General features: G+C 40.9%; 3 protein-coding genes across 8 annotated transcripts in view; 1 reads left to right on the top strand and 2 right to left on the bottom strand.

Annotated features, from left to right (window-relative positions):
* Positions 1-19,421: 19,421 nt before the first annotated feature.
* Positions 19,422-86,825, bottom strand: KATNBL1 (katanin regulatory subunit B1 like 1). 4 transcript variants are annotated; one of them, XM_021940395.2, is made up of 11 exons: positions 86,676-86,825; positions 57,792-57,971; positions 42,619-42,749; positions 33,699-33,739; positions 31,911-32,190; positions 27,744-27,862; positions 26,500-26,550; positions 26,320-26,409; positions 25,881-25,970; positions 24,515-24,608; positions 19,422-21,118 (listed from the first exon to the last, which is right to left on the bottom strand). In XM_021940395.2, exons 3-11 carry the CDS (start codon positions 42,733-42,735, stop codon positions 21,086-21,088), a joined length of 915 nt encoding a protein of 304 aa, XP_021796087.1. In that variant the 5' UTR covers positions 42,736-42,749; positions 57,792-57,971; positions 86,676-86,825; the 3' UTR covers positions 19,422-21,085. The 4 variants fall into 4 exon arrangements, with proteins under 4 accessions (XP_021796087.1, XP_003900772.1, XP_021796085.2 ...); XM_003900723.3 differs by lacking the exon at positions 57,792-57,971 and having other exon boundaries at positions 86,676-86,824; XM_021940393.2 differs by lacking the exons at positions 42,619-42,749; positions 57,792-57,971; positions 86,676-86,825 and adding an exon at positions 34,284-40,262.
* A 15,114-nt stretch (positions 86,826-101,939) lies between these two features.
* On the top strand, positions 101,940-107,178 carry EMC4 (ER membrane protein complex subunit 4). Of its 3 annotated transcripts, none has more exons than XM_009209866.4 (5): positions 101,940-102,141; positions 102,481-102,595; positions 104,631-104,784; positions 105,365-105,525; positions 106,651-107,048. In XM_009209866.4, the coding sequence occupies exons 1-5, from the start codon at positions 102,056-102,058 to the stop codon at positions 106,684-106,686; spliced, it is 552 nt and encodes a 183-aa protein (XP_009208130.1). In that variant the 5' UTR covers positions 101,940-102,055; the 3' UTR covers positions 106,687-107,048. The 3 variants fall into 3 exon arrangements, with proteins under 3 accessions (XP_009208130.1, XP_021796088.1, XP_009208131.1); XM_021940396.2 differs by having other exon boundaries at positions 101,944-102,141; positions 102,481-102,603; XM_009209867.3 differs by lacking the exon at positions 105,365-105,525 and having other exon boundaries at positions 101,944-102,141; positions 106,651-107,178.
* SLC12A6 (solute carrier family 12 member 6) overlaps positions 106,888-131,670 on the bottom strand; it is a 147,678-nt gene continuing 122,895 nt past the window's right edge. The window contains 17 exon segments of the mRNA XM_009209868.3: positions 106,888-110,841; positions 112,049-112,182; positions 112,876-113,060; positions 113,587-113,694; positions 114,299-114,430; positions 115,080-115,249; positions 115,823-116,018; positions 117,380-117,548; positions 117,967-118,071; positions 118,836-118,955; positions 121,214-121,312; positions 122,536-122,654; positions 122,943-123,117; positions 128,107-128,164; positions 128,437-128,535; positions 128,705-128,863; positions 130,255-130,469. Of these exon segments, the coding sequence (XP_009208132.2) occupies positions 110,750-110,841; positions 112,049-112,182; positions 112,876-113,060; positions 113,587-113,694; positions 114,299-114,430; positions 115,080-115,249; positions 115,823-116,018; positions 117,380-117,548; positions 117,967-118,071; positions 118,836-118,955; positions 121,214-121,312; positions 122,536-122,654; positions 122,943-123,117; positions 128,107-128,164; positions 128,437-128,535; positions 128,705-128,863; positions 130,255-130,469 (2,335 nt within the window). The 3' untranslated portion in view covers positions 106,888-110,749.

The following is a 131,670-nucleotide window of genomic DNA, read 5'->3' as shown; positions in this document are numbered from 1 at the left end:
ATACCCGAAAGTTTCCCCAATGTTTTTTGTTTTGTTTTGTTTTGTTTTTTAGGGTCTCACTCTGTCACCTGGGTTGGATTGCAGTGGTTTGATCTTGGCTCACTGCAACCTCCACCTCCTGGGCTCAAGCGATCCTCCCACCTCAGCCTCCTGAGTAGCTGGGACTACAGGCGCAAGCCACCACACCCAGCTAATTTTTTGTATTTTTTGTAGAGACAGGGTTTTGCCATGTTGCCCAGGCTGGTCTTGAACTTCTGAGCTCAAGGGATCTGCCCACCTTGACCTCCCAAAGTGCTGAGTTTGCAGGCGTGAGCCACTGCACCTGGCCTCCCCAATGTTTTCTTGCAGTAGTTTAATAGTTTGAAGTCTTAGATTTAAGTATTTAATCCATTTTGATTTGATTTTTGTACACAGTGAGAGATATGGGTCTAGTTTCATTCTTCTGCATATGGATATCCAGTTTTCCCAGCACCATTTATTGAAGAGACTCTTTTCCCAGTGTATGTTATTGGCCCCTTTGTTGAAAATGAGTTCACTGTAGGTATGTGGATTTGTTTCTGAGTTCTCTATTCTGTTCCATTGCTCTATGGGTCTGTTTTTATGCCGGTACCATGCTCTTTTGATTACTACAGCTCTGTAGTATACTTTGAAGTCAGATAATGTGATTCCTCCAGTTTTGTTCTTTTTGCTTAGTATAACTTTGGCTATTTTGGGTCTTCTGTGATTCCACATATAGTTTAGGATTTTTTTTTTTTCATTTCTGTGGATACAGAATCTTTCAATGAGAAAAAAATAAAAATTCAATGAGTTCTATTACAATAGGTCATACTGCAGATGTTGCCAACTGACAGTTATACTATAAAATTAGACAAGATGATTATAATTTGTTAGTTATAATTTTGCTATTCCCAAACTTCCTGTGAGACCTTGACTAAACTGACAAACCTGAAAATTCTAATTCCTAAAACAACAAAACCCTACCACTCACAGACCTCAGTAATTCTCAAACTTATGTGTGTGTGAGAATCACCTGGGGAGCGTAATAAACATCAGATGCCTGGGCCCCACCCCTGGAGATTCTGACTCAGTTGGTCTGGAATGGGGCCCTGGGCAGTTCCATGTTTACAAGCTTGTCATGTCATTCTGATGTGCTGCAAATTTGAGAGCTGCTGGCCTATCTCAGGGGAATAGTATTTGTATTAAATAAGTAGTCTAGAAAACAAAGCATAATGCTTCCTTTGTGGCTATCAGTCATTAGCAACTTTCCAGAAGCAGAAATTATATGTCCATTTATCACAATACTAACACATTTCTGTCTAGCTTTGACTCAACAATTAAAATAGTGCAGGGGTTAAGAACACACACACAGGCTTTGGGGTGAAACCAGGGTTTGAATCCTGGCTGTGTCCGTTACTAGCAGTGAGACCTTGTCCAAGTGGCTTCATGTTGAGCCTTAGTTTCTGCATTTGGAAAAAGGAACTAGAGTACTTATTTATCTCCCAGGGTTGTATGAGGATTAAATGAGAGAATGTAAATAAGGCACCTACCACAGCCATAGGCAAGTGAAAAGCAATCAATAAATGGAACTATTGGCCAGACGCGGTGGCTCACACCTGTAATCCCAGCACTTTGGGAGGCCGAGGTGGGTGGATTACCTGAGTTCAGGAGTTCGAGACCAGCCTGGCCAACATGGTGAAACCCCCATCTCTACTAAAAATACAAAAATTAGCCAGGCGTGGTGGCAGGTGCCTATAATCCCAGCTACTTGGGAGGCTTAGGCAGGAGAATCACTTGAACCCGGGAGGTGGAGGTTGCAGTGAGCTGAGATCGCACCATTACCCAGCCTGGGCAACAAGAGTGAAACCCTGTCTCAAAAAAAAAAAGGAACTATTATTATTATGTTGACTAATTACTAGATGATTTCAGTGTGACTTTGCTGTGATTAATGCAGGATTAGAAACAGGATCAACTTAATATGAACATATTAAGCTTTCTGTGGCAATATATTTGTTCTGGAAAGGGTGAAACATACAAGTGTGTATATTATACACACTACAAACAAATGTTTTATCTATTTTAAAGTAATTATATTTAGTCTCTTTCATTCTTAATGTGTTTATATCATTTACTTGGAAAAATGCTTCCATATCATATAGGGAGATCATTTTACAGAAGAAAATGAATGGCATGAGATGGCCACCTGTTTCATATTCTAGGAGACACAGCAGTCACAAGCTATGGAAATCAAATATTTAGGAGACTGGTTTTATATCCTAGGCCAAAGTTATCCCTCAAAACCAGAATGCTTTTAAAAAAAAAAATTAGTCTTATGGTGATGAAGACATACGTCTACAATACCAGACTGAAAAGTGGTAATAGTAATCAGCAAACAGCATTAACCATAGTTTTTTAGTTATAGTGCTCTGACCTATCACATTAAAACGAACAATTTTCAGATAAAGAATCTTCAACTACATTTCCAGTGGAGAAACTCAATTGCCCTATCCTAGACTTATGCAACTCTGGTTCTCAAAGGTCCTTAATTTTTATCTATAAGAACAATTCTTTATTTCCTACTTTATGATGCCAAATGGGTAAGGGTAGGGGTGAGGCGAGGACAGAAACGTCCTAGACGTCAGCAGTAAAGTCCCTGAACAGAGGTGGACAGTGCTGATGATAGAGTCGCTCAGCTTCCCACGTTTGCCTTTCTCTGGGAGCTGGTCAGAGGCATAACCAATATAGTGAGGACAATGGCTTTCATGCAAGATCTCCTGGCAGAGACCCTGATGAGCTGCTGGAGATCCCCTGGGTGTTATAATTATCAGCACACCTCTATGCAACAATGCAACTGTGAAGCGTACTGTGCTGGGTACCAATACAGAGTAAGTACCTTACATTAATTCTGCAACAAAATATGCAGTCTTACAATTAATGATCCATGTGTGAAGGAGTGAATCCTAATGGCAGTAACAGAGGGTTTGCAGGTATGCTCACTGACAGCATGGCAGGGTCCTGTTACAGGAATTCTATTACAGAATGAATCTTCTCTTGATAGAAAAACAGGTGTTGGTTGGTGGCTACAGCCAAGAAGGATGAATGACTGATAGGAACAGGTACCTGGGTCTTGTCTGAATATTCTAGTTTAGTATAAACACCCAGCAGCTCTTTGTTGCTTTGTTTCTGCATTTATTCAACAATTTTTTATTGAATATTTCTTATTATATTTAGGTTGCACAGAGCAGGGAGCTGGAGTTACAATGGAGTGTTAGACAAACATTGATCCTAAGAGACTACTGACAGGTAAATAAGTAAAATTTAGTATAGCCAATTATACTTAAGTACCGTGATGGGGGAAGAACAGGATACACTCAGAGCACAAAGAAGGAGCACCGAGCACGAAAATTTGAAGGGAAGAACAAGCTAAGACTTGAAGATTCAAGAAAGAGTTATTTTCAGAGAAGGTGGGAGGATGGATGAAGGAAAAAGGCAGAGACAGGAGTGAGTGTTCTCCACAGAAAAAACAGTAAGTTGGAAGGCCTGGAATAAATTGCAGGGTGTGTCCAACCAAATGGCCCAAGAGTACCCTGGCACACAGTGGAGGATGTATGTGTGTGACGTGAGATGAGATGAGGGTAGAAAGCAAAGCCAAGAACAACAAGAGGCTAGTGGCCAGGCACAGTGGCTCACAATGGTAATCTCAGCACTTTGGGAGGCCAAGGCAGGAAGACTGCTTGAGTCCAGGAGCTCGAGACCAGCCTAGACAACATAACGAGACCCTGTCTCTACAAAACAAAACAAATATTAGCTGGGCAGTCCCTGCTACTCAGGAGGCTGATGCTGGAGGATCCCTCGAGTCCAGGAGTTTGAGGCTACAGTGAGCTATGAGCTATGATTACACCAGTGCACTCAGGCCTGGGTGACAGAGAGACCCTACTTCTTAAAAAAAAAAAGGTAACATACAGTAATTTCTGAAATTATTAAAACCATATAAGGTGCCAGGAAGTTCCAGTTAGGTCACTAGCAGCAGTAAGTTGATATCATTAAATCTGAGCAGACTGAGTACAGTTGAAGAGTGATGGGCTCTTCGTTTTCTATGCTAGCTATTGATGCTTTCTCCCTGTATCTCGTTAAAGCCTATCTATTCCCAACTAACTGTAAAATATGAGGAACATAGCGGTTTTGTCAATGTAAGAAAACTATTCAATTAGTAGATAACAATAAAGGAATTCTGTTCACAGAAAGCTTATAAAGTGTTTGAACAAATGTGGTATTTGATATATATTGCCTGAACTACTAGCCTAAGTGCGAAGATCATGTTTTCCCAGGTTCCTCCAGACTGAAGTAATCAATACTTAACCAGCTGCAGCCAGCAAAAAGAATAACATAAACAAAAGCAACACACACAAGCACACTCCTTCCACTCACATGTTTTATACTATTTTTTACTTAAAACAAAAAATGTGTGGCTGGGCACAGTGGCTGATGCGTGTAATCCCGGCACTTTGGGAGGCTAAGGTGGGCGGATCACAAGGTCAGGAGATCGAGACCAGCCTGGCTAACATGGTGAAACCCCATCTCTACTAAAAATACAAAAAAATTAGCCGGGCGTGGTGGTGGATGCCTATAGTCCCAGCTACTTGGGAGGCTGAGGCAGGAGAATGGCGTGAACCCGGGAGGCAGAGCTTGCAGTGAGCTGATATCACACCACTGCATTCCAGTCTGGGTGACACAGTGAGACTCTGTTTCACAAAAAAAAAAAAAAAAAAAGTGTATCTTCCAATGGAGCCCACAAAGCCTCATGCAGCAGGAGCATGTGATGGGGTCTGTTTTGTCTGTTTTCTATGAAGGCATGATTTTACATAACAACATTTATGCACGTAACAGTCTGTCAGCAACAATACACCTGAAAATTTGATTTGGAGTTTGTACTTTCCCAAACCTTTGTGTTGATACAGACAGAAAAAGTGAAGCAGTAGATTCTAAACAGCTCAACCCAAAGGATTTCATCCTCAATATGAACAAAAGAGAGTTGCCAGAGGGCCCCTAATTATGCTTATTTCAGGTGCCTCTCCCCTTCCAAAAACATGTCATTTAAAGTATTTCAAATTATAATTACTCTTCTTGAAGAGTAAATGACAGATCCCTGGGCTTTTCACGGTGCTGTGACACTCCTGACCTAGACTGCCATCCTTCACTCCTCTGCTGGAGCAGGTCACATGGTGATGGGAACCTGGGACTCCTCAGGAAACAGGCTGGCAGAGAGCTGCCTGACTGCAGCAGGAGAATGTTCTTGTCTCAGTTTTCCTTCTGCCGTCTCAGGGAGAGAAGCACCCTAACAGCTTAATCCTTATGTTAAGACCTCAGCAAAACAAAAAAACAACACTAAGCACAAAATGATTGCAGCCCCTTTTTTAGAGAGAATTCTGATGACATTCTATTTTTTTTCTTTGTTCCTTGCTCTAATACTCAAACCAGGAAACACTAATCTGTAGCACTTTTCTGTCTCAGTGGTGCACAAACACCCACCAAAACCAATTATAACTCAACTGCAGGCTCAAACTCCTGGGCTCAAGCGATCCTTCACCTCAGCTTCCCAAGTAGCTAGGGGTACAGTTGCTCACCACCATGCCCAGCTAATTTTAAGTTTTTTTAAAAGAGACAGGGTCTTGCTATGCTGCCCAGGCTGGCCTTTAACTCCTAGACTCAAGTTATCCCAAAGTGTTGGGATTACAGGCATGAACCATCATGCCCAATCTGCCATTAAGTTTTTCTTTCAAATAGCTTTATTGAGACATAATTCACATACCATAAAATTCACTTATCTAAAGTATACAATTCAATGGCTTTTAATATATTCAGAGTTGTGTATCCATCACAATTTTAGAACACGTTCATTACCCCCCAATTCTATACCCCCTTAGCTGTCACTCCTCAATTTTCCCATCCATACATCCTTAGGCAACCATTATTCTGCTGTTTTTGTCTGAACAGGTTTGCCTATTTTGGACATTTCATATAAATGGAATCATACAGTGTGGTCCCTTGTGACTGGCTTCTTCCACTTAGCATAACGTTTTAAAGGTTCACCATGTTGTAGCATGTATAGTATTTTATTCCTTGTTATTGACAAATAATATTCCATTGAATATACATTTTATCTTTCCATTAATCACTTATGGGCATTTGGGTGTTTTTCACCTTTTGACTATCATAAATAATTCTGGTTTGGACATTCATATACAAGTTTTAGGGTGAACACGTTTTGATTTCTCTTGGTATTCTCTTGGGTATCTAGAAGTGAAATTGCTAAATCATATGGTAACCTTGTTAAACCATTTGAGGACCTATTAGACTATGTTCCAAAGTGACTACACTATTTTACATTCCCACCAGCAATGCATGAGGATTCCAATTTCCCCACATCCTTGCCAACACTTGTTAAAATCAGTCTTTTTGTTGAGAGTCATCCTAGTGGGTGTGAAGTGGTATCTCACTGCAGTTTTGGTTTGCACTTCCCTGATGGCAAATGATGTTGAGCACCTTTTCATGTGCTTATTGGTTGCCTATATCTTCTCTGGAGAACTATTCAGAGTCTGCCTATTCAGAGTCTTTGTCCGTATTACAGTTGTGTTGTCTTTTTATTATTGAGTAGTTCTTTATATACATGTAGTATAAATAGCTCTTTATACAAAAGTAGTAGCTCTTTACATATATTCTAGATACAAGTCCTTTATCAAAAACTTTTAATTTTGAGAAAGTCTAATTTATCTTTTTCTTTTTTTTTGAGATGGAGTCTCACTCTGTCACCCAGGTTGGAGTGCAGTCATGCGATCTTGGCCCACTGCAATTTCCAACTCCTTGGTTCAAGGGATTCTCTTGCTTCCACCTCTTTAGTAGCTGGGATTGCAGGCGTCCACTATAATGTCTGGCTAATTTTTGTCTTTTCAGTAGAGATGGGTTTCACCATGTTGGCCAGGCTGGTCTTGAACTCCTGACCTCAAGTGATCCACCCACCTTAGCCTCCCAAAATGTTGGAATTACAGGCGTGAGCCACCGCACCTGGCCCCATTTATCTTTTTTGGGTTGCTTATGCTTCTGCTGTCGTATCTAAGAAACCATTGACTAATTCAAGGTCACAAAGATTTAAACCTATGTTTTTTCCTAAGAGTTTTATAGTTTTTGCACTTACACTTAGATCTCTGATTCATTTTAATTTTTATTTACATGTGAGGGGTCTAAATTCACTCTTTTGCATGTAGATGTTTGATTGTTCCACCGATATCATCTCTGAAAAGACAATTCTTTCCCCATTTGTTGTGGCACCATTGAGGAAAATCATCTGACCACAAATGTGAGGGCTTTTTTGACTCTCAATTCTGTTCTATTGACATATATGTCTGTTCTTACACCACTATCACTGTCTTGATTACTATAGTTTTGTAGTAAGTTTTGAAATTAGGAGTGTGAGTCCTTCAATTTGTTTTTCTCAATTGTTTTGGCTATCCTAGTTCCCTTGCATTTCCATGAGTTTTACGACCAGTTTGTTGATTTCTGCAAAGTCAGCTGTAATTCTGACAGGGATTGCATGGAATCTGCAGGTCAATTTTGGGAGTACTACTATGTTAATATTAAGTGTTCCAAGTCATTAACGTGGGATGTTTTTCCACTTATCTAAGTCTTCTTTATTTTCTTTCAACAATGTTTTGTAGTTTTCAAAGTATAAGTTTTGCGCTGCTTTTGTTAAATTTATTCCTATTTCTTTTTGGTGTTACTATAAATGGAATCATTTCCTTAATTTCATTTTCAGTCTGCTCATTGCTTCTGTATAGAAATACAATAAATTTTTCTATGTTGTCCTTGTCTTCTGCAATCTTGCATATATGCCAATGTTTTAGGGCATAGCTAGATAGATAACCAGAACACCAATCATTCACTTATTATACAATGAACACCTTAACCTCTTTCCTATCTATTCCACTGCCTCTGCTTTAGTTCAGGGCCTCACACCTACTGGCCTGGACTTACCCTCACAGACTTCTAACAGAGCTTTCTGCTTCCATTGAATTCCCTGCAATTCCTTTTACACTACTGCCAGAATGAGTTGTCTGAAAGACAAGACTTTCACAAAATTTACTTGTTTTGAATAATCAAATATTGATTCAAATATAAGAACTTGGAATAATATAATCAAAGCTCACAAAATGTTTATTAACTGGCCTAATGTATACTCCTGTCACCTTCCAATGTAACTTTTGCAAGCCTTCACACACACTGGTTACTGTATTGGGGCTTCCTTTCCTCCAACTAGCTAGCTCATTCTCATCTTCCTTTAACTTGGAATACCTCTGTGAATCTTTTCTTCCTGGTTTCTTTTTCCACAGTCGGTTTACGTGTCTTCCTCTGGGAGCTCAGAAAGTCCTCTATCCCCCTCCACTGTTGAGCCTAATACACTATTCCAACTAAAGTTGTAAACTGCTTAAGGCCAGAGGACAACTCTGACTTTTGTATTCCTAACACCTAGCATACCAGGAAATAGCATTCAGATAAAAAGAGGAGAGGGTAAGAAAATGAGTCTTGAAATGTAACTTCAGAGTACAGTCTCCAGGCTCACTTTTGGAGGATGAGCTGGAAAACTGAAACATGTTGTTAATTGATTCTTCATCCTGAAGCTTCCCATGATCAAAGGAGACGGCCTTTTGTGAAATCCTAGACCCCACTCATGAAACATGTATCCTTGGCAATATATTTCCCAGGAAATTAACCTCCTGTTCATTTTAATAATACTATTGGTGGTGGTGGTGGGGCGGGGAGAAAAGTGTAAGCCTTCAAATTTAAGAAATTAAGGTTAGGAAGGAAGCCAGTATCATTTCTTAACTTTACCTTCAGATTAGGAGTCTTATTTTCATGTTGTTATTCTTACTTTAGGGTGCCCTATTTACAAACACAATGAGGAAAGAGCTTTCCATATTACTGTGTTACAGATTTTCTGCTTTATGGTTACATTAGAATAAGGAATACCTTCCACATATACAAAGAATGTACAATGAGACAAATTATCTAGTAAACTCTAGTAAAGAGAAACTACTTTAAATACAAAAGCAACATAATTGTTTCTTTTGTCTACCTTAAGACACAGGCTTATTTGGGTTATTTTAACATCAATTTTCTTAAATGGTTTTGCTTACCTTTATTAGGGTATCAAAATATTATTATAAGCCTCAGATTAGATTTTTGCCATTTTGATGCAAAGGAGTTTGGTATATACTAAAACCTCTGCAGTAAGAAAAAACATAAGCAGGAAATACATTTGATTTCTTGTTAAATTTAGCAAAATACATTTTAAATGAAACTTTTTCCTGCTCCACTTACTGTTCAAAAGGCACAAAGCAGGAATGAATTGGTATGGTGCTTTAGTAGCCAAGATACATGGTTAAAAGTATTAATAAAGCAGGAATGAACACATTAAGATATATTTTAAATACTGTAAAATTATTCCTATCAAGAACATCTGAGACATGGTAGAAACAGATTAAAACATTCATATAAAGTTTAACATGTATCATACAAAAGAAACAAATATTAGACATATATCCTGAGAGAATAAACATTATTTGAAGAAATACAAAATCTACCTATGTCCAGGGTGACAGTAATGCCTACTTAGTGAAGTGACATATTCAAAGGTCAAACATTGGCCGGGAGCTGTGGCTCACACCTGTATCCCAGCTCTTGGGCAGGCCAAGGCGGGTGGATCACGTGAGGTCGGGAGTTTGAGACCAGCCTGGCCAACATGGTGAAACCCCGTCTCTACTAAAAATAAAAAATTAGCTGGGCGTGGTGGTGGGTGCCTGTTATCCCAGCTACTCAGGAGACTGAGGCAGAAGAATCACTTGAACCCTGAAGCCGACATTGTGCCATTGGTCTCCAGCCTGGGTGACAGTGAGACTCCACTTCAAAAACAAACAAAAAAAACAAAGGTCAAATACTGTTGCTGGGCACAGTGGCTCACGCCTATAATTCCAGCACTTTGGGAGGCCGAGATGTTGCGGATCACCTGAGGTTGGGAGTTCAAGACCAGTGTGACCAACATGGAGAAACCCCGTCTCTACTAAAAATACAAAATTTAGCTGGGCATGGTAGCGCATGCCTGTAATCCCAGCTACTCGGGAGGCCGAGGCAGGAGAATTGCTTGAACCCGGGAGGTGGAGGTGGCGGTGAGCTGAGATCGTACCACTGCACTCCAGCCTGGGCAACAAGAGTGAAACTCCATCTTAAACAAACAAACAAACAAACAACAAATATTGCTAAGACTGCTCCACCTCCACCCTTCTTTAAGTTATCCTAGAACATAACTGAATGGTTAAGAGCATAAACTGTGGAGTCAGGCTGCCTGCTTTGACAGTTATTAACCGTATAGACTTGGGCAAACCAGTTAAAGTCTCTGAACTTTCATTTCTTAAGGACAACTATAATACCTACCATATGGTGGCTGTGAGGACTCAGATCACTACCTGGCAGTATTCGGTAAGTGTTAGCTATTATTATAAATCTCCAGAAACACTTTTTCTTCTCAATTACAGCAAGGGCTTCTTTCTAGAAAGGGTGAAATGTTTGTGTTCTTTAGCATTATCTTTGACTGCAGAAATAACATATATGTACAATATCAAGAAGTCAAGTAATCAGAAAAATGTTTATTGATGTAAAGCTGCAATCAAACACTAACTCTTGGGAGAAAAATAAAGGGTGAGGACAAAAAAACAAAATCACCGATTATTGTAAAGCTCTGACTTAGGCAAGTTGTTTTGAGTAAACAGGTATAAAATGCTGAAAAACTTCATGAGTAGGAATCAAGATTTGAATGTAGGAGTAAAAAATGTGCTTATGGGATACAACTACAACTGTGCTGATGCTTTCACACACATGTTTAAGTTCTGTGAAAGTGCTGAATGGATCACAAACTAGATCAAGTGATTCAGCAAATCCCTTTAGAAGGCAATGCATTCATTGAATGCTGTTCCAAATAAAGTGTTGCAATGCTTCTATAAATACAGAAATTCAAAACTTATAATTAACTAGCTGTTGTATGTTTACTGAGATCTTTAACATCTTAAGTATACAAAAAGGGGCAGGTCAGGCTATAGTGAAGGAGCTTAAGTTTGTTAAGGATTAAGGATTTAGTTCAGCTTCTAGGCCAGCCTTCAGGAATATAAAAAGGGCTTTAGACGACATAACATCTAAATGTCTCCACATTTGGCATAATTTTAAGATAATTTTCCACTGCGGTGTCAAAGCAGAAGTTGTACAGTATATTGATTATCGTGGAATAGGGCCTATTACTATTTTGGGATGTTGAGCTAAAATCAGACTCATTTCTCATAATCCAAGTACATAAAACTACTTCACCAGATAATCTCTGAGCCTCGATTTTGTGTTTAAAACTCAGGGTCCCCTAATCCTATACCAGTATCTTTTCCCCTGTGTTACAGTATTTATGACTCTGCGTGTGCTAAGGAAGAGCTTCCTTCTGATTCCTTAAAAGGAAAAACTCAAATAAATATCCAGGACATATGCAACTGTGGAGTTAAAAGTTCACTAATTTCGTTGGAGACAGTTCAGGAAATGTATTTCTTCTAGGCTAACCACACACCCATAAAAAAGGGAGTGCTTTTGACATGTTTTCATCTTGTGCATTAGGAATACAATCCAGTCACTGTATAACCACTGTACAACGTCGATTTCACCAGGTAATAGTATTTTATAACACCGAGAAGAGGAGGTGAGAGATGGGTATATTTAAAGGCTATGATTTTACATAATTTACATATAAAGTTCTTTCTGTAAAAAATGATGGTGTTTGGGTGCAGTGGCTCATGCCTGTAGTCTCAACACTTCGGTGGTTGAAGTGGGAGGATATTTTGAGGCCAGGAGTTCAAGATCAGCCTGGGAAATATAGCAAGACCCTGTCTTTATTAAAACAAAGCAAAACAAAACAAACATGAAACCCCCCAAAACAAGCCCAAAGGAGCTCTGTGTATAGTTTTGCTTTTGTGTATCATTTATAATTAAAATGTCACTTTTTCCTGAAGAGCCAAAAGTAGCAATTTAGAAAGAATGTTGCTGCAACAACTCCTGAAGAAACAATTAAAAACCAATACTTAGAATTTACCAAGTAGCTATTTACTCAATATAACTCAGGACACAAGCACTGAAGGGTGTATAGTCTAGTGGACATAGAATCTAAATTAAATAGGAACAAGGATGTACACAGCATGTAGAAGAAAATAAAAAAGCAAATTATCATAAAAGAAGTAGAAATACTTATTTTATTTTTTTTAGCAAATGTTTAAATTTGAATTAGTTTCTCCAATGGAACATCTCTGGCTTCAAAGGTATTAATGGTTAAACAAGATAGTCATCATTTCAGTGAAAATAATAATGGTGTGATGCCAAAGAACATTAAGATGTTTAACAATTTTTGAAATTTATAGCCAAGAAAAAAGATGATTTGGAAATGATGCAATCAGAAAGTTTCCACGTCAAGTTCTTGCAGGGAAAACTTCCCAGCAGCTACCCATTCTACAAGTCACAATGTGTAGGGAAGGAAGAAAGAAACAAGTGCCCTTGAAAGTTGTACCTTAGTCCACTGGATGCTATTGTTTTCAAAAGACATCACAGTATGGACAATGAACTAATATATAAGTATGAATATCATATATCTAACTTAGAAATAAACAGGGATGGCCATGGTATACAAAACTCTCTATTAAACCTAATTATTACTTGAGTTTTGATTATAAAGGTCTGAGGGTCCTATTGATAGTACTGCAAATAGCTTCCTTCTGTAGCCAGTCATGGAGAAAAAAGTAACATACTATGTAAAGAAAAAACTGGTTTTATGACATGCAATACTACATTTTACATTTGAGTTTGAAATTCCTTAGATCTGGATCTTCCTAAAAGTGTAAGTTAGAACTAAAGCTTTCAAAGTCTTTTCCAAAATAGTATGCTTTTAGAAACATAATACATTTAGTATTTTAAAACAACTTTCTGAGGGTAGGGACTGCACCTTACCTTTGCACTTAACACTAACAAGCATATAGCAAGTAATCTGTTTATTATGGAGAGCCTCACTACCTCAACTTGTTGACATTTTATTACACACCAAGTATCTGGCAGCCCAATGCCTGTGTTTACCATCTAGAAACAAGGACATGCAATAAACAGAGAAATTTAGACATACTCTCAATCACACCTATCAACATCAGTTGGGACATGAAACTATTAATTCTCCAATAAAAGTTTTGGGAAACCTGAAATATTACTTTAGAGAGCTGTATTATCACAATGACTAACAAGAAAAGAGATTAGTCTAACTTGAAGAAAAAAAATTCCATAGATTGATCTTTAATTTTGAGGTTCTGTTTTTTTTTCCCTCATGCTCCCCGAGGCTCTGTTCTTTATATGCAACTTTAATATACAATTAAGTTGTAGTTGCTACTTACAACCTACTTGTTGAATGTTGAACCAAATATGTTTCTTTGTTATCTTTAACACTTGGCTTATAATGGTTGTGTTACAACTTACTCACATAACTGCTAATAAACATTACTGGAATGTACTGGAGGAAGCTTTCCCTGCTATAAAGTCAACTGTTGCTTTTTTCTTAAAAGAAAAGATGAAACAAATGACTAAGAGACAAAAATAACAGGCCAGGCGGGCATGCTGGCTCACACCTGTAATCCCAGCACTTTGGAAGGCCAAGGTGGGTGGACTGCCTGAGGTCAGGAGTCTGAGGCCAGCCTGGCTAACATGGTGAAACCCATCACTACTAAAAATACAAAATTTAGCTGAGTATGGTGGTGTGTGCCTATAGTCCTAGCTGCTCGGGAGGCTGAGGCAGGAGAATCGCTTGAACCCGGGAAGTGGAGGTTGCAGTGAGCTGAGATCGTGCCACTGCACTCTAGCCTGGGTGACAGAGCAAGATTCTGTCTCCAAAAAAAAAAAAAAAAAAAAAAAAGTAGCAGGCTTGAAATTCATGCCACGTGTGTTATGACAAATGTGAATGTGCCAGCTGCTACAAGCACATGGAAGCTGTGTATATCTTATAAATATATTTTAAAGTATTTGATTTCAAAGATATAATGCAGTTTCTCAAATATCACACTACTCAACAGTTGCATTAACGTCTCTAAAGAAGCACCAAGTTTCATGTCATTTAAACACAAAACTTATGAGTCCTTCCACATCAACTTATATTTTCAAAAACCTGTTAGGTCCCACTACCTAATATAGATACAGAAGAAAGTCATACTGTATTCACTTATTTCCAATTATAAAAGTCTATCATGTGTCTAAGCAAATCTTAAGATACACGACGTAATACTATTCTAAAACATTAGCTACTCTCTTGAAGACGACACCAAGCACATCAATCATTATAATTACTGTAGCTTTTATTAATTCTAAACTTGTCAATATTTATTTATTTATTTTGAGACGGAGTCTCGCTCTGTTGCCCAGGCTGGAGTGCAGTGGCCGGATCTCAGCTCACTGCAAGCTCCGCCTCCCGGGTTCACGCCATTCTCCTGCCTCAGCCTCCGGAGTAGCTGGGACTACAGGCGCCCACCACCACGCCCGGCTAATTTTTTGTATTTTTAGTAGAGACGGGGTTTCACCGTGTTAGCCAGGATCGTCTCGATCTCCGGACCTCGTGATCCGCCCGTCTCAGCCTCCCAAAGTGCTGGGATTACAGGCTTGAGCCACCGCTCCCGGCCAACTTGTCAATATTTAAATAACTGATGAAATTTAAGGAGAACTGTAGTTCGAATAGTTTGTCAAAGTATAATTTCTACACAGAAATCTTCAGAAACTTTCAAAGCTATCTTTTGCATTTCATATATTGGAGATTTGTAGAATGCAGTCGTACTTATTAACTACAAAATGGAGCCTGACACAGCAGAAATGGCTGATTATGAGACCATGCCAACAACACGGTCCTAAATCAATACTATTGGATTTTCTTAAACGCCTAACACGTTAGGTTTCTTTTCATTGCTGTGTTTTTGTTGTTTGTTTGTTTGTTTGTTTGTTTTGAGATAGGGCCTTACTCTGTCGCACATCCTGAAGTGTAGTGACGCAATCTTGGCTCACTGCAACTTCCACCTCCCTGGTTCAAGCGATTCTGCTGCCTCAGCCTCCGGAGTAGCTGGGACTACAGGGGCCTGCCACCACGCCCGGCTAATTTTTGTATTTTTGGTAGAACTGGCGTTTCACCATGTTGGCCAGGCTGGTCTCAAACTCCTGACCTCAAGTGATTGGTCTGCCCTGGCCTCCCAAAGTGCTGGGATTACAGGTGTGAGCTGCCCCGCTCGTAACTAAACTTACGTGCAGTTATCTTTAAAAAAGTAATTTTATCATCACTTTAAAAAGCTCCTAAATGACAAAACCAATCACAAAATATTTTAATTCAAAAAATTAGAAGAGCATTAATTTTCTGTTGATTTGCTTTGCTGTTTATTAACTTAGTAAGTTAAAAAAATGGAAACTAGCCAGGCGTGCTGGCTCATGCCTGTAATCCCAACACTTTGGGAGGCCAAGGCGGGCAGATCACTAGGTCAGGAGATCAAGACCATTCCAGCTAACATGGTGAAACCCCGTCTCTACTAAAAAAATACAAAAAAAAATTAGCTGGGCGTGGAGGCGGGTGCCTGTAGTTCCAGCTACTCTGGAGGCTGAGGCAGGAGAATGGCATGAACTCAGGAGGCTGAGCTTGCAGTGAGCCGAGATTGTGCTACCACACTCCAGCCTAGGTGACAGAGTGAGACTCCGTTAACAGAAAAAAAAAAAAAAAAAAGGAAACTATGAATAATGTAGATAATAATAATTTTTTTTTTTTTTTGGAAACGAAGTCTTGCTCTGTAGTTGAGGCTGGAGTGCAGTGGTACTACCTCGGCTCACTGCAACGTCTGCCTCAGCCTCCCGAGTAGCTGGGACCACAGGCGCCCGCCACCACGCCCAGCTAATCTTCTGTATTTTTAGTAGAGATGGAGTTTCACCATGTTAGCCAGGATGGTCTCACACTCCTGACCTTATGATCTGCCCACCTCAGCCTCCCAAAATGCTGGGATTACAGGCGTGAGCCACTGGGCCTGACTGCTAACTCTACCCTTGACTCCTGGAAAATGAGGTCCAATTCAAGTCCAGGCTCATTTCAGGTTTTGTGGATAAATGCAATAGAATAATTCTGGAAGCAAGTAATTCTGGTGATTCAGTGTATTCCAGGACTCCCATGACAACTCTTTCTTACCCTAGAAAATGCTTTGCGTTAACTCTCTGTACCTTTGGTGTAAATCTAGTGTCACAACTGTCCTGGGCAGGTCCAGGTCCAGGACATTTTTTAGACAAATCTTGCTTTAAATCTAAATGAAAATACAGAATATACTGTAAAGCTTAATAATCAACACTATCTGGGGAGTGAATCCTTATCTGGATTCCTGGCATCTCCCATCTGAAAACTTCTTAGTTCAGAGAGTAATAATTCTATATATAAAAGAAATTATAACAAGCTTTGCTATGAAAAATGTATTGTCAGCTATGAGGCTGCCCTTTCACGAATTTTTTTTTTTTTTTGAGACAGAGTCTCACCTCGTCGCTAGGCTGGAGTGCAGTGGTGTGATCTCAGCTCAGTGCAACACCTCTTGGGTTCAAGCGATTCAAGCCTCAGCCTCTCAAGTAGCTGGGACTACAGGTGCGTGCCACCATGGTCAGCTAATTTTTGTATTTAGTAGAGATGGGGTTTCACCATTTTGGCCAGGGTGGTCTTGATCTCTTGATCTCATGATCTGCCTGCCTCGGCCTCCCAAAGTGCTGGGATTACAGGTGTGAGCCACTGCGCCTTGGCCCCTTTTATGAAATTACTAGTACAGGGCAGCTATGTCTTTTGGTTTTTTATGACCAATTACTGTCTGTAAAATACTTTGGTATACATATTTTTTGTAGTTGTACTGAGATTTTATTGAAGTTTGATTTTAGGAGATACTCTTAAGTCAATGATTTGGCTCAGAGAAAATTGTAGTATCTACATGTTTTAAATATAGCATTGGAAAATGGACTCAGTATACTGGATATATGATATGCAGTACTTACTTTCCTTGTTATAGTTGGTGCTATTACTGAATCAATCAAGTAGATGAAAAATTAGAAACATACGGTGTTCAGGGAGGGATAGTTTTTTTTTTTTTGAGTAGGAATTTCGCTCTTGTTGCCCAGGCTGGAGTGCAATGGCGCTATCTCGGCTCACTGCAACCTCTGCCTCCTGGGTTCAAGTGATTCTCCTGCCTCAGCCTCCCACGTAGCTGGGATTACAGGCATGTGCCACCACGCCTGGCTAATTTTGTATTTTTAGTAGAGACAAGGTTTTTCCATGTTGGTCAGGCTGGTCTCAAACTCCCGACCTCAGGTGATCTGCCTGCCTCAGCCTCCCAAAGTGCTGGGATTACAGGTGTGAGCCATTGCGGCTGGCCGGAATTTTTATTCTGTAATTCTGTTACAGAATAAAAAAGGGGGAGGTATAGTGTGTTGCAAAGTTTTTGACAATTTTTGTAGCTAGAAGTATTCGAAATTAAAGGAAAAAGAAAAACATAGAAGTAAATACCTACCAACGTATGTCCAGTAATACTATTTCCATCTATGGTAATCCAGAAAATGTCTATATTGAAAGATAAGAAGTAGTGTGTCCAAATACATCGCTCTAGTTGGGTCATTTTCTCCTAATTTAATTTTTTCTATTTAAATAAACAAAGGCAACTGCATTACCATCTTGTTCTTAAATAAGGTAACTGGAAATGACTGATGAAATTATTAACTTAAACCTTATTTTTTCAGAGTCCTTGACTAACTTAAGTAACTAAGCATTTAAATATGACTTCTATTATCAGCATTTAGTAGCTAATAATCATTACTCCAATTAGTTATCCATTAATATTAATTATATGAACAACTTGGCAAAATATAGAAATGTTCTAAGTTTGAGAAAACTACTGTTTCAAAGGTCAGGAACCTTGCTTTGAACCCACACAACCATGGTTAAGGTTAGGACATGACTTGTACTGAGTAAATTTAGAGGCATTAGGATTTAATTCCTCAGGAGCCCTTAAGAGTTCAATGCTGGTATCTGTGATTCCCCCAAATGGACAGAGATACTTACATCCCAATTCTCACATCTCAAGATTCATGTAAATAGTGCCAATTGCCTTTGGCAATCATTGCCAAATATTAATTTTAAAAGCCATCTAATGATACTTCCTAACTTTTAACCATTATTCTCATCATGATCACCCATTACAAAACTTATCTACTTTGTCCCAAGTAGAAGCAAATTATCTGATAACCCTCTATCACCTCAATAAACTACCTGCCCCTATACTTGCAAAGTTAGCCAAGTCAAGCACAGAAAACCTAAGACAGAAGAACCAAGAAGGCATAGAGACTTCGGGTAGTCCCTCCGTTCTGTATACTGCTTAGCAGCACAGCAACAAATTAGCAGCGACAGACAGTAATTGTCCTAATCTAGGTCAATACAACAGCCAAATCTTTGTAAACACTCTCTTTGGCTCTTCCTGGAGATCAACACTGTTCTAATGAAAATGCTGTAGCATGAAAGGGCTTAATAACAACAGAAGCGTTCAAAAATACTTACTTATCTAATATCATTTATCCAAGAATCTTAAAAATCACTTAATAGTAATCAATTCAATAACTGAGAGGGGCAGGTATTAAGGAAACTGCAAAGGCCAAGAACAGAAATTAGAAGTATATACTACTCAATAATCTTTGTAAGCTAAAAACTCTGCTGACTTATATAGCTCTGAGTATGTAATATAAAGTATTATCTACATGCCTTCAAAAAACCTAAATTTAGGTGTGTTACCAATATAATACCTGTTCTTATATGTCATTTGTACTTACACTTAATTTTTCTGAAGTCTGATTTATTGAAGTTTGATTTTTGAAGATACAGTTTAGTCAATGATCTGACCCAGAGAAAAATATGAAAAATATCTGATGTAATATTACTTAATACTTTGAAACTAAACATTACACAGTATTTTAGATATCTTATTTTGAATCTATTATTTTAAATGTTAGATCAAAAGTCTACAGTATCACATATACCCATTATTTGAGTAATGTTTCCATTTGAGACGAAAGGTTTATGCTAAGCTATACATACCGTCTTCCTGAATTTGTGAGATGGATACCTGAAGGAAGGTGAAATCAATAGCTATAAAAATATTTTGTGTGTATGTCAAGTTAATGAACCTACAAAAGCATCAAACTCCTGTCCACAGCCTCTTTAGTACCATACTCCAACCAAGTTAACTGGTTCAAACTGTTACATAAGACAGTGATAACTACAGGAATAAGCACAAAGAAAGGTTATATTTTATCATGTTAAAGTTACACAGAGATAACAGGTTTACAATTCAAATTCCCATGTCCTGAAAACTGGCCTCTTAAATAACTCACCTTCTTAAATCACAGAAGTGCAATAATCTGAAATTATTCTAATCTAAAGACTTAAGGAAATAATTATTACAATTCATGTTCACTGTGAGGAATATCTAGCTATATAAAATATAGCTACACAAAACCAGAACTCAGTGAAACATAACTTTTTAAAGCAAGAAGTTTGCTTGTGATTCATATCAGTAGTCATTAAACGGGTAAATGCTAAAGGTTTACATTCAAGTGCTTGAAGGACTACTGCAGAGAAATTCAATTACTAAAAACCTTTGCTCAGATGGCTGTCAGGCATATCAAGGATGGGATGAAGTGTGAACCACCGGCAGTGGTATTAAACTCCAATCATCTTCAAGACAAGTAAGATTTAGAGCTGTTAAGACATTCCAGAATTTGGTTCACTGACACTAAAAATGGTATTTTAAAAAAAGACCTCATACAGTCTGCTAGCATTATCATACTAACCATTAGAGGAGGTAGTGACACAAAGTGTTGGAATTTAAAATACAAGGTCAGCATTAACTGTAAACCACTCTAGATCACTGTATGTAACTCTTTAAAAAAACATATGTAGTGAAAAAGAATTAGAATTCATACAAAATCAGAATTTAAAAAAGCAAAAAATAGAAATATTTAGTCAATTTACTCAAATGAAGGAAGTTTAAATGATACAGGAATGAAAACTATTAGAAATCTATGTACAATAAAAAGTAAATATAAATTAGCCAAGTCCATGGACACTTCCAGTTAAACATTCATACGAAAACATATTCACCTTTTTCCTTAGATAGGGATAACACATACATACATGACATGATGATTCTGGCAAAAAATATCAGAGATACTAAAACTATTCTCAAGTTTTAAAAATGGTGCAGAGAGTGTTTCAAGAACATTCTACAAGAATGTAAACCCCTGATTTAATTCCATGATTTTATCATGCCAGAAGCATGGTTGGTTTTAGTTTTTTAAAACAGATATTGGTATCATAACATATTGGCTTATTAATAATTAAGGCATTTTACATACACAGTATCTCAGTGTGAACAAAAAATGTTTAATATTGATTTTTTCATGTTTTAAACTTTCAGTCTTTTCAACATAAGAAAATAGCTGCACACGTTTAAGTGTTTTGTTTTTTTTTTAATAAAACACAATCTTAAAAAAGTTAATGATGATTGGTCTTGGTGGTTCCTAGTAATAAGTCCTGTCTTACTTTTTCACATAGTATAAATTATATTTTTATGCAGGATTGCATTAAAATCCAGTAGTTCTTAATGTTACCAAATAACCATATAACTCCCAAATGCAGCAAAGGTGAATAATCTTCATAGTGCACTTTCACCTCAATGAAACTGAAGCTGCTCCTTTTGGATATTTTTCCACTTCAATGTGAAGTAGATTGTTGGGATTTCATTAGTGGTTTCATTATGTGGCTTTTTAAAAGAAAAAATAGTTTTGATTTCTTCCACAGTTCACAGTTCTCAGACGAGACTTTTTTTTTGTAATTATACAGTTCACGGATGTTTTGAAAAACCAAATGCTCTTTAGTAGATGAAATCTCTCAATGTAACTGTAATAAATAAGCATCTACATCCTTAGAAGATAAAACAAAAACATTTCATTAGACAGTACAGTAAATACACACAAAAACAAACCATTTTCTTTTCTTTTCTTGTTGCTTAATTTGCCTTAGTTTCCTTTTGTGGCCTTTTGAGGGTAAAAGATGTGTCTTGTTCAGTGCTTTTACCTGCAGTTGTTCAGCACAGGGCCTGGCACATAGTATGTGCTCAATAAATATTTGCTAAGTGCTAAATGAATGTGTTAGTTCCTATGCTCAAACAACTCTGCTTTCATAGCTAACATTCACAGAAATTCTATCAGTGCTATATTCACTTGAACCCAGCTTGACAACAGCCTCTTCTTCCAATTTCTTTTTTTTTTTGAGACAGAATCTTGCTCTGTCATCAGGCTGGAGTGCAGTGGTGTGATCTCAGCTCTCTGTAACCTCCACCTCCAGGGTTCAAGTGATTCTCCTGCCTCAGCCTCCCGAGTATCTGGGACTACAGGCATGCACCACCACAACCGGCTAATTTTTTGTATTTTAGTAGAGATGGGGTTTCACTATGTTGGCCAGGATGGTCTCGATCTCCTGACCTCCTGATCTGCCTGCCTTGGCCTCCCACAGTGCTGGGATTACAGGCATGAGCCACCTTGCCCGGCCCTCTTCTTTCAATTTCTATACTCAAAAAATTACAAATTAATTTGATGGTTTAATTTTGTAATAAAGTCTCATCATAACTTAAGAAACTTCACATTGAACTTTTAATCACTCAATATTGTCCTCAATAATAAACGGTACCTTAAAGTCATATTCACAATAAAGCTTCTCCCTTTGCAAAAAACTGACTGTGGCCAAGTGTGGTGGTTCCCGCCTGTAATCCCATTACTTTGGGAGGTGGAGGTGGGTGGGTCACTTGAGGTCAGGAGTTCGAAATCAGCTTGGCCAACGTGGTGAAATCCTATCTCTACTAAAAATATAAAAATTAGCCAGGCATGTGTGTAATCCCAGCTACTCGGGAGGCTGAGGCAGGAGAATCACTTGAACCCAGGAGGCAGAGGTTGCAGTGAGCCGAGCTTTCGACAATGCACTCCAGCCTGGGTGACAGAGCAAGACTCTGTTTCAAAAAAAAAAAAAAAAAAAAATTATGATTGAAAGCAAATTTCAGTCATAAGGAACAATCATTTTTTAGTGCTATACAGAATGCAACACCCCTTTAGAGTAAGGTAATACTGGTCATGTATGCTTTAAAAACCTAAAACAACAACAAAAACCTCCTAGGAAATTGATTTGTTTATAAGATTTTCATCAATAAGAATTCTATAGGCCAGGCACGGTGGCTCACGCCTGTAATTCCAGCACTTTGGGAGGCCGAGGCGGGCAGATCATGAGGTCAAGAGATCGAGACCATCTTGGCTAACACGGTGAAATCCCGTCTCTACTAAAAATACAAAAAATTAGCCGGGCGTGGTGGTGGATGCCTGTAGTCCCAGCTACTCGGGAGGCTGAGGCAGGAGAATGGCGTGAACCCGGGAGGCGGAGCTTGCAGTGAGCCGAGATCATGCCACTGCACTCCAGCCTGGGCGACAGAGCAAGATTCCGTTTCAGAAAAAACCAAAACCAAAAAAACAGTTCTATAGAGTAAAATCCTATACGGTGGTAACAAACTTGGTTGATATATCATTTTGCTTCTATTTTTGAAGGTATCTGAGACCTTTTTTTTTTGGCGGGGCGGCCATGGTCTTCCATAGCAATGGCCAGAGTTCCTTTGTGGCTGTCACTTTGACAGGAGATAAGCTTCTGGTTGGTCACTGTTGGTATCACTCCCATTTGCTTTTCTTCCCTCAGCTAGATTCATTTCCTGAAAGCATCTGTCTCCTGTAAGATGTGAACTTATGATCTTGGAGTAGAAACCAGATTATCCCTCAAGGATACCTGGGTTTGCCCAAGCCTCTGTTTCCCTTAGCATTGTATTTATTTTTCCCCTGAATTCTAAGTAATTGTTTTGGCTATGAGAAAAATTTTGTAACTAGGTCCATGACATAAATACTCTTTTTTTTTTTTTTTTTTTTTTAGGGAGGGGACCCGTTGTTTCGCCCAGGGTGGGGTGCAGTGGCCGGATCTCAGCTCACTGCAAGCTCCGCCTCCCGGGTTTTTACGCCATTCTCCTGCCTCAGCCTCCCGAGTAGCCGGGACTACAGGCGCCCGCCACCTCGCCCGGCTAGTTTTTTGTATTTTTTAGTAGAGACGGGGTTTCACCGTGTTAGCCAGGATGGTCTCGAACTCCTGACCTCGTGATCCGCCCGTCTCGGCCTCCCAAAGTGCTGGGATTACAGGCTTGAGCCACCGCGCCCAGCCCATGACATAAATACTCTTATTTAAAAATATATATACATTTCTAAATATATATTTATTTATCTAAATATATATTTAAATATTTATTTATATATTTAGAAATATATATATAGAAATATATATATACTTAAAACCAAAGAATGCTTTTTATATTCCTGACTAATGTCCATTTATGATAGCAGTATGCCCAGTAATAGAGTAAAAGTATTTCTGAATTACAATTTTTTCTTCAATTATTTTTTAACTACCAATGTTTTTTCTTTTTTTTTGAGACGGAGTTTCACTCTGTTGCCCAAACTGGAGTACAATGGCTCGCAATCTCGGCTCACCACAACCTCCGCCTCCCGGGTTCAAGCGATTCTCCTGCCTCAGCCTCCCGAGTAGCTGGGATTATAGCCATGCGCCATCACACCCAGCTAATTTTTTACATTTTTAGTAGAAACGGGGTTTCACCAACCAGGCAGGTCTCAAACTCCTGACCTCAGGTGATCTGCTTGCCTTGGCCTCCCAAAGTGCTGGGATTATAGGCATAAACCACTGTGCTCGGCCTAACTACCAATGTTTTCTGGAGTTTAAATATTAAAATTCAAACTACCAATTTTAACTTTTTCCTTTAAGAGATAAATCAATAAAGACCAAAGTCAAATTCACTGTGATTTAAATAGTTTACCTTCTCAAAAAGCATAACATTAGCAAAAGTAAAAATTAATCTCCAAAACCATTTAATTGTGTTCCTTATCCCTTGTTTCCTGAGTTCCTCATCTTGTTTTCTGATGCTTTCCTCACTGGATTCTCAAAATTTTTTCAAATATTTTTCTCTGATTAAAACCCTCTGTAAATATCCTCTAGCATAGCATATCAGGGGCTGTACATGAAACATATTCAATGGCCAATTCCTGTGCTTGCTGCCAAGGTCACAGTTACACCCAGAGGACCTGAAGCATTTGCAAATATGAAATTGACTTTAGACATCAGAACAGTACCAAATTATTCTGCCTAGAGACTTGAAAAATTCATTAATAAATGTAAAATATTCTCGTTTTTAATGTTTAATTTATAAGCTTAAATATAGATTACCTTAGCTATATTACCAGTATATCCTGGAACCAAAGTAAGATGGTTTTCCTGTTCCCATAATCCACTTAATTGTTGTTTTAAAATTTTTATATTTCTAAAACAAAAAAAAGGAAGAAAAATGAGAAAGCAAATATATTAAGATACAAAGTTTCATCATAAATATGCATAATAAAAACCATTCTAAAATTTTTCAGGTATTTATCAGGAGAAAATGATGCTATTTGAAATAAAACATTCGGGAATGTGGAGAGAAATTTTTAAAAAAGTCAAATAACTTTTAGAATAATACACGTCAGTCATGAAAATTAAAGGTTTATTCACATAATACCCCCATATACTTCCAATTTAATTAATTCTTGGAAAAAACAAAAGATGTTTTGTCAATTCCAAAATTAATAAAATTTCGTACTTGATTTTGATTTAAGAAAAGAAAGAAAATACTTAGTTGTCAAAGCAGGTAAGAAAATGACCAGGCATTTGGAACATTTGGACATTGCTTGGGTGTGAAGTAGAAAATTTTGAGAGCCTATAAAAGAAATTGTGGACTCTTTTTTTTTTTTTTTTTTTTTTGAGACTAGGGCTGGCTCTATCGCCCAGGCTGGAGTGCAGTGGTGCCATCTCGGCTCACTGCAACCTCCACCTCCTGGGCTCAAGCGATCCAACTGCCTCAGCCTGAGTAGCTGGGACTACAGGTGCACACCGCCATACCTGGCTAATTCTTGTATTTTTTGTAGAGACGGGGTTTCATCACATTGCCCAGGCTGTCTCAAACTTGTGAGCTCAAGTGATTTGCCTGCCTTGGCCTCCCAAAGTGCTGGGATTACAGACAGGCATCAGCCACCGCGCCTGGCCCAAAATTATGAACTTTAAGGAAACTGTTGGGAGATATTTTTCTGTGGTTTCATGATAATCTGGCTATACTCTAGTAGAATACCCACAATTTTCACATCAAGGCGGTAATAATATAGTTTTTAGAACTATAAACATCGACACCAAACTTTCAGGTTAATGTCTAGGCTAAAGGACCCTGCAGGGTGCCTCCATTCCTTATTCAACTATGGGCATCTCTTTTCCGTGCCTTACTCATATAACGAAGAGGAGGATTAAACTGCTATTGTGTTTTTCTTCTAAAATGAAGGGTAGGGTTGTGCCAGAAGAAGAGATACAGGGGGTTAGGAGGCTCTGGAATTCAACTTCCAGGTGTGGTTTTCACAAATGAACAGTCTCTTAAGTTAGTATCTCTCTGAATATGAAGAGAATAAATACCACACACTGATGAAAATGGGATAAAATTATTACCTAGTTTAATCAAGCTGCTTTCCTGAAGAAAATTTCAGCATGAGTTTATCTTTAAAGGTATACTCACCCATCACTTATAATTTCTGTTTTGGATGATAGTTCTGACCACCACCTTTTAATGACTGCTTGAAGCCAGTTTAAACCAACTATAACATATCTGAAATGACATTTTGTTACAAAATTCAAGTGTTTTCATCTAAGAATCCTTTTTATAAGAGATGATACTTTCCTTCCCAAAAAACACATACACACATTGGTCTCTTCCCTTTTAAAAAGTTGTTACCTTCATGATCTATTTCACAAAAGTATATTTCATGTAATTTGTTTAGAGATGCTTTTATAATTGTCCTTTAGTCATTTCATACTCTTTTCCTAATTGTACTATTAGCTTCTTGAAAACAGAAACCTTGTATGTCTCATGGAGCCCAATCTACTACGTACTCACAAAGCACAAAATCAAGGATGTTGAAAAAGAAAAATGAATCAAGATTCAGATTAGCACTTACTCTTCAAATTTGCTTTTAAGTAGTGACTTTACTAGAGGCAACAAGTCTACACAGCAGCCAAGTGAGATATATTGTTTTTCTTCCTGTAAACTAAAATAAATACCAAGTTATAAAAATATGGATGGGCCATAATTTGACCTCCTTTAATCTTACTTTTTTTCTGAAAAATATTGTTTTTACCAATTGGTGAGCACAGGAAGGCAATCTACCACAACGCCAAGATCTTCTATCCTGAGAGTATAAAAAGAATAGCATTGCCTTAGAGAGCTGATTTCCTTATTTACTTTCATATTATGATTATTCACACTGCATTTGAGAAATTCATTCATTTAATAATGTCAGTATCTACAATGAGTCAGGTCTGTGGATACAGCAATGAAAAATGACACAGGGCTTGTATTCCAGTGTGTGAGCAAGTGTGGGGGTTGCGGGGTGGGGCAGAGACAGGTAATAAACAAATAACTAGACATAAGACATATAGAGCAAGTTGATGTAAGTGCTATGGAGAAAAATAAAACAGGAAAGGGAAATAGGGAGTGGAGTAATAGGTATTTTAAAATAAGGTGGTCAAAGAAGGCTTCCCTAAGGTAACATTTGAGAGACTTGAATACAATGAGGAAAGTAATGCTTCAAATTCCCACTCAAAAGGGATGTTTACTTTTTATTTTTATTAAAAAAATTTTTTTCAAGAAACGGGGTCTCATTCTGTTGCCCAGGCTGGAATGTAGTTGCATAATCACAGCTCACTACAACTCCTGGGTTCAAGCGATCCTCCCAAGTACCTGTGACCACAAGCACGCATCACTGTGCCTGGCTAATTATTTTTATTTTTTGTAGAGATGGAGTCTTGCTATGTTGCTCAGTCTCTCACTCCTGGGCTCAAGTGACTCTCTCACCTCAGCCTCCCCAAATGTTGGGATATAGGCAAGAACTGCCACACCTGGCCTCAAAAGGGATTTTTAGAAGGTTAGTTTTCCCATATTGTTATCTCTTAGTTTTACAGGTAAGAATGGCAGTCAGAAGAGGTAACAGGTTTGTTCAATCTGATAAAACACTGTTTTCTGTATTTTGGTTACTCTTAGATGGGTGACGAATGTAACATAAGCCACACTGTCTCTACTGAAGCTACATATAGGCAGTTTAGAATAATGAAGAAGGTTCACTTGAGCTCAGGAGTTTGAGACCAGCCTGGGAAACATGATACCTCATGTCTTCCAAAAATTTTTTAAAAAATTAGCCAGGTGTGCTGATGTGCGCCTGTACTCAGCTACTCGGGAAGCTGAGGTGGGAGGGCTGCTTGAGCCCAGCAGGTTGAGGCTGCAGTGAGCCATGATTGTACTACTACACTCCAACCTGGATGACAAAGCAAGACCTTGTCTCAGAAAAAAAGTGATTGAACAAAGAGGATAAAACATCACACTTACCTCAACAAATAAGCTACAAGTTCACTTATACTTCTCTTTCTCCAGAAAGTTAAAGCTACATTCAATCTCATATTCCTGCTGAACAAAACTTGGGCCATTGTTTCATGGTCCTGAGAAACCTGAAAGGCAATAATCCGATTTGTTAAAAAGCATACTGAAACAGGGTATGAAACTATTGTTTTATTAAATCGTTCTGGTAGATATAGTTAAATATTATGCAAAGGTACTCCTTCTACTGGCCCACTAAAGGGAATACTGCAGTTGACCATAGTAAACAAATGATCTGAACAAATTTAAGACCTGTTTATACTTTTTACTAGCTACCGTTTTTCTTTTAAAACCCAATAATTTGTAAAATTATTTTTAGCTGACCTATAAACTAGGACTTAATTTATAACATGGATAAAAGAAAAATGTAAACATATAGGCTAGTCATTACCAAATGAATGGCATGAGAATCACAAAAACTCAGTTTTTGACAAGTGTTGTAGTATCATTTAAATTTATCTATTTATTGTTAGGTAATGAAGTGTCATTTTCCTGTTCTAATGTGTTTAACACAGAACTATGTAAGATAAAAAGTAAATACTCTCTACCTGCCCACAAAAACATCCAATATCCCTCTGCAGAAATAATCAGTTAACAGACTGATATGTATCTTTCCTGACTATTTTCTAGACAAAGACAAACTAAGTACACATATAACCACTCTGAAAAAGTTATTATCTATATTGTTCAAAACCTTTTTTACCTATAATATATGAACATTTTTCAATGTCAAAACATAGATCAAGCTTGTTTTTGGAGACAGGGTCTTGCTCTGTTGCCCAGGCTGGAGTGCAGTGGTGTAATCTCAGCTCACTGCAGCCTCCACCTCCAGGCTCAAGTGATTCTCCTGCTTCATTCAGCCTCCCTGAGTAGCTGGGATTATAGGCACCCACCACAACACTCAACTAATTTTTCTATTTTTAGTAGAGATGGGGTTTTGCCATGTTGGCCAAGCTAGTCTTGAACTCCTGACCTCACATGATCCGCCCACCTTGGCCTCCCAAGTGCTGGGATTACAGGCATGAGCCACTCCACCAGGCCCAACTTCACTTTTAAAGAACAACAGCATAGCCTGGCACAGTGCTGTGTGCCTACAGTCCTAGCTACTCGGGAAGCTGAGGTGGGAGAACCACTTGAGCTCAGGAGTTTGAGTCCAGCCTGGGAAAGACAGTGAGACAGTGAGACCTCATCTCTTAAAAACAACAACAACAACAAAAAACAGCAGCATATTCTCTAGTCTTTATATACCATAATGTATTTAGATTCTGGTTTTTACCTATCAAAACTATGCATCAGTGGACATCCTGATATATGTAAATATGTGCACTTGTACAGATATTTTGTTAAAATTAATTTTACAATTGGAACAGTTAGGTCAATGGTTATATGTATTTTAACTTGGCTAAGATGCTATGGTATCACTTTCAGATTTAGGTTTTTAGAGCAGGTACTGGCAATCAAGAAAACAGGTATGAAACAAGAATAAGCAATAAACCTATTAGTTAAATGTAAGGTTTAGCGAAAAGTAGTGAAATTGAGAATGTAACGTTTTGGAGGTTCTTGAGAAACATGTCTCACTGTGGTAGTTTTAAAAATGCACAACTGAAACTTTTTTAAAAAAACTTTTATACTGGCCAGGCACAGTGGCTCACACCTGTAATCCCAGCACTTTAGGATGGGGCTGAGGCACGTTGGTCGCTTCAGCTCAGTAGTTTGAGACCAACCTGCGGAGCATGGCAAAACCCTGTCTCTATAGGAAATATAAAAATTAGCTGGGTGTGGTGGCACATGCCTGTAGTCCCAGTTACTCTGGAGGGTGAGGTGGGAGGATTGCTTGAACATGGGAGGTGGAGGTTGCACTGAGCCAAGATTGTACCACTGCACCACAGCCTGGGTGACAGAGCAAGAGTCCCTGTTTCAAAACACAAAACAAAACAAATTTATTTTATGTTCAGGGACACATGTGCAGGTTATACAGGTAGTTTGCATGTTGTGGGGATTTGGTGTACAGATTATTTCGTCACACAGGTAGTAAGTGTAGTAACTGATAGGTAGGTTTTTGATCCTCACTCTCTTCTCACCCTCCACCCTAAGGTAGGCCTCATGTCTGTTGTTCCCATCTTTGTGTCCATATGCACTAGTGCAGGGTTTAGCTTCCACTCCAACTGAGAACATGAAGTATTTGGCTTTCCGTTCCTGTATTAGTTTGCTTAGGATAATGGCCTCCAGGTTCACCTGTGTGACTGCAAATGATATGATCTCGTTCTTTTTACGGCTGCATAGTATTCCATGGTGTATATGCACCACATTTTCTTTTTCCAGTCTATCACTGATGGGCATTTCCATTGATTCCATGTCTTTGCTACTGTGAATAGTGCTGCGATGAACATACGCATACATGTGTCTTTATGGTAGAATGTTTTATATTCCTTTGGGTATATATCCAATGATGAGATTGTTTTCAGTTCTTTGAAAAATTGTCACACTGCTTTCACAATGGCTGAAACTAAATTACATTGTCACCAGCAGTGTATAAGTGTTCCCTTTTTTCTACAACCTTGCCAGAATCTGTTATTTTCTGACTTTTTAATTATAGCCATTCTAACTGGTATGAGATATCTTGTGGTTTCAATTTGCATTTCTCTAATGATTAGTGATTTTAGGTTTAGCATTTAGGCTGAGCATTTTTTCATATGCTTGTCAGCTACATGTATGTCTTCCTTTGAAAAGTGTCTGTTGTGTCCTTTGTCCACTTTTTTTTTTTGAGACAGAATCTCACTCTGTAACACAGGCTGGAGTGCAGTGACATGACCTTGGCTCACTGCAACCTCTGCCTCCCAGGTTCAAGCAATTCTTGAGCATCAGCCTCCCAAGTAGCTGGCATTATAGGTGTGCACCACCACGCCTGGGTAATTTTTGTATTTTTGGTAGAGACGGGGTTTTGCCACGTTGGCCAGGCTGGTCTTGAACTCCTGACCTCAAGTGATCCACCTACCTTGGCCTCCCAAAGTGTGCCACCATGCCCAGCTAATTTTTGTATTTCTAGTAGAGATGGGGTTTTGCCATGTTGGCCAGGTCCAGTTGTAGAATATTTCTATCACTCTCAAAAACGCTTTTGAGTCTGTTAAAACAACCAGTTTTGCTTGAGCCAGAAGAGCAGCAAACCACAGCAGGTTTGCCTGAACTATGCTTTAACTAGGCAATTTCGAGAGCCCAGCTAAATGTGTCTGGATAACTGGCTTCGGTGGTCCACTTTTTTTTTTTTTTTTTGAGACGGAGTCATGCTCTCTTGCCTAGGCTGGAGTGCAATGGCACGATCATGGCTCACTGCAACCTCTGCCTCCCAGGTTCAAGTGAGTCTTTTGCCTCAGCCTCCCGAGCAGCTGGGATTACAGGTACCCACCATCATGCCCAGCTAATTTTTGTACTTTTGTAAAGACAGGGTTTCACCATGTTGGCCAGGCTGGTCTGGAACTCGTGACCTCAGGTGATCTGCCTGCAGATGTTGTCCTTCTTTTTATTTTTATTTTTTCTGAGACGGAGTCGCTCTGTTGCCCAGGCTGGAGTGCAATGGTGCGATCTCAACTCACTGCAACCTCCAACTCCGGGTTCAAGCGATTCTCCTGTCTCAGCCTCCTTCTGAGTAGCTGGGATCACAGGCACCTGCCACCACACCCAGCTAATTTTTGTATTTTTAGTAGAGATGGGGTTTCACCATGTTGGCCATGCTGGTCTCAAACTCCTAACCTCGTGATCCACCCACCTCGGCCTCCCAAAGTGCTGGGATTACAGGTGTGAGCCACTGTGTCTGGCCTAGTGCTCCACTTTTTTAGCCAAGATTTCTCCTTTTCCCTTCCTTTAAATATCTCCTGGCTAACTTGTCATTCTGGATAGTTTTAGCAGCCTGTTAAGCATTTCATCCCATCTTAGAGAAATGGAATAAATTATTAATTCAAATTTGGCTAATCTAGAAAATTGTCTCAGGGAGTTACTATGACTCAAATAAGTCTACATTCAATAGGTGGCAAATTATTCTGCTAGTGGAATATGGCAAAGAAAAAAATCAAGATTATTACAGGAACAAAGTTAAACTAGACATGACTTAGAGAAAAGACTTACCTCAGAAAAAAACCCACTATATTTTGATGATGGGCTTTCTGTCTGTGAAGAACCAGAATCACTGGAGTTAACCAAATACGTTCGACTATCATGGTGTAATTTTTCAGGCAGGTGGCTTGCACAAGCCAGTTCGTTTTCTTTATTTGCCATGTCACAGCCCCCACTTCCAGGGGACTGTTTTTTTCTGTAACAAGGATTTGGAAAGGGATGATGAACTTTCTTTCTGCGATAGATCACTTTACGAAGTTTATCTGGGCTTTTCAAAGTTTGTCCAACTGTTCTGTAAAAAGAATTTATTTTCTTAAATGAAAAAGAACAATATGAAATCCTTTAAAAGTTTTAAACAGAGAATTAATAGGCTATATTTTGTGATTGTAATCCACTAAAATTCGAAGTAGAATTTTAAAAATCTTAATTCTGAGTTGAAGAGGAAAGTAAAAAGGAAATTACAAATTATCTGGAAGACAATGTAAAGGATGACATTTTATACCAAATAAAAATGAAGACAGACATAATAACTAGAATGCTTTTAAAAATGAAATATTAAAGGCCATTCTGGGAGTAAGAAAATCACAACATTTTCTAGAAACCTAATCTTTTCCTAACAAAGTAGCAAATAAGATTGCAAGTTTGTATATTTTAAAGTTCAAGCTGAAGTATATTAATTATTTGAGTAAGACAGAACACAATAGAGCAAGCCTCATGGTTTAATATAGTGGTTCTCAAATGTTTTAGTGTCAGGATGCTTTGCCCCCTTAAAAATTATTAATGACTTAAAATAATCTTTTTTTTTTTTTTTTTGAGACAGAGCCTTGCTCTGTCACCAGGCTGGTGTGCAGTGAAGTGATCTCGGCTCACTGCAACCTCTGCCTCCCAGGTTCAAGTGATTCTCTTGCCTCAGCCTCCTGAGTAGCTGGGACTACAGGCGCGTGCCACCACGTCCAACTAATTTTTGTATTTTTAGTACAGACAGGGTTTCACCATGTTGGCAAGGATGATCTCAATCTCTTGACCTTGTGATCCACCCGCCTTGACCTCCCAAAGTGCTGGGAATACAGGCGTGAGCCACCATGCCCGGCCAAAATAATTTTTTATGTGAATAATATCTGTTGATATTTACTGTGTAAAAACTAAAACAAAATTTAAAAACATTTGTTAATTCATTCAAACGACAGACTGTTGTTTGGTACTGTTTTACATTTTTATATATCTCTAATATCTGATTTAACAAAAGACAGCTGGGTTCTCATTTCTGCTTCTCCATTCAGTCTATTGTGATATCAAAGGGCATACAGCTTCTTGAAAAATTATATTGTGCCCTCAAAAAAGAGAATGAAAATGAAGACAGTCAATGTCTTAGCATTGCTATAGAAGTAATTCTGACTTCACAAATTCCATGAATGGTCTTTAGGGACCCCCAGGTCCTCAAATCACACTTTGAAAACCAGTGGTTTTGTAGAAAGTGCCTTTAGAAGTTAGGCAGATCTGAGAATGAATGTCATTCTTACCACTTTTCTAGGTATATGATTCTGAACAAATCACTTAACTTCTCTGATCTTAAGTTTTCTCATCAGCTGTTAGGGGTAATGTTATCTATAGAGTAGGACCGTTGTAAGGAGCAGAGACAATATTGATGTGTTTATTAGTGCAGATACTGGCACAAAGGAGCTATCTGACAATAAGTTAATTATTATGATGACAAAAGAGAATGCTTATTTTTTCCCTTAATGTCATCCTTACCCAGCTTCCATATTTGTTGTTTACCACAAACTTTAAAGAAACTCTTACCTATTTATATAAGCAGCCAACTGTTTTGGAGATTTCTTAACCTGAAAAATGAAAGTAGATAGTTGATGTTAGAAACAAATGCTCGGTGCTGCAAAGAATCATCAGCGCTCCAGCAAAAAGCTTTCTCAGTAAGGCAATTTACTTTTGCAGAAGGGTGCCACTCGCGCCTGAAGTGGTCACAAGAGTACACTGGACAAGGGAGGAGAAGGGGTTCTTATCCCTAATGCAGTTAGTCCCTACTGCTGTGTCATTTCCCTATTGGCTAGGGTTGGACAGCACAGTCTAAACTAATTCCGATAGGCTATTTGGGTACGAGCCGGAGTGGCGGGGTGAGCAGTTTTGGCGGGAAGGATGGTTACAGAGCAGGTGACTAAGGATGACTAAGGACAGAGCAGGTGACTAAGGATGACCTAGGACTCTAAATATGTGAGTATAAAGGGTAGACGGGGGTTGTTTACTAAAACGAAGGGCAAGGAGGTGTAAAGATCAAGGAAGTTAAACTTTAAAATGGAGAACAAAATATAAGGAAGCTGAACATACTGACATACTGGTTCCCAGAGGAACTCAGAACTCATTGTACTTAACAATTTCCCCCTTTTGAATTTTATAGGTCTCCTCTTCAAACTTCTTTAACATGTCTTGGCTTAGGTGTTCTGCTTGGTTTTCTAAAAGAAAGAGCTTATCAGAATACGGTGGAGGGGAACTGACAGAAGTTTTAGTAAGGGCTGTTTCTATATGTCTTTGGACTAGCCTGCGGATGCAAGATATGATGCAGCATCCAACAACGATAAGTACTACTGCTACAATCGCAAGGGAAGTAAGGATGGAGGCTATGATCCCTTTCCATTTATCAAACCATTTTTCTAGCCACCCTGTGAAGGGGTCATTTACTCCTGAGTTTTTTGCTAACTCATTGGACAGAGCAGTTAGACCTTGCGATGCCTTTGTTATACTTTCATCAGGGGCGGTATTGTTTGGGATGAAGGTACAACATTGAGTTTTAATCATGATTCAAACTTCCCCTTTTTCTGCTAATATCAAGTTTAAGGTCATTCTATTTTCCCAAGCCATCTGGCTAGTAGGCCCTAATTGCTCAGCTATTCCTTTAACAGCATATCTAGTATAGTTAATAAACTGCTGTTGGTTGTAATAGGTGTAATATATCTAATCTACATTTTTATTAATTGTCACCTACCAAAATATTGACTCAAATCCAGCAGCTATTTGATCTCAGGTCTTAAATTTATTTGGTACTCCTCATGGGACTCCAATTGCATCTAAATAAATGTGGGAGTTGAAAGACCCATAACGGGCTTCCCTTGCTTTATGACATTGTGATTTTTTAGTTTCTCTGGTTGATAAAATGCCAGGGTGAAAGGGATAGTCAATTGGACTAGGGCACAAGTGACACTCGTTACTTGGCAGAGTGTCCAGCAAAGGTCTACCACAATATCACCATACATCTGCTCAGGGGCGTATAAGGGCTGACTGGTTGGTGAGCTCTTGGAAAGTCTTAAGCTCACTGCATCCTTTTAGGTCTCTAAGGGATGCTAAGTTTCCTCTTTGTCATGAGAGACACAAAGTGAACTCAGTGTTGGGAGACGGAAGCTGGATGGCCCTCGGCTGACCTGCAGGGTGTTGAACTTCGGGATATAACAGAGAAAGAGCTTGGCACGACTTGTTACCCCAGGCTGTGGAATCCTGGAAAAGAGCTACCATAGAGCCCATGCCCGGTTGACTGGAGGACCATCGTAGTGGAAAGGGGACAGTCTAGGCCTCTGGCCTGCTGTGTGCACAAGCATACCAATTGCTTTTGTTTAAAGTGTGGATGAAATATTTAATCTATTCCAACCAGGCATTTGCATTTTGATATCCTGTCTCAATTGCCAAAGTTTGTTTTAGGTCTTTGACTTCTACAATAGCTACCTTGGTCTTGTCATTAGATGGAGGAAGAACAATAGTTTTGTTGTGGGAGGTTCTGGAAGAAGGCTTAGGGGAAGGTGTAGGTGGTGGGGGAGCGATGAAGAGTATTTCAAAGGATTTGGGTCTGCTCCTGAAACCTCAGCCTCCATATATAAAACCGGCTTAAAGAAGGGAACTGGCTTAGAGAAGGGGAAGAACTTAAGAGGTTTGAGATAATAGCCTGTACTGGATTGCATTGGTTTAGTTGACAGTTAGCGGAAGCTGTTCCTTTAGTAAAATGAATGTATGGCTTTAGGAAATTACAACTACTGGTTGGGGCAGTCTATTCTTGCTCTTTAGTGGTCCACAGAATGTTGGATCAACTATGGCATAAAAGCTTTGTATTGGGAGGGCAAGACTCTCAGTTTATACTGGAATCTTCGTCCAACTCTTCCCAAACTAACTTATCCCAGTTAACAGAATTCCAGTCTGAGAAGAGCTGGGAAGGACAAAGATACTTTTCCAAAGTGGAGAGTTGCCTCTGGTTTGACACACCTCCACAGGGCATCACAAGGCAAGCATCAAAGGTAATAGTTTGGGGTGAACTTGACCTAGTTACATTAATAACAAGGGGACTAGCAATAGATGGGAAAAAGAAAGAGATGCAACATAACAGGATCAAACCCATTTTAGCTTTAGCTTGTTTGGAGTTAGCCCTAGAATAGCTGTCCATGATTTTGGAGGAGGTGGTGCTCTTTTGACCTGGGTGTGATGAGTCCATCCTATTTCTGCTGTTTTAACTGTGTTCTCAATGGTTAGAAGCACTAGGCAGGGTCCTTCCTAAGCTGGTTCGAGTTTTCTTTCCCTCCAACTTTTGACGAGGTTGTGGTCCCTAGGCTGATGTTGGTGTACTGGAAACTCTCAGGGTGGTGCCTGTGCTAAAAGACCTTTAGTTCTGAGGCAAGACAAAGTGGAAGATAAACCAAGGACATAATTTCTGAGAAACTGATCTTTTGTTTCGAACTTGGGAATGTCAGCAGTGGAGTGCGAATAGAGCAACTTATACAACATTTCATAAGGGGATAAGCCGACATCTCTCCGAGGAGTAGTTCGGATTCTCAACAGGGCAATGGGAAGGCATCTAGTCCACGGCAACCAAGTCTCTAAGACTAAAATTTGCTTAAGTGGCTTCTTAGAGTTTGGTTCATTTTTTTTTTCCCACTCTTCCTGATGAAGGTGGGTGCCAGGGAGTATGATTTCCCATGTTATATCCAGTACCTGGGCTAATTTCTTAATGACATGTGCAGTGAAACGAGTCCCATTATCTGAATCAATGTTTCCTATTAATCGAAACCTGGGTGTAATATTTTCAACTAATGTTTTGACTACATTATTAGCAGTTGCACTTGAAAGGAAATAGCTTCTACCCAATGAGTAAGGTGATCTACTATTACTAGTAAATACTTTAGACAACCAATTGGGGGCATCTTGGTGTAATCAGCTTGGATACTTTGGAACAGTCTTAATTCCGGATACCTTCCCCTAAGAGGTGGTTTTCTGAGGGTCTGCTTATTAGTCTTCCTACATACTAGGCAACTATCTGTAACCTGTCATGCCAAAGCGTAAATTCCTACACATCCATAAACCCAAAGGACTGTATCACACATAGCTTGAGGCCCCCAGTGAGTCTCTTGATGCAGATGAGAGAGGTCTTCTCTCATGAGGGGATTGGATAACATTTTTCTTTGGTCTGGTAACACCCATTTCCCTTCTGAATTTTCTTTGGCCCCTCATTTTATGAATTTCTCTTTTTCAGTGGGAAAGAAGATGGGAACTGCAGTTGGGGGAAGAAGGCAAGGGGTTAAGTGAACAACAGGCATTTCAGAGGAAACGGCACCTTATTTGGCGATTTGATGTGCAAGGCTGTTCCCTGGCTTTCAAAAGAGATTCTCTCTTCGATGTCCTGGGACATGGACAACAGCTATTTCTTCTGGCAACTGGAGGTTATCTAATATTTGAGTGATTAATTCCTTGTGGACCAGGTCTTGGCCTTTGAAGACCTCGTTCAGTCTAATTTTTTTTGTTTCAAAGGTGTGAGCTACCCAGAAGGCATGTTTGGAATCAGTATAAATAGTCCTTTCTTAGCTCTGCAGGTGCTTTAAGGCTTGATTTAATGCAAACAATTCACATGTTTGGGCAGACCAATTACTGGGTGGTATTCCTGACTCTACTTCTGCAAGGAGTTCCCCATCGACTACCGAGTACCCATTATGTCTTTTTCCTTCAATTACCCAGGAAGAGCCGTCTATAAATAAGTGCCGCCCCGTTTGAAAGGGGTCTCTCTTAAATCGTGTCTGACTTTAGAACGGTAACCAATTAAATCTAAACACTCACGCTCAGGTCTCTTTAAATTTGGATTCTCAGTCAGGAAACCTGCTGGGTTAAGTGAATTACCAGTGGTTAGTGTTAAATTATCTCTAACAGGGTATCTTCGTATTTTAAAATTCTTCAGTCAATAAGCCACCTTTCTGCCTTCTGATTAAGGATATTTTTGACTTGGTGAGGTGTACTGACAATGAGGTTCCTTCTAAAAGTTAATTTTCTGGTTTTTTTTTTTTTCTGTTAATAGGGCTGTTGCTGCTACAGATTAAATACATTTAGGCACCCTCAGATTACAGGGTCAAGAATTTTTGACAAAAAGGCTATGGGCTGCTGGTGGCCCCCGTGTTTTTAAGTAAGTAGTCCTAAGGCTACTCTTTTGTTTACATTGACAAAGAGATGAAAAGGCAGTTCTAGGGGAAGGTAAAGCTAGGACGGGGACAGTTACTAGTAACAACAGGGCGGGTGGTTTGGACTATCTAATTAATAGCTCTGAGGTCTTACACTAACTGGTATGACCTGTCTGGCTTCTTTACAGGCAGTATTGGAGTGTTATATAGGGAGACATACAGGGTTCAAGAAGCTCATCACAGAGAAGACCTTCAATCATAGGTTTTCATTTACCCTGGCTTTTAAAGTAATAGGGTGTTGCTTTCTCTTTACTATTACCCTAGGGTTTTTAAAATTTAACATCAATCAGAGGAATCTGTAACCTTCCTTGATTCCTGTCTTTTGACCATACCTTGGGATGAATGTGTTCTTTGTCTGAGGTGTAGAGCAAGTTTAGGAAGGGGAAGAATGTTCCGATTGATTTGGAGGCCTAAGCCTAATTTTAGCATTAAATCTCTTAATAGATTTGTCCCTGCATCCGGAATTAATAAATTTGATGCTAGCTGATCAGTTTTTATATTTCACTTCTGTCTCCTCTAAGAGTTTTGCTCTAAACCCTTCTCCTTTTACCCTTGAGATAAAAAGTTCTTCTTGTGAACAAGTTACACTAGATGGAAGATAAACTGAGGAGCGAGCTGCTCCTGAGTTGATTAAAAAGGTAATAAACTCAAGTTTAGGTCCCACTTCTAAATTTATCAAGGGCTCTTGGTAGGACTCAAAAAAATATACAGTCCCTGACTTCCCTAGTCTTCCTCAAAAGCTCTAAGTGGATGACTTTTTCTTCCTTTTCTCATTTGGGACATTTTCTTTTAAAGTGACCTGATTTTCCACATTTGAAACATTCGTTCCGTCCTTTTTTCTTTTCTACCTTTGAGCCTTCTGGCTTTACTCTTTCGTACCCTTCATATTGCCTGGAGAGTGGGGGTCTAGGTTCCTTACAGGTTCTGCCCCCTGGGTACTTTGTTGTATGGTGGACAGCAGAATTTTGCCTTCTTTTTTCTTCATCTCTTCTTACATATACTTTTTGGGGTTCTCTTAGAAGCTCTTCTAAAGATCTACCTTCCCAGTTCTCTCTCTTTTGTAATTTCTTGTTAATATCTGGCCAACTATTAGTTACAAAATGAAGCTTTAACATCCTTCATCTGCGGGGGCGGGGGGTGGGTGGTATCTTCTAATTCTAGACCTACATATTTTCTCATTTGCTCTTTGCATCTTTTTAGGAATTGTATAGGTCTTTCATCTTTTCCTTGTTATTGAAACCTTTTATAATGTTTTGGATGCGGGGTTTAGACTCTCAAATTCTTTTTATCATTTCTCTAAGGTCTTTTCATTATTCTTCTAATATTTCAACATTAGGCCTACGGGACTATCAGGGGGAATATTATTGTTGCTAGCTTTATCCTTTTTATCCCTTACCTTACTTGGGGTATTTCCCATCTTGATGGTGTTGGGGTGAGGCTCAATCCCCCCTACTGGAGATTTCTCGACTTTTGGGGTGAAGCTCAGTTTCCCCTACTGGAAATTTCTTGCCTTCCCTACTACTGGAGGTTTGTGTGAGGCTCAATCCCCCCTACTGGAGATTTCTCGCCTTCCTTTCCTAGAGGCTCAACACCGCTGCTAGAAGCTTCTCGCATTCTTCTACTTTTACTCTGTCCTTCTCTGGCTGCTTCCCTAATGGGAACGTTAGATCCCTCTTGGGATTGGTGGTTTGCTATAAACCCCCAACCCAGACTCCTTTACAGGAGGGCTGCCCTAAGATGTATGAGGTGACTACAAAACCACAAATCCGGACTCAACACTCGCTTTGCACTCAATTGTGCGTCTCATTCACGCACTTTCAACCTCCAAGATTCCCCGACCACCAAGGAAATACTTTGTCACTCTTGTGATGTTTCTTACCTTGGTCTATGCACAGGGTTAACTGGTATGTGATGTTTTTTCTTTTTCCCCCAAGTTGTTGGTCTGTTTCTTCCTGCGTTGCTGAAAGTCTAGGTTTATTCATCACACTGGGTGTGCCTCGATTCCTTACCCGAGGACGCCACAAGAGGCCGAGCGGCATGTCTCCTCATGGGAGAGGACCAGAGACCCTTCCCCAGAGGAGAATGGGAATCCCGGACGGGCCCCCAAATTTGTTAGAAACAAATGTTCGATGCCGCAGAGAAGAATCAGCACTCTGGCAAAAAGCTTTCTCAGCAAAGCAATTTACTTCTGCAGAAGGGTGCATCTGGAGTGGTTGCAAAATCACACTGGACAAGGGAGGGGAAGGGGTACTTATCCCTAACGCAGCTAGTCCCTACTGCTGTGTCGTTCCCCTATTGGCTAGGGTTGGACAGCACAGTCTAAACTAATTCTGATAGGCTATTTTAAAGAGAGCAGGGGTATGAGCTGGAGTGGCAGGGTGAGCAGTTTCAGCGGGAAGGATGGTTACAGAGCAGGTGACTAAAATGACTAAGGACAGAGCGGGTGACTAAGGATGACTAACAACTCGAAATATGTAAGTATAAAGGCTAGAAGGGGGTTGTTTACTGAAACTAGGGGCAAGGAGGCATAAAGAATGAGGAAGTTAAACTTTAAAATGGAGAACAAAATATAAGGAAGCTGAACATACTGACATACTGGTTCTTTGAAGAGGGACTCAGAATTCATTGTACTTAATAATTGAGGCATATTTAAGTTCATTAATACTTATGTAAATTTTGTGATTGATATCAACAAATCTAAAATTCAACAGGTAAGTTTTTCAGATTAATGTTTTCTCTGTTCTAATTCTGTAGTCTGAATCAACATACAACAACATCATATGTAGTTATTTTTGGTAAAGCAACATATCTGATATAGTTGTGCTGTGTCCTCACCCAAATCTCATCTTGAACTGTAGTTCCCCTAATTCCTACATGTTGTGGGAGGGACTCAGTGGGAGATAACTGAATCACGGGGGTGGTTTCCCCAAAACTGTTCTTGTGGTAATGAATAAGTCTCACGAGATCTGATGGTTTTATAAGGGGAATTGGTTCTCATTCTCTCGTCTGCTGCCATGTAAGTAAAATATGCCTTTCGCCTTCTGATGTGATTGTGAGGCCTCTCTAGCCACGTGGAACTGTGAGTCCATTAAATCTCTTTTTCTTTAGAGATTACCCAGTCTTGGGTATGTCTTTATCAGCAGCATGAAAATGGACTAATACAATATCCAGCTCCCTATTTTCCACAAACTAGTCGCAAATTATACTGTAACTTATAGGATGCTTAACAAGTGAGTTAAATTTTAATCTCTTTTCTTATTGCTGTTGCTGTTGTTGTTTTAGAGATAGGATCTTGCTCTGTCACCCAGGCTGAAGTGCAGTGGTATGAACACAGCTCACTGCAGCCTTAACACCCTGGGCTCAAGTGATCCTCCTACCTGAGCCTCCCCAGTAGCTAAGGATCACACGTGCATGCCACTACGCCTGAGTAGTTAAAAAAAAAACTTTTTTTTTTTTGGTATAGATGGAGTCTCACTATGTTGTCCAGGCTGGGCTTGAACTTGTGGGTTCAAGTGATCCTCCTGCCTCAGTCTCCGAAAGTGCTGGGATTATAGGTATGAGCCACCAAGCCTGGCCTGAATGTGGTTTAAAAGAAAGTATACCAGTGCTAATGAACTTTACAATAGTGAACACAAAGCACCTCTGAAATTCCTCTTTAACTAAAATATTTAAACTATATCATATTGAAACAGTATACTGACTAAAAACTTTTGTTTTTTTTTGATACGGAGTTTTGTTCTTGGTGCCCAGGCTAGAATGTAATGGCAATGGTATGATCTAGCTCACTGCTGCCTCCACCTCCCAGGTTCAAGTGATTCTCCTCCCTCAGCCTCCCAAGTGGCTGGAATTACAGGCACCCACCACCATGCTCAGCTAATTTTTGTCTTTTTAGTAGACACAGGGTTTCACCAAGTTGGCCAGGCTGGTCTCGAACTCCTGACCTCAGGTGATCCACCCACCTAGGCTTCCCAAAGTGCTGGGATTACAGGCATAAGCCACCATGCCCAGCCCGACTAAAAACTTTTTAGAGCATATAGAAATACAATGGTTAAGACCTAACAAAGAAAAAAAAAAAAGACAGACATTGGTTATACTTCACCAACTCAACTTAATTCTGGGAGATTAAGCAGAATTATTATCCTCCCACTGTTTAAACAATTCAACCAGAGGTATCTAGAGACCTGACAGTTTAAATTGTCTTATCTGTTTTCTAGAAACCATAGACTTACCTCCTTCATGTTCTTATTAGTGAAATTAGAGATCTTTTTTCTAGGAAGATCAATGAAATGATCCTCAATCTTATTACAAAAGTTCCGTTTTTTAACATTGTGGGTTTCCGATGCCATAATCTCTTAAGTACCTAGACAATAAAATAAAATAGAAAATTAAAAAAGCAAAAAGAGCCTGGTCATTTTTAACACACACACAAACATACAACAGTAGCACAATGCTACATAAAAAAGGCAGAGGACATAATTTTAATTTACAATTTTTTTAAAACCTTAAACATAGAAGAGGCACAAGGCAAGGCATTCCAGGAAATTAAGGCTCTTTCTGTCCTTTTTTTTTTTTTTTTTTTTTTTTTTGAGATGCAGTTTTGCTCTTGTTGTCCAGGCTGGAGTGCAATGGCATGATCTTGGCTCGTTGCAACCTCCACCTCCTGGGTACAAGCGATTCTCCTGCCTCAGCCTCCCAAGCAGCTGGGATTACAGGCTTGTGCCACCATGCCTGACTAATTTTATATATTTTTAGTAGGGATGGGTTTTCACCATGTTGGTCAGGCTGATCTCATACTCCTGACCTCAGGTGATCCATCCACCTCCGCCTCCCTAAGTGCTGGGATTACAGGTGTGGGCCACTGTGACCAGATTGTCCTCATTCTTTAGTTGGAACCAGTTACAATAATATTGTATGTATGTATGTATGTATGTATGTATGTATGTATGTATGTATTATTATTATTATTATTATTTCTGCCAAAGCAACACATCAATCTCCCCATTTTCTATCTCACTAGCCATTTATTAAATGCACAGGTTATGAAATAAGGTATATAAGATAGTGGTATCTATGACATCCAAATGTACAGAAACCTAAAACTGTGCAACTAAATCACTGGGTCAAATACAACCCTAAGCAATGATAGGAACCAAAATTGGACTACATACAATTGACTTGTCCTATGCCTAATCCTTAAATTCTTCTTTCATTTTTGCAGACAGCTCTCCAAAGTTCTCCTCTACCTTTGGGAAAAAAAAAAAATCCATGCCCTCCTATTTTACTAATTACATCTAAAGAGGGTGTAAAGAGAAGGTGGTGATGGAAACAAATGCTATGACTTAATTTATATAACAGAAGAAATTTGGGATTTTCTCACTTGCACTCTGGTTTCACATTGGAAACTTATTTCAGGTCATGCCCTGAACTTAAGTTCCTCCCTTATTCTTTTTTTAAACATCTACTAAGCATTTAATATAAGCCAGGCCCTGGTGTTAATGTAGACAATGCTCAGAGATCCTGTTTTAAAGAATCATTTAGAAAATTTTTTGAAAATGGATTTTTGTGGGTCCTAACTTAAGAGACTGTAACTCAGTATGTCTCTCTCTGCAGTGGAGCCCAACGCAATTATATTTTTTAAAAGCTCCACAAGTATTTCTGAGGCATATTCTCAATTCTCCAAAAATATGAACATACACATGAAATTTTACAAATAATTTAAGCATTTTCTAATATTTCTTACAGCTAATTCATGGACGACCCTTCCATCTCTATCCCAGGTTAAGAAACCTCTAGAGTGAGACTTTTTGAAAAGTAAATAAGTAACTGCAATAATACAATAAGTACTCTGACAGAAAGACAGACAAATCAGCAAAGTTTAACCAAGAACAGTCTTAGAGGACAAACAGCACACTGAAAAAATAGCATGTGCAGAACTGAAAGGCATGAAGCAACACTGTTTGGCAGTCTCTTAAGCAGATACTTATGGCTGGAGCTTATGCTGGGGGCCAGTTAGATGAGGCCAGAGATGAAAGTTAGATCATAAAGGGTCTTGTCCACAATGCTACAATGTAAGATTTTTTCTTTTTCAAAAAAGGGGACTTTTAGTTAAAAAGATCAATGCTACAATGTAAGATTTTTTCTTTTTCAAAAAAGGGGACTTTTAGTTAAAAAGATAACGGATTGAACACATGCAATTACCTCTACCCTTCCTTGAAACCTGATATAAATGACAATAAAAGGTTTATAAAGACATAAAACCCATGAGGACAAAGACAGGAGTTCAGGTGATGGCAACAACATTTTGGAAACTGCAAAGCTAAAAGTGGTAACTGGATCAGGTGTGGTGGCTCATGCCTGTAATCCCAGTAAGTTCAGAGGCTGAGACAGGCAGATTACCTGAGGTCAGGAGTTCGAGACTAGCCTGGTAAACATGGTAAAACCCTGTTGCTACAAAAATACAAAAATTAGCAGGGCGTGGTGGCGGGCACCTGTAATCCCAGCTACCTGGGAGGTGAGGCAGGAGAATCACTTGAACCCGGGAGGCTGAGGTTGCAGTGAGCCGAGATCATGCCACTGCACTACAGCCTGGGTGACAGAGCAAGACTCCATCTCAAAAGAATAATAAATACATAAATAAATAAAAGTGGTAACTGACTCAGCAGATGTGAGACAGCCAGATCCTAAATTGGCAATGAGGAAAGTTAAATGAAGAATCCCCCAAAAGTTCAGGAACTGGCAATACCAAGGACATCAAGAAGTAGAGACGGTGATAAGTCCAAGATGGCCTAATAGGAACAGCTCCGGTCTGTAGCTCCCAGGGTGATCAACTCAGAAGATGGATGATTTCTGCATTTCCAACTGAGGTACCTGGTTCATCTCACTGGAACTGGTTGGACAGTGGGTGCAGCCCACAGAAGGCGAGCCAAAGCAGGGCAGAGTGTCACCACACCAGGGAAGCACAAGGGGTCGGGGGATTTCCCTTTCCTAGCCAAGGGAAGCCATGACAGACGGTACCTGGAAAAATGGGACACTCCTGCCCAAATACTGTGCTTTTCCAATGGTCTTAGCAAACGGCAGAACAGGAGATTCTATCCCACGCCTGGCTTGGCGGATCCCATGCCCACGGAGCCTTGCTTACTGTCAGTGCAGCCGTCTGAGATAGACCTGTGAAGCAGCAGCCTGGCGGATGGAGAGGCATCTGCCATTGCTGAGGCTTGAGTAGGTAAACAAAGTGGCCCAGGAAGCTCAAACTGGGCAGAGCCCACCGCAGCTCTGCAAGGCTTGCTAACCTCTACAGACTCCACCTCTGGGGGCAGGGCACAGCTGAACAAAAGGCAGCAGAAACTTCTGCAGACTTAAACTTCCCAGTCTGATAGCTCTGAAAAGAACACTGGTTCTCCGAGCACGATGTTTGAGATCTGAGAACAGACAGACTGCCTCCTCAAGTGGGTCCCCGATCCCTGTGTAGCCTAATTGGGAGACACCTCCTAGTAGGGGCCGATAGACACCTCATACAGGCGGGTACCCCTCTGGGACGAAGCTTCCAGAGGAAGGATCAGGCAGCAATATTTACTGTTCTGCAGCCACCGCTGGTGATACCCAGGCAAACAGGGTGTGCAGTGGACCTCCAGCAAACTGCAACAGACCTGCGGCTGAGGGCCTATCTGTCAGAAGGAAAACTAACAAACAGAGAGGAATAGCATCATCATCAACAAAAAGGACATGCACACCAAAACCCCATCCGTAAGTCACCAACATCAAAGACCAAAGGTAGATAAAACTACAAAGATGGGGAGAAACCAGAACAGAAAGGCTGAAAATTCCAAAAACCAGAATGCCTCTTCTCCACAAAAGGAACACAACTCCTCACCAGCAAGGGAACAAAACTGGATGGAGAATCAGTTTGACAGGTTGACAGAAGTAGGCTTCAGAATGTCGGTAATAAACTTTTCCAAGTAAAGGAGCATGTTCTCAACCACCGCAAGGAAGCCAAAAACCTTGCAAAAAGGTTAGACAAATGGTTAACTAGAATAACCAGTGTAGAGAAGAGCTTAAATTACATGATGGAGCTAAAAACCACAGTAGGAGAACTTCATGAAGCATACACAAGTTTCAATAGCTGATTCAATCAAGCAGAAGGAACGATATCAGTGACTGAAGATCAAATTAATGAAATAAAGCAAGACAAGATTAGAGAAAAAAGAGTGAAAAGAAATGAACAAAGCCTCCAAGAAATATGGGACTACGTGAAAAGACCAAATCTACGTTTGATTGGTGTACCTGAAAGTGACAGGGAGAATGAAACCAAGTTAGAAAACACTCTGCAGGGTATTATCCAGGAGAACTTCCCCAACCTAGCAAGGCAGGCCAACATTCAAATTCAGGAAATACAGAGAACACCACAAAGATACTCCTCAAGAAGAGCAACCCCAAGACACTTAATTGTCAGATTCACCAAGGTCGAAATGAAGGGAAAAATGTTAAGGGCAGCCACGAAGAAAGGTCAGGTTACCCACAAAGGGAAGCACATTAGACTAACAGCACATCTCTTGGCAGAAACCCTACAAGCCAGAAGAGAGTGGGGGCCAACATTCAACATTCTGAAAGAAAAGAATTTTCAACCCAGAATTTCATATCCAGCCAAACTAAGCTTCATAAGTGAAGGAGAAATAAAATTCTTTACAGACAAGCAAATAAATGCTCAGAGATTTTGTCACCACGAAGCTTGCCTTACAAGAGCTCCTGAAGGAAGCACTAAACATGGATAGGAACAATCAGTACCAGCCACTGCAAAGACATGCCAAAATGCAAAGACCATCGATGCTAGGAAGAAACTGCATCCATTAACAGGTGAAATAACCAGCTAGCATCACAATGACAGGATCAAATTCATACATAACAGTATAAACCTTAAACGTAAATGGGCTAAATGCCCCAATTAAGATACAGACTGGCAAATTGGAGAAAGAGTCAAGACCTATCGGTGTGCTGTATTCAGGAGACCCATCTTATGTGCAAAGACACACATAGGCTCAAAATAAAGGGATGGAGGAAGATCTACCAAATAAATGGAAAGGAAAAAAAAAAAAGCAGGGTTTGCAATCCTGTTACTGATAAAACAGACTTTAAACCAACAAAGATCGAAAGAGACAAAGAAGGCCATTATATAACGGTAAAGGAATCAATTCAACAAGAAGAGCTAACTATCCCAAATATATATGCACCTAATACAGGAGCACCCAGATTCATAAAGCAAGTTCTTGGAGACCTACAAAGAGACTTAGACTCCCACCCAATAACAATGGGAGAGTTTAACACCCACTGTCAATATTAGACAGATCAATGAGACAGAAGGTTAACAAGGATATGCAGGATTTGAACTCAGCTCTGCACCAAGCTGACCGAATAGACATCTACAGAACTCTCCTCCCCAATCCAACAGAACATACATTCTTCTCAGCATCACATTACACTTATTCTAAAACTGACCACATAAGTGGAAGTAAAGCACTCCTCAGCAAATGTAAAAAGAACAGAAATCACAACAAACTGCCTGTCAGATCACAGTGCAACCAAATTAGAACTCAGGATTAAGAAGTTCACTCAAGGCCGGGCGCGGTGGCTCAAGCCTGTAATCCCAGCACTTTGGGAGGCCGAGACGGGCGGATCACGAGGTCAGGAGATCGAGACCATCCTGGCGAACACAGTGAAACCCCGTCTCTACTAAGAAATACAAAAAATAGCCGGGCGAGATGGCGGGCGCCTGTAGTCCCAGCTACTCGGGAGGCTGAGGCCGGAGAATGGCGTGAACCCGGGAGGCGGAGCTTGCAGTGAGCTGAGATCCGGCCACTGCACTCCAGCCTGGGCTACAGAGCGAGACTCCGTCTCAAAAAAAAAAAAAAAGAAGTTCACTCAAAACCATACAACTACATGGAAACTGAACAACCTGCTCCTGATTGACTACTGGGTAAATAATGAAATGAAGGCAGAAATAAAGATGTTCTTTGAAACCAATGAGAACAAAGACACAACATACCAGAATCTCTGGGACACATTTAAGGTGGTGTGTAGAGGGAAATTTATAGCACTAAATGTCCACAAGAGAAAGCAGGAAAGATCTAAAATCAACACCCTAACACCACAATCAAAAGAACTAGAGAAGCAAGAGTAAACAAATTCAAAAGCTAGCAGAAGGCAACAACTAACTAAGATCAGAGCAGAACTGAAGGAGATAGAGACACAAAAAACCCTTCAAAAAAAAAACAAAAAACAAAAAACAAAAAACCAATGAATCCAGGAGCTGGTTTTTTGAAAAGATCAACAAAATTGATAGACCGCTAGCAAGACCAATAAAGAAGAAAAGAGAGAAGAATCAACTAGACGCAGGAAAAAATGACAAAGGGGATATCACCACCGATCCCACAGAAATACAAACTGCCATCAGAGAATACTATAAACACCTCTATGTAAATAAACTAGAAAATCTAGAAGAAATGGATAAATTCCTGGACACATACACCCTCACAAGACTAAACCAGGAAGAAGCTGAATTGCTGAATAGACCAATAACAGGCTCTGAAATTGAGGCAATAATTAATAACCTACCAACCAAAAAATGTCCAGGACCAGACGGATTCACAGCCAAATTCTACCAGAAATACAAAGAGGAGCTGGTACCATTCCTTCTGAAACTATTCCAATCAATAGAAAAAGAGGGAATCCTCCCTAACTCATTTTATGAGGCCAGCATCATTCTGATACCAAAGCCTGGCAGAGACACAACAAAAAAAGAGAATTTTACACCAATATCCCTGATGAAGATCAATGCGAAAATCCTCAATAAAATACTGGCAAACCGAATTCAGCAGCACATCAAAAAGCTTATCCACCATGATCAAGTCTACTTCATCCCTCGGATGCAAGGCTGGTTCAACATAGGCAAATCAATAAACGTAATCCATCACATAAACAGAAACAACAACAAAAAACACATGATTATCTCAATAGATGCAGAAAAGGCCGTCAACAAAATTCAACATGCCTTCATGCTAAAAAGTCTCAATAAACTAGGTATTGATGGAACATATCTCAAAATAATAAGACCTATTTATGACAATCCCACAGCCAATATCATACTGAATGGGCAAAAACTGGAAGCATTCCCTTTGAAAACTGACACAAGACAGAGATGCCCTCTCTCACCACTCCTATTCAACATAGTGTTGGAAGTTCTGGCCAGGGCAATCAGGCAATAAAGGGTATTCAATTAGGAAAAGAGGAAGTCAAATTGTCCCTGTTTGCAGATGACATGATTGTATATTTAGAAAACCCCGTTGCCTCAGCCCAAAATTTCCTTAAGCTGATAAGCAACTTCAGCAAAGTCTCAGGGTACAAAATCAATGTGCAAAAATCACAAGCATTCCTATACACCAACAGAGCTGAATCATGAGTGAACTCCCATTCACAATTGCTACAAAGAGAATAAAATACCTAGGAATCCAACTTACAAGGGATGTGAAGGATCTCTTCAAGGAGAACTACAAACCACTGCTCAACGAAATAAAAGAGGACACAAACAAATGGAAGAACATTCCATGCTCATGAATAGGAAGAATCAATATCGTGAAAATGGCCATACTGCCCAAGGTAATTTATAGATTCAATGGCATCCCCATCAAGCCACCAATGACTTTCTTCACAGAATTGGAAAAAAACTATTTTAAAGTTCATATGGAACCAAAAAAGAGCCTGCATTGCCAAGACAATCCTAAGCAAAAAGAACAAAGCTGGAGGCATCACACTACCTGACTTCAAACTACACTACAAGGCTACAGTAACCAAAACAGCATGGTACTGGTACCAAAACAGATATATAGACCAATGGAACAGAACAGAGGCCTCAGAAATAACACCACACATCTACAACCATCTGATCTTTGACAAACCTGACAACAAGCAATGGGGAAAGGATACCCTATTTAATAAATGGTGCTGGGAAAACTGGCTAGCCATAAGTAGAAAGCTGAAACTGGATCCCTTCCTTACGCCTTATACAAAAATTAATTCAAGATGGATTAAAGACTTAGATGTAAAAGCATAAAAACTCTAGAAGAAAACCTAGGCAATACCATTCAGGACATAGACATGGGCAAGGACTTCATGACTAAAACACCAAAAGCAATGGCAACAAAAGCCAAAATAGACAAATGGGATCTAATTAAACTAAAGAGCTTCTGTGCAGCAAAATAAACTACCATCAGAGTGAACGGGCAACCTACAGAATGGGAGAAAGTTTTTGCTATCTACCCATCTAGCAAAGGGTGAATACCCAGAATCTACAAAGAACTTAAATTGTCAAGAAAAAAACAACCCAATCAAAACGTGGGCAAAGGAAATGAATAGACACTTCTCAAAAGAAGACATTTATGCAGCCAACAGAGACATGAAAAAATGCTCATTATCACTGGTCATCAGAGAAATGCAAATCAAAACCACTATGAGACCATCTCACACCAGTTAGAATGGTGATCGTTAAAAAGTCAGGAAACAGATGCTGGAGAGGATGTGGAGAAAGAGGAATGCTTTTACGTTGCTGGTGGGAGTGTAAATTAGTTCAACCATTGTGGAAGACAGTGTGGCGATTCCTCAAGGATCTATAAGTAGAAATACCATTTGACCCAGTGATCCCATTACTGGGTATATACCCAAAGGATTATAAATCATGCTACTGTAAAGACACATGCACATGTATGTTTATTACAGCACTATTCACAATAGCAAAAACTTGGAACCAACCCAAATGTCCATCAATGATAGACTGGATTAAGAAAATGTGGCACGTATACACCATGGAATACTATGCAGCCATAAAAAATGATAAGTTCATGTCCTTTGCAGGGACATGAACGAAGCTGGAAATGATCATTCTCAGCAAACTATCGCGAGGACAGAAAATCAAACACCGCATGGTCTCACTCATTGGTGGGAATTGAACAATGAGAACACTTGGACACAGGGCAGGGAACATCACACACCTTGGCCTGTCATGGGGTGGGGGCGGGGGAGGGATAGCATTAGGAGAAATACCTAATGTAAATGACAAGTTGATGGGTGCAGCAAACCAACATGGCACATGTATACCTATGTAACAAACCTGCACGTTGTGTACATGTACCCTGGAACTTAAAGTATAATAATAAAAAATAAACAAATAAATAAAATAAGTAGAGATAAAGGTAACCCTAAGAACAAGTAGATAGATTGAATAGCCATTTAGAACACAGTTGGCTCACTAGATCCTCTTCCTCATTCCAGTAAAAAAACAAGTTTTATTGTCTAGAAAACATAAAACCGAGTCCCTGGGAGGAACATTTTTTTTTTCTTTTTTTGAGATGGAATCTTACTCTATTGCCCAGGCTGAAGTCCAGTGACACAATCTCAGCTCACCGCAACCTCTGCCTCCCAGGCTCAAGCGATTCTCCTGCCTCAGCCTCCTGAGTACCTGGGATTACGGGCTCCCGTCACCATGCCCGGCTAATTCCTGTATTTTTAGTGGAGATGGGGTTTCACCATATTGGTCAGGCTAGTCTCAAACTCCTGACCTCAAGTGATCCACCCACCTTGGCCTACCCAAGTGTTGGGATGACAGGTGTGAGCCACTACACCCAGCCTAGGAACATATTCTAAAAAGGGGGATCAAGTGAAAGTTTATATACTAAATGTTGAGATCACTAACCTTCTTTCTACTCCTTGCCTCACAGAGGCTTTCAACCAGGCTTATATACTCCCGAGAAGAGTGCAGAGGATACTTTCTTAGGAACTCTGACCAGTCTTATAGGAAAACACACACACACACACACACACACACACACACACACATATACACACACACACCCTCTAAAATACTAACATCAATGGTGGTCTGTTTCCAAAGAACTATATGTCAACTAAGGTGGTGGTTACCTAATTATCAAAACTAATAGAGCTATACACTAAAAAGGGTGAATTTTTATTGTATGTAAATTGTACTCTGATAAATCTAACTTTCAAAAAATCTTTGAAAGAATAAACTGCATCTATAAAACAAAAATGAGACCAAAAAATCCTAACAAAAATACTCTTAAAAATTAAAAATAGGCTGGGCGTGGTGGCTCACGCCAGTAATCTCAGCACTTTGGGAGGCCGAGGCGGGCAGATCACGAGGTCAGGAGATTGAGACCATCCTGGCGAACACGGTGAAACCCCGTCTCTAACAAAAATACAAAAAACTAGCCAGGCGTGGTGGCCGGTGCCTGTAGTCCCAGTTACTCCGGAGGCTGAGGCAGGAAAATGGCATGAACCCGGAAGGCGGAGCTTGCAGTGAGCCGAGATCGCACCACTGCACTACAGCCTGGGTGACAGAGCAAGACTCCGTCTTAAAAAAAAAAAAAAAAATTAAAAATGGGACATAATAAAGATAGCAAAAAACTCAAGAGAAGTTGGAAGAGAAACCTGAAGCTATCTCCCAGAACATAGGAAGAAAAACAAAAAAAATCAGAAGACTGGCTTAGAGGGACTAACATCCAAATAAAGAGAATTTTAGAAAGAGTACAAGAGAGTAAAGGAGAAATCAAACAAAGAGATAATTTAAGAAAAGTGTACAAGGTTGAAGGACATAAATTTCTAGATGGAAAGGGTATCACAGTGGATGAAAATAGACCTACAAGGTAGATTACTGCTAAATTTCAGAGTAGTAGGGAAGCTAGATAAGGTGAAAATATACAAACAAATAAAAAATAAATCCTAAAACCCAAATTTGGTCATGTAAAAATGACTGAGAGTAAAGACTTCAAAATTCTCAGGCAACCTTAAATTTTATATCCAGCCAAAGTATCAAGTGTGAGGGTAGGAGAAAGGTATCTTCAGATATGCAGAGTTCCCCAAAATTTCTTCACAGTAAGCAATAAGAGAAGGATAAACCAAAATATAGAAAGATAGAAAGGGAAATCCAATAGGATATATGGAAGGGATTTCCCAGGATGATTATGAAAGAACGTCCCAAGATGAAGGCTGTGCACCAGAAGTACAGGAAAACCAGTACACATCAGAACACATTAGAAGGGTAAGGAAAGAAGTATCCACAAAAATGAAATTAATTCATAATACCTGGTGTTCATTAGAGAGGAGATAGAGACCACTGGGGAAGAGTTAGAAGGAATGGCATATTTTTCAAGTACTATAAGAAAAGAAGTGTCAACCCAGAATCCTATCTGCAGAAAAAATATCCTTCAGGAATGAAGAGAAAACTATGACAATCTCAGATGAAAGAAAATTAAGGGAATTTTTTACCAGCAGATCTACCCTAAAAGAATGACTACAGGAAGTTCTCTCTAGCCAAACAAAACAAACGAACAAACACACAAACAAACAAAATGATGAAAGAAGGAATCTAGGAACACCAGGGAGACAGAAAATGGTGAGCAAAAATATAGGAAAACGCAACAGACTTTCATTCTTGAGTTTTCCAAATTATGTTTAATTGTTGAAGTAAAAACTATAACACTATCTGATTTTGTTCAAAATACAGGTAACTAATTAAGAAACTAATTGAGACTTTTATAGGATAAGTGGTGGAGGTTAAAGGGACATAAAAAGAGGTAAGATTTCTACATTCCACTCAAATTGGTAAAATGACCACATCAGTAGACTGTGATATGTATGTGTAATGTAATAACTAGAACCATCACTGAAAAAGCTGTATCAAGAATTATACTCAAAAACACTACAGGGAAATCAAAATGGAATGAGAAACATGTTTACATAACCTGGAGAAAGGGAAACAAAACAAAATAACAAATCAATAAATAAAACCAGGGGAACCAAAGAACAGAGAGAACAGAAAACAAAAAATAAAATGATAGCCTTAAGCTCTGACATACCAATAACTGCATTATATGTAAATGGTCTAAAAGTCATTCAGTTAATTAAAAGCCAGAGATTATCAGAGTAAATTCAGAAACATGATCTAACTATATGTTGTCCATAGGAAACTCACTTCAAAAATAATGATATAGGCATATAGAAAGTAAAAAGAAGGGAAAAAAAAGCATCACGCAAATATTAACTTTTTTTTTTCTTAATTCGCTTTGTCGTCCAGGTTGGAGCGCAGTGGTGCGATCTTGGCTTACTGCAACCTCTGCCTTCCGCATTCAAGCGATTCTCCTGCCTCAATGGGACTATAGGTGCCCGCCATTACAACTGGCTAATTTTCCTATTTTTAGTCAAGATGGGGTTTCACCATGTTAGCTAGGCTGGTCTTGAACTCCTGACCCCAAGTGATCCACCCCACCTGGCCACAAATATTAACTTTTAAAAAGCAGGCGAGGTGTGGTGACTCACACCTCTAATCCCAGCACTTGGTAGGCTGACAAGGCAGGAGGATTGCTTGAGTGCAGGAGTTCAAGACCAGCCAGGGCAACATACTAAGATTCGATTATAATAAAAATAATACAAATATAAAATAAGCAACACACACACACACACACATGCATATATAATATATATGTACATACAGGTTAAGTATCCCTTACCTGAAATCCTGAAATGCTTGGAACCAGAACTGTTTTGGATTTTTGATTTTTTCAGATTTTGAAATATGTCCATTATATACTTACTGGTTATACACCCCAAATCCCAAATCCTAAATGCTTCAATAAGCATTCCCTTTGAGTGCTCAAAAAATTTCAGTGCTCAAAAAGCCTCAGAGTTGGTACCATTTCAGATTTGGATTTTCAGATTTGGAATACTCAACCTGTATGTGTTTTTAAAGAAACTATAAAATTAATTCTTCCTCTAGATGATAATGTACAATTATGGATAGTCTACCCTGTTTCATATGGGAGACATTTTTACTTCTTCATAGGCTAAAATAGTTTTCTAAAACTTTTTAAGAATGAAGGACTTGACACCATTGGTCAATACAAAACGCAAGTCAAAACTACTTGCAAACCTGTTGCACAGACAATGAGATAATGCTTCATAACCATTAATCGCTATACTAAAAAAGACAGACAATAACAATGTTGAGAAAGATGTGGAAGAACTGGATCCCTCAGGCATTACTACAGGAATGTAAGAATACATTCAAACTTTGGAAAATAACATGGCAGTTTCTTAAAATATTAAATACAGATTTATCATATGACCCAGCAACTCCTACATAAAAATGCAAAAGAAACAAAAACATATGTCCCAACAAAGATATGTATGCAAATATTATAACATTATTCACAATAAAAAAGCACAAAACAACCAGAATGTCCATCAACTGCTGAATGAATAAAAGAAATGTGGTATATCTGTACGGAATATTACTCAGCAACAAAAAGGAATGAAGGGCCGGGCGCAGTGGCTCATGCCTGTAATCCCAGCACTTTGGGAGGCCCAGGCGGGCGAATCACAAGGTCAGGAGTTAGAAACCATCCTGCTGAACACGGTGAAACCCTGTCTCTACTAAAAATACAAAAAAAATTAGCCAGGCGTGGTGGCGGGCACCTGTAGTCCCAGCTACTCGGGAGGCTGAGGCAGGAGAATGGTGTGAACCCAGGAGGCGGAGCTTGCAGTGAGCCAAGATAGAGCCACTGCACTCCAGCCTGGGTGACAGAGCAAGACTCCGTCTCAAAAAAAAAAAGGAATGAAGTGGCCAGGCATAGTGGCTCATGCCTGTAATCCCAGCACTTTGGGAGGCAGAGGTGGGCAGGTCACCTCAGGTCAGGAGTTGGAAACCAGTCTGGCCAACATGGTGAAACCCCGTCTCAACTAAAAATAGAAAAAAAATAAGCTGGGCCTAGTGGCAGGCACCCGTAATCCCAGCTACTTGGGAGGCTGAGGCAGGATAATCACTTGAACCTGGGAGGCTGCAGCAGTGAGCCCAGATCGCGCCACTGCACTCCAGCCTGGGTAAGAAGAGTGAAACTTTGTCTCAAAAAAAAAAAAAGAAGTACCATTACATATACCATATGTTTGAATACTATGTTAAGTAAAAGAAGCCAAACATAAAAGACCACATATTAAATGATTCAATTTAAATGAAAATGTCTATAAAAATAAAATTTATAGAGATAGAAAGTAGATTCGTGGTTGTCTTAGACTAGGATGGGAGTGGGAATAATTGTATATATATAGGCACAAGGTTTCTTTTTGGGATGGAAATGTTCTAAAATTATACTGGGGTTGCCAACTGCACATTTCTGTGTACACTTACAATATACGTACAATCAGTAAATTGTACATTTTGGTATGTACATTTAAAACAGGTGAATTTTATGGTATATAAATTATATTTCAATGAAGTTTTAAAAAGAGTGAAGGAAATCATAACTGTAATGGTAAAGTCTCACTGCAAAGGAATTATACACTACAAATTCCATTTTGTTTCATGTCTTATGTGTTTGATAGCACCTTTGTTGGGGCAACAATATAGGATTATCCCTTTTCCACCAAGAGCATTTGACAATGCAACTGAAACTAGTTTAAAGCAATGGTTCAGGCCTCTATGTGCTTTTGAAATGCTATTTGATAATACACAAAAAAGTGAAGAATCTCAAATGGTATTAGGGGTTGAAGACATTGATTATAGAAACCGGAAATGATAGCCTTTTAATGAAAAAAAAAGGAACAAAAGAAATAAGGCATTAAGAGAATAAAAGATTGAGAAGGGGCCAATACACTAACTATATATAACTACCCTGAACACTGGATATAGTGCATATTTTCTTAAAGACAACACAGTGTTTGCTAATACCCCTTAGGGTATTGTCTTGAGAAGGTAGAAAAACAGAAGCATGTAGTAGGAATTGGAGGGATAAATTGTAGTAGCTATCACCTACCAGAAAAATGAAAAGGGATCTTTTTATATAATCTACTACAATGGCTGCCAAAAGATTAAACAGCTCTAGGCTGGGAGCGGTGGCTCATGCCTGTAATCCCAGCCCTTTGGGCAGCCGAGGCGGGTGGATCATTTGAGGTGAGGAGTTTGAGACCAGCCTGACCAACATGGTGAAATCCCCTCTCTACTGAAAATACAAAATTAGATGAGCATGGTGGCACACTCCTGTAATCCCAGCTACTTGGGAGGCTGAGGCAGGAGAATCACTTGAACCCGGGAGGCAGAGGTTGCAGTGAGCCACTGTACTCCAGGCCGGGTGACAAGAGCGAAACTCCGTCTCGAAAAAAAAAAAAAAAAAAAAGATTTAAACAGCTCAAAGTGTTCACATACTCCATATCTACTTAAAATAATGAGAAAAACTCATCATACAGGAACGGAACACATCTGGACTTTTGTTTGTAACACCTTAAGTTACAGCTCAAGATCAAGTTAAGCTTTCTTTTTCCATTAATATACTACAATATATTTATCACTTACATTGTATTTAACTCTGTAATTTCACAAGGCAATTTCATTCCTCCTCTTGAAAAATCAAAGCATGGTTGTGTACAAAGAAACTTTCTCCTCCAGTTACTACTACACAGTCATTCCCACTATGGCAAAGGGTATGTGTAGTTATCTCTCAAGAATCTTGAAGTTGAAAACAGTTTATAACCACTATAATACAATACATAAATAAGAAATAAAAGGGTTTTAGAACATAAAAGCTTTAGCCTATTTTTTTTTTAACCCAGAGATGTCAAGTAACTAACCCAAAGACAGTTAATAGCAGATCACAGGACGTAGAATCCATGCCATTCAACCACATTTCTATTTTCATTAATTGAATTCAATTTGTTCTCAACTAGACTAAACATTTTCAATCCTGAATAACCAAACTTTAAATAGCAGATTCAAGCCAAATAAGATGACAGTACTAATTTTTCTGAGGAGATAACAACACGTGGACAGGTGAACATAAGCTATAAGATATCCACCATCCTTCCTTCATCTAACACGGGTAACCCTTTCCTCTTTTTTCTAAGGCCCACCAGGAGATTCATGGGGCCTTATCAAAAGTTTTCCCATGAGGCGGCTACCATGTAAACAATGGAAGGCAAGAGTGAACATGAACTTTTTTCTTCAAGAATTTCAGTAGGCTGGGCATGGTGGCTCACGCCTGTAATCCCAGCATTTTGGGAGGCCAAGGCGGGCAGATCATGAGGTCAGGAGATAGAGACCATCCTGGCTAACACGGTGAAACTCCGTCTCTACTGAAAATACAAAAATTAGCCGGGCGCGGTGGCGGGCACCTGTAGTCCCAGCTACTCGGGAGGCTGAGGCAGGAGAATGGCGTGAACCTGGGAGGCGGAGCTTGCAGTGAGCCGAGATCGTGCCACTGTACTCCAGCCTGCGCGACACAGCGAGACTTTGTCTCAAAAAAAAAAAAAAAAAAAAAAAAAAGGATTTCAGTGAAGGAGAGAGGAAGAGAAGGTAAACATTAGATTTTTCTGGGATAATCTTTAGGGCCTATATGTACTGATTCCTTCCTCCTAAATTCAGTGGCCAGACTCTCAATATGTGCAGCATTTCAATAACCGTATTATCTGTAGTTCTTATGTTTCATAACGCAATACAGATCAGGTTAAAAAAAGAAGGTGATAAGAACGGATCTAAGAAAGCCAAGGCTGATCTCAGTGGGACTGGTGCTTACAATGGAATATTAAAAACACTGTTTTCAAAGGCTGTTTTGTGAAGTGGAGGAAAGTCTGAAAATAATGGTTGTCTTAACTCATTTTGTGCTACTACAACAGAATAGCTGAGACTGGGTAATTTGTAAAGAACAGAGGTTTATTTTATATCTGGAAGCTAGGAAGTCCAAGACTGAGGGGCCCATATCTAGCAAGGGTCTTTTTGCTTTATCATCCCATGGTGGAAGGTAGAAGGATAAGTGGGCAAAACAGAAAGCAAAAGGGCCAAAGTTACTTTTATAACAAACCCACTTTCACAATAATTAACCTGCACCATTCATGACAGAGCCCTCATGACCCAGTCACCTCTTAAAGGTCCCACCTCTCAATACTGTTGCATGGGGATTGAGTTTCCAACACATGAACTCTGGAGCGCACACTGAAACCACAGCAGTGGTATTTTTTTTGCTTGTTTTTTAACAGAGAAAATCTCATATGTTGCCCAGGCTGACCTCGAACTCCCGGGTTCAAGAGATTCTCCCACTTCAGCCTCCAGAATAGCCACGACTATAGGCACACAACATCTCACCTGGCTAGCAACAGTATTTTAAAAAGCAGAATAGAAAACTAAATGCATAGTATGATCCAGGTTTTTCAAAAGACATATAGGTAAGATCTATCCATTCAAAAAAGGTCTATCAAAACATTAACAGAAATTATTTATTGCTGGTGGGATTATGGGTGTTCCCCCCCCACCATCACTTAATATGTTTTTCTATTTTCTACAACAAACATGGATTATTTTTATAATCTGAAGAAATAAATATTTTAACTTAATGAGATCACTGTCTTATAAAACATGGCTTAATCGCATAACTTCCTTATAGTAAATAAGCAAAAAAGATGGAAATGCCAATACATGGAGGTAATATTTCATAAGAAGAATCTATTTTAACTTTTCCAAGATTAGGACAACTTCATCTAACTTTCTCAGGTCTTGCTTTCTCACCTCAATTTGGATTTTGCTCCCACAAACCCTTTTTAAAAATCTTTGATTTCTCCCTTTGAACTTATTCCCCCATTCTGCTTTCAAACATGATCAGATTTCCCTGATCAACTCCTATACTCTTTCTCTGCTTCCCTTTCCTGCCAAATTTCTACAATGAGTGCTTTTTAGCTTCCATTTTCTCTTTAACTCTTTGTAAACTTGCTTTTATTTTGCTCTCTCATCTAAAAAAAAAAATGCATCTTGAATTAAACCTATATAGGAGCCTTTATAGCACTGATGATGCTCATCAAAGTCAGACAAGCCAACTCTAAAGATATTGCTCATTCTTCATCACCATTTAGCTCTTTTGTCACTTCATGGCCCTTCCCTGACCCTTTCTGTTCATCTGACACGGTTGTCCTAGGTCTCCTTGTTCCCTTACCATTTTTTTGGTTCCTTTTCCTCCAGCAGCTCCTCTCTCTACTAAAATTGATGAAATATGCTTTCATGGCTTCAGTTATTTCTCTTGACCCAGGTCTTCCTTAATTTCTTTGTATTTGGCTCCTGGGTCAGCCACTGCTAGGTCCCAGTAAACACATCTAAAACAAATTTCTTCAATGTCAAGCCAACTTGCTGCCCTGCCTAGCTATCACAATTGAAATGACTGGCAAACTTCTCTCAGACTGGAAACACGGGAGTTGTTTTGACTTCTTTCTCCTCCTAACAAATCACTAAGTCTTCTCAAATTTTCCTTTAGGCAGGGCACAGTGGCTCACACCTGTAATCCCAGCACTTTGGGAGGCCAAGGCGGGAGGGTCACTTGAGCCCAGGAGTTTGATACCAGCCTAGGCAACATAGTGAGACCTGTCTCCAAAAAAAACCAAAGCAAAGCAAAGCAAACAAAAAACCTTCCTTCAAAATATTTCACAGATCCATTCAGATCTTCCTTTTTCCACTGTCAGAACTACAGCCCCGTAACTTCAAGCCTAAATCACCGTAACAATTATTTGATTTTCCTGCCACCAGTCTTCTCCTGGTCCTTGCAAATCAACCTATACAATCAATACCTATAGTGTTCATGGTAAAACACTACTACAGAATTTCCCAAGTAGTGCTATAGATTTTAACAGATGCTTTATTCTGTTCAAGTACATTTGGATATGCTGCACGTTAAACTATTTCCTGGAATTTAAGTACATTAAAAAGGCCCTAAGAAGTTGGCACAATTTTACTCCATGATTCCCAAACTTAGCCATCATCCTATCTTATTTTTATTTTAGCAGATACACATAAAATTGGAAAAATGTAGCTTTCCAAGACACATAGTTTTTGGAATTTTTTTTGCTACATCAAGACTAAACTATTTATCTAAATATCAAAGACATACTCTCATTTCTCTTCAGATCGTATTACTCTTTCACCTCTTAAATACTGAAGGTCTTCATAATTAGAGACATTACTATTAAAGATTAACAATTAATTTTTTAAAATAGAAGGGAGAAAACACAAAACATGCCAGCATATATATATACACATATATACACACATATATATATGGGGATGGGGAGGAGAAAGCGTTTTGCCAAGGAAAGATTCCACTATGATGGTGTTAACGGTATCATTAAAAATAACAGCGAGACTTTATCAAAAATTTACCATATGCCAGGTGTAGGCACTGTAGACATATTATCTTCTATAGGTAAGAAAATAAAGGCATAAAATGATTAAGTAATTTGCCTGAGATTAAACAACGAAAAAAAGTAAGAGTCTGCACTGGAACCCAGTCTCTATTGCCTATATTCTTAAACAATACATGGTAATGCCTCCCAATTAATATGAGAGATTAAGGGCTGAATATATAACAGAGGATGCAGTTTTTATCACTTTCTAGCTCATGATTTTTGGCAGGTCATTTATTCTATTCTAAATCTGTTTTCTCAAATGCAAAATGAGAATATTGTTGTGAAAATCAAAATGAGATTACATGTAAGTTATTACTGCTATTATCACCAATAATATTTATAAGATATATAAATATATACAATTATGGTGTTCTAGAAGGCAAATTTGACAGCATTGTAAAGCAAGTGAAATATAATCACATCTTGGTATGCCCTTGTTTAGAGTGACCATAGAATTTATCATCCAAACTAGGACACTTCTGAGAGTAAAAGGAGTTATTATTAAAAATTATGCTGGGACAATAGGCATAAATCAGATCAGTCCCAGGAATATTGGGATGTGTGTTCACCCCACCTGAGGTAAATGTTTACTGTCCTAGACTGATTTATTCATGATTTTTTTTCTTTTTCTTCTTTTTGAGATTTGAGTCTTGTTCTGTCACTTCCAGGCTGAGTGCAGTGGCCGATCTCAGCTCACTGCAAGCCTCCCAGGTTCACGCCCATTCTCCTGCCTCAGCCTCCCCCAGTAGCTGGACTACAGGCACCCGGCCACTTCTGGCTAGTTTTTGTATTTTTAGTAGAGACGAGGTTTCACCGGGTGGTTAGCCAGGATGGCCCCGACCTCCTGACCTCATGATCCTACCTGGCCCGGCCTCCCAAAGTGCTGGGATTACAGGCTTGAGCCAATACCTCGCCTATTCAATGCATTTTTTTCTACAGAAATGACTAACTACTCAGCAATAAAAAAGAAAGAACTACTAATAAACATGACAACCTGGGTAAGTCTCAAATGCATTAATACTAAGTGAAAGAAGCCAGATTCAAAAGGCTACATATTACACAACTTCATTTTCATGACATTCTAAAAAATAAATATGGGTAAGAAAAATATCAGTGATTGCCAGAGACAGGAAGGAAGTTGACTACAAAAGGATAAGAGTAAACTCTTTGAGGAGAGGGACATGTTCTGTATTTTGATTGTGGTGGTGATTACACAACTGCCAAAGCTCATGGAAAGGATACCTCAATAATCTGACTTAAAAGAAATTGGGGCAGAGAGCACAAGCTATCCATGGCTTTTCACTAGACTCAGACTCCTTGGACACTTGGCATTTGCTTGACAGAGCTGAGAAATATGGCGCCTCTTGGCCCACATCCATTCTTTTGTCTCCAGGAAACTGGTTACTCTTCAATCCTGGAGTTGCCAGAAACATTCCTCAAAGTATCTGGAATTTTTGTTTTGACTGGTGACTACCAAGGCCAGCCCTACCGGTTTTGTTTGCTCCCAGCTGTGTGGGCTGGGTCTGACCCTGCGGACTGGGGATGCCCTTCGTATGCAATGATGTGGGGTAATGCTGTGCTGTCAGGCTGATGGGAGTTAAAACTTAATTTGCAAAGGCCTCCAGGCTCCTTCTGCCCCTCCCAGCTCTCTGGAAAGCTTCTACTTACTACGCAGGTAGGTATCACAACTTACAGTCTGGGTAAAAAGTTAAAGACTCATCCAAATTTTTAAACGCTCGTGCAGCTAAAAAGATTAGGTCAAACAGATCCATGTTCAAATTCCCAGCTTTCCCGCTTAACTAGCTCTTTCATTTTTATTAAAACAAAGTGTTTCTTTTCTCTGAAACAACTTCTTCCTTCCTTTCTACTCCATCGTAGCCTCTCTTGATGATTGAGTTCAAATCTTCCTCTTTGAAACACTTCTTTGAGACAGGGTCTTGCTCTGTGCCTAGGCTGGAGTGCCATGGTATGATCACAGTTCACTGCAGCCTTGACTTCCCAAGGTCAAGAGATCCTGCCCCCTCACCCTCCCAAGTAGCTGGGACTACAGGTGCCTGCCATCCTGCCCAGCTAATTTTTGTATTTTTTGTAGAGACGGGGTTTCATCATGTTGCCTAGGCTGGTCTCAAACTCCTGGGTTCAAGAGATCTGCCTGCCTTGGCCTCCCAAAGTACTGGGATTACAGGCAGGAGCGACTGTGCCGGCCTTTGAAGGACTTCTTGATCCCTGTCTTCGTTGATTTCTTCCTTCACTATCTCTTTTTGTACTTAGTGAATACTGCACAGTTTAAGACTTTTAACAATCTACAAATAATTGAAGGCCTAAAGGTAAGATATGACTGGGCACTAACTAATCCAGGTGTGTATCCTCTTGCCAAATAGACTGCAAAACTTCTCTTGGGCAGCAACTGCATTTTATATATTTATGTTTGCAATGTAAATTTTAAATCAATGATTATTAGTTAATATAAATGTATACCTATAGATATAACCTTAAGTGAACGAATGAATCATCACACTCAAAGTACTGTTACCAGAACACCAGGGGTTTTATCTAGGTCCTGATGCTTGGCACACAGAAAGTCAATCAGACACAATGCAGGGAAGAAGGCTTTAATCAGGTGCTGCAGCTGAGGAAATGGAAGATCAGTCTCAAATCCATCTCCCTGACCAACTAAAATGAGGAGTTTATATAGCAGGGAAGAAATGTAACTGCATGCAGGAAAACAGGAATTAGGAAGGGGTAAGAAAGAAGAGTTGGTCAACAGGAAGCAGGTGGCCACTTGGGCAATCATGACAGATAAATGGCCTGGTGTCTCACTGTCCAGATGCTATGATCTGGTAAGTTTTAGTTCCATGATACTGTCCGAGAGGTCTGACGGTTGGTTTCCTGAGAAAGGAATTCATAAAAGACAAGAGTTACTTTCTCAAAGTTTTAAGACTGGGAGGGTCAATTTCTATGTTTATTGAAAGAAACCATAAACATCCGTTTCAGCACCCTCCTTTCTACTTATCAGTCCCTCAATCATGGGAAGTCTGGTCATTGATCCTTCTGGCTGCTTCATGCTGAGGAGCGGCACTGTGGGCAACTATATACCATGAGTGACCACATTGATGACAGTGGCTGCTGACATCATACCAGTTGCAGCAGGGAAGAGAGGTTGGGGCTGCATACTCCATGGAGCCAGTGGGAGCCCCGTCCCTTCTGAGTTGGGACAGGAGGTCCCCATGCCGCTGTAGTTGCAGACCCAGGTCTCCTGCTTTACTGAGCAAGCAGGAGCCCCGCCCAGGTGGGCTACAGCCGCCCACACTGCAGCTGTGGATCCCAGCCTCCCTGTACTCTTTGGGGAGCCAGGAACAGGCAGGATCTGCCTTCCGCGGTGCAGCTGCAGCCACCGCACCCATGGCTGCAGACCTGGGCTTCCTTCTGTAGGAAGCAGGCATTAGCTGGGGACAGGTGGGAGCCCTGCCTCTTCCAAACTGGCGAGGTAGGAGCTCCCCTGTGCAGCTGCGGCTGTCCTCCCAGGCATAGGACCAGGGCGCCTCTGCAGTCTACACCCTTGGGCGTCCCAGGAAGGATCCCCCTCCCCATCCCTGCAGGCTCAGGGGTGTCTGCTCCCACTGCCTGGCCTCTCTCCACTCCCAGCACCTGCTCTAATCTGAGAGCAGGGTTGAGGCCAAGCCCCAGGGCCATGAATGGCAGCGGGAGACAGACAAGAGTCCTGGGTGGAAGGGGGCGGGATCCCCAGTAAGGCCCCACCCTCAGGCCAGGGAGGACCTGAAGGAAAGGGGCTGGGCTGCCAGTCCCGAGGACTAGAATGGGGACTCATGGTGCCTCTTCCGGGCCCACCCATGGCAGCCCACAGACCAACTGGCATGTAGTTCCTCCCCTCTGAGGTCCACAAAAGCCCTGGGCTCAGTCACAGCAGGGCAGGGGACGCCAGAGGATAAAGATGGCAGAGAGATGACAGGAGAGGATGACCAGCTGCAGAGTGGAGTATCCTCTCTGCTGATAGCTGGAGAAGATGGGACCACCAGCTGCAGAGAGGAGTACGCGCTCCGCTGAATGCTGCAGAGACGACCAAGCGGAAGAGAGAAGCTGCCCTATCTGCTGAGTGCTTCAGAGACCCGCGGAGACGTCAGAATGACTCAACTGCAGAGAGGAGCCACTCTCTCCAGGGCCTCCTCTCTGCTAAGAGCTGAACACTCAACTGGACGACCTGCCTACAGAGAGGAGCTACCCACTCCTCTGAGCTGTTCTAACACTAAATACAATTATTCTTCACCCTTCACTTGCCTGTGTACCTCATTCTTCCTGGACAATAGGACAAGAACTTTGGCAAAGGCACTGCAGCCACAGAGGTTCTGGCCAGAATAATCGACACCCCAGAGATCCCATAACAACATGGCTACCCAGGAATCAAAGGCTAATCTAATACTATAGTTTTCCTCTGAAATACAGTATTTCTCTCTCCAGTCCCCCACTTCCACCAAAGATAAATCACAGCAGAACCAAGCCACCTGTAAAATAAGCTTCAGTTCAACTATACTTGGCCTGATTACCCATACAAAGTACAGCAAAAATCATTGTCCACATAGGCTCTTCTAAAAGGGTTGGAACCTATCACAAGGCCATTTCAGTCAAAGTCCTGGAAAAATAACCAGTTCCTCCATCGGTGTCCCATTATAAAAGAACACAGATTCTTACTGAACTTATGCAAACCACATTGCCACAAATTAAAGAATATTCACAAACAGGCCAGGCATGGTGGCTCACGCCTGTAATCCCAGCACTTTGGGAGGCCAAGGTAGGTGGATCACTTGAAGTCAGGAGTTTGAGACCAGCCTGGCCAACATGATGAAACCCCGTATCTACTAAAAATACAAAAATTAGCCAGGTGTGGTGGCAGGTGCCTGTAATCCCAGCTGCTCAGTAGGTTGGGGCAGGAGAATCGTTTGAACCTGGGAAGTGGAGGATGCAGTGGCCCAAGATCACGCCACTGCCTTCCAGCCTGGGTGACAGAGCGAGATGCCATGTAAAAAAAAAAAAAAAAGAGTTTTCACAAATAATTTATGAATTCTGGAGAAACTGACCTCAAATTCTGTGTACTCAGCTCTGAAAGGCTATAAATAGCTCAAATGAGCTGGGTGCGGTGGCTCACACCTGTAATCCCAGCACTTTGGGAGGCTGAGGCGGACAGATAGTTGAGTCCAGGAGTTCGAGATCAGCCTGGCCAACATGGTGAAAACCCATCTGTACTAAAAATACAAAAATTAGCCAGGCATAATGGCACATGCCTGTAATCCCAGCTACTTGGGAGGCTGAGGCATGAGAACTGCTTGAACCTGGGAGGTGGAGGTCGCAGTGAGTCAAGACTGTGCCACTGTACTCCAGGCTGGGCAACAGAGTGAGACTCTGTCTCAAAAAGGGGGAAGAAAAAAAGTTTTCCAGACTCTGAAAAACAAAACATAAAGTATCAGCAGTATTTCAAACAAAAAGCTGTACAAAATCATTTCAGTTCTCCATTAGTTCTGTCCATGCAATCAGCTCCTGCTCTGCTTCATACTGGGTTAGTAATTTTTATGAACACATCAGCCTTTTGGTTAGTCCTGGAACTTTTCTCTCTAGTCTCATGGCACAATTTCCAAAGTTATCAGAGGTCTGCATTCAAGAGTCCTTTTCATGAACTCCCCAAAGAAGTAAGCCCTGGATTATAGCTGACTGTCAGCTGCTTTTTGGAAAGAATCAAAGCAAAACAATTGTGGACGACAAAAATCTCAGGACAGGCACAATTGACAAGGACATTTGGTTACTTTTGTGGCATACAAAAATGTAAAATAGAATTCATAACTGACATATTAATAATAATTAAGACATCAGAATTTTAGGAATTTCATACAACTTGGAACACATCTTTTTTTTTTTTTTTTTGAGACAGAGTCTTGCTCTGTTGCCAGGCTGGAGTGCAGTGGTGTGATCGCGGCTCACCACAACCTCTGCCTCCTGGATTCAAGCGATTCTCCTGCCTCAGCCTCTGGTGGGATTACAGGCATGTGCCACCATGGCCAGCTAATTTTATATTTTTAGTAGAGATGGGGTTTTGCCATGCTGGCCAGGCTGGTCTCAAAGTCCCAACCTCAGGTGATGCGCCCACCTCAGCCTCCCAAAGGGCTGGGATTACAGGCGTGAGCCACTGCACCCGGCCCTGGAACACATACTAATACCACATCTATATAAGTATAATCCAAAGAAAGTTAAACACCACCTCACATTTGATAATGCCTCCTTTTATAAATCTAACACCAAATAAGCCTAATAAGTCTCTCTTGGACTTCAGGGAACCCAATATCCAAAAAAGTCTGAGGCAAAAAGACTGATCTTAGAACTTGTAATTTTGCTTTTGGAAAGTCTGTCAAGTATCAAAGGTTTAAAAAACCTGGTATCACAAAATATGATCAGAGGTCACTATAAAATAGTCATTCATTTAAAATGAATGAAATGAAAAAAATGAAAAAAAAAAAACCCGTTTACTCTTTGATCGAGAGGAGCCAGTTTCCTAAACAATAAGACTTAATAAAGATGGCACAAAGCTAACTAAATCTGTCTCTTCCCTCTCCTTTGTTCCCTGAAATTTACTCAAAAAGTAAACAAAAATATTTTATTATCTCTTATTAATATCACACACAAATTTTGTTCAAAAGAGAAAATCTAATGTTACCTTTGTATGTTTCAGTACTGGTATTTTAGGGTTCATTTCTCAAACAATTAAAAGGAAGTATATGAATTCAATCCAGCATGTACTGATTCAGCACTACTATGTGTCAAGAGATGAATAAGAAGTACATTCTTATTTCTAAGAAGCTTACAATCTAGTGGGGACGAATGACAAGGAAGTCAATGAATATGAATAATGAATGCTATAAAAGAGGAATAGATACAGGTTACTAAAAACGCAGAAGCAGTTCATCTAAATTTAAGAAGCAATGAAGCATCCCAGAATATATCTTAGGTTGGGAAGGGAAAGGCTCTGCATAACCAAAGAATCAACAAACTGAACAGACAGTATCTACAAACTATACATCTGACAGTGGATCGATATCCAGAATTTATAAGGATCTCAGACACTCAGACAACTGAACAAAAAACCCCAGATAATCCCATTAAAAAACAGGGTGAGGACATGAATAGACATTCTTCAAAAGAAGACAAATGGCCAAGAAGCATGTGAACAAATGTTCAATATCACTAATCACAGAAATGCAAATTAAAACTACAATGAAATATCATCTTACACCAATCAGAATGGCTACTATTAAAAAGACAAAAAGTAACAGATGAGAAGGACATGGAGAAAACAAACTCATACACTATTGGTGGGAATGTAAATTAGTACAATCTCTATGGAAAACAACATGGAGATTTCTCAAAGAACTAAAAATAGAACCACTATGTGATTCTGCAATCCCACTACTGGGTATCTACCCAAAGGAAAATAAATCATTATATCCAAAAGACACCTGTACTCATATGTTTATTGCAGCACAGTTTATAATAGGAAAGATATAGAATCAACCCATGTCTATCAACAGAGGACTGGATAAAGAAAATATGGTATATATACAATATGGAATACTATTCAGCCTTAAAAAAGAATGAAATAATGTCTTTCGTAGCAACATAGATGGAACTGGAGGCCATTATCTCAAGTAAAACAACTCAGACACAAAGACAAATACTGCATGTCCTCACTTAAAATAATATGTACATATGAAAGCAGTGTGGAATAATAGAGAATGGAGAGTCAGAGAAGTAGGGGTGGGAGGAAGGTGGATGATGAAAGCTTGCTTGATGGGTAAAATGTGTGTTGCTCTAATGACTGATGTACTGAACCTCCTGACTTCACCACATGCAATATATCAATGTAGCAAAATTGCACTTGTATCCTATAATCCTAGCTACTCAGGAGGCTGAGGCAGAACTGCTTGAACCTGGGAGGCAGAGGTTGCAGTGAGCCAAGATCCCATGACTGCACTCCAGGATGGGCGACAGAGCGAGACGTCATCTCAAACCCACTCCCGCCCCCCAAAAAAACAAAAGAAAACCCACGAATAATTTTTTTTTTAATTTTAACTATCAAATGACTAGTATTGGGAATTCTCCAAACCACACTGCATTCCTCAAAAGCAATTCTATTTTGTGGAATATACAAAATAGTCATGGCAACATGGAAACTGATAATAAATGGAAATAAATTTAGGGTCCTAAAAGTAACTTTGTGATTTATGAACATTTGATTTATAAATCTTTACCTTACTTGCTATATGAGAAATCAATGTGTATCTGATTTTTTTAAACTATGTGTGCATGCTTATCTAAAATGTGTCTCAAAATAATAAAAAGTGGAAAGGGGTAAGCACATTCTGGCTTCAAAGAAAAAAGAAAATAAAAAGATTCATTAAAAAAAGATGTTACACATGTATCTTAAACATATCAATTTAAAAACTAAAAATCAGCCAGGTGTGGTGGCTCACACCTGCAATCCCAGCACTTCAGGAGACCAAGTGGGATGGCTCACCTGAGGTCAGGAGTTCAAGACCAGCCCGGCCAACATGGCGAAACCCCGTCTCTACTAAAAATACAAAAATTAGCCGGGCATGGTGGCACCCACCTGTAATCCCAGCAGCTTGGGAGGCTGAGGCAGGAGAATCGCATGAACCCAGGACGTGGAGGCTGCAGTGAGTAGAGACTGCGTGACTGCTCTCCAGCCTGAGCGATAGAGCGAGACTCTGTCTCAAAAATAAAATAAAATAATTTAAAAATGGCTGGGCATGGTGGCTCATGCCTGTTAATCCCAGCACTTAGGAGGCTGAGGTGGGCGGATCACTTGAGGTCAGGAGTTCAAGACCAACCTGGCCAACATGGCAAAACCCAGTCTCTATTAAAAATACAAAAACCTGCCAGGCATGGTGGCAGGTACCTATAGTCCCAGATACTCGGGAGGCTGATGCAGGAGAATCACTTGAACCCTGGAGGAAGAGGCTGCAGTGAGCCGAGATTGCACCACTGCACTCCACCCTGGGTGACAGAACGCGACTCCGTCTCAAAAAGAAAGAAAGAAAGGAATCTAAACATGATGTACAATGCATCATCTATAATTTCTAGTTTGGGCTTATTTAAAGTGGCTCAAGAACTTGATACATTATCAGTACAAAATCCTACACTGTTATAGTTTTACTTCATTTATGTTTAGCTGTCTAACCTACACCATATTTGATATACAGTTTTTCAGGCATTTGCCTTTGTCCAGACTACCTAAAGCTATACAATTAATTTCATGGAAACAATGTATTTTAAATTCCTATTTCCAATTGCTGTCTTCACTACATTGGGAACTAAGAAGCTTGGCAAATGTGGCAGAGATAAACTGCTGCTCTCTACAAAGGTTTTTCCAACTTAGACTCCTGCTACTAGAGGTGGAGAACCACCATTTGCATCCATGATAACGCAAGATTCTGTCTTGTCAACGTTTTTTACCTTTGAAAATTTGACAAACGATGAACAATGTCATGTTTTAGTTTGCTTTTGAAAAATTTAATGTGAAGTTGTATTTTTCTTACATGTTTAAACTGAAAAGACTAGGCAGTATAGTGTGACAGAGAAATGTAAGTCCTAGAGTCAGACTACCTGGGTTTTAGTCCTGTTTTAACCATTTATTAGTTATGTACCATCTTAGGCAAGTTACCTAACCTCCTATTTTCAGAATAACCCTGTGAGGATTAAATAATCCACTTACCATAATGTCTGTAAATCGCTCTGTAAATGTTAGCTATTATCAAGTTATACACAAACATCACCTATGAGGCAAGTTGCCTTTGGTGTAAGAAACATGATTCGTGGTATCAGCAAACTTTAATATCAGTTCCTAAATTTGTTGTATGTTTCTGTATGTGCATATGTAGCACAGAGAAAAGCATGAAAGGATAAGGGTTATTTCTAAATAGTGGTATTACATTCCTTTTTTCTGTTTATTTTTCTATAAGGTTAAGATTGAATTGTTGTCTTTGGCTTTTATCAATTTTTAACAGTAAAAAATATTACATTTTAAATAAAAGAATGAGGTTTTTTTTGTTGTTGTTGAGATGGAGTCTCGCTCTGTTGCCCAGGCTGGAGTGCAGTGGCATGATCTCGGCTCACTGCAACCTCTACCTCCCAGGTTCAAGAGATTTTCCTGCCTCAGCTTCTCTAGTAGCTGGGATCACAGGCACATGCCACCACACCCACCTAATTTTTTTATTTTTAGTAGAGACAGTGTTTCACCATGTTAGCCAGGATGGTCTCAAACTCCTGACCTCAGGTAATCCACTCGCCACCTCGGCCTCCCAAAGTGCTGGGATTATAGGTGTGAGTCACCGCACCCAGCCGAGTTTCCTTTCTTGACACAAAAAGAGGACAATATGCTAATAGGAACTGATAAATTAAAACTTCTTAAGCCTTGCAACATACAAATTCTTAACTTATGTAAAGGAATATGAAATAATTGTAAAATTATAAAATTCAGTGACCTAAACCATTCTAAGAATTTTTGGTGGTATATACAGCTACATCATAGCATGTAGTACTTTCCTACCTAACTCCTGTTCAGACCCTTAAACTTCCCAACCTTTCCTGCTGTGAAATTCTCACCATCATCCCACAGTTTCTAGTGGGAGAAAGAGTCAAACAAGCAATTATGATACAACATGTCAAGCACTGAGATATCCCTGAGGATTTATCTAAGAGTTCCGGGAAAACAAACAAACAAACAAAAAAAACTGCTCTTAAACTATGAAATAGTAGATAGTGGTTTGAAGCAAAGATATTTAGAGAGTCATTTTACAGAAAGTAACAGCCTCTAGTCCAGCAGGACTTGCTGAGTAATCTCAATGAGTGTTTCTCTACATTTTAATCAATGTGTAAAATTTATTTCCATAACTACTATAAAAGTGTTCCCAAAAAATACTTTGCACTAAGCAGATCATGTGACCCAGTGTATGGCAGGTGGTACTTATCACAAAGAACAACAACAACAACAACAAAAACCCCATAGTTTAATGTTAAACCAGATTCAAAGAAAGATTACACAGTTCCATAAATGTGATATTCCTTTTTTAGGTATATTTAGTCAAGAATTGGGAAGGGGGACCGGCAAGGGCAGCAAAGACTTGCAGTCAAAAAGTAACAAGGTAAATGGAATGTTACACTGTACTTTTCATAAAGTATGAGAAACTATTATATGGGTACAGCAACGATACATTCTGTTGACCTTGCTAGTTTTGTTTTGCACTCATTTAATCCCATTTAATCTGATTGAAGGTTACTATTTTGAAAGAATGTGTCAATTAAATGGGGCATGGATTCTGGGGAAGAGGTGAACACTGGAAGAAGAGTAAAGAGAAACAGAGACAAATACAGGCAGTGCTACTCGTGTACTGTCCAGCAAAAGGGTACCCCATCAGGTTACCTGTATTGTCTACTACACTTGTTAGGTTTATTCCTACAAAGAAAATAGATTTACTGGCCAGGCGCAGTGGCTCAAGCCTGTATTCTCAGCATTTTAGGAGGCCGAGGTGGGCGGATTACGAAGTCAGGGGTTTGACACCAGTCGGGCCAACATGGTAAAATCCCGTTTCTACTAAAAATACAAAAATTAGCCTGGTGTGGTAGCATGAGCCTGGAGTCCCAGCTACTCTGGAGGCTAAGGCAGGAGAATCCCTCGAACCCGGGAGGTGGAGGTTGCAGTGAGCCTAGAATGCACCACTGCACTCCAGCCTAGGTGACAGGGCAAGACTCCCATTTCAAAAAAAAAAAACAGAATATAGATTTACCAAATTAACAGAGCCTGACACTATTAAATATTCAAATCATAAAACTAAGTCCCCTCATCCTGATTCCATATGTGTCCAGAGTTGGCTCCTTCCCATGGGTTCTTGGTCTCGCTGACAACAAGAATGAAGCCATGGACCTTCACGGTGTTACAGCTCTTAAAAATGGTTTGTGCAGAGTTTCTTCCCTCAGGTGGGTTCATGGTCCAGAGTTTGTTCCTTTGGGTGTGTCCAGAGTTTCTTCCTTCCGGTGGGTTCGTGGTCTCGCTGACTTCAAAAATGAAGCTGGAGGACCTTCATGACAAGTATTACAGCTCTTAACGGTGGTGCGGACCCAAACAGTGAGCAGCAGCAAGATTTATTGTGAAGAGGGAAAGAACACAGCTTCCACGGCGTGGAAGAGGACCGGAGTGGGTTGCAACTGGGGCTCAGTGGCCAGTTTTTATTCCCTTATTTGACCCCGCCCGTGTCCTGCTGATTGGTCCATTTTACAAAGTGCTGATTGGTTCACTTTACAGAGTGCTGATTGATCCATTTTTACAGAATCTTGATTGGTGCATTTACAATCCTCTAGCTAGACACAGAGCGCTGATTGGTGTATTTACAATCCTCTAGCTAGACAGAAAAGTTCTCCAAGTCCCCACACGACCCAGAAGCCCAGCTGGCTTCACGTCTCACATACTTGGAACAACTCAAAGTTGTTATCTCAACGGTTTACTATTTCCTGAATGATTGATCACACCACTTTCTCTCTCTTTTTATTTTTTTGAGACGGAGTCTTCCTCTTTCTCCCAGGCTGGAGTGCAGTGGCACCATCTCGACTCACTCCAATCTCTGCCTCTCGGGTTCAAGCTATTCTTCTGCCTCAGCCTCCTGAGTAGCTGGGATTACAGGTGCGTCCCACCACGCCTGGCTAATTTGTGTGTGTGTGTGTATTTTTAGTAGAGATGGGGTTTCACCATATTGGCCAGGCTGGTCTCGAACGTCTGAACTCTTGATCCACCTGCCTTGGCCTCCCAAAGTGCTGGGATTACAGGTGTAAGCCACCAGGCCCGGCCCACCTTCTCTTAATTCAGTTTCCCACTGAAAGCTGATTTGAGAAACGTCAAACTTGGGGAAGCAGATCAAGCATGAAAATAAAGATAGGTCTGGAGATTAAGTGGGTACAATACTGTATCATTTCAATCAATTTAGATCAAACTGAATTCCAACTTTCTTATGAGTGAGATACCCTGAAATAAAAATTACAAAACAGATGCCAAGTGGGAATTAGCTTTCCTACTACCTCTTCCTCAGATATATATATTTTTTTGAGACGGACTCTTGCTCTGTCGCCAAGCTGGAGGGCAGTGGCGCAATCTCAGCTCACTTCAACCTCCGCCTCCCAGGTTCAAGCGATTCCCCTGCCTCAGCCTCCCAAGTAGCTGGGATTACGGGTGCGCACCACCACGCCTGGCTAACTTTTTATATTTAAGTAAAGACAGGGTTTCACCATGTTGGCCAGAATGGTCTCAATCTCCTGACCTCGTGATCTGCCAGCCTCGGCCTCCCAAAGTGCTGGGATTACAGGCTTGAGCCACCGCGCCCGGCCCTCTTCCTCAGTTTTAATCAAGTCTACTGAGTTTACTACATTAGGGAACTTCGACTAATAGTGGGAAAATAAAGTTAGAGAACTAGGTAGATGTTTATCACCATCCATAGTTGCGGACCTACAGGTTTTTTTAAAAACGTAACTATGCCTTATACTGGAAAGTAGGGAGAAAAAAGTAAGGTAGCAAAACACTATGTTACCACTTAGGTTAAAAAGTGTGTGTCTGTGAGGGACTACTTGTATATTCACTAAATATCTTTTGAAGGATACAAGAGAAACTGGGTACAAAGGTCACTTCTAGTGAGAGGATATGTGTGGCTGGGGGGTAAAGGAAGAAGACTTTTCCCTTTTGGGCCTTTTGAAGTTTGTATAATGTGCAAGTATGTTTTAACTTAATTATAATGTATTAGTAGTATTATATAAATATTTTCTTAAATGGCTATATAAATACCTGAATCTTTGGGAAGACTTAGGGCTTCTTACACCTAGAAGTAGATGATTATGATTATTCTAGCATGTTTTGGTGAATTCGCCAAATTCCAATTTACTTTCCCTGTTAGAATAACTCAGTATTTTCTGGAAATATTCAACAGGGAGTAAAAAATACTCGATTCTGTTTTACCTGTCTTCTTGGACTCAAAAATGGAAAAATATATATAATTGGCCCTCTGTATCTGTGGGTTCAGCATCTGTGGATTCAACCAATTCCCAATCAGAACTGTTTAGTTAAAAAATACATCTCTACTGAATATGTAGACTTATTTTTCTTGTCACTATTCCCCCAATAATACAACAACTATTTACATAGCATTTACATTGTACTAGATATTACAAATAATTTAGAAATTATTTAAGGTATATGGGAGGATGTGCAAAGGTTATGTGGAAATACTACACCACTTTATATCAGGGATTTGGGCAGCCTAGGATTGCGATATCATTGGGAGGTCCTGGAACCAATCACCCACATGAGATGAATGCATACATACATAAAACACTGTCACTTTAAGGATCAGTTTTGACCCTTGTTTGCCTACTAAAGGTATTTCTGATACTTTCAAAACTGGTAAGACTCTCTGCATATGAGCAGATATACCAGTAAAATAGTATTCAACTCTCAAAACGACGAGCTAATATAAATTAATTCAAAAACTCTATCTTCATTATTTGGACTAATGTCACCACCCTATGACACTTGTGCCTAATTTCTACAGTACAAGAAGTCAGCAGGGTTAAGTATATCCTAAGCCTTGGAAAAAAGGGTAGATCATCCTTTAAGAATTAAAAAAAATCAACAAAAATGATGCTAGAGACATTCAAAATCCTTTTATAACAACGGTTCTTAAACCTTTCTTGTTCCAAAACTTGTGAGGATTATATCACATTCCAGCAGTTACAGTGGTTGGGCACCACCATATCTCCTGGGCTGAAATCAGAACGTGTATTAAGGTTTGAAAATGCCTCTTCTCTTAGCGAACACCTTCTTCTCCAACAGAAGAATCATACGCAGGCTCAAGAAAATATGACTCCTAAGTCCAAGACTTAACTATAACAAAAATTAACATATTAACTTTCATTGAAAAATAAAATATCGGCCAGGTGCGGTGGCTCAGGCCTGTAATCTCAGCACTTTAGGAGGCCTAGGTGGGTGGATCGCCTGAGGTCAGGAGTTCGAGACCAGCCTGGCCAACATGGTGAAACCCCATCTCTACTAAAAATACAAAAATTAGCTGGGTGTGGTGGCAGGCACCTGTAATCCCAGCCACTGGGGAGGTTGAGGCAGGAGAATCGCTTGAGCCCGGGAGGCGGAAGTTGCAGTAAGCTAAGACTGTGCCATTATACTCCAGCCCGGGCAACAGAGCAAGACTCTGTCTCAAAATAAATAAATAAATAAATAAAAGTAAATAAATAAAATAAAATCTCTCATCATATTGTTTCACATAAACTCTGGATTCAAATTTCCAACTGCCTACTACTCAACTCCACATGGATATCCAACAGTCATCTATTCTTGAACTTAACATATTAAAAATAGAACTCTTAATGTCCCCCCGCTCAAATCTGCTCCTTCCAACAGTCCCTAACTCAGTAAACAGAACCATCCTCCTCCCAATTTCTCAAGCTTGAAATAAACGATTCATCCTTGATTTCCTTTTTCCTTAATTACCTACATCCAATTTGTTGACTTTGCCTTTATAATATATTCCTAAGCTGTCCATTTTTTCCATTTCCATTACCACCATTCTAGACCAAACCACCAACTCCTTTAGACTATAATAGTTTCCTAAATGCTCCAGCCACACTGGCCTTCTGTCCTTCAACTTTTCAAACTTATTTTCATTTTGTGGCTGAGCCATTCTTTCTGCTTAAAATATTCCTCCCAAGCACTCACCACCCAATCAAGAATAACCCCACCCTCACTTACAATCATTCTCTATAGCAGTACCCTGTATTTTTCCCCCACCACATTTATCACCATCTGGAAATCAGTTTATGCACTTATTGCCTACGACCTCTCAATAGACTGCTAGCTCCATGAGAGCACGAACTATGTTCATTGTACCTAGAATAGATACACCTATTCTGGTATCTACTTTTTCTTTTTTTGAGATGGAGTCTTGCTCTTGTCTCCAGGATGGAGTGCAGTGGCACATCTCAGCTCACTGCAACTAACTCAAGGACAGAAAACCAAACACTGCATGTTCTCACCCATAAGTGGGAGTTGAACATTGAGAACACATGGACACAGGGAGGGGAACATCACACACTGGGCCCTGCTGGCGGGTGGGGGGCTAGGGGAGGGACAGCATTATGAGAAACACCTAATGTAGATGACGGGTTAATGGGTACAGCAAACCACCATGGCACGTGTATACCTATGTAATAAACATGCGCATTCTGCACATGTACCCCAAAACTTAATTTTTTAAAAAAAGAGCCAGTGTGTGTGATTCACTCCCATTACCTTACCTCTAACCATCAACAGGTAACCAACAACAGGCCAGAAAGTTAAGGCTCCCCTGTCCACATTGCTAAGCAAGGAAAACTAGGAGCACTGGCCCAGACAGTTCATATGTAACATGAACTGAGGAAAAATAAACCTCTGAAATAAGCCACTGAGATTTGGGTGCTGTTTGTTACTGCAAAATCACCTAGTCCATCCAGACTGATGAAGTGTTCAAGCAATGCGGTGGGTCACAGAATGATTCAGTCAGTCCCACTAAGTGGTTACTTGCAATGTAAACTGATGTCACTAGATACACATATTTAATTCCCTTCTGATTACAGTTGTCCCTCAGTAGCTGAGTACGACTGGCTCCAGGACCACCTCAGATACCAAAATTCGTGGATAATCATGTCCCCTAGTCAGCCTTCCGTATTCATGGCTTCCACACAGATAACCCATGGATGCTGAGGGTAGACTGTATTACCGAGTTTCCAACAGGTCTGCTGACAAGGATCGAAAAAACTGTTTACATGGAGTTTTAAGGAATTCTTGTTTCTAATGCTATTTTTCACTAAATGAATAATTCACTCAAACGATGAATGCCACCCATACAGGCTTCTTGAAAAACCATCTGCCAGACTTTCTTCAACTGGGAACATATTTTGTAGGCAAGAATAACTGCTTTTTGTTTCCTTATTTTCTATACCAACTATTCAATAATTAAGTAATTATTGAGTCCAGGCCACTCTAAGGGAAAAGAATAGAAAGGCAGGTTGGCTAAAAGGCAGAAGTTGCTGAATGCTAGGTCAGGAATTTGGACTTTATCTTGTAGACAAAATAGACTTACGGAGAAATTCTGTATATGAATTACATGTGAAAAAACTATTCTTGACGATTATTTATATGGCAGTTGTGGAACAGGAAGGTGAAGAGGGACAGTTTTGTTTTTTTTTTCTTTTTTTTACGACGGAGTCTCGCTCTGTTGCCATGCTGGAGTGCAGTGGCACAATCTCGGTTCACTGCAAGCTCCGCCTCCCGGGTTCAAGTGATTCCCCTGCCTCAGCCTCCTGAGTAGCTGGGGCTACAGGTGCCCACCACCACACCCAACTAATTTTTTGTATTTTAGTAGAGACGGGGTTTCACCATGTTGGCCAGGATGGTCTCGTTCTCTCCACCTTGTGATCCGCCCACCTCAGCCTCCCAAAGTGCTGGGATTACAGGCGTGAGCCACCGCGCCTGAAGACTGCCAGTTTTTAACTGCTGTGCCATGAATCCTCCATGGATGAAAGGCCAAATTTTAATCAATATACATAATTCATTTTTGCTACAACAGTAAATGTACTGTTATTGATTATATTAAGTGGCACAGGGAATGGCTAGGACATAGGTTTTTGAAAGTAAGAGTAAAATGCATACTGAAATGTCAAGCTGGCACTTAAGTATGTGGTGATGGTCAAAATCTTACTCTGTGAGTAAGAGGGGCAGCCAGGGCAGTAATCGCTTAATAGTTCTGAAAGGCAATTAAGTGAACAACAGACGCTTTGCTATTGCTGGGAGGTATTTTCATATTGTAGGAATTACGGGTTGTACTCTGATTGGTTTGTATTTTTAATTCCTTCAAGATACTCGGAGCATCTGTGCAGTACTCCAACAAACTTCGTCTTTCCCCAGCAACCCATTCCTTCATTTCTTTACTCGTTCAACGAATATTAAGTACATGTTACAGACTAATTACTGTTCTACGCACTAGGGAAACATCAATGGACAAAACAAAAATCCCTGCTGTACTGAAGCTTATATTCTATCGGCTTTTAAATTCCATCCTAAGATTTCTTCCTCAACCCTACCATATAAATAGCTTTTAAAAATGCCTTTAGAAGAAACAATCTATGATGAATCACAGTAAGATGTCAAAGACTATCCAGAGGCTTCTTCCCCACAGGTCTCCCTCCTCCCCAAAGAACTCCCTCCAAAAGTAACTATTTTACAGATTCTCAGAGTTGTAAAGGACCTTGGAGATAATTTCAGATGATATTAAATGACTTGCCCAAGAACACTTAGTTACTAACAGGCTTAGCATTGTGACTTACAGGAATAGTGCCTTTCCCACGGTAACACCAAGCTGGGCATCTTAAGAGTGTGCTAGTGAGCAGAGGAGATGCTAGAATGAGCACCTCATGACTCATGCATAGGTGGTAGGCTTCTGGGTGACTTGCTCAAGGCAAAAAGAATTTCAGACAGTATATAAAACTGAAGGAAAGAGACGTGGTTACAGGAAGCCAAAAAGGGAGTCCTTTCAGAATACCTTTTCTCTCATTTCTACCCTCATGATGCCGCAAGAACAAGAATGGTAAATACAATGCAGAAGTCTCCAAAGTTAAGGGATATTAAGCTGGTAGTGAAAAAAATACTTAGGTGAGCAAGAAAGAGTAAATACAACATTTGAACCTGGCAAAGAAAAGTCAAATTACACCAGGCACGGTGGCTCACGCCTGTAATCCCAGCACTTTGGGAGGCCAAGGTGGGCGGATCACCTGGGTCAGTAGTTCAAGACCAGCCTGGCTGACATGGTGAAACCCCGTTTCAACTAAAAATACAAAAATTACCCAGGCGTGGTGGTGGGCGCCTGTAATCCCGGCTACTCAGGAGACTGAGGCAGGAGAATAGCATGAACCCAGGAGGTGGAGGTTGCAGTGAGTCGAGATCTTGCCACTGTACTCCAGCCTGGGAGACAAGAGCAAGACTGCGTCTCCAAAAAAAAAAAAAAGAAAAGTCAAATTACACCCTTCCAATTTAAAAAGTGGATGCTATGCTCCTTGTAAAAGTACCATTTGTATTAGGTTTAAAGTGTTTAATTAAAAAACATTATATTCCTAAATACATTTTCCAGAAAGCACCAAATTAACTAACATAGATCAACAAGTATAATGACTGATAAAACATCAATATAACATTGACAGGTATAATGTTATGATGCATCTTGTTACAATACTTTTTTTTTTTTTCTTTCCTGAGACAGGGTCTTGCTTTGTCACCCAGGTTGGAGTGCAGTGACATGATCATGGCTAACTGCAGCCTCCAACTTCTGGACTCAAGGAATCCTCCCACCTCAGCCTCCCAAGGAGCTGGGACTACAGGCACATGCCACTACACTTGCCTAATTTTATTTTATTTTTCAGACAGATTTCGCTCTGTCGTCCAGGTTGGAGGGCAGTGGTGCGATCTCTGCTCACTGCAACCTCCGCCTCCCCGGTTCAAGTGATTCTCCCGCATCAGCCTCCCCAGTAGCTGGGACTACAGGCATGTGCCACCATGTCCAGCTAATTTTTTTTATTTTAAGTAGAGACGCGGTTTCATCAATTTAGCCAGGATGGTCTCGATCGCCTGACCTCGTGATCTGCCCACCTTGGCCTCCCAAAGTGCTAGGATTACAGACATGACCCACCGGCCCTAATTTTAAAATTTTTTGTAGAGATGGCGTCTTGCTATGTTGCCCAGGCTGGTCTCAAACTTCTGGCCTCAAGCTTTCCTCTTACCATTGGCCTCCCAAAGTGCTGGGATTACAGGTGTGAGCCACTGTGCCTGACCTGGACAAGAATTTTTAAAGATAATTCCTACTCCCTTGATAAAGGAGTTCTACTCACCTCTTGCTTGTAAAACTGTAGCAATCTGGAGCCAGGAGCGGTGGCTCATGCCTGTAATCCCAGCACTTTGGAAGGCCGAGGTGAGCAGATTACCTGAGGTCAGGAGTTCGAGACCAACCTGACCAACATGGTGAAACCCATCTCTACTGAAAATACAAAATTAGCTGGGTGTGATGGCACATGCCTGTAAACCCCGCTACTCGGGAGGCTGAGGCAGGAGAATCGCTTGAATGTGGGAGGTGGAGGTTGCAGTGGACCAAGATCATGCCATTGCACTCCAGCCTGTGCAACAAGAGCAAAACTCCATCTCAAAAAAACCAAACAACAACAAAAAAAGGTAGCAATCTATACATTTCAACAAATCAAAACTAGTCTAATCTCTCAAAGTGAAGACTCATGACCAAATTTAAGCTTATTTAGTATTCTAATAGAAAAAAATATTTTGAAAAATCTTTCCAAAAAAAGGGAAAGGGCAAGGCTTGCTAAGAAAGAATTGAGGCCAGGTGTGATGACTCACGCCTGTAATCCCAGGACTTTGGGAGGCCGAGGTGGAAGGATCACCTGAGGTCAGGAGTTCAAGACCAGCCTGGCTAACATGGTGAAACCCCGTCTCTACTAAAAATATAAAAATTAGCCAGGCGTGGTGGTGTGCTCCTGTAATCCCAGCTACTTGGGAGGCTGAGGCAGGAGAACTGCTTGAACCTGGGAAGTGAAGGCTTGCAGTGAGCCAAGATCACACCACTACACTCCAGCCTAGGCAACAGCGCAAGACCCTGTCTCAAAAAAGAAATAAAATAAAATAAGAAAGAATAAAATCAAGGAAAATTAATTTTAGGAGTTTTAGGAAGAATGTAAACGATAGACATCAAGAGTCGTCATTAAAATCTTCATTAAAATCTCATTATGGGTCTCTGTGAATGGCAGTTAACATGTTAAGAAAATGATGAGAATCCCAACTTAATTCAGTGGTTCCACCATTCTTTAGCCTCCCAGATAAAAAACCTTGGAGATGCCATAGACTTTTACCTCCATTTTTTTCTATAATCAACTATGTTCCAATATTTCTCCCTTCAAAATGTCTCTTTGGAATACAAAGCAAAATTCCCAGTTTCAAAAGAACACACACAAAAAATACTATGACCATTAAAAAGAGCATTTTTCTCAGAATCTGTGGAAAGAGAGCAAATTAAAAAAAAAAAAAAAAAAAAAAGTTTTTGGCCGGCGTGGTGCCTCACACCTGTAATCCCAGCACTTTGGGAGGCCAAGGCAGGCAGATCACAAGGTCAAGAGATTGAGACCATCCTGCCCAACATGGTGAAACCCCATCTGTACTAAAAATACAAAAATTAGCTGGGCATGGTGGCACGCGCCTGTAGTCCCAGCTACTTGGGAGGCTGAGGCGGGAGAATTGCTTGAACCCGGGAGGCAGAACTTGCAGTGAGCTGAGATCCTACCACTGCACTCCAGCCTGGCAAAAGACCGAGACTCCATCAAAAAAAAAAAAAAAAAAAAAAGAATGGAACATATACATGATGTGCTGAGTCAAAAAAAATTTCACAGAAAAAGGCAAAATTCCAGTTTTATAAAAAGAAAAATAGTTATCAGCATAAAAAAAGACACGAAAGAAATAATCACATTAAAATATTAACAGGCTGGGCACGGTGGCTAATGCCTGTAATCCCAGCACTTTGGGAGGCTGAGGTGGGCAGATCACCTGAGGTCAGGAGTTCGAGACCAGCCTGGCCAACATGGCCAAACCCCGCCTCTACTAAAAATACAAAAATTAGCTGGGCGTGGTGGTACACACCTGTAGTCCCAGCTACTGGGGAGGCTGAGGCAGGAGAATCGCCTGAACCTGGGAGGCAGAGGTTGCAGTGAGCTGAGATCACTCCACTGCACTCCAGCCTGGACAACAGAGCGAGACTCTGCGTCAAAACAAAACAAAACAAAAACCAGAAAAATCATTTTCATTGGCAAGTCTTTGAATATAGTGTTTCCTCACTAAAATTCCCCATCCACCCCCCCTTTTTTTTTTTGAGACGGAGTCTCGCTCTGTCACCCAGGCTGGAGTGCAGTGGCACAATCTTGGCTCACTGCAAACTCTGCCTCCCAGTTTCAAGCGATTCTCATGCCTCAGCCACCTGAGTAACGGGATTACAAGTGTGTGCCACCACGTCCAGCTAATTTTTTATTTTTAGTAGAGATGAGGTTTTGCCATGTTGGCCAGGCTGGTCTTGAACTCCTGACCTCAAGTGATCTGCCCGCCTCGGCCTCCCAAAGTGCTGGGATTACAGGGGTAAGCCACCGTGCCCGGCCCATCCACCCTTATTTACTGTATATTTACAGACAGGGTCTTGGTCTGTTGCTGCATTGAAGTGCAGTGGCACAATCTCGGCTCACTGTGGCCTTGACCTCATGGGCTTACGCGATCCTCCCACCCCAGCCTCCCAAGTAGCTGGGACTACAGGCACGTGCCTCCATGCCTGGCAAAATATTTTATATTCTCGGCCGGGCGCGGTGGCTTAAGCCTGTAATCCCAGCACTTTGGGAGGCTGAGACGGGCAGATCACGAGGTCAGGAGATTGAGACCATCCTGGCTAACATGGTGAAACCCCGTCTCTACTAAAAATACAAAAAACTAGCCGGGCGAGGTGGCGGCGCCTGTAGTCCCAGCTACTCCGGAGGCTGAGGCAGGAGAATGGCGTAAACCCGGGAGGCGGAGCTTGCAGTGAGCTGAGATTCGGCCACTGCACTCCAGCCCTGGCTACAGAGCAAGACTCCGTCTCAAAAAAAAAAAAAAAAAAAAATTTATATTCTTTGTAGAGATGTGGTCTCGCTATGTTGCCTAGGTTGCTCTCGAACTCCTGGCTTCCAGGGATCCTCTTGTCTTGGCCTCCCAAAGTGCCAGGATTACCAACCTTGCCTAGTCCCATCATCCACCCTTCTATTCAGTGCCCTACATAAATCCTCCAATTGTTGGTTCTTTGCAGAAGCTTTACCCAGTTCAGTTCTGCATTCATCCACTGTACTAATGAAGAGTGTCATACATATTTTTTGTTTTTAATCTCATAACCCAAACTAGATTAATCTCCCTAAGGTTGGTTGCCCTGGCACATTTCTTATTTTATTAAGTTTTATTATTTTTTATTTCAATAGGTTTTTGGGGAACAGGTGGTGTTTGGTTACATGGATCAGTTCTTCAGTGGTGATTTCTGAGATTCTGGTGCGCCCATTACCCGAGCAGTGAACACTGTACCGAATGTGTAGTCTTTTATCCCTCATCTCCCTCCCACTCTCTACCAAGTCCCCAAAGTCCATAGTGTCATTCTTGCGGCACATTCCTTTTGTATAGCCAATTGGGTCTACCACCCTGTTGGGCATATAGGCAATCAAAAGCTTTGTGACTGACGAACAACATTTAAAAGCTCTGCTATAAATAAGTGTAAACTGCTGATTTCTTACTAAGTGATTTTGCTTTTGAACTTTATTCCTTGTCAAGGAGGTATTAGTTTAAGTATAACCATTTCAAGCACAGAATAACCACTCAATAAGTTTTAGGGGTGAAAACATTTAACATATAATTTTTTATTTTACAGTAATACATAAGTTGCTAAGACTAACACTTTCAAAACTTTCAGGAAAGGACATAAAGGAATTCAAAATATAAATTATAACACACACATAAAACTTATGAACTCCATTTATCTTAAAAGAGTCAATGGATTTTTTGTTCAGACACAAACCTTAAGTATAATCATCAAGAGCAGAAAACTTGAATGAATGGTGTATGAATGAATGTATGTGTACACAAAAGCACACTCAGGTCTCTGAAGTTGAAATAAATGAAATGAAAGGGCTTTGTAAACTAAAAAGAGCCACAGACAAAGGCGGTAGTAGAGCAGCAGAGTTAAAAGCGTGGAGTCAGCCTGCTTGGGTGTTAATTATATTAGCTATGTAACCCTGCACGGTACAAGTTACAATACTAAAATTCCCTGTGCCTTAGTTTCTTCACTGTCAAAATGGGGATAACAGTATCTGTCCCAAAGCAAAGCTCTTAATACGCCTAGGGCATAGAAAGCACAAAATAAATATTGTCCATCCTTATCATCACACTGGCTAATATTATTATTGGCTAATATTAGTTATTGGCCAAGTAAAAGCCTCAATGGATGATGTTTCAATTCAAGTCTGAAGCTGGCTATCCAAAGAAACTCCAAAAAACCAGCAGATTTAAGCTATTAGGTGGACTAGTTTCTAATAATTCTCGCGAGTGCTGAACTGATGATTATTACAGAACTAATTTCTCTTACAATTTTTTTTTAATCAGCAAAGAAACTGACATAGGTACCTCTGTTTTCAAGGAGCTTTAAAAGCCACAAAAAAAACCTCTTTGTTATCTCCATACTTAAGCAATTTAAGAGCGTAGTAAAAGCCTAGATACTGTTACAGACCAACTTTTCAGAAAATACAATAAGGTTTTTAAAGTTGCAACCGACAATTCTTATGCATAACGTCAAGTTTTTGTCCTGCGAAACAAAAGCTCATCTGTCAGGAATCCGAGGACCCGTCGGAAAATAAGGAAATGCCTGGGCCGGGCCTAGGCGCTCTGCGGAAAACCTGTCCTCAAAACAGCTCGCCCCACACTCGTTCTGTCCTTCCCCTTCCCCGGGTGCAGCTGTCGACTCCACCCGAAGATAAATAAGTGACAACAGTTCCGTCCACGCCTCTCCCGGCCCAGGCCCCTGGAGCCCCCCAGCGCCCGCCGCCTGACCCTCCCCGCCGCGGCCAGCTGAGGGGCTCAGCCCCGCCCTTGCCACCCCGGCCCGCGACCCCGCAGCGCTGCCGCGAGCCCGGCCGAACCGAGGCCGCCGCGGGGCCTGCAGGTGGGCCCAGGGCGCGGCCAAGCCCGGCTGGAGAAGCGCTGCCAGGGCAGGGCAGCTGCGGGCGTGAGGCTCGCACCAGCTCGGCAGTCACTTACCGGCGCCTCATGGTACCGCGGCGCCTCAGCCCAGGCTCGGCGCTGACGATCCGCGCCCGGCAGCCTAGAGCGTCCTTCGGCTTCTGGGCCGAGTCCCAGTCAGGGCCATTCAAACGCGGCCGCGCGCGCGGCCCGCCGGGATAGCTGGCGTTGTGGGCGTCTCGCGGGCTCCGCCCAACGTTGGCTCCGCCCAACGTTGGCTCCGCCCCTCTGGGGGTCGCGAAGCACCGGAGGGGAAAAGGACGTGTGGCCACAGTGCCCCCTGGTGGCGAGAGCTACGCACAGTAGGCTTGCTATGGCGCGAGAAGTAATACTGCGATAGGAACTGAGGGTGGGTAAAGGTCAACCAATGAACGACCCTGCGCTAGGGACAACCTCCGTGCCTTAGTGGTGTACCAGGAGGTGCAAACAATTTCCTATAAAGTTATGGTTCCGGGAGAGATTTATTCATTCACACCTGTTTAAATACACTAAGGGTCTGGCACAGTGGCTTACACTTGTAATCCCAGCACTTTGGGAGGCCGAAGCAGGAGGTTTGCTTGAGCCCAGGAATTCAAGACCAGCCTGGACGACATGGGGACAACTCCCCTCCATCCCCCACCTCCGCCCGTCTCTATAAAAATAAAAATGATACTAATTAATAAACGCACTAAGGCATAGTTTCTGAAAGCATGGATTGTGTAACTGTGTGATCTTGAGCAAGTCACATAAACTCCTAGGTGCTTTGCTTTCCCCTTCTGTAAAATAAGGATAATAACAATAGTATTTGCCTCTTAGTGTTGTGAGGATTAAATGACTTAACACATATAAAATGCTTAGAGGAGTGCCCGGCATTTGGTAAGCACTACATATTTGTTAGTCATCATTTTTTTTAGTTCCTATTATGTGCCAAACTTTGTGCTCGACTCTTAAGAATACAAGAAATGTACATGATGCAGAACCTGTCCTCAGGAAGCCGGTTCGGTCTTGTTGGGATGAGGAACACTAGATTATGAGGTTAGGGCTGGGTCTGTAGATGATGAATTTTAATTACTGACGGCAATTCTCTTCATTAGAACCAGGCTGCTCACCTTCATAGATAAGCCACTTGTCAAGGTTAGCTAAGCTGTGACAGGAGCAAGTTTGTCTATGGTAGTTCTCTCGCCCCTTGCAGAAACCGGTCAAGCAGTGCATTTGATGGAAAACTTCCTCACCACAAGACTACATCCTTGCCTTGCTTTTTCAGGCACTCATTTGGAACTCTACAAGGCTTGCTTAGGGAGCAGGCTGCTTAAGTTTGGTCTAACAATCTTTTTGAAGGCCCGCCATGTGCCAGGCAAATTGTGCCTGGTGCTGGAAATCACCCAAAGCAGCTTACAGTGGCTTGGAAACACAGGAAAAGAGATCATTCCTATACATTGCTGTGACAAAAGGTATCTCCTAAATGTCGTGGGAGTTCCGAGCAATGGGAGGCCTGTCAGATAAACTGATCAGAACTAAGATGTCATCAGGTTGTTAAAACTTTATGTATTTTTCCTCCCTAGTAACAGAGCCCTTACTTTAAAAAAAAAAAAAAAAGTAATGGTGAAAATTGAGGCAGGACTTTAGGGCAGTGGGAAAATAGTTTTAGGGTATTTTGCATAAGCAACACCTTTCAGAGCTTCTCGATTGTACCAAAACCATAAGCAGGCACATACATGGCTATGTGTGGGGCCACATCTGTTAACAGGGGGTACTGTTGAGAGAGTCCAGCTAGGTGAGTAAAGGAAGCTGGAGCCCTAGGTTCCATGGATGTACAATGAAGAATATTTCCTGAATATGACTTCCATTAAGTAGGTGTGTTGTTTTAAAGGAAATAAAAATTCAACACACATGGGTGCAGTCACTTTCTCTCAAGTCGTTTCTTCATCATCATAAACAGGAATTTCTTGATGACCCTCTATGCAGAAGGCACTGTGCTGGCCTCTTGTCAGAAGAATAGAGTAAAAAGAGCGTACTAGAACATCCTCATCCTCAAGGGAGGCTAAATGAAGAGGTAAGACAAGTAATGGTGTCCTGGAACTCAAGGAATCTGCTGTGTTAACACAGAAGAATCTCAGCTAATGCAAGGCCTCCAGTTGCTGGAGGCCAGAGAAGAACCTTGATATTCTCATTCCTGGAGCTTGTTAGGGCACAGGATCTCAGGCAGGAGATTTCCAGAGCCAAGTTATAAAGTTTCTATCAGTGATGGGCAGCCCAGGCCCCCACCTCTCATAATTTCACATAAAAATAAGGAAACCTACCCTTGCATTGCTACTTTTGGAATATATACCAATACTGTCATTTTACTGATGAAAATGCAAGGCAACTTTCTTCATTGATACTTTTGCTATCAATAAAGTTGAATTTTTCCCCCTTAGGGCTCAATAAAATTTGAATTCTTACTAAAAAAAAGGTAGAGCCCATACATTAAAAAAATCCCTACATCAGTGCTTGTGTACAAAAAGGTGGTTCACTGATAGCCTTCGCAGTGGGCAGTCTCCAAGGGAGTCTACTCCTCTGGCCATTCCTTCATTCCTTCCGAGAGAACAGGCAGCTAAGCCAGCCTTCCAGCCTCACATCCCCCTCTCTGTGGGGTGCAGAATCATTCAAGGACAGTGTGTAGAGTGACCCACACGAGAAAAGAGCTGCCATGCAGTCCTGTGTACACTGCTTGATGGCAAGCAGGGGAGGGATGGTGGAGCTGGGCCTGATGAGCTGGAGAGGCTTTTGACAGACAGGGTGTTCCAGACAGAGAGGGGGAAATGCAAAGTAAGTTATAGTACTGCAGTCTATTCTGATTTGAGTGGAGGGAAAAGCGCTTGGAAGAGTCACAAGAGTGAAGATTGAAAAGGTATGTAAGGCACCTGATAGGTTGCGAAGCCCTGGAATTATCAAGCAAAGTGTTTGAGGTGCAAGGAGACAACAAAGACAATTGAGCAGGGGAATGACTAAGTCAGTTCTTTAGAAGGATTAATCTGTTTGGGAGGCCAAGGTAAAAGGATCGCTTAAGGCCAGGAGTTTGAGACCAGCCTGGGCAACACTGCAACACCTCATCTCTACAAAAAAATTAAAAAATAGTCCAGCATGGTGGCGCATATCTGTAGTCCTAGCTACTCGGGAGGCTCAGGTGGGAGGATCACTTGAGCCAAGGAGCTCAAGATTATAGTAAGCTATGATTATGCCACTGTATTCCAGCAAGATAGCGAGACCCTGTCTCTTAAAAACATTCTCTTAAAAACAAACAAACAAACAAAAACAAGAAGAAGAAGAAGAAGGGTTGATTTGTCATCAGGATGCTGGATGGCTAGGAGTAGGGAGGAAAGACTGATGGCAAGAACATTAGGTATAAAAGTATAGTTCAGTCCAGGGTCCTAGGAGCCGTATCATTTACTGCATTGTACGTCATTCTCATCGACTGAGACCGATGCTGATCCTGACTGAGGACAATGCCTGAAGGGACCTAAAAGACAGCAACAGCTCATCCATTCCACACTGCAGCCTCAGCACCTTTGGAAAATTCTAGGCAGGTGACTTTGGCAGTCAAAGTGAGAAGTCAGTCCCTTTTTTTCTGCTCCTCCCTTCCCTACCTTCCTTTGCAGGCTGTGGAAGGAAGTAATGGCAGTAGGAAACATTTCAGATAAGGCAGTAGCAGTGGAAATGAATACATCTCACTCCCAGTTTACAAGATTCATGATTATTTCAAACACCACCATATACTGATGCCCTGCTTGGTGGCAGAAGCAGTAAGCAAACCCCTTCCCCAGACAAAACCAAACCAAACCCCTGGTAGTGTTTTTTGGGGGGTGAAGGGTGGGTGGTAGGGAGGTGTTGAGTGATAGGGGATCCTATTTTTAAGATAGCTTGTTTCTGATACATCTACGGCCCTCTATTATAACTGAACAACTGAGAAGCAGGTGACCCAGAAACATTTATGACTATGATAATGTTTGATACTTATAGACTTTCAAATCTGAATCTCAAGAAACCATCTCTCTCCTCCAGCAAGCACGTTTCCTGCAATTAGCTATACTGTCACCAGGTGGAACGTGGTGGGGGCAGCATGTTAGACTAGCCTTGGAGCAAGGCTCATCTCTATCTAAAGCCTAGATTGCTGCCTTTGGGCCCTTTCTATACCGGTTTTTACCTTAATGTGTAATGGGGATAATAACACTCTCCTCTCAGGGGCTGCTGGGAAATGGTAGAACCGATATACAACATATACAACAATGCCTGGAGCAGTGATTGTGTCTCTCTCTGAAAAACACCCCACACCCCTAATTAACCCGTTTAGTGATTTTCCCAAGATAGAGGAGAACACGGTATGGTTGACTGCTGCCTTGGAAAAGGAAAGTCCAGGAATTAAGACTACCTGGGGGTCAGGGTGCGGGTGGGGGTGAAGTGTCCATGTTGGGGGTGGGGTCAGGAGGCAAGGAACAGGCTCACTGTGATGCTGATGGCCTGGTAAACAGAACAGGGTACCTGAAAAGTCTGATCATATGCAAAACAAATCCAATTATGTATGCAGTTGCTGGTGGAGGTGGTGGGGGGAGGGGAGGTGTTCAGTACAACTGGGACCCCATAACAGGTGAAGTACAGAGAAGTTCCTCGGGGGCAGGCAGCCAGGAAATGAAATGCGCTAGCAGTTAGCCAGGGCAACAATCATCAGAAGCAGAAAGTCTTTGGGAAGAGGACTTAAAAGAGCCAGGCAGGTCCCTAGCCTCAAGAGATAGGAGCACTGGAAAGATGACTGAGACACTTCTGGGAGCCAGACACAAAGGCAGAACTGCTCTTGCAGGAACACAGTTGAGCCTGAACCTAAACTGGCTTGAGTTACTTCCCCAACTTAGCTCTGTGTTCTTCAGAACATCAGTTCTAAGAGATGTTGACAGGTTCAACAAAGACGAAGAGAAAAAGAGGAAAGTGGTTTCCTTGGCCACAGAAGTTTGGTAACTGCTGAAGTAAACAAATATTTCTTTATTGGAGCACTTCTCCTTCTTTAAAAACCTAACATTTGTAGACAATTTCTAAAGAAAGATACATGCAGTGTTTTCCGAACTTATCTGAATGCTTAATCCTTTAAATGGGAGAATACAAATATTATTAAGAGTTATTCTTATCTAAGAAGAGTGTCAGGACTAGTCCAGGTCCTGGGGAAGAGGGTATGGCTCCAGCAGCAGGCTGGGAGGAGAGGAGTGAGGAAGCTGGATTAGGCATGGTGCCTCATGGTCAGAGCTGGATGAAAGCAACAGGCCTGAAAATCTGGCAGAGCTGTAAGAAACATTTATAAAAATTGAAATAAAAATGTACTCATCCTTTTTCCTGTGCCTTTTCTAAAAAGTAAAAGTATGGCTCTTCATGAAATAGCATGTTATTAAACAGTATATGGTATTAAATAAGTCTAAATATTAATTTTTAAAGTCTGGAAACATCTAAATCAAAATGCTTATGAAAGTTTTTTTTTTTGGCATGATAGGATTTGTTGGTTATCATCTTTTTTGCCTATTTGTATTTCTCATTTATATAATAAATGTATTGCTTTTAAATTAAAGGTACTTTTAAAAATCACTTTATTAAAGAAACCAATCATAGCAATTAGGAAATTAAGTAAAACTTTTTGTGTAAATGTTTTAAAGTCTAGGATTTAATTCTGAAACTATGGCAATATTCTTTTACTTGTTATTATTGTTATCATTTTCTCCTTAAGCTAACCCTTAATACATCTGAATGGACTCTCTTTTTGAAAGAGATGTATTTGTTTCTAAGGGTTGCTGTGACTAAGTACCACAAACTGAATAGCTTAAACCAACAGAAGTATATTATCTCACAGTTCTGGAGGCTAGAAGTCCAAAATCCAGCCTCCGGAACAGGACCATGCGCCCTCTGAAGGCTCTAGGAAATAATCCTTTGCCTCCTCTTCCTAGCTTCCTTGGCTTATAGCTGCATCATTCCAGTCTGTCTCCATTCATCACATGGCCTTCTTCCCTATGTGTCTGTGTGACCTCTCTTCATATAAGGATGCTATAGTCATCAGATTTAGGACTTACTGTAGTCCAGTATGACCTCATCTTAACAAATGTATCAGCAAAGACCTTATTTCCAAAGATCAGATTTGAGACTCTGGGTGGATATGAATTTTGGGGTGGAAATTATTCAATTCACTGAAAGACTCTAGAAATAATTTAATCAGGAAACCCTTAGAACTGTAAATTAGTACACTTTAGAGAGCCTATTTGAACCCATCAACATTTTAACTGTATAAACTGTGGGAAGCAATCCTAATTGTATCACTGTCCTACAGAAATGTGTTGACAAGGACCCAAAGATGTTCACAGCAACATTTTTTGTAATAGTGAAAAATGGGAACAACTTGAATGTCTATCAATTTGGGACTAATTAAATTATCTCACATCTATATTCTGCAGCCTTGAAAAAGAATAAGGGAGATCTGCATGATAGACATGGAAGATATCCAAAATAGATTAAGTAAAAAAAGCAAGTCAATAGACGGTGTTTAGTTCATTCCTGTTTATATAATGAGCAAATTAAACAACTCTACATTTATGTACATGTTTTAAGGAATGGCTTTATTGATCTTTCAACTACTAAAAGATACCTATTGTTCTCCAAGTCTTCTGAATTTCATTTCATCCTTGTATTATTCTGCTTGGGTTGCCATAACGAAATACTGGGTGCTTTAAACCAGTGGTCCCGAACATTTTTGGCACCAAGGACCAATTTTATGTGAGTTGGGCAGGGAGGGTGGTTTCAGGATGAAACTGTTTCATCTCAGATCATCAGGCATTAAGACATAAGGAATACACAACCTAGACCCCTTGCATGCTCAGTTCATAATAGGGTTTGAGCTCCTAAGGAATCTAATGCCCCCCCTTGATCTCATGGGAGGCAGAGCTCAGGCAGTAACGGTTGCTGGCCTTGGCAGAGAGCTCTTGGGTGTCTTACAAGGGCAAGGCTATCATGAGACATCCACCCTCATTACCTCATTTAACTCTAATTACTTCCCAAAGGCTCTATCTCTAAATACCATCCTGTAGAGGATTAGGATCATCCCATATGATTTCTGGAAGGATACACTCAATCAGTCCATAACGATCCTCCTTTAAGAGACTCAGGTTACGGCCGGGTGTGGTGGCTCACATCTGTAATCCCAGCACTTTGGAAGGCCGAGGTGGGCAGATCACCTGAGGTCTGGAGTTCGAGACCAGCCTGGCCAACATGGTGAAACCCTGTCTCTACTAAAAATACAAAAAATTAGCCAGGCGTGTGGCAATGCCTGTAATCCCAGCTACTCAGGAGGCTGAGGCAGGAGAATGGCTTGAACCTGGGAGGCGGAGGTTACAGTGAGCCAAGATCCTGCCACTGCACTCCAGCCTGGGCAATAAGAGCAAAACTCCATCTCAGAAAAAAAAAAAAAAAAAAAAAAAGACTCAGGTTATAAAACAATGCTTTACATCTGAACTGATTGAAGCCTTTTAAAATTAGCACATAGGAAAAAATGCCCCAAAGAACCTTTACTGGTGGTTCAGTTACTTGATGTACAGACAGTATAGCCCACTTTCAGGATAGCTGAAATTAATCACCAAAAAGAATCCAGAGTAACCAAGCTTGGAGAGAGACCTGTTAGGCCATTAGTAATGCATCATTATGACTCATGCTATGGTTGTCATTCTTATCCATTAATGAGATCTGTGGGAATGGCGGCCCTTCCAACTTCCTAACTAAGTGCTGGAGGGAAGCTGCTATAATGGGAACTTGTTAAAATGTGAATTGGACAATAGGCCTCCTGAAATGAAGGAAAGGTAACTTGCTAAGGGAGAATGGTATTACCAACATCTTCCCCCAGCACCATACTACTAGTTCATGTCGCTGCTGACAAGGGCATTTCATAACACTGCAGAGCCATGAAATAGAAATCGAAAAAAAAAAAGGTAATCTGTGTAGAAATGATGGGGTACCCCAACAGTAACTAGCAAGGTAAGATCTTACACAAAATGTTTTTTCACTAAAGGGGTTTGAAATGCAAACAGTCAAAATGGATTAAAAAAAAGTTTCTTGTTTAGACCACACAACTGATACAGAGTAAACTGTGTCATGAATGAAATAGTTTTCAGTTGGTCTTGTTTAGAAGGTAATGATAGTAGAGTTAAAATAAGACAAATAACTGGGATTTGCAATGGAAGCCGATTTGTTTTTGAAGCTGCAAAGAATCTTAGGAGCTTTTAGAGCACACTAAACAAACTGGTTGTCCCAGGAAGGATGGCCAAATAGAATTATTATATAGACATTGTGATATGGTATAGGCCAAAAACTGAAGACATATCTATAAAAGCTCCACCACCCCCGGCCCCCACCAACAGGGATCCATTCTTGCAAACCTGGTTGTTTGAATAGAACATTTTCTTGTTAAGTTTCAATGCAAATACAACTGTTCAGAGACGAATGGCATGAAATAGCTTCTTGGGTCTTAGGAAGAGGTAAAGGATGAAATACGAAAACACAACAACTGTGCAGGTGGCACAAATTCTACAAAGTCAAACAAGGTAACTTATATGAGTTATGGCATTGTAGTTTGCCTTTTTATACTTTCTTTAATTAAAATCATATTTGCTCAAAGGCACAAAGTAAGGAAAATTTTAATATTTATTTTATTATTTTTATTTATTTATTTATTTATTTATTTATTTATTTATTTATTTATTTTTTGAGACGGAGTCTCGCTCTGTCGCCCGGGCTGGAGTGCAGTGGTGTGATCTCAGCTCACTGCAAGCTCTGCCTCCCTGGTTCACGCCATTCTCCTGCCTCAGCCTCCTGAGTAGCTGGGACTACAGGCGCCCGCCACCACGTCCAGCTGATTTTTTTTTTTTTTTAAGTACAGACAGGGTTTCACCGTGTTAGCCAGGATGGTCTCGATCTCCTGACCTCGTGATCTGCCCACCTTGGCCTTGGCCTCCCAAAGTGCTGGGATTACAGGCGTGAGCCACCGCGCCCAGCAATATTTATTTTATTACATCAATATTCCATCATTTTCCAATTCAGATTTAGTCCAGTGGAATGCATACAACAAGGTTCTTAAAATCTGATTATCTGCTTAGATTATGTTGTGTAAATTCAAACCTTGTTATTTTAGAGCAACAAAATGCTTTAGATCAGCTGTTCTCAATCCTCGCTGCACAGCACAATCACCTTGAGAGCCATAAGAAATACTGATGCCCAGGCCGAGAGAGAGACAGAGAGACGGAGTTTTGCTCTTGTTGCCTAGACTGGAGTGCAATGGCATGATCTCAGCTCACTGCAACCTCAGCCTCCCGGGTTCAAGCGATTCTTCTCCCTCAGCCTCCCGAGTAGCTGGGATTACAGGCATGCGCCACCACGCCTGGCTAATTTTGTACTTTTAGTAGAGACGGACGTTCTCCATGCTGGTCAGTCTGGTCTCGAACTCCTGACCTCAGGTGATCCACCTGCCTTGGCCTCCCAAAGTGCTGGGATTATAGGTGTGAGCCACCGTGCCCGGCAGGCATCAATATTTTTAAGAGCTCTCAAGTTGATTCTCATGTGTGTTCATAACAGAGAACCATTACACTTCTATGTTTAGAATTATGTCATGTTACAATTAATAATATTTATGTTTTTCTAACTACAAAAGTAGTACCTGCACAATGCAGAGACCTAGGAAAACTATAGGAAGGCACGATTTTAATAAATTATCTGAAATCCCATTACTCCTTTACGTGTCTCTTACTTGAGTCTTTTTTTCCGGGTGTATATGCATGGAAAGAATAGTATGCATTATATGTTTTTTTAAAAAACAAGTATGATACATTTTAGAACTAGAAGGCACCCTTAGAAATAATCTAGTATAAATCCCTTATTTTATAAATGAAGAAATTAAAGTCAAGAGAGTCCCTAATTCAAAGTGAATCGTGTAGTTCATTTGGAGTCAGGATTACAATCCAGGTTTCTCAGGCTACAGTGCAGTGGCACGATCTCGGCTCACTGCAGCCTTGAGCTTCTGGGCTCCAGTGATCCTCCCAGCTAAGCCTCCCAAGTAGCTGGGACTACAGATACAAGCCACCTCACCTGCCTAATTTTTATATTTTTTATAGAGACGGGGTTTCACCATGTTGCCCAGGCTCGTCTCAAACTCCCAGCCTCAAGTGATCTGCCTACCTTAGCCATCCAAAGCACTGGCATTACAAGTGTGAGCCACCATACCAGGCCTGGAAAATCTTACACTACTTTTCTTTTCCTTGCAAAACAAAATTTGTGCAAAAACTTTAAAACTTTAATTTCAACTTGAAGTTCCATTTCCATAAATAACCTATTATTTTTAATGATCTTCTAATATTTTTAAAAATAACAAGCAAAGCTTTCTAGGGAACACTTCATCTTTCTCCTGAAGAATTCTAGCATGCATATACAGCAGCTGCCCTCACTGTACGCTGTGGAACACTGATTCTATTGGATGTTAACAAATGTACTAAGGAAAAAAACCCAAAAAACTGGTTCCTTACTCAAGTAGGTTGGGAAACAAAATTAAAGGAGATTCTTTACTGAACCATTTCTTGTTGTTTTCATGTTATACTAACAGCACTAAGACTCTCTTGGGTGTGTGTGCAGAATATAATATGTAGAATTTCTAAAATTTATCTAATCTTGGAACCATCCTCGGCCTAGTCCTGATGTATTCATTTTTTGGAACAGAGTTTCACAAATAATACTATGAGGATTCCTAAGATAAAGAAATAAATGATCCAGAGTACCCCACTGAGGCCAAAGCAACTTTTTCTTTTATTTTTTTTGAGACACAGTCTTGCTCTGTCCCCCAGGCTAGAGTGCAGTGGCACAATCTTGGCTCACTGCAACCTCTGCCTCCTGGGTTCAAGCAATTATCTGCCTCAGCCTTCTGAGTAGCTGGGATTATAGATGCCTGCCACCATGCCCAGCTAATTTTTTGTATTTTTACTAGGGATGGGGTTTCACCATCTTGGCCAGGACCTCGTGATCCACCCGCCTCAGCCTCCCAAAGTGCTGGGATTACAGGCGTGAGCCACAGCACCTGGCCTAAAGCAACTTTAATTTAGGTTATAGTTTACACACTTTTATAGCAAGTAGGGGAGTATTTAAATAGAAAGAATATATGATTCAAATGACTAACAATGTTTTCAAAAGTCTTGATTTAAAACTTATTAAAGCAGGGCCAGGTGTGGGCTCATGCCTGTAATCCCAGCACTTTGGGAGACCAAGGCAGGAGGACTGCTTAAGCCCAGTTGTTGGAGACAAGCCTGGGCAACACAGTGAGACCCTCTCTCGAAAAAGTAATAAGTAAAAAAAAATTATTAAAATGTGGCCGGGCGCAGTGGCTCACGCCTTTAATCCCAGCACTTTGGGAGGCTGAGGCAGGTGGATCAAGAGGTCAGGAGTTCGAGATCAGCCTGGCCAATATGGTGACACCCCGTCTCTACTAAAAATACAAAGATTAGCCTGGTGTGGTGGCACGCACCTGTAGTCCCAGCTGCTTGAGAGGCTGAGGCAGAAGAATTGCTTGAACCTGGGAGGCGGAGGTTGCAGTGAGCCGAGATCACGCCACTGCACTTTGCCTGGTGACAAAGTGAGACTCCATCTCAAAAAAAAAAATTTTTTTTTAATTAAAATGTAATAAGAAGGCCGGGTGTGGTGGCTCATGCCTGTAATCGTAGCACTTTAGGTGGCCGAGGTGGGTGGATCACCTGAGGCCAGGAGTTTGAGACTAGCCTGGCCAACATGGTGAAACCCCATCTCTACTAAAAACACAAAAATGAGCAGGGCGTGGTGGCGGACGCCTGTAATCCCAGCTACTCAGGAGGCTGAGACAGGAAAGTTGCTTGAACCTGGGAGGCGGAGGTTGCAGTGAGCCGAGATCGTGCCACTGCACTCCAGCCTGGGTAACAGAGTGAGTCTCTGTCTCGCACAAAAAAAGAAAAAAGTGTAATAAGATTATCTTGAAAAATAGACAAAATTGCATGAAAATCATTGCCCCAATACAAGGTATATCCGTTTTTATGTTTTATTTTGCATAAGTATAGTTACAGTACATTCACATCTTGGTGTTTGTTTACTTTCAATTTAATTTACTCACATTCGCTAAACATTTATTCCATACTTCTATGTTCTAGGCAACAGGCTCAAAGATAATATATAGCTTCTGACCTTAGGGGATTAGGGTAGCCTATAGAGGGGTAGAGATAAGTGCTTAGGGGACGTTAACAAACAAAATGCAACGTGGTAGTTAGGTCTTCCTACAATCAGATAGATACACATTTTACGATGGGCTGGAGAGGCAAAAGACTTCCATTTCTGCCTTGTTTAAGCAGTCTGCTATGAACACATGTTTTCAAAATCAGAAAACAAAGTGGAGGTGGCAATCTTCAGCCTCTCTACATCACTATCATCTTCAAGAGTCCCAACTGTTTAGTTGGCCAAGGAAGCCTTTTTCTTTTCTTTTTTTTTTCTTTTTTTTGAGACGGAGTCTCGCTCTGTCGCCCAGGCTGGAGTGCAGTGGCCGGATCTCAGCTCACTGCAAGCTCTGCCTCCGGGGTTCACGCCATTCTCTTGCCTCAGCCTCCCGAGCAGCTGGGGTTACAGGCACCCGCCACCATGCCCGGCTAATTTTTTGTATTTTGAGTAGAGACGGGGTTTCCCTGCGTTAGCCAGGATGGTCTCGATCCCCTGACCTTGTGATCCGCCCGCCTTGGCCTCCCAAAGTGCTGGGATTGCAGACGTGAGCCAACACGCCCGGCCAAGGAAGCCTTTTTCAACTTTACCTCCCACAGCATCTCCTTCCCCCCAACTCCAGCCATATCAAATAACTTAGAGTCAAAGAAATACAAATTAAAAAATAATATAGTACCATTTCAAACTATTAAAAAAATTTTACACTGTGAAATGTAAATGGTGCCATTTTTCCTAGTGGGCATTTTAATTCTTTTTGTTGTTGTTTGCAGAGACAAAGTCTCGCTATGTTGCCCAGGCTGGTCTTGAACTCCTGAGCTAAAGCAATCCTCCTGCCTCAGCCTCCCAAAGTTCTGCGATGACAGGTGTGAGCCACCATGCCTGGCTCCTGGTGGGCATTTAAAATGAAAATTCTGGCCGGACGCGGTGGCTCACGCCTGTAATCCCTGCATCTCTTTGGGGAGGCCGAGGGCGGGCGGATCACGCGGTCAGGAGATCGAGACTATCCTGGCTAACACGGGTGAAACCCCGCCTCAATAAACATGCAAAAAATGTCAGCGCCGTGGCGGGAGCCTGTAGTCCCAGCTACTTGAGGCTAAGGCAGTGGAGAATGGCTGCTGACCTCGAGTACGAGTTTGCAGTGAGTCGAGATCGCCCACTGCATCTGGGCAGCCTGGGCGACAGAGTGAAGACTACCAAAAAAAAAAAAAAATAAAATGAAAATTCTTTAAAAACATGCATACTCTTTGATGCAGCAATTCCAATTTCACTTCTAGGACTATAACTTTAGGAAATAAAACATACAGATATGTTCACAGCAACACTGGTTATAAAAGGAAGGAAAACAGGAAACAAATGTCCAATAATAGGCTAAATTATGAAAAAGGTATACAATTCAATACAAAACCCAATCACTTTAAAGAATGACATACATTATTTAATGACATGTCATTAAAAACACATCAGTGGTGTGATTTGGTAATGATGTGACACATCATTAAAAACACCACATATCCTAGCACTTTGGGAGGCCCAGGCAGGCGGATCACCTGAGATCGGGAGTTCGAGACCAGCCTGACCAACATGGAGAAACCCCGTCTCTACTAAAAACACAAAATTAGCTGGACGTGGTGGCGCATGCCTGTAATCCCTGCTACTTGGGAGGTTGAGGCAGGAGAATCGCTTGAACCCTGGAGGCGGAGGTTCCAGTGAGCTGAGATCGTGCCATTGCACTCCAGCCTGGGTAACAAGAGCAAAACTCCGTCTCAAACAAACAAACAAACCAAACACCACATATGTGGTGGGCACTAATCTCACAAGCCTTGAAAATGGGTAGATTATCCAACTTTTACATGAAGAGGCTGAAACACAATTGATTTAACTTGCCCAAGGTCATACAATTTTTAAGTGGCAAAACCAGGATTCAAAAGGAGGCCATCTGCTGGGTGCAGCGGCTCATGCCTGTAATCTGGACATTTTGGGAGGCCAAGGCAGGAGAATCACTTGAACCCAAGAGTTTGAGAGCAGCTTGGGTAACATAGCTAAACTGTCTGAAAAAAACAAAAACAAAAACAAAACAAACCAACAAAAAAACTGGGCGTGGTGGCGCGCCCTGTGTTCCTAGCTCCTCGGAACGCTCAGGTGGGAAGATCGTTTGAGCCCGGGAAGTCGAGGCTGCAGTGAGCCGTGATAGCGCCACGGCACTACAGCCTCAGCAACGGAGTGAAACCCTGTCTCAAAAAACAAAGCCAAAACAAACAAACAACCAACAACAACAACAAACGCAGGCTATCTGAATACCGAGCCCATGTCCCTTTCCATGCCCACAATGTCGCCTTGCCTTTGTGCAGAATGTGGTTAAAACTGTTTACCTCGCAAGGTTACTGTGCAAGTGAAATAAAAGAAACACCGAGCTCCTGGGACACAGTGGACATTCAATACTCAGAAACTACTAAGGAACTCGCTCAAGGCCAAGCTAGGATTTAAATCCAGGATTTGAATCTTTTGTTCCAGGGAGCGCGTAGGAGGTTAAGAAGCTTTTCTTGGCTTCATTCCTTTTTCTCTTTCTTTTTTTTTTTTTTTGAGACGGAGTCTCACTCTGTAGCCCAGGCTGGCGTACAGTGGTGTGATCTCGGCTTACTGCAACCTCCGCCTCCCGGGTTCAAGCGATTCTCCTGCCTCAGCCTCCTAAGGAGCTGGGATTACAGGCGCCGCCACCACGCCCGGCTAATTTTTTTGTATTTTTAGTAGAGACGGGGTTTCACCATGTTAGCCAGGCTGGTGTCGAACTCCTGACCTCAGGTGATCCGCCCACCAATTCTTAACGCTGAGTCAGTAGGGACGTTCCTTCAGCCCCATGAAGTGCACCTCAGAGGTCAGGGAACATATAACAAGCACATTCAAAAAGGGAGCGCGCGGAAGCGGCTTTAGGAAGCACTAAGTCTTGCCTGCTTTTTTTTCCTCCCTGATTTTCTAAATCCAAACCGGGACTCTTCAACCCGCAACGCCGCCAATTTCCAGGGCGGAAATGACGTCTGTATTAACGCGCCGGAAGTGTATTTGCAGAGTGCGACAAAGCGGGGAACGCCGGTGGGCCTCTTGCGGAGTACTCTTTGGAGTGAGAAGCTTCGCGGCTGTAGCACGCAGCTGTTGCCATGACGGCCCAGGGGGGTCTGGTGGCTAACCGAGGCCGGCGCTTCAAGTGGGCCATTGAGCTAAGCGGGCCTGGAGGAGGCAGCCGGTGAGGCACCTGGGCAAGCTGTACATCTCTGTTCGTCCCAGAACTGCACCAGAGTAATGAGACCTGAGCCCTCAGGCATAACTTTGAAAAAGATGGGTGGCACACAGACATCACCTGGGGAGGTAGCGGCTTTCCTGCCGGGAAGGTTTCTGTGCTCAAAGAATGCTTACATCAGTCCTCCTGATAAGTCAAGGGACTGAGGAACGAACACACGAGGGGGCTTGGTCTAATCTGAGTAGGTGCATCTGAAGATCTTTATTCCTATGATTGGTAGATCAGGAAATGTGGGCTAAGAAGTGTCGGAGTTTGCAGCTTTAATTTCTTGGTTTGGTTTTTTAGGGGTCGAAGTGACCGGGGCAGTGGCCAGGGAGACTCTCTCTACCCAGTCGGTTACTTGGACAAGCAAGTGCCTGATACCAGCGTGCAAGAGACAGATCGGATCCTGGTGGAGAAGGTACAGAGGTATAGATGTTACCGTAGTCCTTGGGCCAGTCCTGACTTATTCACCCATCGTCTTCTCCCAGGTGGAATTAACGTAGATAGCTCTTATCCTGAATATTTGGAAACTAAACTGCTTGAGACTGGTATTTTGGCATTTTATATATCACCTACAAAAGTGCTTAACAGTTTGAAAAATAAAAGATGTTTGGAACATAAGGTGTAAGAAAGTAGGTTGAAAACTATCTTTTGGTGGCAACATCTTCCAGTTGAAGTGATCTTTTTCTATTCTAGTTCCCTTACACCACACATCCAACTGTCAGGATATTCTGTTGACTTTCCTTACTACTTTTTGCTGTGTTCACCTCTCATCCCGATCCAAGCCACCATCCTTCATCTAGATTTCTGCAGTTGCCTGGCTAATTTTTGTATTTTTAGTTACAGACAGGGTATCACCATGTTTGCCAGGCTGGTCTTGAACTCCTGACCTCAGGTGATCCATCCGCCTGGGCCTCCCAAAGTGCTGGGATTACAAGCATGAGCCACCATGCTCTGCCCGGGGCTATTTATATTTCTTTCTATTTTCTGCTGTCATTTTGTTACATTTTTTCTAGGAACTTACCAATTTCCTAAAATTTCAAATGTATTGACATAAAGTTGTTCATAATAATGATCACTTCCATATATGCAAGATCTGTGATGTTCGTTTTTTCATTCCTGATGTTGAATATTTGTCTCCTCTCCTTTTCGGCTTACCAGTATTGATTTTTTAAAAGTTATTTTCATTTATTTTTACAGGTCACTGTACCCATCACCAGTATTGATTTTTATTAATCTTTTCAAAAATTCTTGGTTTTTTTTCTAGTTTCTTGAAATGGATGCTTACTTTATTTTTAGACTGCCATTACTTTTTTTCTTTTCTTTTGAGACAGTCTTGCTGTTGTCGCCCAGGCTGGAATGCAATGGCATGACCTTGACTCACTGCAACTTCTGACTCCCGGGTTCAAGCAATTCTCCTACCTCAGCCTCCCGAGTAGCTGGGATTACAGGCACCTGCCACCACGCCTAGCTAAATTTTTTTGTATTTTTAGTAGAGATGGGGTTTCACCACGTTGGCCAGGTTGGTCTGAAACTCCTGACCTCAGGTAATCCACCCACCTCGGCCTCCCAAAGTGCTGGGATTACAGGCATGAGGCACCATGCCCAGCCAGATTGCCATTACTTTTAATGGCAAAAACCGCAATTACTTTTGCAGCAACCTAACAGTATTTAAGGTTATAAATTTCTCAGAGCTGTAGCTGTGTCCCACAAGTTTTAAAATGTGGTACTTTTGCTATCTTACAATTCTGTTTTCCATTATAATTTCTTCATGTATCATTGTTAATTCCCAAACATGAGATTTTCTAATTATAAAATTATTTCTAGTTTAATATCGTAGTCAAAGAATATGTTTTGTACAATTTGCATTCTTTGAGATTGACATTTTCTTCATAGCTCAGCGAGTGGTCAGTTTTTGTAAATATCTTATGCTTGAAAAGAGTGTGAACTCTGTAATTGTTGACTGCAGCATTACATGTCAGTTGGGTTTTGTTAATGTCATTCAAATCTTCTATGTCTTGATTTACCTGCTAATTCTATTATTTTTTTCTGGAACTAAATTAGTTCAATGGTTCCATTAGTTATTGACTGTGGTGTGCTAATCTCCCATTATGTGGATTTATCTATTTCTTCCGTTGTAGATAGGACATTGATAGATACAGAAGTACTAGGACAAAGGCAGGGAGATCTTTTTTCCAAAATCAGGAGAAAAAATGACATCTGGAAAACCTATAGGGAAAGGTACAACGGATGATGATGGTACTTTTATCTTTAGTAGAAGAGAGAGCCCTCCTGTGGCAACATGGAGAAGGGAAGAGGTCATAGAATTGAGGAGTCAGCTCAGTTAGAAGCAGAGAATTGGGAATTCTGTTCATGTCATTTAGCATCAGTGATATGGCAAATGTGGGACTAAGGGTGGTGATCAGAGGGTTAAAATTGTGTGTTTGTTTTAGCGCTGCTGGGACATCGCCTTGGGTCCCCTCAAACAGATTCCCATGAACCTCTTCATCATGTACATGGCAGGCAATACTATCTCCATCTTCCCTACTATGATGGTGTGTATGATGGCCTGGCGACCCATTCAGGCACTTATGGCCATTTCAGCCAGTAAGTATTCTTGAAACAATAACCCTTCCGTAAGTTTGAAGAATTAAAGGCAGGCTGGGCGTGGTGGCTCACGCCTGTAGTCCCAGCACTTTGGGAGGCCAAGGTGGGTGGATCATCTGACGTCAGGAGTTCAAGACCAACCTGGCCAACATGATGAAACCTTGTCTGTACTAAAACTGCAAAAATTAGCTGGGCGTGGTGGCACACGCCTGTAATCCCAGCTGCTCGGGAGGCTGATACAGGAGAATCACTTGAACCTGGGAGGCGGAGGGTGCAGTGAGCTGAGATCACACCACTGCACTCCAGCCTGGGCGACAGAACAAGACTCCATCTCAAAAGAAAGAAAGAATTAAAGGCAAATTCTTAGGGACAGTTTTTGGCTAACGAGTATGTAGGGGAGTGGGGTAATGGTGGTGGCATGGAGGGGAATGTAGTGCTTACCATGGTTTTCTCTTTGCCTTTAATGGTCCTATTTGCTGTCTTACTATGGGTCTGTCTATATGAATTTAATATATGGTTGGCTTGATTCATATTGGGGGAAAGAGTTCTTTTTGTTTGACAACTTCTGTTACCCCAACAGCTTTCAAGATGTTAGAAAGTTCAAGCCAGAAGTTTCTTCAGGGTTTGGTCTATCTCATTGGGAACCTGATGGGTTTGGCGTTGGCTGTTTACAAGTGCCAGTCCATGGGACTGTTACCTACACATGCATCGGATTGGTTGGCCTTCATTGAGCCCCCTGAGGTAAGGCAAAAGCAAAGCTGAATTTTGGGTAGTTGTAGTGGACAGTGAATAGCTGACCTACTTGATGGTAGGGAATTAGAATTGGTATTAGAGTTTATTTCTTTTTTTTTTTGGCGGGGGGGGGGGGCGGAGTCTTGCTCTGTCACCCAGGCTGGAGTGCAGTGGCATGATCTCAGCAACCTCCGCCTCCTGGGTTCAAGCAATTCTCCTGCCTCAGCCTTCCAAGTGGCTGGGATTATAGGCGCCCGCCACCACGCCCAGCTAATTTTTATGTATCTTTTAGTAGAGATGGGGTTTTACCATGTTGGCCAGGCTGGTTTTGAACTCCTGACCTCAACTGATCTGCCTGCCTCGGCCTCCCAAAGTGCTAGGATTACAGGCGTGAGCCACTGTGCCTGGCCTAGGGTTTCTTAAAAAATAAGAGCCATTAGGAGTTTTTTTAAGTTATTTTTATTTTTTTGAGAGGGAGTCTCACTCTGTTGCCCAGGCTGGAGTACAGTGGCGCCATCTTGGCTCACTGCAGCCTCCGCCCCCTGGGTTCAAGCGATTCTCCTGCCTCAGCCTCCCTAGTAGCTGGAATTACAGGTGCCTGCCACTGTACCCGGCTAATTTTTGTATTTTTAGTAGAGATGGGGTTTCGCCATGTTGGCCAGGCTGGTGGTGTGCTCCTGACCTCAGGTGATCCACCCACCTCGGCTTCCCAAAGTGCTGGGATTACAGGTGTGAGCCACCACGCCTGGCCAAGTTGTATTTTTGAAACAGGGTCCTGCTCTGTCACCCAGGCTGGAGTGCAGTCGTGTGATCATAGCTAACTGCAGCCTTGACCTCCGGGCTCAAGCACTCAGCTTCTCAAGTAGGTGGGACCACAGGTTGCACCCCCGTGGCTCGCTAATTTTTGTATTTTTTGTAGAGACAGGGTTTCGCCATGTTGCCCAGGCTGGTCTTGAACTCCTGGGCTCAAGCGATCTGCCTGCCTTGGCCTTCCAAAGTGTTTAGCTAAGATTAGCTACTTCGGCTGGCCTGGAAGTTCTTTTTTAAGGATAGGCAAAATAGAGCTGTGGTTAAAGTATTAAGTAATTGATTCATTTTAACACTCATTTGCCTATTTATTCTTTCTTCTTTCAGAGAATGGAGTTCAGTGGTGGAGGACTGCTTTTGTGAACATGAGAAAGCAGCGCCTGGTCCCTATGTATTTGGGTCTTATTACATCGTTCTTTAAGCCCAGTGGCTCCTCAGCATACTCTTAATCACTTATGTTAAAAAGAACCAAAAGGCTCTTTTCTTCATGGTGGGGTGACAGGTCCTAGAAGGACAATGTGCGTATTACTACAAACACAAAGAAACTATACCACAACCCATGACTGAAAATAATGTAGAAAACTTTATTTATGTTTCCAGTACAGAGCAAAACAACAAAGAAAATCGTAACTATGTAAACGAGAATAATTGCTGCTAAATCAAAACTGTCGCAGCATCTCCTTTCAATAAATTAAATGGTTGAGAACAATGTGTAAAAAAAAGTTGCACAAGTTCCCTTAAATCTATTTTCCTTAATATTTCACTTCTATTTAAAACAAGCTGGGACATAAAAATTCTGTTGGAGACACTTGGGGAAGATGTGAGAAACTAATGCTGGATTCAGCTTATACATGATAAAAAGAAAAATAAACCAGACAAAAGGAGCACATAAATACGCATACAGTGTAACTGTTATTTTAATACCCACAATACGGGATTTTTGTTAGCATGTTTGGGGGAATGAGGATCGGTGGGATCCTTGGGGCCACAGGAATCTGAGGCAACGGAAGATATATAGAGATCTTCCCCCTGCCGAGAGGAACCTGGCACCTGTCAAGCAGATGCTGTCAGTTCAAACTTCAGCTTTTAAGATAGCTATTCAAGGCAGAAGGTCAGCGGGAGGATGTGTATTTCTAATCTGCCCTGGTAAAGTCATAGGTAAGACTCAAAAGCGGGATCTTACTCAAAAGGCAGGTATTTCCTGCCTTCTGTCTTGAAACAGCCCCTTCCCCTAAGGTGCATTCTCTCAAGTCTTCAGTATTGCTTTATTTGCAGTGATTTTTAAAAGAGATGAGAGACTTTGGAGACAACATAAGCAACACATATAGACATGAAATGCTCTAGACAGAGATGAATATAAATCTGGCCTGATAACCAGTTTTCCATGTAACAGTGATTTTGTGTTTCAGGGGCTGAAGTAGTGGTTATATTAATAGCCACTAATTCCCTTATCCCTTTAGAAGATTTTTACAGTTCTCTAGCCACAAACAGCACTTCTAAAACCAACTTTATTTTCTGCCCATAATTTGTTCTACATGGAAAAAAAAAATTACTTTGGCCAGGGGCGTGTGTAAATGTGGCAGAATTCCTAGGTAGGCTGACCTTTACAGTATGGGCCTTTAAGATACAGGATCCTGGTCAGGCGCGGTGGCTCACGCCTGCAATCCCAGCACTTTGGGAGGCCAAGGCAGGCAGATCACCTGAGGTTGGGAGTTCGAGACCAGCCTGACCAACATGGAGAAACCCCATCTCTACTGAAAATACAAAATTAGCCAGGCGTGGTAGCACATGCCTGTAATCCCAACTACTCAAGAGGCTGAGGCAGGAGAATCGATTGAACCCAGGAGGCAGAGGTTATGGTGAGTCAAGATCGTGCCATTGCACTCAGCCTGGGCAACAAGAGCAAAAGTCTGTCTCGGGAGGGGAGGGAATTAAAAAAAGGTACTGGATCCTGCAGGACATGACTCACTACTGTTCAACTCAACTAAGCAATGGAGTGTTGCAGTGGGAGTTGTAAACAATGCTTCTACCATCTGTGGAAGGAACAGAAAAAACGACTTAAGATTCTATCTGCTTTGCCATCCTGAGTGGGCCTGGAGGTTGAAGAAAGCAGGAGCAAATCAAAATTACTCAATTTTTTTTTTTTTTTTTTGAGACCAAGTCTTGCTCTGTTGCCCGGGCTGGAGTGCAGTGGCGCAATCTCAGCTCACTGCAAGCTCCGCCTCCCGGGTTCATGCCATTCTCCTGCCTCAGCCTCCCAAGTAGTTGGGACTACAGGTGCCCGCCACCATGCCCGGCTAATTTTTTTGTATTTTTAGTAGAGACGGGGTTTCACTGTGTTAGCCAGGATGGTCTCGATCTCCTGACCTCGTGATCCAGCCGCCTCAGCCTCCCAAAGTTGCTGAGATTACAGGCGTGAGCCACCGCGCCCAGCCCAAAATTACTCAATTTCTTAAGCTATACTGAAGGGTTTTCTCTGTCCTTACAGGTCAAATGAATAATTTCTGACACCTAGATCAGCTTGCTCCATGTCCTATTGAGTAATCAAAGAACAGTGGCACTATTTGTGACTAATAAATTGAAATTCAAAAACAGCCATGAATACAGGCAAGAAAAGTTTCTCTAAATACCTATTCTGTAAAAGAAATGAAGATTTCACATACTTGAAAGTACTGCTCAGCCAACCACATAAGTAGTTTCCCTATGCTTGTGAGCCAGATGTTGTTTGATCAGTAAATTAGTGAATAAACAGCTAAGCTTACACAAGTATTTCCTTGGCACACTGAACTTTCTTTTTTCTTTTTCAGACATATCAATCACTCTGTTACCCAGGCTGGCGTGCAGTGGTGCAATCCTGGCTCACGGCAACCTCCGCCTCCTGGGTTCAAACGATTCTCCTGCCTTAGCCTTCCGTGTTGCTGGGATCACAGGCATGCGCCACCATGCCCGGCTGATTTTTGTATTTTTCGTAGAGACAGGTTTTCACCATATTGGCCAGGCTGGTCTCGAACTCCTGACCTCAAGTGATTCACCTGCCTCGGCCTCCCAAAGTGCTGGGATTACAGGTGTGAGCCATGGCACCTGGCCTGAAGTTTCTGAAAACAAATAGAAGGCTTGGCTTGGTTAATCTTAGTTCAGAGCCAAGTTTATGTAGTCAGAATGAAAAATAAAATTGAAAGAAAAAGGGGAAAATGCTTATACTTGGCATTAAGTTGAATGCCTCAAGTCTTAACTACAGCTTTGTAGATGAGGCAAAAGATTTCTTAGTGGTAAAATTTCTTCAACAGGTCAATGCCAATGTGTATGCCATTTTAGCACAGTAGGTAAGGAGAGTAGCCACTCAGTAACATTGGCACCAAGGAAAGAGTATGGCTCTAGAACTTCCAATTCTGCTGCTAGATATGCCCTTTAAAAGATGGCCCAGTGCTTTCAGGGAAGGATGTTTAGCCAGTTTTCCTAGTACTTGTTCCTTAAGATTTTTTGACCTATGCTTAATAAGAGGGCATAAAAAAAGGCGCGGGGGTGGATGCAGTGGGGAGAAGAACCTATTGGTTAATGTGCACCATGACCTGCATTTCTTAGATAACAGCTTGTATGTTTTGTCCACGTTGCATAGAGAACCACAGACTCAGTAAATGTTAATAGCTTCCTTTTGGAGTTCTCTTAGTTTGGCCATTTGAAAAGAACCTGAAAGAAATAATTTTTACCTTACCAAAAACAATTTTCATGGTAACACTGCCTGTGTTACAATGACAGAATGGGTTTTGAGTTAAGAGAAATAGTTGAAGTATACACTGACACAGTATGGATACTTAAATCTGGTATTTTGGGGGAATGTTTTCGAAGAAGTAGAGGCTACAGCCATGTTTCAAGTTGGTATCCTAATATAAAGTTAGAGCAGTGGGTATACTAAAGAAATATAGCTAAAAAATGTTTGCATCTTGGCTTGCCGAGGATAATAGGTCTAAATATACTTGACCATAAATTCTTTAGTAAGGTGAAGCTGTCTCTAGTTGTTTTATCCCCACGGTGTCATCATTGGACCATGACTTCTGAGATTCATCTTTAATGCTGAATATTTACTTGACTTGCTTTTTTTCTTCAGTTGAATTTCTGGTATCCCTTTTACCAATTCATTTATTGGCTCAGCTTGTTAATTCTATTTTGCCTTTGATTGCTCAGACGTGGCTCATAAGACTTGAACATTGTTCTGAGTTGAGGGAATATTTGCTTTTTCTGTAAGGACTGCAGATCAGATGGGAGCTCTTTTACACAGGTACTTGAGGCTCAGCTCATCAAGAGTTCAGTATGATGTGTACAGAACACAGGCTTCTAGTTGAGTAGGAGTGGTAGTAATGAGCTGGCACTTCCATGGAGGATGTAGGCCTTTTAAGAAAACAGGCCAAGCACAGTCATTCAGAGTAGGTTATGAATAAATGGTGATCACTTCACTGCCACCACCCCGGACAAGTAGGACTCGCTCTAGTCCCTCGGTAAGCACCTCTAGGAACTCCATGTCTTCAAAACTTGTCAAGGAGACAGGCAAAAGAAGAGCACAAACTTACAATCTGGCATCATCATAATGTGAGGTTATCCGATCATAGAGCTACAAAATTAGCTGCTTAATTATTATATATTCAGAAAAGTCTGAACTTTGAATTTAACCCTGTGCAGAAGTAACCAGGGATCCAGTCCTTTTGCATATATAATACAAGACTCCCATTTGTGTTAACTTTAAAAATGGGAAAACCTACAAGTGTTATTCTAAGTAAGATAAAAATGATGAAAGAAGAAAAAAAGCTACAATAGGGCAGCTAACAAGGTTCCTACAGAGAACCCAAGTAATTTCTAAGTGAAGCTGCTCAAGTCAGATTTTTCTGCCAGTTCGATTTGTCTTTTTCTTTTTAAACCTTTTTTTCTTTTTTTTTTTTTGAGACAGAATTTCCTCTGTTGCCCAGGCTGGAGTGCAATGGTGCGATCTTGGCTCACTGCAACCTTCGCCTCCTGGTTCAAGTGATTCTCCTGCCTCAGCCTCCCAAGTGGCCGGGATTACAGGCACCCGCTACCACACCCAGCTAACTTTTGTATTTTTAGTAGAGACAGGGTTTCACCATGTTGGGCAGCTTGGTCTTGAACTCCTGACCTCAGGTGAGCCACCTGCCTCAGCCTCCCAAAGTGCTGGGACTACAGGCGTGAGCCACCACACCCGGCCTAAACCTCTTTTTCTTAATGGCACTGGTGGGAATAAACTAATTTATGTGTCAGTGCTGAAGGGTTTCCCTTATCCCCGGAGTCCTGCGATGAAGGTATGAGGAAGAATACCTATCTCTTTTCCCTCAGTTAAAGGAGGTTCTATCTCAGCTTCTCCCCTAACTCTATCCAAAAGAAAAAGGCTTTGCAAAGCAGGTAGAACCTAAAAAGGAGAAAGGATGTGGGTACGCTGTCTGTAGGATTGTCAGGAAGGGTTTTACACACTGAATATTCGATGTCATGTTGCAAATACACCACCTGAAACGTCTTTTAGAACTGAATTATATTTGCCCCAACTCCCCTAAAAGAGATTCGTCTTATAACTTTGTAAAAATCTTTGCCTAAGACTTTTAAGTCTTCCTTCCTTAAAGAGGGAAAGTGGGGCATAGACAATGACTTTTATTGTTACCTAGTTATCTCAGAAAGAGGATAAGGAGATCTTCCCTACTGGAAGCCCCACTCTTGGAAAGGATACAGTTTTCATCACCCTCAGGGTTTCGGGGTGGCCCTGGCATATTCAATAAAACCAGCTTTGCTTCATGGGACTTGTTAACTATAACCTCGTTGAGTTTCACTGCTGTATGCATCCGCCTCACATTGGACTGGTCCCTGAGTGGGAAGAAATAAAGGTTGTTAAGGTAAAAAGAAAACTAACTAAATAGTCAACGTTAAAAACTTGAGATCCAGAGCTTTTTCACTCGACTATGGGTCATCTGATAAAATGATTTCTTTTTTCTTTTTTTGAGAGGGAGTTCAGCTCATGTCACCCAGGCTGGAGTGCAATGGCGCAATCTCGGCTCACTGTAACCTCCGCCTCCCAGGTTCAAGCAATTTTCCTGCCTCAGCCTCCCGAGTAACTGGGATGACAGGCGCCCATCACCATGCCCGGCTAATTTTTTTTGTATTTTTAGTAGAGACAGGGTTTCACCATGCTGGACGGGCTGGTCTCGAACTCCTGACCTCAGATAATCCACCTGCCTCTGCCTCCCAAAGTGCTGGGATTACAGGCCTGAGCCACTGCGCCTGGCCTAAAATGATTTCTTTATAATACTAATGTCTGGGTTTTCTCATTCTCTGTTTGCTTATTTTATAGTAAGAACACAGTATGGAGGTGAACTATGGATAGAAGGGATGGTTAGCTTGTGTACCGTATTCATTGGGAGCCAGTATGAATAGGCAAACAATAATGAGGTGGTTAGATTCAGGGTTAAATGAACAGACTCCATCCTGCGTGTCCAGGCAGTCACATTTGTGCCACTGGTTAGGTTATTTTGTGATAAACTTGGGAATGGGAAAACTTACGGACGCATGTTAAGCAGGTCCTGGAATCCTTCCATTGACTTGGCTTTTTGTCCCCGGGATGCCATGTACTTATCTTTTGTCCAAGTCATGTGCACCTTCTCCTGATAGGTTTCTGTCTCTTCATCCTCATCAGAGCCAATGCTGGTCAATCGTAGCATTGAGTTTCGGTCTTTCACCAACTGTGCCTGAGGAAGAAGGTCCACCACAAGGTATTCTACCAAATTTTCTCTCATGCTTCATCTTTGGTTATTTTGAAGTAATAATGGGTTATAGTGGAATAACTGACAGTGAGAAGGAAAGAATTTGTCATCTTGTGAAAACAATATAGTATCATCCCTTTGTTTTTTTTTTATTTTTTTGGGGGTTTGAGACGGAGTCTTGCTCTGTCACCCAGGCTGGAGTGCAGTGGCGCGATCTTGGCTCACTGCAACCTCCGCCTCCCGGGTTTAAGCAATTCTCTGCCTCAGCTTCCTGAATAGCTGGGATTACAGGCACGTGCCACCATGCCCGCCTAATTTTTGTACTTTAGTAGAGACGGGGTTTCACCATCTTGGCCAGGCTGGTTGTGAACTCCTGACCTCTTGATCTACCTGCCTCAGCCTCCCAAAGTGCTGGGATTACAGGCATGAGTCACCGTGCCCAGCCCAGTATCATCCCTTTCAGTGACAGACTTCAGAGAGCCCGGATTGGATTGATGCAGTAAGGTCTCACCTCTCTGTCCCGCTCTGTTTTGGAGAGCCGCATGTGCCGGAGCATCTGGGACCTCTGCTCCATCATTAAAGTGCGCTCATAAGTATATGCTGATATATCACTGTCATGCTGCCACAGACATCACACAAAGGGGGCCAAAAGCACAAAGGAGAAAGAAGGATGAACCATACATTTTTATTTCCAGTCACTAAATTAAACCAGGGAAAGCATGACAATATTAACCTATGTTTCACCCCTATTTTGTTTAGTCATTGAGCTACATAAATGTTTTCGTGATTGTAGATAAAATCCAGAGGCCCTGAGAGTCTTTTCCATAATCTAACCAAGACATGTGTTGCCTTGAAACACAAAATACAAACTCTAGTCTCTTTTTAATACTGTTAGGTTTTTTTTTTTTAAAGCCATGTGTGATTTTAAGCTGACTTTATGAATTAAAATTTCATAAAACTATATTAAGCAGATGAGAATCTGGCAGAAATATAAGGGCTGTGTGATAAACAAGAAAGCAAAACCAAAAAGTAACATCAAACATGCATCACATATACATTCTACTTAGGGCAACAAATTAGGGTTTTTTTTGTTTTTGTTTTTGGCACTAGGGGATTAATCCATATTTAGAGCTGAAAAATTTCCCAAACCAGAAAAGATTCAAGGACGACAGGGAGAGGAATGGGGGAATGAACCTCTTGTATCTCAAACTCAGCTTTCTCACCATCTCCACCACTTCTACCTCCGCCTCAATGCGCAAGTGATACAGGAAGGTGGCTAGGTCCTTCTTCATTTGGATACTGTTGTCTTCTAATTGGGCTACTGTGAAGATCCGTATGCTGCACTTTCGCCACACCTGAGAGAGTGACATACACATGTGGAAAATTAGAAAGACATAAGACATTGTGGTCTAGAAGAATCTTGCTATATGTAGTATGAGGCTATTTGTTCCCAGCTTCCTACTTGCCATGTTATTGTATTTGGGCAAAAGATTGACTAAACACCACATTTAATACAGTTTTAAGGAGTCCTTAATTTCATAACAAGAAAACACTGGCAAAAGAAAAGATGGCTCACGATATGTTAAGAGGGTGCTTTATTCAGATAGTACATCAATGACAACATGCAGACTATATATTTACTATTTTAAATTTCATTTAATTAGTTTTACCACGGAATGAGCGCATATATGTGTGCAATACACACACATACATATACCTTAAGTTTCCAGTATTTTTTTTAAAAAGATGTGTTCACCTGTTGTTGTTTTCCCCAAGGGCTCATATGGAACTTTATTAATTGGCTGATTCACTTGGAGATAAGTAGGTATCAAATACAAAGACAATTATTTCTCTTAAGGTTGAAAGTGGGATCATAGGAAAGCCTAGAATAACTTCCAACTCTTCTGATTCTAAACCCCAACACTATACAATCAGAGAAAGAATTTGTCTGGCGAACCAGGACACAAGGGAGAAAGACTTGCAAAGAAAAGTTGTCTCAAATACCTTGTGCTGTTTCAGCAGGAATGGTAGTAGCATGAGCATCCCCCCATCATGCACAATCCACCACACATCAATGTTGCCCTCAGAAAATTGCTCCACATTGCTGGGAAAGAAGGAGATGTTTTTAGCCACCAGCAGTGCGAGATGGGCAGCAGTTGTCACTCGAACTGTGCCTAGGGAGAAAAAAGAATAAGCAGAGAAGAATCCTTAGGCTTGCCTTGCTTCCTAGCATGTCAGGAAAGCAAGGAAATGCTCTCTTCACACTTCTTTGAGCAAGGGGTCCTATTTACTTAGATTCTATCTCATTACGTAACAAAAATCATTGTGAAATATCTGAATAGCTAACAGAATTAGACTGAGAACCACAGTTTATGTTACAGGGTATATTCTGATTACTACATTTCTAAGGGGGGATATGTGAATTTGGGAGATGACGATGCTGAAGAACAATTCTTCCAATTTCTGTGAGAACATCAATATGGAAAATCACAAATGAAAACATGGCAATTTTGGAGATAGTTCCTAGCACAAGACTTGACAGAAATAATTCATGAACATGATGTGAAGCTGAAGGGGACAGGTAGAATCTGGTATTACTACCAGACTACTAGTAGTTTTTCAGGTTGCCTTATAAGACTATGCTTCAGCAATGGCATAATCTCTATTTTAGGAGGCTGGGGGTGACAGAGATTTAACTATATCCCCTCGACTCAGGCCCTTAGGTTTGTATGAGAAATGGTTAGTACCAATAAAAGTCTTCCAAGCGCGGGCATCTTCACTTTGACGCCAGCCATTAGGCCAGCCCATCACCACTGTGTTGTGCTTCATGCCCCCAAGGCCACATGACTGGATAAGGTGGGAAATGCCCTCTCTCAGCTTGGCGGCCACCACCAGCTGGCAGAATCCTTTTACCTTCTCTGCCTCCATTAGGTGCTTTATGGTCTGAAAGAGACACAGGACCGCAACACTGAAGTGGTTCACTCTGGACCTTTTAACCCATTATTCCTTCTCCGTATTATATCCCCTACCTTTTTCCAAAGTCTTCATAAATCTGTATCGTCTACAGAAAAGTCCAAAAAGTTAAAATTATCCCAAAGGAATTTCATGATCTTTTATCTTTTTCACTTTCTAAGTGCTTACTACATATTTTTGCCTCTGTAGCTGGTTGTCTACATGTAGTTTCTCTGCTTTTTCCTCTGTTCTGCTTTTGTTCCTTTGCACCATACCAAAAAACTGGGAACAGGGATCTCTACAAAGTGAATATTCAACATTCTTTCTCAGTTGACCAGGGTGATTCACTAGTGTGAACAAGATCTCCTTCCTGCCTCAGCCCCAGTCATGCCCTGACTCATCTTACCAGAAACTCAATATGATGATTCAGTTTCACTTTAGAATTTTCTCAGGTATGTTTTCTTCTTTGCTTCTCCCATTCCCATATGCTTTTTGACATTTTAATGGTGATTATTCATGACACTTGTATTTGCATTACTCTTCCTTTAGTCAAACCAATTTGGAGATATCATCGCATTTACTCTAACTCCACCCTCTCGGTGGGAAAAGGAAGGGAATAATGGTACGGAAAATGGAATGACTTTTGCAAAGGCACAGATTAAATCAGTGATGTGGCTGACAACTAGGATCTCATGATTTTCAATCCTGGGTACCTTTTATTAATTTTTACCATCATTCTGGAGTAATGTTTCTTCAGCATTTCTAGTGTTTAGGATTTCAAAGTATTCCAAAATGAAATCCAGTAAGACTTTTGAAATGCCATTGAACACACTGAACACAATGGCATTTCAAAAACAACAGGATTAGTTCTATCATATATAATAAATATTAGAGTGAAAACAACTTCCTTGTTAAAGTAGAACTTTAAGGTTCAGTACAGCTAACCAGAAGTGGCAAAGGAATCTTGCTCATGATACCACATAGATTAAAGAGGAAGAAAATTTGGTCATTACTCGTTGTCACAAGATTGAGAGGAACCCTCTCCATAGTTCAAGGGATCAATTTACTTACATGACTTTTCTCAGTGCTTAATGTTTAGAGTATATTTGAAAATAATGTTTAGATTTAATCATCTTATAATTTAGTAATGCTTTAAATGGGAAGAAAGAATAAATAACTATTTTCTGGCTCATCTTATTATTTGGGAGAAAGTGTCTGTTCAAAGGTCAGCACTAAGTGAGAAACCTCCTAGATCACTCAGGAACAAGATTCAAGTAGAAGTTTGAGGTCTTACTACTTAACATCACAAAGCTGTAAGCTGAGTTCCAATACATCAAAAGTCTGACTCTTACCTGCTCAGCAGCTAAAGCTTCACCGTAGTTCTCTAGAAAGTTCCCCACGATGACAGAGCCCACAATAGTGAGACCTTTTCCTGCTTTGAGCTGTGAGGCAAAGGTGAGGAGGCGAGGATGCTTGACATGTAAGTCTTCATCTAGTTTCAGTAATACAAGCAACTGAGGCCTGTGAAGAGGTTGGTGGGGGTTGGAGGGGAGGAGAAAACATTTTGGGTTTGGGGAACAGAATGACAGACTCCACCCTGTAATTCAGGAGATCTGTATGAAACAGGTAATTTGACAGAAGGAAGAAATCACAGGAAATGACAGGATGAGGGTATTAGTTTGAATGCTCCCAGTACTATCTCAAGTTGATCAGTCTTCAAGGAAGAATAATAAATTGTGAAGAATAATAAATTGTAGAAATCTTGCTCATAAGTGACATGAAGAAAAGGGAATAAAAAAATTAAGGATTTAGAATAGTTCAAAAGAGGTCCATTATACCATTTCCTTGAGCCACATGGTTTCCTTATCCTGTAATCAACAAAGCACATATTTTTGTGTGTTAACTATGTGCCAAATACCGCTAGTGTTGATTTCTTTACCTCCAGTTTTTAGTGTGTGGAGGTCCTTCCTCCAACCGAAGCAAAGCAAACCGGGCTGCACTGAGGGACAGCCCACGGATACCATCACCCCATTCTTTCTCCGCTCTGTGAGAAAAAGAAAAGAGCAGAGACAAATTTAAACTATAGTAAGTATACTTTTAAAAACTAAAGTTTTTTTCTGAATCTAAAAATCACACATGTGTAAGGTAGAAGATTAAAGCTCAGATTAATGATTTACATAATGTTCTTTACTAATATAATGAACTCGATGTAGGCAGATCAACATCACCAACAGACTGCACTGCACAAACAGTTCAGAATAAAGCCTGAAGGGGTCACTCATTCAGTCCTTCTACCTAATTGTTCAAAACAATAATGTAAAAGAGCAATTTAGATTAGAAAATTATAACAGACCTGGAGTTTAAGTTACTTTGAAAATAATGCAGAGAAAGTAAAGTTCAGTGTGATCTTCTGAATAAGAATGTTACTTCGTCCTCATTTTTGAAAGCTGTAAGTCTTAGTAGTTACAAAGTTGTTCAGAACTAATTTCTTTTTCATTTCAGAGACAATCCCTTGACTGAAGAGATAAGCAAAAATATTTATATTTGTGTTATACTTTGTTTAGTACTAATCATTATTATTTGGATATGTCCTTTGTTATTTTCCATTGATCCATTCATACTTTCTCAATGGATTTCCCTTGTGATGAAAAGCTTGCATCAGTAAGACGGTTAGAGAATTAGGGGTACAAAATATAGTTATGAAAATGAAGTTACCTGGGTCCTTAATGTATTTTCACTGAACTGGCTCTAACCAAACTAGCTAGTCTTGCTACTTTTAGCAGTGATCAAGATTAAATCCACACTCACCCTTGGTACTCAATGTACTTGTAGATCATACCAGCTATTACCATGGCTACAATGGCATAATACCAGGAAGAAATGAACATCAGAGCCAGACAGATACTCATTCCCATGAAAGAAAGGGCCCTAGAAAATTAAAAACAAATACAAAAAAGTATTTTTTAAAGTAGCTGAAAAAGAAGCTTATGTTAGAGGTGCTTCTCAAACTATCTGTAGTGAGGGATTATTTTTTAAAAACTTTGAAACTATTATAAATATAACTTTTATAAAATGCAATGAAAATGAATTATTCGAAAAATCATCACATGCCTGGATGCTGTAGCAATGTCACACTGCCACAAAAGTTTCTAAATGCTTATTCTCAATTCTACAGTTGTCTTATCATGAAACAGTCAGTAGATGTGCACTAAATCCCAAACTGTCCTTTGCAACAGACCAACTGCTGTTATGTTTCCAACTGCTGGAAAACCATGTAAGTAACAGAACACTATCAGTCACCTGCAGTTATGAGGACAATTAATACTTACTTGGCAAAGCCAGGATGGGACATGCAGCCAGAAATGTTAATAACTCTAGGATCTTTTGAAAATTTTCATATAAATATTTCTAAAAAGTTTATAAACATTTATTTACATCAGGTATAACTCCCAATGCAATCCCTCCCCCAAAGTATAATAATAATAATAAATAAATTTAAAAAAAAAACATTTATTAGCATAACTGCAGAACTCACTGAGAAAAATTATTTTTGGGCTAGGCGTGGTGGCTCACGGCTGTAATCCCAGCACTTTGGGAGGCCGAGGCAGGCGGATCATGAGGTCAGGAGATCGAGACCATCCTGGCTAACACGGTGAAACTCTGTCTCTACTAAAAATACAAAAACTTAGCCGGGCATGGTGGTGGGCGCCTGTAGTCCCAGCTACTCGGGAGGCTGAGGCAAGAGAATGGCGTGAGCCCAGGAGGCGGAGCTTGAAGTGAGCCAAGATCGCACCACTGCACTCCAGCCTGGGCAACAGAGCGAAACTCTGTCTCAAAAAAAAGAAAAATTATTTTTGGACTGTACATAAGAGAAACCTGGCAGACGGTAATGAATTAATTGCTTGTTTTGACCACACAAATTAGGTAGACAACCACATTTACTTAAGTTTTTCTGTGTACAGAATGAACTTCTTAGCTCTGTGATGAATTTTTAAGAATGAATAGGAGTGTTAATCTGGAGAAAACTAGGATGTAATGAAAATATAGGGTAAAGAGAAAGAGAAAAATAGAGGCAAGATAGCAACAAACAAAGTTTATACAGAACCTTTTTTTTTTTTTTTTGAGACGGAGTTTCCCTCTTGGTGCCCAGGCTGCAGTGCAATGGTGCAATCTCGGCTCACTGCAACCACTGCCTCCCGAGTCCAAATGATTCTCCTACCTCAGCCTCTTGAGTAACTGGGATTACAGGCATACGCCACCACGCCTGGCTACCTTTGTATTTTTAATAGAGATGGGGTTTCTCCATGTTGGTCAGGCTGGTCTCAACCTCCTGACCTCAGGTGATCCGCCTCCCTTGGCCTCCCAAAGTGCTGGGATTACAGGCATAAGGCAATGCGCCCGGCCTCATGAAGAACTTTTAACTAACGTTAAAGCTAGAAAGAGGATCAGAGGCATTAAAACTTAGTTGAAGATTTTGATTTTTGCCCAATAAAGGTTACATCACTGTACAACATTGGTAAGTGAAGACAGAAAGGGAACAAGGAGAAAGTTAGCAAAGAAGAATGTAGCAGTGGGTACATACGGGACATAATTAATGAGCTCTTAGCTATGAGAGGACAGATATGGGATGGTAGCCAAAAATCTTTCATGACAACCCCTTCAGGACTGGGGAGACTTAACTACAACAGCAGCAGCAGCAACAGTTCATTGAGAGCTGAGCTTTACTATGTACCAGGCACTACGACAAGCACTTTAGATTTATTAGTCCCATTTTACAAATGAATAAAATTAAAGTTTACATGGTTATGTGCTTTGCTGAAGGTTACAAAGCTAGGAAACAGTAGAGCTGAGATTGGAACTTAGAACCTCTGACTCCGTAGCCCTAAGAGACAAACAGGAAAATAAATATGCAAGAGAAGGTTGTTTTAATCTGAAAATTACAGAAGGCTGGAAATATCTATTTTGTGCTTTTGCTCTACTCTTATTGGATGTTATAAGTTATTATAAAGTGATATAGGAAAATAGGATAGGAGGGTGAGGATTCAGATAAGAATTGAAAGTTGAAACAGTATGAAACGGCTGACCAAGAAAAAAATTTTATCGAGAACCCAGACTCTCCCAGTTTTCTACTTCAAAGATGGGTTCTCTCCAAACGTGAGTAAAAAGAATAAAAGAAGCAGACTTACCAATGGTAGTAGCGGAATCGGGGTCTCCAGTTGGGCGTTCGAAGTAATGTTTGCAAGGCACATGCCAAGTTTACAAAGAGGTAACACATGAGAAAAAACCTGAAGAATGAAAAGAATAAGAGTGATTCTTATTGGAAGATGATTCTTTGAAGGTTAAGGAACTGGAGACCTTTGCTGTATTGAAGTCTGTTTCTAGACAACTAACCCTTGATTAAGTAGGAAGCAGGGAAACTTCAACCTCTCCCCACAAAGCTGCTCATCCTTCTCTGTTCTCTCAGTCAATGACATTACCACTCTTTACCCAGTTGGTCTTAGGATAATCCAGGTTTCCTCTTCCTTACCCTTGTTCCAAATTCACGTACCAAGTCCTATGGATTCTATTTAAAAATCTCTAAGCTGCTTCTCTTCCTTTTCATCTCTACTACTAATCACCTTAGTTTAGGCTCTCATTTCTTCTTTCCAATTAGCATTCCCTAATTAGCATTAGAGGAGCAAGTCTAGCCTCCTTCTAATCCATCTTTTATACCAGACTGATCATCCTAAAGCATTATCATTTTGTTCTCAAAGATTACCCACTACTTCCAGGTAAAAGTTCCAGACCCTTTGTGATCCTGATCTACCTACTTCTCTATTCTGCTATTCCCTCAGCATGCACCCTCCACTCTAGCCAAGCCAAACTACTTCCAGTTCTCTGGATGTGCTACCTTATGTCATTCCTCAATTCCTTTATACGCATTCTCTGCCTGAAATGTTCTTCACCCCTTCTTTTCTTAGCAAATAACCAGTTATTCTTCAAGATACAAGTATCACTTCCTCCAGAAAATCTTTCTCGAGTTTCCGTCTGTTTACATGCCCTGCCCTGGTGTTCCTATGGCACTCAGTGTTCACCCTTACCATGGCACTCATCATGCTATATGGGAATCATTGGTTTCCTTATCCATTATCAGTTCCATAAGATTGTGTCTTATCCATCTTTGTATTCCCAGAATACCATATTACACAGTGCCAGGTAAGTAGTAAGTCATCAATAAATCACAGGTGAATAAATAAAAAAACTAACAGTGGTGGTAAAAGCTACAACCAATTGATAATGAATTAGAAATGAAGCCAAAGAACTTCTGAATTTAAATAGGTAGGAAAAAACCTAATAACTTACAAAAGTTAGCCTTACTTGAGAGTTCTCAGGAATGACTTTTATTTAAGTGAAGTTACATCTGTATTTAGCCCACTCTGTTATCACTACTGTTACATGACTGAGGGAAATAAACATGCATTATTTATCATGTAAGCAAGAATAACTGAAGAAAATCACTGGCTCTTACATGGAAAGAATTGGAGCCACAAGATCCAGGGAGGCAATAAGTATTCCAAGCTCTGCAATGGCAGCAGTTAGAAGTAAAGCCCAGGTAGGCTCCCCATTGGCTTTGCTGTGGCCAAAAACCTGCACACAGAAAGGAAATACCAGGCATAGGAGTATTGAGTCATTGCTCTCTGATTTCTCTAGCCTACAGTTTCAGACATCTGGAAGATCAATAGTGTTACAACTGTGATATCTTTTAAGCACCTTTATAGCACTCACATGTAAACTCATGCTTGGGATTTAGAGGGTCTTGTACTAAAAACCCATGTCTCCACATTTATGGTCTAGTAATTTCTAAGCCCATGAAGACCACACTGTTTCTCATTAAAGCTGGGAAAAAAAGAAGAGGGCATAAAAAAGGTCACTCACCCTCAGAAATGGTATGATGTTATCCTTGGCAATAGCTTGTAGCAGCCTCGGTGCACCTGTGAGGCTCTGAAGTCCAGCCCCACACGTTGAAAAGAAGGAGCCAATAACAATCACCCATGGGGATGGCCAAGATAAGGTGCCCACCACCAAATTACCTTTCACAGCATCACCGAACCTGGGAAAGAAATAGGAGTAGGGAAATTTAATCTGGAAATAACTTTAGACTGAAAGACTAGAGAGACATTCACCCATTCTTTTTTTCCTTTTTCTTTTTTTTGGAGACAGAGTCTCACTCTGTCACCTAGGCTAGAGTGCAGTGGTGTGATCTTGGCTCACTCCAAATTCCACCCACCCAAGTTCAAGTGATTCTCCTGCCTTGGCTTCCCAAGCATCTGGGATTACAGGTGTGCGCCAACACACCTGGATAATTTTTGTATTTTTAGTAGAGACGAGGTTTCACCATGTGGCCCAGGCTGGTCTTGAACTCTTGGCCTCAAGTGATTCACCTGCCTCAGCCTCCCAAAGTGTTGGGATTACAGGCGTGAGCCACTGAGTCTGGTCCACCCAATTTTTTTTTTCTATTTATAAATTTTAGAGAATCAAAAGTAAGACAAATAATACTACAAAATATAAAGATAGCCAGATTTGATCAAAAGGCACTATTGACCTATATTAGGAAAAAAATACATATGGGGCTAGAAAATAAGCTAAGCTTCAGTTTTAACTTTCCCCTTCAGGGTATCAAAATATCTGCTTTTTAGAAAAATTGAGGCTAGGCACGATGGCTCAAGCCTGTAATCCCAGCACTTTGGGAGGCCGAGACGGGTGGATCACGAGGTCAGGAGATCAAGACCATCCTGGCTAACATGGTGAAACCCTGTCTCTACTAAAAAAATACAAAAAACTAGCCGGGCGTGGTGGTGGGCGCCTGTAGTCCCAGCTACTCGGGAGGCTGAGGCAGGAGAATGGCGTGAACCCGGGAGGCGGAGCTTGCAGTGAGCTGAGATCCGGCCACTGCACTCCAGCCTGGGCAACAGAGCAAGACTCTGTCTCTAAAAAACAAAACACAAGCCAGGTGCAGTGGCTCAAGCCTGTAATCCCAGCACTTTGGGAGGCCAAGACGGGCGGATCACGAGGTCAGGAGATCGAGACCATCCTGGCTAACACGGTGAAACCCCGTCTCTACTAAAAAAATACAAAAAAATAGCCCGGCGAGGTGGTGGGCGCCTGTAGTCCCAGCTACTCGGGAGGCTGAGGCAGGAGAATGGCGTGAACCCGGGAGGCGGAGCTTGCAGTGAGCTGAGATCCGGCCACTGCACTCCAGCCTGGGCGACAGAGCGAGACTCTGTCTCAAAAAAAAAAAAAAAAAGAAAAGAAAAATTGAGATCTCACTGCACCTATAATTCTGTATTCGTGAAACATAAGCATTTTTCTATGTCATAAAAAGCTATGAATAAACATTTTTAGTGATCTGAATAATATTGCATCACAATTTGTTATCCATTCTTCACTGTTGATTTTCTATTGTATAAAATGTTGTAATTAACATCTTTATGCACATATCTATGTTCACAGTTCAGGTTTTTTTCCTTATGTCAGGTTTTTTGTTTTTTTTTGTTTTTGTTTTGAGACAGGTCTCACTCTGTTGCCAAGGCTGGAGTACAGTGACACTATCTCAGCTCACTGCAGCCTTGACCTCTCTGGCTCAGGTGATGCTCCTGCCTCATCCTCCCAAGTGGCTGGGACCAAAGGTGTGCGCTACAATGTCTGGCTCATCTTTTACAAAATTTTTTGTAGACGGGATCTCGCCTTGTTGCCCAGGCTTGTCATGAACTCCTGGGCTTGTGTGATCTTCCCCTCTCGGCCTCCCAGTGTGCTGGAATTACAGGCATGAGCCATTGTGCCCAGCTAAGTTATGGCAGATTCTTAAGAGGGAATAACTAACCAAAGGGATCAATATCTTAAAACATTTCAAAATCACTAAATTGCTGTCCAGAAGGTTGTACTAAATTTTACTCCCACTGGAAATACAAGAAGATTCAAGTCTTACAGCACATGCACACTCCACACCAGTCTTGTGGATTAAAAAAATATTAAGGTCACTGCTAATTTGATGGGTGAAACATGGCAATAGTTTAATTACTTGCTTTTAACAATTTTTATTAAGTATCACACACAAAAAGTAATGTGCAAGGCTGGGCGTGGCGGCTCACAGCTGTAATCCCAGCACTTTGGGAGGCCAAGGCAGGTGGATCACGAGGTCAGCCAGTAGTCCAAGACCATTCTGGGAGGCTGAGGCAGGAGAATGGCATGAAGCTGGGAGGCGGAGGTTGCAGTGAGCTGAGATCGCGCCACTGCACTCCAGCCTGGGTGACAGAGCAAGACTCTGTTTAGGGGAAAAAAAAAATGTGCAAAAAACAACAAATGCATATCTGAAGATTTCTATAAAGCAAACACCCCATGCTGTAGGTGTTGACCTACTACCATGCAGGTCAAGAAACAGAACATTACCAGTACCCAAAATTCTCTCTTATGCCCATTCCCCTCATTAGCCCTTTCTTCCTCTCCACTATGCTTTTTTTTCTTTTTTTTTGAGACAGGGTCTTGCTTTGTCACCCAGGCTGGACTGTAGTGCTGTGATCATGACTGACTGTAGCCTCAACCTCCTGGGTTCAAGTGATCTTTCTGCCTCAGCCTCCCCAGTAGCTAGCACTACAGGCATACGCCACCATGCCCAGCTAATTTTTTACTTTCTGTAGTGACAAGGTCTTGCTATGTTGCCTAGGCTGGTCTGGAACTCCTGACTCAAACAATCTTCTAGCCTCAGCCTCCCAAAGTGCTGGGATTACAGGCATGAGCCACCACATCCAGCCCTCTGACTTTGAATACTATGTAGTTTTACCGTTTTAAAACTTTATATAAATGATACACAGTACATACTTTTGTGTTTGGTTTCTTAGCATTGATTGTGAATTTTTTCGGGGGGTTGTATATTGCTATGACGTACTTTGCTGTATGGCTTCCTATTACATGAATATATAATTTAATCATTCTACTAGCGATGGACATTTGGATTATTTCCAGGTTTTGGCTATTAAGAATATTTATGAAGGGAAAATGAAGCAGGCAAAAAAAAAAATAAAATAAAATAAAATAAAAAAGAATAACACTACTGTGAAAATTCTCGTGAATTATTCTCAATGCACATGTGCAAGCATTTCCGTTAGATACACCTAGAAGTGGAAATGCTGAGTCATAGGTAAGCACGTGTTCAACTTTAGGAGATAATAACCAATAATTTTCCAAAATGATACTCTAATTTACACTCTCAATAATAATTTTTATATTATGGTGTAACTTACCAAAGCTCCATGAATTTCCTACTACAATGGTATAGTCATATACTATACTCTACACATACATATATACACCCCCCCATACACACATATATACCATGTTACATACATATATATACCGTGCTCTTTATTTTGTCAACAATATTTATATTGCATCTATTAGGCTTCACGTCCTCAAAGGGCTCAACGTGTAGGGGACAGTGATACGAAAACAAGTAGCTGCAATATAGCATCATAAATGCCATAATATAGTATATTCTATAATGTATAGAATATATTGTGGCTGAACACAAGGAGTGTTGACCTCTGTTTGGGTAAGTATAGGAAAGCTTTACAGGAGAGAAGACCATTAGCCTAGTCTCTAAGAGGATGAATAGGAGTTGGCCAGGTGGGAGTAACCTATTCTAAGCAAAGGAAACAACACAGACAAATGTGTTTTTGTAAGTGGAGACATAATAAGACATATTAAACTCTAAGTTAGGGAGATTATGAGGGAATAGCAGGAGATAAGCGTAAAAAGAGGCAGAGAGGGCCAGATCACAGTGATGGATTTTAACAGGCTTTGGCAGGCTCTGAAGCAGGGAGGTTTATAGGTTCAAATTTTGTGTTTTAGAAAAGCCACTCTGGTGGCAGTGTGGAAGAAGGATTAGAGGCTAGAACTAAAAGGGAGATTATTACAATAACATAGGCAAAAATCCTGAAGGTCTGTGCAAAGTGATTGATGTGGATAAAGACCAGGGGATATATCTGTATAGTGTGGAAATTTTTAAAAAATAATAGGGGAAAGGGCTAGGTGTGGTGGCTCATGCCTATAAGCCTAGCACTATGGGAGGCTAAGGTGGGAGGACTGCTTGAGGCCAGGAGCTTCAGACCATCCTGGACAACATAGTAAGGCCCCATCTTTACCAAAAAAAAAAAAAACAAAAAAAAAAAACCTAGCTGGTGTGGTGGTATGCTCCTGTGGTCCCAGTTAGTTGGGAAGCTGAGGTGGGAGGATGACTTGAGCCCAGGAGGTTGAGGCTGGGAGCCATCATTGCACCACTGCACTGCAGCCTGGGCAACAGAGCAAGACCTTATCTCTACATAAGTAAGTAGAAAAGAAAAGAAGAGAAAAGAACAGAATATGAAGAAAGTAAGTTTCAGGCTTTTATTTAGAATGCCAAACACAATTAGATACTTCTCTCTCATAAAGGAGATGCTAGAGACACTTGGAATTTTTTTTACTTGCCCTTCTTGACGTTTGGTCTCGTTTCTGAACAGTTCTGGATGGACAGGGAAGTCCTCACTATTCAGACACATTCACTGCTTTTTTGAAGGACTGTATTTAACTGTCTCACATATTCACTAGAAAATACTGGCCCCTTTGGGAACTACATTCATATATTTTCTTTTTTTTTTTAGCCACGGTTGATAATTCAGGTTGGGTTATTTTTTTGAGAAAGGGTCTCACTTTGTCACCCAGGCTGGAGTACAGTGGCATCATCATGGCTCACTACAGCTTTGACTTCCCAGGCTTAAGTGATCCTCCCACCTTGGCCCCCCAAGTAGCTGGGACTGTAGGCGCACACCACCACACCTGGCTAATTTTCATGCTTTTTGTAGAGACAGGGTTTTGCCATGTTGCACAGGCTGGTCTTGAACTCCTGAGCTCAAGCAATCCACCCGCTTTGGCCTCCCAAAGTGCTGGGATTACAGGCATGAGCCACGGTGCCTGGCTGTGTTGAGTCTGTAACTGTCTTGGAGCTATGTGGAATGATCAGAAGTCATGGCAGACAGACGTAATTGTTACAAATAAATTAATTACTCACTTGTCTCTGAGAACAACCCCTTCAATACATGCACCAAAAAGGACAACATTGCTTAAATCTACCATATTGACAGTCAAGGAAACTGTTGTTTACCTTCTAACATGAGATAGAAAGTAGATACTCAGGATATTTCTTCTATCAGTAAAATGAGTTGCTAAATACGCCTATAAATTCTTTTTTGAATTTCCTATATGAAGTAGGCAGATTATCTGGCAAGAAGTGAAGTGACAGAAAGCAGGTACCTTTGTTACTCGGATAAAAATACTGATCATCCAGTTCTACTGGATGCTCCTAAGACTGAGACTTAGACTGGATCCATAAAAAGGATACAGACAAAGGAGGTGGTCAGGATGGCAAGGATAGTACCAATGGGAATAGACTTCTGAGCATCTTTCAGATCTCCAGATCTGTTTGATCCAGCCATGATACCTTTAGAGATAAGGGGGGAAAAACCAAGTTAACTTCTTGGACACTTTGATGTTGATACTGACAGCAAAGAGTAGAAGCAAATCTAGGAACCCTGAGAATTCTGCCTCCTGTGAAAAATCACTCCCTGCGTCTGACAGCTTCTAAAACAGACAACAGCCTACATGCTTACCTGTAACAGAGGGAAAGAAGATTCCCACAAGAAGCGTGAAGGAGGTGGTGATGTCAACAAGAACATATTCATGGTTTAAGCTGCCTAAGACATCAGAAGATTTGGCTGAAGGCTTTTCAATGATCTCTCCCTTGGGTAGGTAATTACCCCAAAGATTCTCTGCAGTGGGAAAAATGGGAATTTAAGCAGCAGCAGTATGAAAAACAGGTAATTAGATAATTTTCTACCCAAACATTCAAAATCAGGCTCCTCATTTATACAGTTTTTAAAGGTGTGTTTGCTTCTACATGAGCACATGTACACACACACATTGCACAATAAAACACATATAAATAAAAACATAGTGTTCTTTTTTTTTTTTTGAGACAGAGTCTTGCTGGAGTGCAGTGGCACAATCTCGGCTCGCTGCAAGCTCCGCCTCCCGGGTTCACACCATTCTCCTGCCTCCTGAGTAGCTGGGACTACAGGCGCCCGCCACCACGTCCCGCTAATTTTTTGTATTTTTAGTAGAGACGGGGTTTCACGACGTTAGCCAGGATGGTCTCTATCTCCGGACCTCGTGATCCGCCCACGTCAGCCTCCCAAAGTGCTGGGATTACAGGTGTCAGCCACTGTGCCCAGCCTCTTTTTTTTTTTTTTTTTTGAGACAGTCTTGCTCTGTCACCAGGCTGGAGTGCAGTGGCACAATCTCGGCTCACTGCAACCTCCATCTCCCCAGTTCAAGAGATTCTCCTGCCTCAGCCTCCAGAGGAGTAGTAGCTGGGACTACAGGTGCACGCCATCATGCCCAGCTAATTTTTGTATTTTTGGTGGAGACTGGGTTTCACCATGTTGGCCAGGATGGTGTTGATCTCTTGACCTCGCGATCCACCCGCCTTGGCCTCCCAAAGTGCTGGGATTACAGGCGTGAGCCACCGCGCCCAGTCAAACATAGTGTTCTTTCTTATCTAATTTAAATATAATTTGACAAAATGATTTGGTATATACAAATACAGTTTAACTTTACTAATGCAAATTAGTAAAAGTTAAACAGATTAAAACTAAATGCCCCACAAATCCCATTATTATTTATTAGTCATCAACGCTGTTTCTAACACCTTAATGTAAACTTACTTATGTGCAAAGAAATTTATAGACCAAACATTTATAATAGAAGCCACTTAAGGAATGTTTCTGGAATTTAGCTAAGTTAGGAAGATACATGTGGATGTGGACATTAAAATAGTTCTATTCTGTCAGTGCAGGAAGAACACTGGCAATTTTACAAGAATGCACAGAATAATTTATCCTAAGATTAGAAAGTGATTCGCTCAACTCTGCTCTGAAATGGAGGTGAATTTTAGCAGACATCACTCTGTAAAGGAGTCCTGAATAAGGACAGCTTTACTAATGGAAAAGCAGAAATATGCTGAATTAAGAGCTGTGCGGTATGCTTAAGGAAATTAGCACCATGGCAGTGAATCTTTACGGACAGCAGAAGAATCTAAGATGACAAGGCCTATTTTCCCCAGAAAATAGGAAAAAACTTGTCCAATAACTCCCTAACTTACCTGTAATGATACCACTAGCCAATCCAGGAATGCCCTGGATTGAAGTGACATTATTGTGAACAAAGTATTCATCACAGGTGACATTGAAAAATTGACTCGAGTTACAGAAGAATCCCCATAACTTTGATGGGACTGTCATGTTGTTAATTTCCTTGGTTTTAGAGCAAACGTCAATGTGTCTTGATGAAAGGGTGCGGTTACCCAGCATGCAGACCCTAAGTGAAAAGAAATAGGGAGAAAGATCAAGTAAGGAAAAAAAACACATTAAAAAAGAAAAAAAGGAAACAGGTTAGTAAAGGAAACAAGAACCCCATCTTTAAGAGCTTCTACTCTCATGGGTGGGAAGGGAACTAACGTTTATTTATTTATAATTTATTTTAGCACTGTGAATGGTGACTTACATTTTCTGCCAATTTAATCCTTACAGCAACCTCACAATATATTAGAATTTCTATGTTGTGGATGGAAGCACTGAAGTTTAGGAAGTTAGGGAGTTAATTGAAGGTTAGGGAAATACAGTTATCTGTCCAAGGTCATAGGTGGTAGGTGGCAGTGAAGGAACTCAAATTGAAGAACTGTCTGAAGACATTATGCTGACTCATCTTCCAAAATTTTTGGCTAAAATTGTTAGGTCTAAAAGAATACTGAAGTTCTTTTGTTGTTCTTATAAAGAAAAAAGCACTCCTCTTTTTTTGGCCTAGAAAAGCCTTACATTCTTAACAAACCCCTTGAAAATGTTATGCTAAAGGTCGAATCTTCTGGCTACTGTTGCAAGGAAAACAGCTTGGCCAGAATTAAAAGGCAGATCCCTCTATGGCTTAAGAGAAAACTGTTTTTGAACTTAAGCCTAGACCCAGTGGGAGTGAGGGTAAGGATAACACAAATATTAACCTGCTGGTTTTATTTTTTTCTTTAACCCAGAGACACAAATATAAACAAAGGAATAATACATCCATAGTTAAAATACCTCTCAGGTCCAACAAAGGGACTTTTAAAATCTGTAAAATGATTGAATACATTATTATGAACCATGTACCTATTACTCAGCTTCAACAACTCTCAACATTTCCCAGTCTTGTTTCATGTATTCTAGATTTTTTGTCTTGTTTTGCTGGAATATCTCAAAGAAAATACCATGCATTATGACTGTGTACTAATCAAAAAAGAGGAGAAGTCCCAAAGGCGAACCTGAGACAAAATGGAATTTCCCAAATTGAGATATAACCAGAATGTCACCTTTAGAAATTGTATGACCCTAGAAAGGACCTTCAGCTATATTACAGTCCCTAGATAAGCAGATTAAAAGTTTAAGATGGAATCTTCTTCTGCCATCATGTAGCATGGCACAGAAGAAATACTGAATGGGGAGTCAGGAAATCACAGTTCATCTTCTTGCTCTGCCATTAATTAACTTTG

This window comes from Papio anubis, chromosome 7, assembly GCF_008728515.1.
Source record: "Papio anubis isolate 15944 chromosome 7, Panubis1.0, whole genome shotgun sequence".
In the NCBI taxonomy this organism is placed as follows: Eukaryota; Metazoa; Chordata; class Mammalia; order Primates; family Cercopithecidae; genus Papio; species Papio anubis.
The sequence above is the reverse complement of the archived record's forward strand: the minus strand, read 5'-3'. Positions and strand labels throughout refer to the sequence as shown.

What these genes read in the sequence shown, in the direction of transcription:
- KATNBL1 (XM_021940393.2), bottom strand. Translation starts at nt 34,706, where the DNA reads ATGATTAAAACTCAATGTTGTACCTTCATCCCAAACAATACCGCCCCT. An exon ending in ACAGAAATTATAAGTGATGG is followed by an intron (nt 24,609 to 25,880) that starts GTGAGTATACCT and finishes TTTTTGTTTTAG; the next exon opens with AAATATAAAAATTTTAAAAC. An exon ending in ATACTGGTAATATAGCTAAG is followed by an intron (nt 21,119 to 24,514) that starts GTAATCTATATT and finishes TTATCTTCTAAG; the next exon opens with GATGTAGATGCTTATTTATT.
- EMC4 (XM_009209866.4), top strand. Translation starts at nt 102,056, where the DNA reads ATGACGGCCCAGGGGGGTCTGGTGGCTAACCGAGGCCGGCGCTTCAAG. An exon ending in GGGCCTGGAGGAGGCAGCCG is followed by an intron (nt 102,142 to 102,480) that starts GTGAGGCACCTG and finishes TTGGTTTTTTAG; the next exon opens with GGGTCGAAGTGACCGGGGCA. An exon ending in ATCGGATCCTGGTGGAGAAG is followed by an intron (nt 102,596 to 104,630) that starts GTACAGAGGTAT and finishes TGTTTGTTTTAG; the next exon opens with CGCTGCTGGGACATCGCCTT.